Source organism: Abramis brama (assembly GCF_963993115.1).
Source record: "Abramis brama genome assembly, chromosome: 9".
Lineage (NCBI taxonomy): Eukaryota > Metazoa > Chordata > Actinopteri > Cypriniformes > Leuciscidae > Abramis > Abramis brama.
The window spans coordinates 9,514,752-9,619,180 of NC_139971.1; the positions used below are offsets into that span (position 1 = coordinate 9,514,752).

At 37.7% G+C, this 104,429-nt stretch overlaps 5 protein-coding genes, 1 long non-coding RNA gene and 1 pseudogene across 14 annotated transcripts; 3 read left to right on the forward strand and 4 right to left on the reverse strand.

Annotated features, from left to right (window-relative positions):
- Positions 1–3,119: 3,119 nt before the first annotated feature.
- LOC311089643 lies at positions 3,120–14,934 on the reverse strand. Its single transcript, XR_014607723.1, has 3 exons — positions 14,851–14,934; positions 13,699–13,928; positions 3,120–3,636 (listed from the first exon to the last, which is right to left on the reverse strand). It is a non-coding gene; the product is annotated as an uncharacterized lncRNA (long non-coding RNA).
- A 2,186-nt stretch (positions 14,935–17,120) lies between these two features.
- On the forward strand, positions 17,121–21,259 carry LOC311089052 (uncharacterized protein). Of its 4 annotated transcripts, none has more exons than XR_014607619.1 (10): positions 17,121–17,244; positions 17,344–17,376; positions 17,469–17,774; positions 18,019–18,333; positions 19,821–19,949; positions 20,048–20,072; positions 20,160–20,189; positions 20,328–20,358; positions 20,574–20,608; positions 20,814–20,851. XR_014607619.1 is itself a non-coding variant. In XM_084123487.1 (10 exons), exons 1-10 carry the CDS (start codon positions 17,220–17,222, stop codon positions 20,849–20,851), a joined length of 984 nt encoding a protein of 327 aa, XP_083979613.1. In that variant the 5' UTR covers positions 17,121–17,219; the 3' UTR covers positions 20,852–21,259. The 4 variants fall into 4 exon arrangements, 2 of the variants coding, with proteins under 2 accessions (XP_083979613.1, XP_083979614.1); XM_084123487.1 differs by having other exon boundaries at positions 20,143–20,189; positions 20,814–21,259; XM_084123488.1 differs by having other exon boundaries at positions 19,899–19,949; positions 20,143–20,189; positions 20,814–21,259.
- A 5,348-nt stretch (positions 21,260–26,607) lies between these two features.
- chrna5 (cholinergic receptor, nicotinic, alpha 5) lies at positions 26,608–36,845 on the forward strand. 2 transcript variants are annotated; one of them, XM_084123703.1, is made up of 9 exons: positions 26,608–26,754; positions 27,106–27,213; positions 30,247–30,398; positions 30,729–30,773; positions 30,984–31,093; positions 34,278–34,455; positions 34,728–35,072; positions 36,049–36,417; positions 36,506–36,845. In XM_084123703.1, exons 2-9 carry the CDS (start codon positions 27,141–27,143, stop codon positions 36,662–36,664), a joined length of 1,431 nt encoding a protein of 476 aa, XP_083979829.1. In that variant the 5' UTR covers positions 26,608–26,754; positions 27,106–27,140; the 3' UTR covers positions 36,665–36,845. The 2 variants fall into 2 exon arrangements, with proteins under 2 accessions (XP_083979829.1, XP_083979830.1); XM_084123704.1 differs by having other exon boundaries at positions 34,728–35,060.
- Positions 36,846–38,552: 1,707 nt separating this feature from the next.
- Positions 38,553–43,204, forward strand: LOC311089413 (arylamine N-acetyltransferase, pineal gland isozyme NAT-10). Its single transcript, XM_084124084.1, has 2 exons — positions 38,553–38,685; positions 40,430–43,204. The coding sequence occupies exon 2, from the start codon at positions 40,437–40,439 to the stop codon at positions 41,307–41,309; it is 873 nt and encodes a 290-aa protein (XP_083980210.1). The 5' UTR covers positions 38,553–38,685; positions 40,430–40,436; the 3' UTR covers positions 41,310–43,204.
- Positions 43,205–43,830: 626 nt separating this feature from the next.
- Positions 43,831–103,312, reverse strand: LOC311089414 (UDP-glucuronosyltransferase 2A1-like). Of its 4 annotated transcripts, XM_084124088.1 has the most exons (4): positions 83,001–83,059; positions 74,925–74,992; positions 58,568–58,774; positions 43,831–45,760 (listed from the first exon to the last, which is right to left on the reverse strand). In XM_084124088.1, exon 4 carries the CDS (start codon positions 45,753–45,755, stop codon positions 44,160–44,162), a length of 1,596 nt encoding a protein of 531 aa, XP_083980214.1. In that variant the 5' UTR covers positions 45,756–45,760; positions 58,568–58,774; positions 74,925–74,992; positions 83,001–83,059; the 3' UTR covers positions 43,831–44,159. The 4 variants fall into 4 exon arrangements, with proteins under 4 accessions (XP_083980214.1, XP_083980213.1, XP_083980212.1 ...); XM_084124087.1 differs by lacking the exons at positions 58,568–58,774; positions 74,925–74,992; positions 83,001–83,059 and adding exons at positions 102,804–102,916; positions 103,262–103,312 and having other exon boundaries at positions 43,837–45,760; XM_084124086.1 differs by lacking the exon at positions 58,568–58,774 and having other exon boundaries at positions 43,837–45,760; positions 83,001–83,034.
- On the reverse strand, positions 60,180–62,956 carry LOC311089069 (UDP-glucuronosyltransferase 2A2-like). The gene has a single exon (XM_084123508.1). The coding sequence runs from the start codon at positions 62,887–62,889 to the stop codon at positions 61,828–61,830; it is 1,062 nt and encodes a 353-aa protein (XP_083979634.1). The 5' UTR covers positions 62,890–62,956; the 3' UTR covers positions 60,180–61,827.
- On the reverse strand, positions 75,738–76,875 carry LOC311090069 (UDP-glucuronosyltransferase 2A2-like; annotated as a pseudogene). Its single transcript has one exon. The product of its transcript is annotated as a UDP-glucuronosyltransferase 2A2-like (transcript).
- Positions 103,313–104,429: the final 1,117 nt, after the last annotated feature.

Genomic DNA, 104,429 nt, shown 5'->3' on the forward strand with positions numbered 1-104,429 from the left:
ACGTCCAAAAAAAATGAATTCCAGAAGGCTACCAAATATTATATACAGTTTAGATTTAAAACAGCCCGGTGAGTGTAGTATACTTATACTATATACTATATATATATAGTAATGTGAAAAAAGACAGCAGATTAAACGTAGATATGAATATGGTGTTATTAGTTTATCAACATGCTTATGGCAAACTAGTTTGGCATCTGTGGAAGAAATTTAATATGTTCCATATGTTTGCATTTTCTTATATTCATAGAATCTTAGAAATATGATGATAATCAGATGAATATAGTGTTGATACATATTCTTATTAATATATGTATGTCTATGTCCTTGTATATGACCAGACAAAAGTTAATGTGACTGAATGTATGACCGAGACAGAGTCTCTCCATTTAAAGCTGTAATATGATTAAATAAGATCTAAACAATATGTTAGTTATGGCTAAGATGTATCTTGATGTAGCCTAGGGAAAACAACCTTGGGGGAGGAACAACTATAAAGAATGAAGGATACCCCCCACTCGTTGTCACACTGCAGGCACTTTGTAATGACTGTATGACTGCTGACCTTTCCTTGCAAGGGAATAAATAATTGTTAAAGACAATTGATACCTGTTTGTCTCTTATTCAGTGATGTAAAATTGTTTGCCACTACACATCAAATGTACTTCAATTATGTACATGAAGGGCATTTGTCTGATGCATAGAATTACTGCAAATTTAAAACATTTTAAATCAGTTCCGTTTGAACTTCCATTTTAGTTAGGATGCTTCCTTTGGATACAACTTCCTATGTAAAGCAGTAGACAGCTCACTAGGTTTTGGAAAATAAAGTAGCTTGATATTCCACTTTGAAGAATATCCCTCGCACCAGTGATGGTAACACAACCCAGATCATCTAAACCAGTTTCACATTCAGAGATTCATAAATCTCCATTCATAACTCACAGACATCTGCCCTCACAGACAAAAACACATGTTTAGCAAATCATGTTTCCCTTAGTGACTAAGACTTTGGAGGCCTTGAGAGGCAAATCTGATCAGGATATAGGCATGATAGCAGCAGCTACTGGAGATCCAATAACAATGCCAAATGAGCTTAATTCGAGTTCATCAAGTATACACTTTAAGTCATTTTTAAGGCAGCTTTGAAAGGCTCAAGCTCTGATATTCACTGATATCCCACAGTAAGAATTAATTCTATTGGACTAAATTTGTATATGGTACTAAAAGGTGCAGGTGCAAGCTTGTTACAAAGCATATGTGAGATGTTCATTGTGAGATCAATATGTTCATTGACAAAGTGTCAACCAAATTGTCACACCGTCTATAAGCCTGTGTGGTCTTTGAATCTGAGACTGCTGTTGCTATCTAATTACTGTTGTTTAGTGTCCCAGTACCTCCTGATTGAATGGAAGAGAGATTAACATGAAGTTGTTGTTTTCTTTTAGGGCCTCCTGTGCTGTCTTCCTATGCCAAGACAGAAGACAAGTTGTTTAAACATCTCTTCAGCAACTACCAGAAATGGGTGAGACCAGTGGAGGATCTAAATGGAACGGTGCAGGTGAAATTTGGCCTGACAATCTCCCAGCTGGTGGATGTGGTGAGAATTAGTCCTTCTGAAATAGCATTCTCCTCCTTTAGGCAAAATGTTACCTTACAATAAAGATTACATTTTAAAATATATGCATTGATTAGGTAATTCTCTATTATTAAAATAGTTCAGGAATTTATTTATTGTTAACCTTTATGTTCTGTTTGGAGTCAGAAGCAAAAAGAGTTTGCTGGGGTTAGTAAATAATCCATAATATCTGTCATGTACAACATTGGGGTATCTGGGACATAAAGAACATAAAAATCTATCTCAGCAGAACATGAAGGAACATAGAATAACACAGATATAATATCAGATTTTTTGTTGGTTAGGATGAGAAGAACCAGCTGATGACGACCAATGTGATAAAACAGGTAAAGCAGGACTTAATAACCCAATGAGGTTTATCTGATTAATATGAAATATACTTTTTCTTTATTTTGCCTTCATATTGTCTGCAATTTTAACTATGGCCAATGTGTCCAATTGCTTTCTTTATGGTTTTATTTGGTGATCAGCTTTGCGGATAAATCAGTGTCTCTCTGCATTCAGGAGTGGACAGACATGAAGCTCCGATGGAATCCAGATCATTACCTGGGCATCACTTTCATTAGAGTTCCCTCAGACTCCATCTGGAGACCCGACATCGTGCTCGACAAGTACGTGTATGAGTCCGAAAGGAAACCAGAAAGGGAAACCAGAGAGCCATAAATAACATAAAAAGTCTAATAATATTTTTTTTGTGATATTTTATATTTTAATACACACATATTTTGAATGTTTATACTGTGACTTTAGTGAATTTCATACAGTTATAATCCTCCCAGTTTTATCTTGGGGTAGGAGAGGATGTAACAATTATTGGAAATAATAAAAATAAATAAATATAATGAAAAAGATGGACAGTCACTTCAATCCCCTGATCCAGAAAAGAAGCAGAACAACAAAATTGGTAGCACTTTCTTTTACAGTCCTATTTCACATGAACATACTATGTACTTACTGTGGTAATTAGACTAACTGGGTAATAACCCAAAATTAAACAAATAACACTTGATTTTATTTAAATCTAACTCAAAGGTAACAAAAAGAAAGCAAATAAATAAAAAACACAGTCTGCACAGAGTCCAAATTAAAACAATTCCCCATCGTCCAAATTAAACAATTCCCCATCGTAAGTACACATTGATGGCCTAAGACACGAAACGAGCGGTTTGTGTGAGAAAAAGAACAGTATTTATATCGTTTTTACCTTTTGTACAGAGCCACGTGCAAGTGATCTGAAGGCACGGGCGCTTCCTATTGTGTGACGTGTGCGCAGACTGGTGCATAGATATATACACTAGATTTCGCCTCGTTCCAATAAACTGCCGTAGCCAAGGCGGAATCTATTGTATATTTCTATGCACCAGTCTGCGCACACGTCACACAATAGGAAGCGCGCGCGCCCTCAGATCACTTGGACGTGGCTCTGTACAAAAGGTAAAAACGATATAAATACTGTTCGTTTTCTCACACAAACCGCTCGTTTCGTGTCTTAGGCCATCAATGTGTACTTACGATGGGGAATTGTTTAATTTGGACGATGGGGAATTGTTTTAATTTGGACTCTGTGCTTGCTCTTTGAGACAGTGACCACAGACCTGCATTATCTGACTGAGAGACAAGAACGGTTTGACCTAAAAATATCAAAATTGAAACTACTGCGGAAAAAAGACACCTACATCTTGGATGCCCTTGAGGTAAGCTAAAACATACCAAAATTTTATTTCAAAGTGAACTATCCATTTAAGGACATCTTTCGAATGGGGATAAACGAACCAGTTCAGTCTCGATTGCCAGAGGGGGAAATTCATTTTTCCCTGGCCCAATTCATTGACTATTCCCTTCTGTTGAGCGGTTCTTCATTTACTGTGGGTTTTGTGGATGAGGAGCCCCGCAAACCCGCAATATCCTGTAAACCTGAGCCACTTCACGTCATGCCTGCCGAGCCTTAGCTTCTTCATGTCAGTCCTGCCGAGCCAGAGCTTCACGTCATGCGCAGCCTGCGAGTAGATGAGAGAACTTTGATTCTCTCATCTACACAGAAACAGCAGTTTTCATCTTTGCAAATCATAGGCTACATTATTACAAGGAAAAATATTAACACACAAGGGAAATCATTGTTGTGTCCATGAAGATGTGAAAAAATAGGCATAAATCTAGCTTACACATTTACCCAAATTATTATACGCCTGTTTAACCGAAGCTAATTTGGGTGGGTTTCTCCATCACCATACAATGTCACCTCTCTGTGTTTTATGGCCCTGACGAGAACGTCTGTCTCCTCGGCTGTGAACTGCTCCTGGCGCGCGCCTGGCAAATCCGCCGTTATAATAGCAATTCGCCATGGAACAAGCGCGCCTGCTCTTAAAGGGAATGTGAGATGACGCTCTGATTGGTTTATTTCACGTTACGCCCAAACCACACCTATGAATAATGAAGCTACTTCAGACCAACCCATTTAAGATTTGTGTCGGGCGCAAGAGTCATTAGAGGTATGTTCGACATCGGCTGCGGCTGGATGTAACCGATTGGCGAGAGTAGCCGCGTGCAGGCGGGGAGGAGCTGCAAACGGAGACGTGAAGTCGGACGCTTTCTGTTTCCCGTAGCTGTAGTGACCACTCACGTGGTGTTTGCATACTTTACCACAGCTGAAGTGAAATAAATGCAATATTTGCCAAATAATACACCAATGTTTCAGAGACATTTTTATTCAATACTTTATGTACTGCTTCATACAGCATCTGTTTGAACAAGAATAAAGTTCAACATAAGCTACTATCAATGAAGTGGAGTCTACGTTTAATCAGTTTGATAAACATGACACAATATAACATCGCAACTACATGAAAATAGTGTTTACTGTTATAAAAAAACTGATTTGTGACCTTTAGAGCAGTGGTTCTCAACCTTTTTTGGGCCAGCGCCCCCTATCCAATATCCAGGTCCCTGAACGCCCCCACCCCCAGACTAATGAGTGAGCAGGAACGAGTGAGAGTTAACAGATGAAATAAGTGCAAAATTGTCTTTTATTAATACAACTGAACTATACTCCACAGTGATTCATTCAAAAAACAAGCTCTAAACTGCATTGGTGTAGCAATACCAGTGTTTCTCACAGGATTTTTGGTAAATCTGTGGTGGGTGGACCTCTGGCCTTCTAGGGGGGTTCGGGGGCATGCCCCCCCGTATGAAACTTTTGTGCATTTTAATGTTAAATTCATCAATCTTGTGTACTTTGAGAGTTCAAAATTAAAAGCTCCAACCCATATTCAGTGTAAAAATTAAACAAAGAAAAATTGAAACCTCTTTTAGTTGTGTCTGTCTACACTACTACATAATAATAGTTATAATATTAATCCCATGACAGTAATAGCCATATATTGTAAAACAAATGCACTGAAAAATAAAGGACGGTCATTAAAGCGGTAATGTTTGCACTTAGGTTTTATTACGCATTTAGGAGAGTATTGCAAGAAGCTGCTTACATTAACCTTACTTTCGAAAAATAAATAAATACAATCATGAAAAATTATGTTAGAATTGTTGGCCTAAAATACCTTGGTATCAGCTTGTTTTCATCAATGGTATAATTAATACAATTACAATTAATTTGGTTTGTCGTGATTAATTTGTGTTCATAATCAGTAAAAAAATCTTCTAACAAGAATAAACACATATGAACAATTAAATTATTATTGCATTATTAATTATTTGTATATCATGAAACTACCCAAGCAGTGTTTCGTGCTCAGATGTGATGGCGGAATTAATAAATTACCAAAATATGATTGCAGAATATATTTAAATTATCCATCAAATTGTCATTTTCTCCTTACTGTCTTGTGAGTTAACAATAATGTCTGACCAGTAAATTACTTGGTGAAAAAAAAAACAAACATTTAGTTAATGCCTAAAAATGTAAAAGTTTTACCTTATAAATAGAATTTAGTTTAATTAATTTTTAAAATTTGTCGCCAGAGTGAATGGGAACATGATTTATTGAAAATATTTGAAAAAAATGTAAGTGTTTCTTAAGGCAATACTTTTTAATGGCTTGTCAACTTTCCATTCCTCCGCTGCGTGATTCTAGTCAGCGCTGGATGCTAGCCACCACCGGATTGTTGTCAGCGCCAAACACATTTCTGAGCGCGTGAATGCTGATTCTTGTCAGCGCTAGATTCTAGTCAGTGCTTGAGCGCTGGTCTATGACTGGAAAAATAGTAGAGTCATTGCAAAAGTAACGATAGGCTACATGTCGCATTAATCTGGAAGATTTTAGAATGTTAGGCGTTCTAAACTTTTGAATAAGAAATAATATCAAGTCGTCAAAATACAACTCGTCAAAACTCCGCGAATCACAACAAGCGTATCGGTGAGAACACTCATTTAAACAGCATATACACACAGCCGAACTTGACTGCACATCATATTTTTGACATTATTGATACTGCTTTCAATCGTAATGCAATAGAGATGAACAAAAAAAAACTGCCTATAGTGTCTACCTACAACACTGACGATGGACGAGTCTATGCTACGGACGAATGCTTTTTTTTTTTTTTTTTTGCGCTGCTGACGTATTCTTTCACGCGCACCATAGACGCGCGTGCACACACAATATGACATCACACTCTGCGCATGTTTTACAACATAATTTAACAAAAACATAGTCTTAACACTTTTTAAATAGCCCACTTAAAGTGTTTATTACAACTAAATTACTAAATGCTTAAAATTAATAAAAGTAAATGAACAAAAATTTGCGTTGTATATTTAAACTCGTGAACGCCCCCCATCAAAAATCTTGCTTCCTACGCCCCCCGTTGTTCTCTGAACGCCCCCGTTGAGAACCACTACTTTAGAGGAACTAAAGGTGTTTGAATAAACACAAAAACACACGTGATCGTTGTCATGCGGTCATGCGGCTTGTCATGCGGTTGTCATGCGGTGAATCCGGCTAACATTAATCGTGGAACAGCTGTGTCGTCATCAGAGCTCATGCAGCCCAGTGCAGCCGCTCTTGAGATATGGAAGGCCAAAAGGGCCAAAACGCGTGAAACTGTCGTGTTAACACGTAGTTACGCGTTAACACGCAATTTACGCGTTAACACGTCATTACGCGTTAACACGTAAATGACGTGTTAACACGTAAATTGCGTGTTAACACGTAACTACGTAACTACTGGCACATTGGAAACCATTGAACTTTACAGGCTGGTGTGACTATCTTGCAAAATAACAAAGAACAAACAAATCCTGTAAATTGCAGAACAAACAAATCCTGTAAATTGTAAAATAAAAATTAAACAATGTCTTTAAAAATGGACAATGAGCATAAATAAACAGTATAGGCCTACATAATATATTTTATTACTTTTTGAAAATTTTGAGAATCACTCTGATTAGAAATTTGGGCTCAATAGCCACTGCATCACATAAATCATAACAACACACAACATTATAAACCAATAGCCTACATATTCTAACACAATAAATAGCAAGCAACTGTAAACACAATTACATGAATCAGAAAGAGGGAGGGTGTTAATAGACCACTTACTGATATTTAGTTTTTCCTCAATCAAACTTCTTCAAATGAATAGTTGCTCTCAAAACAATTAACACAACACACTAAAAACACCCTTCTGTTGATGAAACAGTTCAGTATTCACTGCACAATGAAGCACTGCAGTCTATTAACTAACTAACATTTATTAAAAGTAAATTTAGTATCATCATATTCAGCTATAGACAAATACACTAATGAAAATGCATGTTTTTATATTTTAATAATAGTGCCTTGGATTGTTTTTGTTTTTTGGAGGTTACTGTGCAGCACTTTTTGCCTTGTATTAATAGGCCTACATGTTTTTCATGAAGTTATTTCTGAACCTGATTGATCACAACACTAATTTAGGCCTACATCTGCCTAGAATTTTGTCTACATCACAAAATATATACTTATCATGCATTATGAAGGGGAAAATCATTATAAATGTTGAATCCATAGTTCTTCTCAACATCTCCACAGGCCTCTTTATTGGTGGTGTTGTTTAACAATGGCATGCTCTTATTCCATTGAAAACCAACTTGGTCATCCACCACAACGTTCTTGAACTTCAACTCTGAAAGAAGTTTGGAAATGTATAGAACTTTAACACTACTACCGGAATTCTACTTAATCCTCCTGGGACCCAAGAATAGACTTTTGTCCACTGTAGTGGACATTACATTTTAGTGAATTTCTGAATTTTAGTGGACCTGGGTGTCCTGTATAGAGCACATTCAGGACTTTTCAGAGATACCAAATGTTTGGAGGTTTCACCATGAAAACAACTTCTCTTTGGTCTTTAAAAATGTCTGACATTAATTTAGTGATCAAATGTAGCATTCTTATGGAAATATGATAATATATTGTAATTATAATTTAAATTGGACTACTTTTCAAATTGTATCTCATAAAACAACATCTCAGGAAAATGTTAATCAATCTGTTTGAGCAGCGCGCGCGCCGCCGCGCCCCCTCCTCAAACAGGCGAACACTCCCCAAGGGAAAATCAATCAAATAATCGATCGAATTGAGCAGGGAACATCAATCGTCAAAGAAATAAAATCTTTAAGAAAGAATAAACTTAAAGAAATACATTCTCTTTTCTTGTCACATCTTACATCACATATTATCACATATTTATTTACTATTATTTATCTTTTGTAACCACCACATATGCATACAATAGTTCAGCACACTCGTCAGTCTTCTATCTATCTATCTATCTATCTATCTATCTATCTATCTATCTATCTATCTATCTATCTATCTATGGTTATTAATTGTTATTCAGTTTATAATTAAGTTTATAATAACTACCATCCAATTACTATATTTTTTGTCATTTTCTCATCATTTTATTTGATTATCGTTGGGCCATCAGCAGCATTTTATCATTTTTGAAACTGAGCCAGGCAATGTTTTAATGTTGCTGGAGGTGTGTCAGTTTTGTAAATGCATTAACATAATGTAAACGCATCTACTACCAATAAAACCCATTTTTTCTTTTAAGGTTTTTTATTAATACTTTTTTTATTTTTTTGGTGAATTTAAACACTCGGGGACTAACCCAAACTGAACTGTGGAACCTTTCACAAATCAGAATGGCTCATTTAAACACTCAGGGAAGGTTTAATTCACAAATCAAGCTCAATATAAAACAAGTGTTTTTGTAATCCAGGGGTCTGTGTGTTTATTATAAATGATGTTAAACGTGAAGAACGGCTATTTACCGAGAGAGAGAGAGAGCCCGCCCGGTCGCGCGCGCGCACTCTCACCGCACTGTCGGCCACCACAGAAGATCAATTTATTATTTTACTAAAATTTGTCTGTCATCTATCTATCTTTACTTATTAATTGTGTTATTCAGTTTATAATGAAGTTTATAATAACTGCATCCAATTTCAATTTTTTTTGTCATTTTGTCATCATTTTATTTGATTAGTTGTGCCATCCTCTTAAGTAGGCTACTTCAATTATTTTTTACATAATTGATATCGATTATTTAATTATCTTGTAAATACCAAATGGCATCTCTGGGGAAAATGAGACATAGGCTACGACATTCACTTAACCAAATGTAACATAGCTATAACTCTTTGTTAATAGACATGGGGGGATAATTCGAAGTCGAAGATAATTCATAACTCTGACTGTAACAACATCAAATCTTATTGATTCCAACTGCAACGGAATTTTGATTTACAATGGCAGGCTGTCGCGCTAATCGCGAAGCAACAAACTCATGGCAAACTTAAATAAAGTTAAAAAAAAAATAAATAAAAAACTATTTTCAACGTATACAAACGACCGTAATAAGTTTAACAGTATAAACCGAAAGTAGATGTTTTGTGCTGTTTGTTTTCTTGTCTCTTACGCACGCATCACGGGCGCGCACCCAACTGAAGATGCCAGGTGACGTAGGCTCATCGTATCCATTAGGTAAGTGCTCGTTCACAATCTCATGAATAAATACAATACAACGAAGGTGTGCATCACCACATTAATATTCACGAGAATGATTACAAACAGTTACGACAAGCAGTGTCAACGTGACACAACACCTTTATTATATTTGGATTATTCATGATAGAGTGATGCAAGCACTACGCTGAGCATACCTCATCAGCCATCATAAGCCAACGACATTGACGGAAGGGTACTTGCAGGAAACTGAAACTGAATAGATAGATCACGAGTGTAAAATCTATCCAACATATTGGCGAGAATATAGCATAATCTCTTGTTCTGTGTAGTATTATTACAATATATTTTAATAATTGTTGGTCCTATATTCACTGCATGATTTCACATTTGAATATCCATTGTAAAATATCATTTTACGGCAGGAGCTCTGTCTCATTTAAATTATTAATAATTCAAGCCACTCTTGTTTTAGATTATTATTATGACATACACATATGTGTGTGTGTGTGTGTGTGTGGTGTGTGTAATGTGTGTAATGTAGTATAATGTGTAAAGTGTGATAATTAATTAATTAATTAATTAATAGTGTAGTGTGTGTGTGTTGTAATATAAATAACAATATATATATATATATTAACTTCGAAAAACACTGCAAAACAATGCACTGTCTCAGATTCATAAGGCTTAATGGTGTTATCAGAAGGGGCTCTCTAACAAATGCATAGAGGTTAAATTATAAAAAGATGCTTTAGAAATATGCTATAAGTGTACATGAAAATACTGTTTGGAGAAATGTGTAATTAGCCTTACACAATTTCTATCGTGATTGTGAAAATGGTCATGCCTTTCAGGGCTTGATTATTATAGTTAACTTAACTGTCTAAATAGGCCCATTTAAAAATAATTATTATATAGTTGTATCCTATATTCTGAAAAGACATTTAACATGTATTTCAACATGTATTTTCACATTAAAAACGTCTTTTTACAAGCTTAATCTAATTAGGTTCTGTGTGTTTGAGCAAGAGCACCAAACCAGTAGGTGGTGCTAATGTCTAATAATTTACGCATTAACACGCAATTTACGTGTTAACACGTCATTTACGTAATGACGTGTTAACGCGTAAATTGCGTGTTAACACGTACATTGCGTGTTAACACGTAATTACGTGTTAACACGACAGTTTCACACGTTTTGGCCCTTTTGGCCTTCCATATGCGCAGAGCTGCATGAAGTCGAACAAGCCTATTTATCCCGCCGGTATAATAGCAACAGTGCCCGAGATCCGCCCACAAAGTTACTTGCGTTTTAGTCCAGGCAAAGTAACTCATTTTGGAGTCAAAAATAGAACTAATTGTAAAATAATTTTTTTCAGCATAGATCATTTCTATGAAGTGTCCAGAACAACATACTAAAAGTCCTAAGAAATCCTAGTTGAGGAAATATGTTAAATTCTCATCAATCCGAGATGTGTGCCAATAAGGCCAGGCAACACCCAATGGGGCTATTTTTTTCCTTCACTCCTATCAAAATGAAACTTTACACAATGAAAGTACCCATAAAAAGTAAAAAAAAATGTATTACAAGTTTCTTTGAAAATGAATTTGAATATGCAAATTAGCTATACACTAATCGAATATACTGGTAAGGCTACCCAAAATACACCCGCATAGGCTTAATTTTCTCCTTTACTCCTACCACAATAAAACTTTACACAATGAAAGTCTACAAGAAAAGTAAAACATTTTGTATTAGAAGTTTCTTTGAAAATGAATTTGAATATGCAAATGAGCAATATACTAATCGAATATGCCCAAAATACACCCTAATGGACTTATTTTTTCCTTTACTCCTATCACAATCAAACCTCACACAGTGAAAGTATACATGAAAAGTAACATTTTTGTTTTACAAGTTTCTTTGAAAAATCTATTTTAAATATGCAAATGAGCTCAACACTAGGCCTAATAGAAACCATAAAGTCACAAGTAGAAAAAACAGGGGCCAAATAACTAACACATTCATGTCCATTCAGTAAGTTAACCTATGCATAAACACGATAAATTTGAAGTCACTTGCCACACTTACCTGGGTCACTTGCCACAAAAAGACTTATATTGACCTTAAGAATTGATTGCACAATCTTGCCTCCAGTTGCTTTCTTTTTTTCTCATCATCTTATTTTTTTTTTTTTTTGTGAACAAGCCTTACCTAATGACATTCCCCCACAGATAACATCAGAAGAAAGTCAGAATAGCCATCTTAGTCATTAGTAACGTGGTGAGATTAAATTTTGGGCTGGTAGATTTACAAATGATTGGTATTGTTGGTAAGAGATTACAGGCAGAAGTCATTCTTACCAACTAAACGATTCACTCTCACACAGAAGACAGATGAAAAACCAGATAGACACACTTTCCAGACATTCCAGCTCTTTAAAATAATTTTGCCAGACACCAAAACTGCTTCTCTTTTTGTAGTTAGCAAGTATTTCAGACCAGGCGGGCCACACATCAGACTTCCACTGTTTGTAAAGTAGCTTTTCAGTGATATGAGAAGCTAGCAACAGCAATATCTAGGTTAGTTAAAAAAAAAAACTAAAAAAAAACGAAACCTCCCCTGTTGTTGCTACCTTGTCGTGGTGGTAGCAACAACAGGGGAGGTTTCGTTTTTTTTTAGTTTTTTTTTTTTTTTGTGTGCCTCCATGACCCTGAAGACTATACCGGCGGGGGTTATACCCCTGGCAGGTACTACCAAGCCAGGCAGTTTTCAGGTTAGAGGCCAGTCTAAAAGCAGCATTGCCATCACCCATTGGCAGTAGGATGATTGGATGAAGATTGGGCCGATGTATTTGTCATACATATGAATGGTGTTTCTGCCTATGCAGATTAGGACATATTCAATAAGTGTGGCGCTCATGTGCATGTTCAAATTCATTTCAAAAGAAACTTGTAATACAAAAAAAAGTTACTTTTCATGTATACTTTTACTATGTAAAGTTTTATTGTGGTAGGAGTAAAGGAAAAAATTAAGCCTATTTGGGTGTATTTTGGGCATATTCGATTAGTGTATAGCTCATTTGCATATTAAAATTCATTTTCAAAGAAACTCGTAATACAAAAAAAATTACTTTTCATGGGTGCTTTCATTGTGTAAAGTTTCATTTTGATAGGAGTAAAGGTAAAAAATAGCCCCATTGGGGTGTATTGTTGCCTGGCCTTATTGGCACACATCTCGGATTGATGAGAATTTAACATATTTCCTCAACTAGGATTTCTTAGGACTTTTAGTATGTTGTTCTGGACACCTCATAGAAATGATCTATGCTGAAAAAAAATATTTTACAATTAGTCTGTCGTAAAACGCTATTTTGCCTGGACTATTTCGCGTTTGATACTTGCGTTTCAGATCGTTTAAATATCTCATTACTGAATGATTCTCACCTGCATCTCCACCCAGTTACTATGACTGTAGAAGTCCTACACACAAACATAGGCACAGAGTTTGCTTAATATATTTTGTATTGCTAACAATATTCTGATTAAACAAGGATCTTGTTTTACATTTTGAGGATGTTAATCTGTTTATGTGTTTTAAAGATGATTTTTTTTTTTAAAGTTACAATTTTGATCTTTATTATGATAGGACAGTTGACACAAAGACAGTAAGTGATATGAGAGGGGAATGGGATAGGGATTGGACCATGAGCAGGGACTTGAACTTGGGTTGACTCGCCTGATGCACAATTGCATATTTGTTGGATCATTGCCCACAAGGATATAGTTTCGACATAATCGTTTATGTTAAAATACTGTCTGCTATCCAAGCAAAATATAAAACTGTTAGGAAACCATTATAGGTAGATTTCTCCTGAAAGGTGTGAATACTGTGACTTTGGCTCTAAAACAAAACTCCTGACACAACAATGGCTCCACCAATGGCATGAGATTGGGGTGGGAATATCCTAAACCTGTTTGTAAACAGTACATATTTTTACAATTCCCACTGGTGACATTGGTGGTGCAGAAGTACACACTTCACCTTTATCAAAAACAGTGTTGCTATTACATGAATGTGTTAGCCAACCTGTAGTGAGTGAAAAAGCTGGCCCAGACTACGTCTAGCCCCCTGGTACTCTTTAGTCCGGGTCAACAGCACTGTCTGGCCCCAGAACTCTCGCAGCATCTGCGTGGCTCCTTCTACCCTCTCAGAGTCAAAGTGGTACACTGGATCAGACCGCGTGGCGCTCAGGAAATCCATGGCAGCGTTAGCGCTTGCAACCTCACCCACAGCATGCCAAAACCCCCGACCAAGCCCTGAAACAAAAAGATCAGTGAGACTATGCAATACTCCACGCAAACAAAGGCAATAAAATCATCATTGGCTAGTAAGACTTTCGTCGCACACGCACAAACATGTAATATGGCAAATCTGCTCCTCTTTACAAAATGACACATTTACAAAGATAAATTCTTATGTGATATGATTTGAAAGCATGACAACTAAACTTTTAAGAAACATCAGGCAATCAAGCATTTTTTATGATATAACTTTAGTGATTAGAACCAAAATGTGGCAATCTTGTGGGAGCTTGAGACGTTAATTGTTTTGAAAATTAAAAAATTAAAAACAATAACACTTATTCTACTAATAATGACTTACAGACTTCTGGGCTCATGGATTTTAATCACATTGCATTCGCTCGAAATTATTTAAATTATTAATAATTTATAATTCCCCCCCCAAAATTTTTTTTTGAAAGAATATAATTTACATTCACAACACGCAGTGAAAATATCTGTGCTAAACTTATTCTCATCCAATAACTCAGTCACTGGAGTGTGAAATGTAACAATTTGTCAGACATTGGCAAACGACATGCATTATTTAGTCACCTAGTGCAAAATGAATTGCATATGCGCATAAAATCTACCAGCTCCTCATTATTTAAATCTTGTTGATGTTCCACCATTCTGCTCAGAGTTTCCATCGTGATGTTGAGTATAGCTTGTTCTGTCATGTACTGATGGGTGTATGAATCCCAGGACAACGTAAGTACGCGTGACCAGAAGTTGGGCAGAAAGGCTTGACAAATTGGCATATAGATGAACAGGACCAGGGCACACAGGTGGGTCAAAGCCGAGGAGTCCATCCCTTCACATATCATTCCACACCGGTCAAAACAACTGTTTTAGAAAGATACATCACACCTGCAAAGGATGATGAGAAAGAGCTTACCATAAGGCTCAAACAAGCAGTTGATATCTACAGGATGTGGTGAGCTGTTTTACCACACACAACTCCATCCAGCTCTCCATAGCTGCAAACATAAAACATATAAAACATATAAAACATATATTTTGGCATATTTAAATAAATAAAGCAGTTGTGACACATAATATTAAGAATAATATATCATATTAATTTCAGTTTGATTTAAACGGCAAAAAAATAATAATCTTATTTTGATTAATAGATTGAAACAAAATGTTTGGCTTCAATGTTTCAGGCTTGCCTAAACATGATGTTTTTTTTTATTTTTATGTTTTGATCTAGGTAAAAAGAGAATGTATTTTATTTGTATGTTCTTGTAAAGCGCTTTGAGATGCAACTTTTAATGTAAAATCAAGTTTATTATTATTATTAGAGTATTTATGCCATGCAGAACATTCACTATAAAACCATACAATTAATGATTTTTTTTTTTTTCTTGACAGATTTGGGTGTGGCTTCATCCACCTGCTCTGTTTTCAACTGCTGATTAAATTGTTAATTTATTTTTGTCATAATGCAACCATACATTTCTACAATTTTTACAGAGTGCTGATACCAATACGCATATAATCACAAAAGATATAAAACACAGGTTTTTCTTACCTCTATACTGGCTTCTTTCCTTTTGTGGTCTCAGTCTGACTTTTTTCAGCTTGTATGTTCATGCATTTTACCATTTGACAGATTCAAACTCCAATCAGCAATCAGAAATGTCTTGTGCACATGTTGTGGTTTTACCCACAGACTGTCAGCAATTTGTGTCCATATTTTGTAGTTTGTGAGTTTTGCCTTTGGAGTGCCTAGGCTAAATGTTTATATAGATTATTGCTTACTAAATGCAATTCAGTACATAAAATATTGCATGTACTGCAACAGCACTGGTGAAGCTACTGTACCATCCAAGTTGAAAATAAGAGTAGGGCTCGCAACTTAAAATGGACAATCAAACAATCAAGTGGACCGTTTAGCAAGCATGAGGAACTTTTTCCCCTACCTCTTTCTTTCACATCCAGACAGATAATCATCTACAGCACTCCCAATGGTTCAATGACATCAATGCTCAGAGTTACATCACTTTGAAATGTATTTGTCAAGCTACAAAATTATTATTGTTATTATTTGGGAGACAACCTCAAATTTGAACAGACAGATTTATTCTAGATGTAACTCAAAAGAGTTGACTGGTACAAAAAGACCTGGAATGCCACCTTGAATCAGTAAACCTTTTGGAATCTGATCATTAACAAGAACTGTCCAAGCGAACATACATATGTTACCCATCCTCCACAATGAGGGAACATTTGCTGCTTTTGACCTCTAAGTGGCATTATAACCATAGACTTCCACAAGTTAGCAAGCAAACACATCAAAGCACATTTTTACAAGTAGTATGAGAAGGACATTTAGTGATGAGAGAGAGAGAGAGAGAGCTGTGTGTGTGTGTGTGTGTGTGTGTGTGTATGAATGTGTGGTCTAGTTTATGGGGAAAAAATATCCCTACAAAAATGGCAATATCTGAAATTCTTGTCCTTGTGGAAACATTTGTATAGTCCCCATTAGGATAACAGCTTATAAATCATACAAATAATGTTTCAAAATGTAAAGTTTTCTGTGAGGGTTGTGTTTAGGGGTAGGGTTAGAGTATAAACAGTTTGTATAGTATAAAAATCATTATGTCTATGGAAAGTCCCCATAAAACATGTAAACCCAACATGTTGGGTGTTCAGGTGTACCCCATATGGTGACAAAATGTCCCCACAAAGATAGCAATATCCGTAATCCTTGTCGGGACATATTTGGTCAACATGAGGAAAACAGCTTATAAATCATACTAAGTGAAGTTTTTTTTTTTTATGTACAGGAACAGGAATATCATGAACCTGAAATCAATGGAAATATGCAATGTCCTTTTTACTAATATAGTGAAATGTGTGTGTGTGTGTGTGTGTGTGTGTGTGTTTACCTCAGCGTGCTAAGGCAGTGAAGTTGAATTTGCTATACAAATATGACAATAAAACAACGTTTGATTGCACTACACTGATCATCGCTGGAAAATGTTGCTTATTACTGGAAAGTTACATTGTTTTGAAAGCAGCTGAAGTACTATAATGCTATAATTAATGTATTTGATGATGTATTAATTAATTTAGCACCTGACAATGTTTCCGGCTTTAGAACGCCTTCACAGCATGACTGCTATAGATACTTTAGTGCAAGCACTGCCTATTCTGTTCAAAGAGCAGTGACACCGCAACAGCGTATTGACTGCAAGCTAAGAATAACTCAGTTATTTTGTAAAAGAAGAAAAGTCAAAGAAATCTTGATCAGCAGCCATGGTTGGTGTGTTTCTACTTGCATGTAAGTAATGAAATTACAAAATCTTAAATATTCAATAAATTAAATCTAAAAAAATGCTGGTGCTTTTTTTAATGATAATATATTATTATTATTTCCTAGATATCTCAGTGAATCTATTCCTTCAAAGTCAAGGTATGTTTGAATAGTGCACTGAATAAACACCTTTGCAGTAAATGTAATATTGTACTTTATTAGGATGAACAAACGTCTTATTTCCTTCACAGGCCAAAAGCTTCAAAAAGCTAAGATTTTCAGTGAAAATAGAGAAGTACCAGAAGGTGGTAGACTGGAGGTTACTTGCAGTACATTTGGTTTAACAAAGTCAGAGGTAAATGTTTATGTATATCTGTGTAAAGATGGTAAAGCTATAGATGTGAAAAAACAACCCACTCGACAAGACATCACCTTTAAAAAAGAGAGAATAGAAAGGAACTGTTCGGGCAACTACAGCTGTGTGTTTTCTGAAGAGCAGTTGGATTTAACCGAAGTGATGGGATATGGTGATACTATCATCTTCATAAATGTGATCGGTAAGATGTACGACATTTCTGCTTACATTTGAGAGTGTGTTTGGTTCCTGTGCACAGATGAGACATGTTGAATAACACACTTGTGCAGATTAACCACAATAGGCTCACTGTTGTACAAAATTGTCTTTAATGAGAGAGAAATGTTTGAAATTGTGTTTTTCTTTTTGTTTTAGACCCTTTGTCCTGGAATGCATTAAAGGCCATGCTAAAAATGTAACCATATGTGTTTCCTTTCTCTCTACAGAATCTTTATTTAATTCACAGATACATTTGCTAAAGTCTGAGGTGGCAGTGGGAAGTGATGCTGAGTTTAACTGTACAACATCCAATCCTATAAACAAAAACCTGTCCAATAATATGATTTTGGCTTTTCTCATGAAAAATGAAAAGCCTATTAAAGTCAATATTTGGGACAAAAAAGAGACGATGACAATATTCACCCTCAGAGAGGTCCGGATGGAAGATGCTGGAACATACAGTTGTGCTATTTTGTTAAACATTCTCCCTTACCCTGGAATGAGACTCGATCGAAATAATAAAGTCAACCTTCAGATAGTTGGTAAGAATTATGGGGGGGGGGGGTTAACACATGGTTAATGTGTTTATAAGGCTGTACAGGGTGCCATGCATTCTTACTATTATGATTTACTCAGTTTAGTGAGAGAATATACCTTTGTGAAAAAGAAGTACACTTTAGCATACCTTTGAAAAGAGTTGTTATTACATAAATAATGTACAGTACTTATAAAGAATAGTTACATGCAAACAGGTGTTTTCAGTGACTACATTGCATGCTAATTAAAAATTACATGAAAATGTATTATAGTTCAAATTTATTAAAATAAATGTATTATAGTTCAAATAGTTCAAATTTATATGAAATGCAATTAGCTGAAATTCAGAGTTTTTTTTTTTTTTTTTTACCCACTTAAGTAGTAGTACGTACTACCGAATGTAGTGACAAACATTTATAGTACCCATAATGTTGGTTAGTTTATTTTTGGGTGAACTAACCAACATTATGTTTCAGAACACAAATGAAGATCTTTTTGATAAAATCTGAGCGATTTCTGTCCCTCCGTTGACAGCTACACAACTACCACTCTGACGCTTCAAGAAGTTCAAAAAGAGATCGTAAAACTAATCATGAATTGAGCGGTTTAGTCAAAATTTTCTGAAGACACTCAATCGCTTTATATGATGAACAGCTTGAATTTCGGCTTTTATTCACATATAAACATTGATCAGTGAACATAAACAGAAGCTCAACCGAACCTGCTTGATGCGAGAACAAACCTCTTGTGAAGCTCAAACGTGCTGTGTAAAACACGAGAATTAACCTCATTTGTTCTCGCACGTCAATCTCACATGTTTGAGCTTCTGTTTTCCACAACTGATGTGTGAGTTGATGGTTGTTTATATGTGAATAAAAGCCTAAATTAAATCTGTTCAGCGTATAAAGCGACAGAGTCTCTTCAGAAAATTTGGACTAAACTGCTCAATCATCTGGATTAGTTTTACGATCTCTTTATGAACTTTTTGAAGCGTCAAAGTGGTAGTTGTGTAGCTGTCAATGGAGGGAAAGAAATCACTCAGATTGCATTAAACTGATTCGGAACGACATGAAGGTGAGTAAATGATGACAGAATTTTCATTTTGGGTAAACAAATCCTTTAAGAAGCATAGACAAGAGTGTGTACTCTCTAAGTACAGTCAATTGGCCTTTTATTTCATTAATATCATATTACCTGCAAGAATAGTTTAAAAAATACACTTTATTTTAAGGTGTCTTTGTTACACTGTAATTATACATTTAACTACTGAATAAAATTAAGTAACTACATGTATTTACTATAGGGTTAGGATTAGGTTTTGGTTTAGGGTTAGTTACATGTAATTATGCATAAAGAGTACACCACAAATACACATTCAATAAGCACACTTTTTCTTTTACAAGGGTAGTTAAATACAGTATTATATTGTAACATTTAATCAAACCTACAATTTTTTTTTTGTGTGTGTGTGTTCCTGGGATTTCTCTGACAGTGGCAAAAACTATGACAAATGACTATGACAAAGTCATGACAAAAATCATAATTGTCATAATAATGTGCTCTACCATAGTGTTGTTCCTCAGTCTGTTTCTGGGAATTTGGCCAGTAATCCGAAAGAGAGGTACTGTGGCACTTTCTCCTCAACTGCAAACATTGACACGTTTCACTTTCTTGAAAAATTCTGTTTAAATCCCAACACTAATGTTTTGTTTCTAATAGGATGCATCGGATTCCACAAGGAAAGGTCTGTTTGAGATTCTCAATTAAAATATATTCAATATTCAATTACATTTTGATGAATTTCTAATCAACAGATCCTTGAATGAGACAGAGCTCAAAGGAAATGACATGTACTACGAAGGTATTCATTGTATGGTTTTTCTAACTTTGTAAAACTCCAATTTCTAAATTTCATAGGATGTTTTTGTTCTCTTTGCTCCTGTTCTGAGCAAATTTTGTCTCTTACAAATTTATATTTATATTCCCAAACCTGATACAGCTGGTACTGGTGAAATACGAAGTGTTGTCTGGTAAGCCAGTAAGAATGAATGAATGAATGAATGAATGAACGAATGAATGAATGAACAAACGAATAAGCTTTGCACTGTTCTATCTTTAATATTCCAGTCTGATTAATTACATATGTATAATGTCAGCTTTCAGATTATTATCTTATTATCTATTTGTTCCTTATTTCTTTGACTTTCCATGCAAATGCTGTAAATCAATGTCCATGATGGCTTAGTTATGTCGCAGAGAGGGACGAGTTCTCTGATATCGGTACGTCTGCACTCTAAAAGATTTCTTGTAAATTAACTGTTGTGTTTTTTTAATGCAATATTACAGTACTGGAAAACACAGTAATTAGGCTATATGACAAACAAAATCATCTTGTATTTCTAGTGTGAAATTTGACCATTTTGTGCTGCACAATTACAATAACTAGCTATGTCTGCATTACACAAATTACTTGTATTTTTCACAGATGAAGAGTATGATGATCTGGTCTTCCAGCAGTCTTAATGGCCTTCCTGTGGCTCTATCAGTAGAGCATGAGATAGCAATGCATGGTCATAGGTTCGAATCCCAGGGAAAGCAAGAACTGATCAAATGTGTTCCGTGAATGCAATGTAAATAGCTTTGGATAAAAGTGTCAGCTAAATGCATAACTGTAAATGTTATAAATTGGGTGTCTTTTTTTTATTTATTTGTTTGGCACTATTACTGTTAATTTTTTTTCATGACTTTACTAAAGTCTATAAATCTCTCAGAATTAATAACAAAATACAATATACATATTGTTTATGTAACATAAACTGTACATATGCAAATTCAGAATACATGTTTTTCAATAATTAATTAAAACAATTGTTACAGTGTGTTCACAAATGTACTGATGAATACCTAATAATAAAATGTTTTGAATGAAAATATATTTCACCTGGTAGGCTACAGACTGTATTTCATCATTTTTAAACATTGTAAAAATAAATAAATACTGAAATTATTTTTTTCAGAAAAACAGTATTTAATAAATAAATAAATAAATAAATATATATATATATATATATATATATATATATATATATATGCTTAAAATATTAAATAGCTAGTACGTACAATGTCACATTTGATGATGAGGGTCTAACAAACTGACCATGCTCACTTTGATCACTGGTGAGGCACTTGAATAATTTTTGTTTCAAAGCACAGGGACTTACTGTATGATGACAAATTTGTTATTCAGAATTAAAATATTTTTCTTTAGCTCTATGTAATGTTTTTGATTATATGTTGTTGTAAAAGTTGTGTTATGATTTAAGTCAAGAGTGATTAGTGTTCTCTTGGGTGAAGTTTCTTCCATTTCAATGAGTATATACAACTTTTTTTGTAGAATTAATTCTAAATTAGACAAACTAAGAAAGTTCCACAACACTATTATGTTAATGCTCAGCCTAACTCAAAACGTAGGATATTTGAACTTGTATCCACAAGTAAAAAACTTGACTATTTTTGAGTTTATAGAATTTATATTTGATGAAAGCACAGACTAACTTTAGTTATGTCGATACAACATTTTTCCCCTAAAGCCGATTATACTCATAAATTTAAGTTTTTTTTCCAAAAAATAGTTTTACAGCCTAAATGTTCCTTTTCAACTATTTATCTTTATCTTGAAAAATAGCTATAAAAAGAACACCTGCATGTATATCAACAAATATGTATAGTCTGTGAAAGGAAATCTGCTCATACAAACCATCTGCAAATGTATAATTCAAATGACATTTTCTTTATATCATTCTAATTCTAAAATGGCAATACATGACTATTTTTACAACATAAACAAATCAATATCTTTGCAAAGCTTGTAAGCATAGGCTACTAAATGTTTATAGAGATATCAGGTGAGCAGAATGTTACATATTTAACTGTGTTTAGCAGTTAGTAGTATCCTAACCTTGTTTGATAGGTCGAAATATATAAAACTGGTCTTCTTTCTGTTTCTGAAGAGCCAAATTCAGTTATAGGCTATGTCAGATTTTAAATTATTTCACAAAGATACATATGAGTGACAAATGAGATACATTGAGTTTCTTATCAGATTAGTTGGACTTCAATGCAAATTTTTAAAATAGATTAAACTGGCCTAAACACGTCACCCCTAATCTGAAATTATTAATATTAGAAATCAGAAATAATTTTATTTGTGTGTTCACACACACACAAAAGGATTTGTTTACTTAGTACTTACATACATAGATTATATATAACAGGGAGATGAATTTGTCTTTTCTATTTCTTATACGAGTACAAAGTAGAATGCCATACCAAAGAAATGTCAAAGAAAAAAGTTTGGTAAGACTATATTTTAAGGTGACGTAGTTAGACGCTACTAAATGTACTTACTAAATTATGCATAATTAGAACTAACCCTAAACCAAACCCTAACATGTAACTCAGTTTAAAGTTAAAAAAAATAATGTTTAAATAAATAGAGTACATTAATATTACATTAATATAAAAGTAATTAATATTACTCAGTACTTATCTGAGTATGTACAATGTAAGTATGTCACCCTAAAATAAAGTGTAACCAAAAGTTGTTCTCTGCCACTTCAGCAGTGTGTTTAAAATTATACCTGATGGAAAATTTGCAAAAGGTTAGAACATGTCTCTGAGCAAGACCGTTATGACACACTCAAAACTGGCCATTTAAACTGAGATAAATTCAATCAACAGACATTGACCCTTTGAGTCAAAGCAAATTTTGTGTGTATTACAGGTTTTTAACTAAGTGTCAAGAGCATATATGTGCAGCACATGTATAACCACACTCAAACACACACACACACACACCTCAGCTGACATAACCACCTTCACATCATACGCCTCAGCAAATTCCGCTTCACAAGAGGCGAAACTAGAAATAGAGCAGAGCTCTTTATCACACGCTTAGCATTGTTTATCTGTATAATAATTCTAACCACAGCTCTCTATAACAAGCAATGGAAATTTACAAAAGGACCTTCTGTAACTTCGATCCACTGAACTTTAAACAACAAAAAGAAAACAGCACAAATGTGCTTGCCCAGTGACAACAGTTATTATCCATGAACTCTGTTCAACCATGTAATTACTTTATACCAAGTCTAATTTAAAATCTTGTACAAACTGCCGCACGAAGATAAAATGCAAGTTTGTTATGGCCACATAATTTAGCTATGGCCTAATTTCGAATTATAATGTGAACAAATGGCGTGATTGTAATGCTTTAATAAATCTTTCATTAGATTTGATATGTCTAAAAAGTAGTGAAAAGGTCTTAGTTAAAAGGACACTTCACCCATTTGCATTAAGCTTTGTATCGTTTGAAACTCAGTCATATTTTTGAATGGTCGTGTATTATTACATCATTTTCCCCTGAGACGGGAGAAATACGGATTTTAGTGTTGCAGTTCCTGCTTATAATGATGTAAAAATCGTCATTTAGCGTCATTCTAAGCAGGAAGTCCCATATCTTTGTAGAGGGGTTAAGACTACAAACACTCGTTCCTCATTTTTCCAGGGGGTGGGACCACTCACGCTACAGACCTATTACAGATCAGTGGATGGGACTTCACTTGCAGAAACTAAAAGCAATATCCGCCATCTTGTTTGGAAGCTAAGCTAACAGGCGCTGTTGGAGTCAGATGTGAAGTTACGACAATGGCGTAAGGTACTCAATATAATATGGAAGAAGAGGATTTCGGAATCTCGAATCAGATGGTCGTGGCTATCTTTATGAGCCGCAATATAGCGAAGAGCAGCTGAGGCTGATGGAGGAACAGGAGGCGGCTGCAGCGGCTTCTGCAGCCAAGGCAGAAGATCTGCCTGTAGCAGACGAGGAGCCCAGACTGGCTGGAGCTGGGGCGGACTGGTGGTGCCTGTGCTCTCACACTGTACCTACGGACACAGAGATAGAGTCCGTCTGCTGCAAAGAATTTCAACGATGCCAATTTCTCCTGGACGAAATCTCTGAATCAGACGAGGACACGGACGTTTGTGTTGTGAAAATTAGTGGGAGTGGCTTGCGAAGCTGTGCATTGTGGGAGTTGTTGTCTTCCATACAAATGCGCCCTAAAGTTACTTTCTGTCTGTCCTCGGTCAAGAAGGCACCAAATTCAAAATTTATGTTACATTTCGATTACATATATGACCCACTTTCAATAAAGATTAATGTTCCCACGGGTGAAATGCTAGCCTGGTAATACCAAACTCTGCTACTTCGTTTTGCTTCGTAGAAAGAGTCTGGCATGGCATAATTGAAAAGCGTTTTCTTACTCGCGGGGGGGTGGGCGCTTGTCTGAAGTTTAAAATCATTGGTTACCCGTAAGCCAATCACATAACGTTTGGTTATGGCGTGTGTTATGCGCATGCTCAGCCGCATCTAACTTCCACTGTAAACACATGTATGATGCGAAAACAAAACCATCGTGCGAAATACCGGAGTGAACATGGCTGTGAACGACTTTTGCAGATTATGTGAAGTAAATCTACGCATCCACGGTACAATCAGTGTCTACGTCGTCAAGGCTCTCAGCCCGCCCTCTGTTCGTTGATTGGCCGGCTGTTTTCAGGCCGGAGGAAAACGGAAAGCTATTACGCTGTCTCACACCGAGTACAGAAGCGAAATGAAATTGAGCGGAAGTACGAAGTCTGACGTAGTCAGGCTAGTGAAATGCTCCTTTAAAAAAAAAAAAAAAAAAAAAAAAAGTAAAAAACTTTATTAACATTCCATTTCATCTTGTGCTACTATATTTATTTTGGAAATCATTTGTGAAAATGTAAAAAAACCTTGAAACTAATTCAGATGCAACTTTGATGCCTTGGAAGTACTGAAACCATGTCTTAGTGTTTCAAATAACATGGGAAAAAAAAGAACCTTTACAACTACCATTGTTCCTTTCTTGGAATTCCAAATCAACTATTGTAGCACAAGTGAAAATCAACAAGACTTTTCTTTTTCAGTGTACACCACATTTTCCACACGTAACTAGATTTTGACCTGTTTAGTTATAATTTTTGGAGCATCCCAGCTTGTCAGTGTAGTGAGGCCAATATGCAGTAGCATATTTCCTAACCTCTGGTTGTATTATGGATCACATCTTCTAAACTGGCATAGGATACTCTACCCAAATGCCTGACTTATAACAATCTATGACTTATTTTATTCATCTCTACCCTCACCCTCACTGCTTATATCCTCATTGATCCTCAACCTCTTCTTTTCTTACTATGAACTTATTTTCTGATGCTCTGTCATCACCATCATCAATACTTTCTGGAAAAAGTCTTCTATAAAACTTACTAACATCAACCTAAAACACAGGCAAAAAGGCTATTATACTGCCTGGCATTACTGAACAATTGTGCCAGCTACACAAACTATATACATCTCCTAAAAGGAATTTAGGATTTTTTGGTCTTTGAGTTATTGATTTTACAAAATGTGCAATAAAAATGCCAAAAACTTTAAAAAACACATTTTGATGTACAATTATATTTTTTACTCTGAATGGAGCCTTGACAGCATGTGACCTAATATGGGCTAGTGTCTCCTTCACTTCCTTGTTGCAAAAAATGTCAAGCACATGGCACAGATTTTAATTTTATTGACTGAAGGGAATGTCATATGATAATACTTTTTTTGTTTTATTTCTTTTGGTTGTTTATTATTGTGTTTGAAATGCAGTTTTCTCTGCGTCATTTATAAATATCGATACACCACAGAGTATCACATGTGAATATATTAAATCAACTTAAATTAGTAGTTCACAACCCAATTTAAGGTCTAGGTGAGATTAGCAGAAAATTATGAGCAAGTTATTATATTTTTTGAACAAGCTAAAACAAGCATTTTTGGAATAACATGAATCGTTCACATTATGACCGGGAATGTCCAGTATGAAAGTAAATAGGGTTCATTTTCATTACTTTAATATGGTACTATACATGTGTGTTATTTATAGTGCAACAAAAAGCCTGTCAATTTTACACATTATGTAAATAGAAGTTCTTTGCTGTCTCTCTATCCACAAAAAGCTCATTAGCCTAAAAAGAATGGAAGGACCTCTGTTGTACTCTCATAAACATGTGTGCATATTTTTGAACAGGAGGGGGCAGACTTTACAAGATAATGAGGGATCCATGGCTGTGATTGGCTGTTTTTTTCCTGTGCGGGAAATTGCAAGGGAGTGAGGGGGTGGGGCTGCCTTTCTGGAGGAGAAGGAGGAGGAGGAAGAGGAGGAGGAGAAGGAGTTGGAGGAGACCATGACTGCTTGTATGTGAGTAAGCAGCCACACACATGCTGGTTGGCATGGACACACGACATCCAAATGGAAAATACATTTTTTAAAGGAATCCGCTCTCTTCCAATCCATAATCAGGTAAGGAAAAGAAATTTACAATGAAAGAGAAAGGGAGAGAAATAGAGAGAAAGAGACACTGGGTGTTTGCAGACTGATGAATGCGAGTGTAATCTCAACAGACAGGTGGATAGGTACATGCTTTGTGTGCTTGTGTAAAGGTCTGTTCACATGTGCATGATGCAGAACATTTTATTTGATCAATTGCACACACATGAAGGATGCAAAATATGCAGCATTCAGGTGCATGTGCAATGTCTCCACTGCATATCACATATATGTTTAATTGCTAACAGGCTTGTGAGTCTTCAATAACAGATCGGACTGTATTTGTGTGTAATAAAGTGCATGCATGCCTATATCTGCTTGCAGGTCTTCTCTGTGGCTTTGCTGCTCCTGATGGTATCATGGTAACAGCTCACAGCATTATTAGAACTCTCCTCCTGCTAGTCTGCTGTGCTGTCCTCTGCTCCTCTTTAGGTAAGTGTCTCTGACCTTGGCTCAATGCCCCACCTTCATGCCATCTGTGCCTGGATGAAATCTTACAAAGCCTATCATGCCCATAATTCAACCCAAAATTTAAAGAAAGAAACTATAATTTATATATAAAATATAGACAATTGCTAAAATAAATTTCATATATTATCTTAGGACCATTAAGAGAAGAAAAACATAGGCCTTACTTTTTATTTATAATAAAAAAGTGTTACAAGTGTGCTGATCCCACCCTCCCTTCAGAGCATCTCTAAAGCCACGCCTCCTTTAAAACACATGAACTCACACAGCAGAGTCTGCAAAGCGTCACGAGAGATGACGTTAAATTACCTCGTATCTCAAAGCACATAACATTACAATAATAATGAACAGAATTAGAAATAATTTCGACGTTAATAGTGTTGCGAGCAGGGTGCTCGGAGGTTTGCAAATACATACGTTACAGCAGTTAGGTCATCCTATTATTGCATATAAATTTTTTGGTCCTTAGACTTCCACAGAAGATATATGTACATTTTAAAATATTTAGACCACTTCTATTTTTGAGTGCTATCAGAATGTGAAGAGACTTTCAACCAGTATAACAATTTTTTTTTAATGAAAAACATTGCCTACCTTAGCTTTAATTAAAGGGATAGTTCACTAAAAAATAAAATAGTCATCATTTACTCACCCTCGTAGTTTCCTGAAACTGTATGATGTAAAAATATAAAAATAAATAAATAAATAAATTTAAAAAAAAAAACAGAAATTTTGTGTATTTTGAGAAATCTGTTTTTTTGTTCATAAAATGGAAGGCAATTGTTCCCAAACGGTTTGGTTTCAACACTTCAAAATATACACGCATTCTTCAAATAACCCACTTTAAAGTACGCTTTACAGAATTAAACATGAAAAACAGTGTCAGTGTCTCTTTCTTTTATAATTACAACTTTAAATTCTACTATAAAGTAGCTATCAGTTGGTCATGTTTTTAATCGTGGACGTCTGACCTCGATGGACTGAAAGTTGATCTAATTTCATTTGCCGATATAAAGTGATGCCATGGATGACAGTGATCTCTGGCTGGCGTGATTGGCCAGAATTGATTATTCCAGAGGAACTTATATAATATAATATAATATAATATAATATAATATAATATAATATAATATAATATAATATAATATAATTTTGGGATAAAATGTGACCTGTGATTCAGTCGCTTGTCCATCACATCACATCTCTTCATCCAATTATTATTTACGACAGCTCTCTCGCTCTGTGACCCTCTCTGTGATAGAGGTTCTCAGTGTCACTGATAAGATTACACTCCAAAATGGATTGTCTCCTGCTGTGTGTTAGTCAGTGAGGGGCTTGACAATCAGGACTAGACAGAGATGAAGACTTTTATGTTTGTAGTATAAAATATCAGGTGCCATAAAACTGTAAAGAATGTGGCATGTTAAATAAGAAGTCACAAAGGCCACAGATAATCCAACTTTTGGATTTAGTTGATTTCAAAATGTTATGTTATGCAAATTAACTGACAGCAGCTAAAAATAAGTTATTTGTGAATTGAAGGCCAAACTGATGATTTTAATGCACACACAGTGGACGTCAGAGATGTTATATTAGGCTGCAGGGCTCATATAGCTTTAGTAAAAACACTGTAGAAAGTGAAAATATAGGAAGGTATCTGACCCTTAAATTAATTTTGTTTGTGTAACCTTATGTAGTCATGTTGATTTAGTCATATTTAATAATATAATTCAGTTACAACTTGTTGTTTTAATAAGTCATGGTTCACCCACACTGATTATCATTTTATGAGTTTGTTCAGGTCAGCTGTAACAGTGTGACCTGAGGATTAATGCATTTTTTTATTAGTCTTGATCAAGGGAGACCAGAACCACAGATATTGATCAATGGCAAAACAAGCTGAAACTGGAATACCATCTGTGGTTATCTGTGAAATGACAGATTTATAAGGACAGAAACTGAGCTTTGGGGCAGAGATAAAATTGTAAAATCCAATCAATATCTAAATATGGAGCTGAATAATCAGCACAGATATGCATCAATCAATATAAGGTATTATTACCACTTTTTTTTTTTTTTTTTCTCATGATAAATGCAGCACTATGGTCAACAACCTCATTTTAGACAGAAATGAGAAAAATGACACTTGCAGTGTTTTATGGCTTCTGGGTCAAAACATTAATATGATGTTATTAGTTTATCAACATGCTTATGGCAAACTAGTTTGGCATCAAATGTACTTCAATTATGCACATGAAGGGCATTTGTCTGATGCATAGAATTACTGTAAATTTAAAACATTTTAAATCAGTCCCGTTTCAACTTCCATTTTAGTTAGGATGCTTGGATACAACTTCCTATGTAAAGCAGTAGACAGCTCACTAGGTTTTGGAACATAAAGTAGCTTGATATTCCACTTTGAAGAATATCCTTCGCACCAGTGATGGTAACACAACCCAGATCATCTAAACCAGTTTCACATTCAGAGATTCATAAATCTCCAAAAATCTCAGACAAAAACACATGTTTAGCAAATCATACAGTTTCCCTTAGTGACTAAGAATTGGAGGCCTTGAGAGGCAAATCTGATCAGGATATAGGCATGATAGCAGCAGCTGCTGGAGATCCAATAACAATGCCAAATGAGCTTAATTCAAGTTCATCAAGTATACACTGCAAGTCATTTTTAAGGCAGCTTTGAAAGGCTCAAGCTCTGATATTCACTGATATCCCACAGTAAGAATTAATTCTATTGGACTGAATTTGTATATGGTACTAAAAAGTGCAGGCGCAAGCTTGTTACAAAGCATATGTGAGATGTTCATTGTGAGATCAATATGTTCATTGACAAAGTGTCAACCAAATTGTCACACCGTCTATAAGCCTGTGTGGTCTTTGAATCTGAGACTGTTGCTATCTAATTACTGTTATTTAGTGTCCCAGTACCTCCTGATTGAATGGAAGAGAGATGAACATTAAGTTGTTGTTTTCTTTTAGGGCCTCCTGTGCTGTCTTCCTATGCCAAGACAGAAGACAAGTTGTTTAAACATCTCTTCAGCAACTACCAGAAATGGGTGAGACCAGTGGAGGATCTAAATGGAACGGTGCAGGTGAAATTTGGCCTGGCAATCTCCCAGCTGGTGGATGTGGTGAGAATTAGTCCTTCTGAAATAGCATTCTCCTTCTTTTAGGCAAAATGTTACCTTACAATAAAGATTACATTTTAAAATATATGCATTGATTAGGCAATTCTCTATTATTAAAATAGTTCAGGAATTTATTTATTGTTAACCTTTATGTTCTGTTTGGAATCAGAAGCAAAAAGAGTTAGATTAACTGGGGTTAGTAAATAATCCATAATATCTGTCATGTACAACATTGGGGTATCTGGGACATAAAGAACATAAAAAATTAATCTCAGCAGAACATGAAGGCACATAGAATAACACAGATATAATATCAGATTTTTTGTTGGTTAGGATGAGAAGAACCAGCTGATGACGACCAATGTGTGGATAAAACAGGTAAAGCAGGACTTAACAACCCACTGATGTTTATCTGATTAATATGAAATATACTTTTTCATTATTTTGCCTTCATATTGTCTGCATTTTGATAGTAGTTAACATTTTGATAGATTCAATTTTAACTATGGCCAATGTGTCCAATTGCTTTCTTTATGGTTTTATTTGGTGATCAGCTTTGCGGATAAATCAGTGTCTCTCTGCATTCAGGAGTGGACAGACATGAAGCTCCGATGGAATCCGGATCATTACCTGGGCATCACTTCCATTAGAGTTCCCTCAGACTCCATCTGGAGACCCGACATCGTGCTCTATGACAAGTACGTGTATGAGACTGAAAGGAAACCAGAGAGGGACTGAACAGTATGTTTAACATTTATGTTAGAGCCATAAATAACATAAAAAGTCCAATATTTTTTTTTTGTGATATTTTATATTTTAATACACACATATTTTGAATGTTTATACTGTGACTTTAGTGAATTTCATACAGTTATAATCCTCCCAGTTTTATCTTGGGGTAGGAGAGGATGTAACAATCATTGGAAATAATACAAATAAATAAATATAATGAAAAAGATGGACAGTCACTTCAATCCCCTGATCCAGAAAAGAAGCAGAACAACACAATTGGTAGCACTTTCTTTTACAGTCCTGTTTCACATGAACATACTATGTACTTACTGTGGTAATGAGGCTAACTGGGTAATAACCCAAAATTAAACAAATAACACTTGATTTTATTTAAATCTAACTCAAAGGTAACAAAAAGAAAGCAAATAAATAAAAACACAGTCTTATCTCGCTCCCTGTCTAACATAAACATTGGCAAATTTCAGATTCAAAGAAAATGGCACCCTCTTCCTACAGCTTCCAAATTCATAATTAAAAAAAGTATTCACATAAAACTAAGAGTAGAAGAAAATAACAATATTCACATAAGGGAAGAGCACACTCAGCGTTCCCCATGCTCATTGTAGCAGTTACAAATCAATAACAAAAGTGAAAAAGGGAGGACTGCACTCTGGTCGTAAACGTTTACACAAAAGAGAAATCACTAATTCATATACCTGTTGTCACGTTTTGGTTTTGTTTCATATTCTTGTTTCATGTCTGTCATGGTATCCCTGTTCTAGTCATGTGATCCTGCCATGTGTTCTGTGTTGTCATTAGTTCATTGTTTCATTGTTCACAGGTGTCCCTTGTCTAGTCATTAGTCTTGTGTATTTAAGCCCTTATGTTTGCCATGTGTCTTTGTTAAATATTGTTTCCTGTTTGGTAATTGTCCATATGTCCATATGCCCATATGTTAGGGATGGGGAAATGAAGCCTCATGAATCACTGAGACTTTCCCCTGACTGTTCCAGGAAAAGATTCAAAGCTTCGAGAGTGTCGAGAACAGCGCCATCTGGTGCTTATTTAAATTAAAGCAGCCAGAAGCCTATGTTAGAAGCTCTGGCAGATGAGGCAATCACAACACACTTCATAGTTTCAATGTTATGTGTACAAATAAAAGCCTTACATGTTTGTGTTTGGTTTGTTCATTAAATAAATTAATTTTCTCTCCTCACAAACCCATCAACCAGACTGAGCCAACAATGAATCGTTAAATAAGATCTGGGGTTCGAGCCTTCTGACACCCAAAGCGAAACGCGCACGTGATTGGACAGAAAGTGAGGCTTCATTTGTTGTCGATCACGTGACGCTAGTAAACCAATACACACCCCGATACGGGGCTTCACTAGAAATTGTGTCGCATGTGTGATACGCACATCGAAGCTTCAGTGTCATACATAACATCACTACCATATGCCCATATGTACTTTTCTGTTTGATCACGTTTTTGTAAATAAATTGCACTTGGGTTCTCAACAAGCTCGCCTTCAGTGGACTTACTTTACAGAATACTTGACCTAAAATGAACCCAGCAGTTGCCCTCCTATGCCTACGTCAAGGTAACAGGACTATTTAGGACTATATTTTTGAATTTCTGGAAATATCCTACCAAGTGGATTTTAATGACGTTGCCCTTAAGGACATCTTTCGAATGGGGCTAAACGAACCAGTTCAGTCTCGATTGCCAGAGGGGAAAATTATTTTTTCCCTGGCCCAATTCATTGACTATGCCCTTCTGTTGAGCGGTTCTTCATTTACTGTGGGTTTTGCGGATGAGGAGCCCCGCAAACCTGCAATATCCTGTAAACCTGAGCCACTTCACGTCATGCCTGCCGAGCCTTAGCTTCTTCACGTCAGTCCTGCCGAGCCTGAGCTTCTTCACGTCATTCTTGCCGAGCCTGAGCTTCTTCACGTCAGGCCTGCCGAGCCTGAGCTTCTTCACGTCAGGCCTGCCGAGCCTGAGCTTCTTCACGTCAGTCCTGCCGAGCCTGAGCCACTTCACGTCATGCCTGCCGAGCCTTAGCTTCTTCACGTCAGTCCTGCCGAGCCAGAGCTTCTTCACATCATTCTTGCCGAGCCTGAGCTTCTTCACGTCAGGCCTGCCGAGCCTGAGCTTCCTCACGTCATGCCTGCCGAGCCTGAGCTTCTTCACGTCAGTCCTTCCGAGCCTGAGCTTCTTCACGTCAGTCCTGCCGAGCCTGAGCTTCTTCACGTCATGCCTGCCGAGCCTGAGCTTCTTCATGTCATGCCTGCCGAGCCTGAGCTTCTTCATGTCATGCCTGCCGAGCCTGAGCTTCTTCACGTCATGCTTGCCGATCCTGAGCTTCTTCACGGTCATGCTTGCCGAGCCAGAGCTTCTTCACGTCATGCCTGCCGAGCCAGGTGTCCCTTGTCTAGTCATTAGTTTTGTGTTTTTAAGCCCTCATGTTTGCCATGTGTCTTTGTTAAGTATTGTTTCCTGTAATCACTGTTTGGTAAGCGTCATGTCCATGTTCATGTTTTTGAGTTCATGCCACGCCATGCTTTTGTCTTCTGTTTGATCACGTTTTTTGTGAATAAACTTCACTTGGGTTCTCAACAAGCTCGCCTTCAGTGGACTTACTTTACACTTGTACAGTACACTCTCAGCTAGAACTCCATTAGCAGCCTGCGAGAGAGAGAGAGAGAGAAAAGAGCAAGCACACAACAAACAACACGTCCAATAAGGAAGTATTACACTCCCCAGATCACGCACATATAACATAATACGTCCAAAGGACGTAACAATACATAACGTATGTGAGTAGGGTCTAATCTTCCTTTTTTTTTAATCTGAAGAAAACGGAAGGGGTTTGTTACAAGACCGTGGAATTTGTTAAAATCATATTTCATTTAAAGCTTGATCTTATGTGTAAAAAGTTCTTAGGTTTGATTTCTGAAAATCAAATGGAACTGTTGCATTGTGAGCTCAATGGAAATGGAGAATGGAAAATGAGACCCCATTATAAAGTCTATAGGTCAATATTAATGTTTCCAACTGAAATGTGAAACTTTTTTTTACTCTCAAATGATTTAATTCTACCTAAATTTGGACTCTGTATCTCATTACTGAATGATTCTCACCTGCAGTGCAGATGGTAATTTTGAGGCCACAGTGACAAAAGCAGTGGTGAGATATGATGGCACTATCTCCTGGACCCCTCCTGCCAACTATAAATCTGCCTGCACCATCGATGTGACATTTTTCCCCTTTGACCTTCAAAACTGCTCCATGAAGTTTGGCTCCTGGACCTACGATGGTTCCCAGGTATGTTTTTATCTATTATTAGAGGCATTAAAACTAGTGTTTGCTTGTTGAAACGAATAGTTAACCCAAAAATGAATTCTGAAAATCATTTACTTTTTAAAAACCTTTATTTATTATTTACCAATCCATTGTCTGTTCATAGTGACTATTAAAAGTAGCTAATATGACTCGTGTTCTATATTCCATGTCTTCTGACGCCATATGATAGTTTCTGTGTTTAACATTTGGATATTTACTGTATATAACAACTGCATAATATTCATTTTTTTAAGGTGGACATTCTCCTTGAGGATGTACAAGTGGACAAACGTGACTATTTTGACAACGGTGAATGGGAGATTGTGACGGCCACAGGTAGCCGAGGTTTGAGAAGCGATGGGACATTTTTCTATCCATCCATCACCTACTCCTTTATTATCCGACGTCTTCCTCTTTTCTACACACTCTTCCTCATCATTCCCTGCATTGGATTGTCTTTCCTGACCGTGCTGGTGTTTTATCTCCCATCTAATGGAGGAGAGAAAATCTCCCTCTGCACGTCTGTCCTCGTCTCCCTTACTGTTTTCCTTCTGGTGATAGAAGAGATCATCCCTTCCTCCTCAAAGGTGGTAGTCTTTGTAAGAATTCAAAGCTATTTTTTTCCTTTTAACAGAAAGCTTTTATCATTTCATTTTTGTCTTTCTATTTTTTAATGCAATTTTTGTTGGAGATTTTTTTTTAATTATTTTTTGTTTTATGTACCTTTAAATTACTAGATTTTATCAATGAATAATATATTTAAGCACATTCCTCACATTATTTCAACCTAAATTTAAAATAATTATTTAATACATGCATAAACCAGCTCAAATTAGCTTAAAAATCTCACATAGGGTCAATTTGAGTGTCTCTGACGACCTCTATATAACATGATATTTCATGACTCTTGCCATTAGATGACCTAATAGCAATATATGGAGCAAATTAGTTGTTCTGCTAGGTCCTAAAGTTCTTGAGTTTATCTCTTCAGTATGCATTCAGATTCACATGTAGACATTATAAAATAATTTTTGGTAAAGTCTTTGCATTTATAGTTTTAATTTTGAGCATTCTTTTTAGGGTTTTCTATGTATGCTATTACTGAAGCATTCTCCGCATTCCATTTATTCCTAAGGGGGTTGAATTGACCCTTGAGGGAAGGATTTGTTACTTTTTTATTTATTACAACAACATAAACTCCTAATCCGAATCCAGTCATTTTTTGTGTGGATTCGTGGTTCAAGTGCGACAAAAGTCCTTAAGTCTTGGACCCCTCCAATGAGCACTCAACCACATTTTTTCAGGTCAAAGTGACACGAGGGAAGGATTAAAACATCTAAAACGTTAGGTGGGTCCCTAGGACTGGAGTAACAACAACAACAACAACAACAGCAAAAACTGCTTTACGGAATTAAATTACCATACATAAAAAAAATTATTTTATTTTTTTAAACACATATTGAGATCATTTCCAATAATTTTTATGTTTACATTAAATTCTTTCATTCTCAATTTTAAATAGCTATGCAATTGTCAAATGACTTATGTTTTCTGCTATGTTGTTTTCTGTCCCAGGTGATTCCTCTCATTGGAGAATATTTGGTTTTCACTATGATCTTTGTGACCCTTTCCATTGTCATCACCGTCTTTGCCATTAACATCCATCATCGCTCCTCATCTACTCATCACAGCATGGCGCCCTGGGTCCGCCGTATCTTTCTGCACCACCTGCCTAAACTGCTGTGCATGCGCAGCCATGTGGATCGCTACGCCACCACCGCAGCGAGGCAGAGAGCAGACAGGACTGGAAGAGGAGGGCTGGGGTATGAGAAGAGTTTAGGCCATGATACCACTCTGCTCGGTGCAGAACACAGTCTGCGGGCAGCCTTAGAATCTATACACTACATCACGCTTCATGTGGTGAAGGAGAATGAAGTCAGAGAGGTAAGAGTCTCACTTTAGACTCCCAGGCATGATGTGATTTTTGTGAGTTTTAAGTTCTAATGAATTCTAATGTAATGCCTCTTTTTAGGTTGTTCAGGACTGGAAGTTTGTGGCTCGGGTCCTGGACCGGGTTTTCCTGTGGGCATTTCTTTTAGTATCACTGCTTGGCTCTGCTCTCCTTTTTATCCCTGTCATCTATAAATGGGCCAATATCATTGTTCCCAGCTATGCTGGAAGTACCAGCTAAAACACATGAATGTATAAAATGACTAAATCTTTTGCTTGGATAAAGTTTTCGCATTATTGTTACATTTATTATTGTAGTCTTCAAAACATCTATGCAACTTCGAGCGCTGTCATTTATGCTGTAACATGCTGCATCACATTTATTGTTATATGCTGATTTCATTACAATAAAATTTACAATAAAAAATAGTTATTGTGACAATTTATAATTGTTTCCTTCGGAGAAAATTAACAAAAAATATAGATTACTCATCTTGAACTCAAGGGCGTGTACCATTTTTTTGTCCAATTAAATGCTCTCTGGTATGAGAATGCCCCTCCCCCTAATATCATCTGCTACATAGCAATATTAAGCAGCTAAGCGTTTTTTTTTTCTGGGATGTGATGTTAGCTAAAAGCTTAACCAAAATAGCCTAGCCCTTACCCTTAAAGGATTTTTTTGTCTTTTTCAGTTTTTTTTTTTTTTTTTTTGGAATATTGGAATTTATTGGAATTTTTTTTTGGACGCAAAATAGTTACACTTACGACCTTAAAAGGCAAAATGAATGGCTTACCTTTCACATTTTCCCATCAAATGATCGTGAGCGTCATCTTCTCAGTTCTCGCGCATGCGCCGTGGTGTTCTCGTGAACTCACGTCAGAGGCCCACACAGAAGACGTGTTAAGCAGAGATGAAGAGAGGTGAGAATCCAGTTGCATACTGGTTCCACTGTATGCAACAAAAAATGGCTTACTGAGAAAATTCCTGGTCCTCCCTATTGCCAGATCATCCCTGCCAACAGTAAAAAACTATCTTCTTTATTAACACACACTCACATAATTGTATATTTTGAAACAGTATGCTGAATGGACTTATTTAAATTAATTTTGCTCAGCTTCTGCCTTTAATAATTCATTTTGTAGCAAGGTTAGTGATTCAGGGAAGAAGGAGGTGGGAACCAGCAAACGATCAACATACTTTAATATCAAAATGAACAAACACAAAACAAAAGTAAAGCGGCAGCCCCTCACAGACAACTGCCATACAAACATAAAAAAACACAATGTAAACGGCTAATGCTAACGCTGCGGCTGTGTCGGTATGCAGGTGAACAGAGGCCTTTTTTTTTTTAAATGGATCTCAATGGAGGAAGAGGCACTACACTAAATAAACCGCTTTTGTACGGAAATAGCTTATTATTTAATTAATCGACTGCCTGTCTTCTAATCTTCAACATGTTTTACACTAAACAATCCTTTTGTTGTGAACGATATGTAGATTTTACTATGATAAGAAGGGAATGTCGCGACAGGTAGGACTAATTAACGCCATTACCTTAGTATTTAATAGCAATACTGAGTGAAATTGTATATTGTCAAAAGAAAGTAAAAAATACAGATGTTTTCTTTCTTTTGCTTTCAGGTTTTACCAGTTATGATGAGACTTGAGTTGTAATGACTTATAACTGCATGTATGCATATGACGCTGATATTTTGCATTTTAATGAATAAAGAGAAAATAAATCATTTAATTACAGTGTATAACTGCTGTGTGCCTAATGATGATGATATAATGCTGAATAATAATGAATGATGATAAAAAAGTTTGCAGTGACTAGTACTTTGCAGCTAATAGAGATATTCATGCTCTTTTTTCCCGCAGTAAAGCACATTCCACAAACATTGCAGTCCTGCTATACATTTACTAGCGATATAATACCAAATAGAACATTTATTCACAAGACCAACGCGCTAATCCACAAGAAACTGATTAACGTAAAACTGTAACTGACTGGCATAAAACTTTGAACTGCGGGCACTGATGTCACTGCCATTACACGATAGGATGAGGTGCCTCACGTGATCCAAGTTAGCCGTTACGCTTTCTCCAATGGTAAGAGATACAGATCTCCTCTCATCTCCTTATAATAAGACAATCTCTGGCCTCGCTCCATTCCCACGCCTCTTGGACCCACTCACACATTTATTTAAACCTCTGACTATTAAACCTGTGAGACATTCACTCACTGGCTTCATCTAAGGGTAAGATTTTTATTTTAATTATTACTAAAATATTAAGAATTTAGACAGATCTTTTATTGTTTGTTCATGTTTCTGTTGATGTGTTACCACTCTTCTTACTTTTTTTCAGTAACATTTTACAATAAGGTTTAATTTGTTAACAGCAAGTATATATAGCAAGTTATAGCAAGTAAGCTATATTAGTTAACATTAACTAAGAATGAACGAGACTTCTACTGCATTTATTAATCTTAGTTAATATTAATTTCAACATTTCCTAATACATTTTTAAAATCAAAAGTTGTATTTGTTAACATTAGTTAATTATCTGTGAACAAACATTAAATATTACTAAATGTAAAAATATATTGTTCACTGTTAGTTCATGTTAGTTAATACATTAACTAATGTTAACAAATGAGACTTTGTTTTCTTACTGTTTTATCTCATTGTAGCTTCTTTTTGTAGCTTCCATGCTCCCACATCTTCTTAAATCTTTCTGTTTTTCACAACTCCATTCTCACTTCCTATTTTTGGTTGCAATTTATGTTGTATTTAAGAAACTTTTTATGAAATATCACCTGTAATTCACATATCAGAACATATTTAATTTTAGTGACTACAGAATGTAGGAAATGTTGTTGTTTAGGTACAAAACATAATATTGTCATAAAAATTGAAACATACTAAAAACAAGATAACCATAGAAGCAAATTGTTGAAGAAAAAAAAAAAAAAAGAAAAAAAAAAAGATGTTTAATTGTTTTCTGCTGTGTACCCTATAACATATAACATTAAAATTCAAGTCCCTACATTTTTCTTAAACTGTGCAACACTGCAGAATGGGCAAATTCTATTAAAGCAGAGCAACCCACTTCACCAAACAGAGCTGCAAACACAATAAGCTCATTTGACATGACAAACACCTCGCCTTGAATGTAAATGAGAATAAACAGAGAAAAGGAGCCTGAGAAAGAACCAAATAAGTTCTGTCAAGAGTTGAGAATTTTCACTTCTCTTAGTGGACAAGCAATATATGTGAGCAAAAAGCAAATTATTATTAAAATGTCATGCACATTTTTTTTTTTTTTTTATAAGTGGATGCATTTGAAATGTATTAGAGTTCATATTTAACAGAACAACATTAGATACGAACAAAACATCTCAGTTGTGAGACACGCTGCTCAGCATGAATGTCACAACAAGTCGGATCCCACGATCAATTGGGTCTTCTTTAAACTAGAACATTACGAAACATGATGGTGATTTTCAAATGTTTTACCTGATTTGCTTTAACCCACTGGAGACTAGGTTTATGGGTGGGCCAGTAAGTCATCATGAGTACATTTTGCCTGCTATTTTATGAGTACTGTGAATTCTGACATAATACTATTTTCATATACTGTTTTTCACCAATACTATATAGTAGGGAAGTATGCGATTTTGGATGCAGTCTTTTGTGCAATACTTGGTCATCTCAATTGAGCCTAAGGACCCAAACACTCCCCCATCTGCAATTGTTTGGACAATATGATAGTCCCGCCCCAAGCTCACCGAATTGTTTGCTGTGTTGGATTGTTTGGGATGACCAAATAAACAGAGTAATGTTTTGATAGCACCAGACACAGTTTTTATACTTTTCAGGAAAATTAACCCATAAATGGTGTACTTATAGTTGTCACTACACATTAGTGATATTAGTATTTAATAAGATGAGGGAAAAACATATTTCAGCTTTAAAACTGTTTTTGCATTGTTTCTTAAAGGACTCTAATGGATCTGAGAGGGTACTTCAACAGGATCGGGTTTACTGGCCAATATGACAAACCTGACCTGGACACTTTACGCACCATCCACAAGCTGCATGTTATGAAAATTCCATTTGAGAACCTCAGCATCCACTGCGGAGAGAAGAACACGACAGACCTGCACATCATCTATGATAAATTAGTTAAGAGCAATCGGGGAGGCTGGTGTTGTGAAAACAACCTCTTGTTCTCATGGGTCCTAAAGGAGATGGGTTACAAATACACCACACTAGGCTCCAAGGTGTTCAACAAGTTCCAAAATGATTTCCACTCCGTGGACTCTCATCTCATCAATCTGGTGGAGATTGATGGGAAGCCTTACATTACTGATGTGAGCTATGGAGTGTCATGCCAACTGTGGTATCCCTTAGAGATGGTCTCGGGTAAAGATCAGCCACAACCTCCCGGTGTGTTCCGCCTCCTAAACGATGGGATGAGGTGGGTTCTTGAGAAGACATCAAGAAAGCCAGTGGTCAAAGATAAGGTCTATGCTAATTCAAGCCTCCTTGACCATCGCCTGACGAAAACAATGTATTGCTTCCCATTAACACCCCGTAATAAAGAGCATTTCGTGGAGACGCTGGATTGCCTGCAGACCAGTCCAGATTCTCGGTTTGTGCTGAAGTCCATTTGCTCCCTTCAGACGCCCACAGGCTTCAGAGCTCTGATTGGCTGGACTTACAGTGAGATCACCTACAACCCGGAGGAGGACTCTGACTTTGTGGACATGAAGGAAATTCCTGACTGTGAAATAGAGGCTGTGTTGAGGGAAAAGTTTAATGTGGTGTTAGTTAATAAGTTCACACCTAAAAATAACAAAGCTAATTATTGCATGTAATGCTCAGAAGCATTACATAGGAATAGGAAGAAGAAAGCAGCAGTCAATAGCAGTAGGATTAGAGCAGCAAAAGCCAAGGCTCAAACAGATTATACAAAAGAAAACAAAGCAGTGAAGAGGAGTATCAAGAAGGATAAGAAAGACTATTTGAGTAGACTGGCAGCTGAAGCAGAGCAGGCAGCATACAACGGCAATATGAAACACATGTGTGACATCTATAATATAGCCTAATGGGTAGCACTTTTCCCCATATACATACTATCTACTTATTTTAGTAATTACAATAACTAACCCAGAACCTACCCCTAAACCTAACCTCTGTGGTGTCTTGATGTTTCTTATGATTTCTGAATGTTTTATTTAATTTAACATAGACATGGAATCAATGTACTAAAGATTAAAAATGATTGACTCGTGTTTGTCTCAGTGACTGACAGATTAGCATGTATGCTAATACAGCTCTATAGTTTGTGTCAGCAATAATGCATTTTGAATTAGGGGAGAGTGGGGTGAGTTGTGCCAGTTTTTACTCAAAGTGACTTTAAAGTGAGGCCATGGCAGTAATGCCTTCAACTTAAGGATGTACATATATTTCAGGATGTGGTGCATCCCTGAGAACAATAACTTTGGATCTGAAATAAACTGTTTCAGAAATATAGCTCTTGGAAAAAAAGTGGTCTCATGGCACAACTTGCCCCTGGTGCGGGGGAAGTTGTGCCTTTGGGGGAATACAATGGGGGTAAATTGTGCCAGTGATTTCTGAAGTAAAACAGAACATTTTAATGTTATGAACCATAATGCTATATGAAAGCAAGATAAATTCAATACAAAATTACTCATTTAAGGTTTATTTAGATATTGTCACCCTGGAATACCATAGCATGCGTTTTTCCTACTATGGTCAATTGCATAGGGATTTTGTATTGAACATAACTCTGGATCACAGTGTCATAGAGACAAGGGGGCGGGCTCATTTTACTCAGACGACCAATAAGTCTCTCAGGATCATTGTGAAGCTATCAAGCTACGCCCTAGCAACCATTTAGAGCACCATAGCAACACAATATATGATATTTGTGAATCATTTCAGGCAAAAAGGCTTTGGCAATAGATGCCTGTTGACAGCGCTGTCTGTCAATTATGTAACATATAAGAATAAAGTGACTAGGCTCATTTCTAAACATCCTATTGTGACATAGGCCACTTAAAAACGGAATAAAACTTCTCTTTAATAACATAGTGCAAACTCAAAACTGAAATCAGTGTTAGCTAAATTAAACAAATAACAGGCAGGCCCAAGTAAAACAATGATGAGGCATGCCCATCTCCTCACTTCTCAAGATTATCCCCTGTGAGAATGTAGGTCTAGGTGGTCTGGATCTGGCACAACTTAACCCAGGCCCTTTGGCACAAATCACCCCGGACCCACAAGTTTGAAAAACTAGCATGATCCAGCAGTTAAGAGCTAACATCATGCTAACTGTATAGACTCATTGTGTAGCCTACTAAAGCACTAAAACATGTGTGAAATGTTTTCAAACTTGTCTATAATTGTTCAGACACTACAATCAAAAAACCTTAATCATAGAAATTTTACTTTGAAAGGGAAAAAACAGTTTTTTGCACTAAAATATACTTAACTCTCATGCCATGTGTCTCTCTTCTTTGGAGGACGAGTAAAAGTGATTGCTTTTCAAAATGATGTGGTCACATGACCAATTTCTTCTATGGTTTTCCAGAAACAAGGGTGGAACTACTTCCCCCCCTTGCACAAATCACCCCACTCTCCCCTACTGTCTGTTGAAAGAATCAATAGGGGATATTTAGAAACAATAATAACTTAATTGTAAATTTGATTTTTGTTTTGTTTTTATTTACTTCAATAAACAATTTTGGTCATCACTTGATGTTTAATGTACAATTCAAGTCCAGCTGAGAATTATTCTTTTAAACCTCATCAATTTCTAACAAAGTTTGTAAATGATTGTCAAGACCCTTGCTGAAATAGCACACAGCACATCATTGTTAATTAAAATAAGTTACTAAACTACTGGTCAGCTTAAAATTTTATAAAAATCAGCAGGTCTAAGTTTTGTACAGGTAAATAGTTTACAAACAACATGGACATGCACTTTTTTCCCAATATCGACATTTTAGATTAAAAAGTGCTAATTACAGTGCCTCAAGTATATAAATTATACTTTATACTAATTATAACAGAAAGAAACTACATGTATAATAATTTTACAGATGTGGAATAAATTGGGTTTATTCACTGCACAATATATTTAAAATATGTTTGAGCTAACCCTGTAACATTCAAAATGTTTGAATTTTATAGGGCAAAAGTAATGGCATTAATTAGGAAATATCACTGCCCCATACTTTTTTTTTTTTTTTACAGTATAGTAAATGTTATCTGATATTGAGAAATATTTTTCTGAAAAAATAAATAAATAAATTACGGCAAATTCAGATACATGAACGTATCAAATATTTTTGAAAAATAAAACTACACATAGACAGGGAAAGTAACATTTTATTATTCCGTACAACCCATTGAAATGAGTGAGTCATACAAATTGTCATCTGAGATTCAGATTTGGAAAAACCTTTACATTTTTATTTTATTTTGCATTAGTGTTACCAGACCTGCTTACTAGAGACTTTTGGCTTGCCTTTTGAAATATCCTGATGTTTTCCAGCCAGACATAAAGTCATCATTAATTGCTGTAGTTTGTTTCTCTTTTTCTCTAAAGTTCAGTGTGCAGTTCATTACATAAGTAATAATCAAAGTCATGGGACAGACATATAAGAATAATCCATGTCTATACTAAATATGCAAATGTGTTACTCAGTTTTCCTTTTTCTGCTGCAGCACTTGACACACAGATATCGAACTGTTAAAAATATAGATAGAGTGAATATCAGAACAACTGCAAACAATGTAACTGCAACATCTACTGAGTAATAGGAGTACCAAGGCAGTTTGTAGGACTCTGTACGGAGGTGAGCAGCACCTTTGTGTCTCATTACAAACTCAATCCAGAAGAGGGCGCTGTCCAAAGGTTTAACTGGCTTGTCTCTGTGCAGATGAGAGAGTCTCTGCATACTCAGTCTGTAAGATGGTTCATTGATTACTTCCTGTATGGCTGCATGCAGTGTGTTTTTATCTAAAGTTGCGATGGAAACGATCTTGGCTCCTCCCCTTTCTTGCAAACGAAGAAGATTGTCGTACTGGTCAAAAAAGAAGGGAATTCCAACCACTGGAATACCATGGTACAAAGCTTCTTGAACCCCATTGGTTCCGCCATGTGCAACAAAAACTTTAGTCTTTGGATGCCCTAGAAGATCGTTCTGTGGCATCCAGTCAACCAGTAATGTGTTGTTCCCCAAAGTAGATGGTCTCTTTCCAGTGTATCTCCAAATTACCTTTTGTGGGAGCCGAGCAAAAGCAGTAGCTATTTCTGCTGTTAAATCATCTGGTAGGACACTGATAAATGACCCTAAAGACATGATGATGACTCCATGCTCTCCAGAACTTTGCATGAAGTCTTCCAGATCATGTGGAAGGGCCTTTGCTGGTTTACACTGAAAGCCTCCAATGTAGATAATATTTGGCATTGTTGGACGTGGAAATTCAAAAACAAAATCAACCCTCATAAGCCATATATCAGCCCCCTGGAGAAGTTCATAAAAACTTACAGGTGGATGGAAATATTTGTCACAAAGTGATTGGTACTGTGGCAAATTAAAATAGCTGTACTGAAAGGCCATTAGGAAATAGTGGAAAACATTTTTTACTCGTTGAAAGAAGTTCATCTTGTCAGTGTTTCCAGATCCTGTGATAGGGATGTAAGACATCGGTGAGGGAGCGACGTCAAAGTGTCCCTCACCAGTAGTGGTCCATCTCACATTATATACCATGGGTAACTTGAGTTTATGAGCCAAGAAAATGCCTGCACCCCATACTGGATCAGTAAGCATCAGATTGTACTGTTTTTCATGCAGTGCCTTCATAATTTTCTCACTTTCAAACATGTTTGTTATAAGCTGACATATCATTTTATGCATTTCATACATGTCACTAACCACATCCAAAAACAGCTGTACAGTGCTCAGCCAGTGGCTCTTTCCTCTTTCATGGTCTATTGTTTTGGAGATCATGTCTTCTACAAATTCTTCATCCATTCCTTTGGTGTTAGGTATGGTTATAGAGTTGTAATAAGTTGAATTCTCCTTTACGAACCAGCTATTATAGGTGCGTATTACATCAACGCTGTGCCCTTGACCATGTAAAGCCTTGATGAGGATGTCCATGTTCACCCAGTGACTTCCTTCCAAAGGCACCACCAAGATTTTGCCCCCATCACAGAGAGAACCAAAAAGGACTACGACTGTTATCCAGAGAGAGACAGAAACCATGTTCTTAGAAAATGGTGTCATCTTGCCTGTAAATAATAAAATAATGGGATTACAAAAAATCAGATAACATTATTTGTTTAGTTACTTCAGTTAATAATGTTGCCGACACTGTGCAGTACTGACATAACAAAATAAATAAATGAAATAGATTTAGAGTAGTAGCCAAGTTTATTTGTGTCACCTCGTTATCCGAATGCCTTGTCAGGCAAACCAGGCAAAATAGTTCATACTGAAGGCTCCAAGGTGGAATGACTTGTTGTTCCGGAAAAGCTGGTGCCTAGATAACGCAGTTCTGTGACACAGGGGGTCACCTCATACCTAACTCAGGGTCTGGGTGTCAGCCTTATCATTGATGAAGAGATGCTTCTGCCTATCAGTCCATGTGTGGAAATGTGTATCAATTTCTTAGCCAATCAGAATCATTCAACCTGACGTGATGACGTATAGTAAGTGATGTGTTAGAGTATAATTGATGTTGTTCTGAGAGTGTAACTCCTTGTGAATCTTGAAACTGACTTCTGCCTGATGAAACTGCAAACTATCTTCAGTAAAATTTTCTTCAATTGACTGCACATCTGACTCAGGGTCTTCATTCATCATTCTGGGTCTTTAACTGTCCCCAACAATATAGTTTATTATCTTACACAAACAGAATACCTTTGAAAATGTGAACAGCAGTTAAGCTTAACGTCAAAACTTTATTAACTTTTTGAAGAGCGTAAACTAAGTGTGAAGAGCGTGATTCATTTGCTTGCCATCTCAAGAATAAAGGGGCTGCTGATGAATATTCATGAAGCCTTGTCTAGTGGAAACAAATACCTCAGGATAACTGGCTCTTGGTTCGTCAGTTTAACGCTCACAGTTAATTTTTCAGACCACGCAAATGCTAAAAACAATAAAAAAATAAAAAATAAAATCAGAGTTCTTTTTTACTTCATCCATGGATAATTATATGTACATGTGCTCTCTTTTTTATTTGTGACAGAGTTATCTGTCACCTCCATTAACGGATGCACTGGCTTTGATAAATTCTAAGCATTTCAAAATAATCTATCTGTTATTTTAATATTTTGAATAGAATATCATCACACATATGAATTCCCTCACATCTGCTGCGGTTTATTTGTGTTCACATGCACTAAAGAACTCTTAGGACTCTTAGAACAAAGGAGCTCATATTTGGAGAAATATTGATTTTTTTATCACATGTTTGCAAAATATTTCATCATACAGAATACCATTTCTATTCATTTCACACTGAATTACACTGAGTTAAAACAACGTTTGTCAGTTATGACCTTAGCTGCACTTGAATCAACATGACCATAATCCTGCCAACTGCATGACACTGTCCTGTACACTTCCTCATTCTGAGCTCTGTGAAAATCAAAGCCAAAGAAACATTTCTACACGTGAAACAAGAAGTTAATAAGCACACGATTACGATAGTTTATGGTTTGTGTGTGATTTTCATGCGATTTGGGGTATATGCATATGAATAAAGAATGTTTACAGTATACATGCTATGCAGGTGTAACAATTAGCTCCATATAAAATGCTAAATATAACATATTTTAACAACATTATATGACTACAGTCTACATTAGATTGTGACCGGAAGTTCATACAAACACTCAATGGTTGAAAGTGTTGAAAGTGGTGTAGATGGGCAATAAAGGCTAACTAGAAAAATGCATTTCCGGAGGAACTGCAAAGTGTGCTTTCTCGGGTGCAGTGCACTAACGTTAGCAGGTAGTGGATAGATGCGAGATGCGAGAAAAAATGCGAGAATGCGAGATGCGAGAAAAAAGATGTCAAACTGTCTTTTATTTTCGAATTTAATTCCTCAATCAGTGCTGGACCGGCATTTTCTGTCTTCCGCTGAGCCCTGGCTGTAGACAGATCATATGTTTCACGCTGTCAATGCAGTGGTCTGCGTTGCGCTGATCTTATTCACACTATCGAGTGTAGGTGCAGCGTTCTAACATTGAGTCATAATGAGCTGTTTGTGAAGAAATTATCCACTTCCAAATTATGTCATTTTAATCACGAAATTGAAACATTAAAAAACAATTTGCTCTTTATGGTGTGCGAGTGATAGAGCGTAGAGCCCCTACTCCCTGAGCACGGTATATCAGTTGAAGTGGACTTCACTGACAATAACCGCTCATTTGAAACGCCCTGCAAACGTCATCAAAGTAAGTCAACGACGGGGTCGCGCAGATTATGATATAACATAAATATATATAGGACTACATTCATATTTTAATTTTTATTATTATATTATATATTTACAATTATATTGCACTATTTTACAACTACCTAAAATGCTGGCTGCATTCACTGAGGTAAATTATAATCATCAAAAGTAATATATGTAATATTCACAACAAAAACCGTTAAAATACTGTCATTTGTATAACAATGGCGAAATGTATGAATACTTACACACATACGTAAACTCCTCCATCGTTAGTTATGACCGTTCTGACTGGTGATGACGTGGTGCGCGAAATGACAGTTGGGTGATCATCGCTCTCCACTTCCTGTGAAGTGATGTATCGATGTTCCCTTATTCCCTATGCTGTGCGCAGTGCCCTTCGAACTGAACATGTTCGCTCCCTTCGGATTGGAATCTCACTTAAGATGGCGGAAAACCCTGTGAAGTCCACTTCGCAGTCCACTTACGGTCAAATGGAACGCACATCTATAGAGCGACGTTGTTGATTGTTTGAGCATGTGAGTGCGCATTTCTCCTTGTTTTCTATTGTTATGCGCAGCATATTTCCCGTGCGCACAAACACAGCCACAGACAATGAATTGTTTGTTCGGTTAGCGAAGAAGAGCATGATGTATTTTGTATAAAGTTTTTTTTTTTGTTATTAACTGTTTTGAGAACTGGAAATGCACAATTCATGCATACAAATCTGTATATATTAATAAATGAAGATGATTAAATTAGACCGATGCAAAAAAACGAAATTCAGGCCCTGCATTTATTAAGACAAACCTAATAAAAACGAATGCAGTCTATACACTGACTTGGCAGCTCTGTGAAATGTAATACAACAGTGCCACCTACTGTCTAAATGCATTAACATTAAAAGTGTGAGGTGAAACTTTTGCATAGACATAGGTAAATGGGTTTGTCAATTAGCCTGAAAAAAAAAAAAAAACAGATCTTGTGCATCCTCACATTGGAGTCTCGAGTTAATGTACAAAGTTTGGTTTTGATACGTGACAGCGTTCCTGAAATATGAACTACTTCCTGTTTTGGCGACTACGCCGCTGGTTTCGTTTGGCTGTGACGGGCAAACGCTTCCGAAAATCAAAAATCCTTCTAGTAACTTTTGTGAGGCTTGGTCCAAGGATCATGTACGTCCAGTTTCGAGAAGTTCGGACCAAATTTGTGACCTGTGAAAGTTTAGTTTCGCTTTCTGTTCAATCCACTATGGCGGACAAACGACATGGACTCGTGATGTCATCTTCGCGAGCAACTTACACCGGTACTGACCGGACGTTTTAAAGTTGGAACGGTGTCTCTGTCTCAAAGGGCCTAGGCGCAGGAGCTGGCCAAAATTTTTCTCCCGGGAATAATAATAATAACTAGAAAAATGCATTTCCGGAGGAACTGCAAAGTGTGCTTGCTCGGGTGCAGTGCACTAACGTTAGCAGGTAGTGGATAGATGCGAGATGCGAGATGCGAGAAAAAATGCGAGAATGCGAGAAAAAAGATGTCAAACTGTCTTTTATTTTCGAATTTAATTCCTCAATCAGTGCTGGACCGGCATTTTCTGTCTTCCGCTGAGCCCTGGCCATAGACAGATCATATGTTTTACCCTGTCAATGCAGTGGTCTGCGTTGCGCTGATCTTATTCACACTATCGAGTGTAGGTGCAGCATTCTAACATTGAGTCATAATGAGCTGTTTGTGAAGAAATTATCCGCTTCCAAATTATGTTATTTTAATCACGATATTGAAACATTAAAAAACAATTTGCTCTTTATGGTGTGCGAGTGATAGAGCGAACCATCAGCTTGCAGCGTAACAACATTGAATGCTCGGGCGAACAGCTGATCATAGCTGCCTTATTATTTTTCATCTCCATAAATATATCTAGTAGTAAAGCTAATGCAAGGGCTAGAAATCTATTAATCTTTTGCTGATACTTCCTTAGCTGTGTCTGAAACCGCTCACTCGTTCACTCATTCACTAATCCCTACATAGTGAATGGCAGTTGAGTGCACTACATCAGCAAAGAATTCGGACGCTGACATAATTATCACGCGCCAGAGAGCTCGGACAATTTGTCATAAACATTACCTACCCATCTTTAATATTTCCTTTTTTTGGCTGTATGAATTGTATGTAACAATTGTATGCATGTATTTTTCACGTTTATTGCATTATTTGATTAAAAAAAAAGATAATAAAAACACTTGCTTGTCATATTTATTTACTTTTTACATTTATATGTGAAAATAAAAGAGAACAAAACACTACACAACACATTTGTTTATTCAAATATAGATATAACGGTATATATAAATAAATAACCAGGCGTCTGGTCTTATAAATGATTGTTTTCTAACTCGCGTGCACCGTTGCCATGGTGACATTTTTGTTTATTTTTCATTCGCGCTCTATCGCCTTATCGTGTTGGATTGTGGGAAATAGTGTCTCAGCAAGTGTACATCGTATGTACACTCGAATTCAGAGAGGATTGTGGGTAAAAGTAGTGAAGAATGTAGGGAATGATGTCGTTCACTCAGAATTCGGACACCACTACAAAATGGCCGACACCCTAAATACTATATAGTGGATAGGGAGCGATTTCAGACACAGTTCTTGTCATCATGGAGAGCGCAGTTCATGGTTGCATAGCAACAACAGACGCCACAGGAGAACAAGCGCTTGTGGAAAGGAGACAGCGGCGCGCTCGCGCTTTCCACTTGTTTTTACACATCTAATGTGCGTTCCATTCGACAGGGTCCATATGCAGTGTTCACTGCTCCCCTACTCCCTGAGCACGGTATATCAGTTGAAGTGGACTTCACTGACAATAACCGCTCATTTGAAACGCCCTGCAAATGTCATCAAAGAAAGTCAACGACGGAGTCGCGCAGATTATGATATAACATAAATATATAATGTAAGAGACGGCGCGACCACAACAGTGCCCAACATCAAATGGCAAACGTTAAATGCAAGCGGAACGAAACTGCTCGTTATTGTGTGGTTGAAGGACCGTTAATCAGTTTGGACCAGTGCAGCGCGAGCCGATCGTGATCATGCGACACTGTTACTACACAGCGCTAATAAGAGATGCAGTAAAGAAAGCATTTGAATTCGCCACAGAAGTAATAACGTCGCTGCGAGATCTAGTGAGAAGCATTCATATTTCTCCGTTATTAACAGATCAAACAGCGCTGACGTGGAAACCTGGAAGAAACATTGTGCCATGAATGAACTATCAGTGTCCACAGATCAGCAACATTCACCATGGATTTACTGTAGTAACACTAACTGCAACCATGGACGTTTGGCAGGAATAGTAGGCTATAATGCCTTCAATTAACACGTCGGTTTTATTTTGACATTATGAATACAATTGCTGCCCTCAAATGTTAATCTGAACTAAAATAAACCTTTGTTTATAACTACTACAATATGACATTTCATTTTTTCCAAGGAGCTGTTTTGTTTTATATGCTCCTAAGAAGAGTCAATTATAGCTCTAGAATTGCTCAAAGTAAAAAAAATATCATACTTTATGATGTTAGTTTTAATATAAAAAAGAATAAAAAATTAAAATCAAGGAAATTTCTCTGGCATTTATTTCTTTATGCTGTATCAAAAACGTACCGAACCATGACACAAGTGTATCGTATCGAACTGAACCGTGAATTTTGTGAACCGTTACACCCCTAATATATACGCATGTAATATAATGTGTATTTCCATCACAGGTTTGGTCTTAAATTTCATTCAAAGTGGCATTAAAAAGGTCTTAAAAAGTCTTAAATTTAACCTGTTCATATCTGTAGACACCCTGCCTTTGAACTGAACATGTTTGCTCCCTTCGGATTAGAATCTAACTTAAGATGGCAGAAAACCCTGTGAAGTCCACTTCGCAGTCCACTTACGGTCAAATGGAACGCACATCTATAGAGCGACGTTGTTGATTGTTTGAGCATGTGACTGCGCGTTTCTCCTTGTTTTCTATTGTTATGTGCAGCATATTTCCCGTGCGCACAAACACAGCCACAGACAATGAATTGTTTGTTCGGTTAGCGAAGAAGAGCATGATGTATTTTGTATAAAGTTGCTTTCAGCAAGCACACTTAATTAATAATGGCTGAATACAAACAAAAGAATAACAAAAATAAATGAAGATTAAATCTCATACCAGCAGAGGTGTGAAAGTTTTGTGAAGTGAGAACAACAGAACATGAATTGAGCAGTTATCCTTGCCAGACATTAGATAATAGACTGCAAATGGTTGTTTAAAGGGCAATACAATATTTTATTAGCATCTTATCAGCCTTCTCTAAAATCTCACGACGTAAAATTCATAGTTTTAGAGATATCATCCTCAGATCTGAAATGAAGCATGACCACACTCGTGGCTTCAGTTTAATGGTGGTTATAAGTTGTTATACTACATTCACATATTTTTATACATTTAAAAATTATATTCATAATTGTAATTTTTTTTATGTTTGAGCTATGTTTGAGCTATGTTTATGTTTGTGCATATATCTCCATATTAATAACAGTCTGAGTAATTGAGTCTTAAACTGTAAACTCTAAAGTGTTGACATTCTAAATATATGTTGGTTATGTGTCTATTCAGAATGACTTATGAGCAGACACCTTTTTATTTTGGGTATGTCATTTATGCCCCACTTGCCAAAATGGGGATGTTGGGTAAAGGTGTTAATGGCAATCCACTTTTTAGGAGCACTGCCATCTGCTGTACTGGACAACAAATGTATTTCTCACATGGGTGATGTTAAAGTCACCATGAAATAATAATATTAATAATAATAAATATAGCTGCGAGCAGCGATGACGGGCCCAAGCCGGTGGCATACAGTATATATGTACTGTATATATACACTCACCTAAAGGATTATTAGGAACACCATACTAATACTGTGTTTGACCCCCTTTCACCTTCAGAACTGCCTTAATTCTACGTGGCATTGATTCAACAAGGTGCTGAAAGCATTCTTTAGAAATGCTGGCCCATATTGATAGGATAGCATCTTGCAGTTGATGGAGATTTGTGGGATGCACATCCAGGGCACGAAGCTCCCATTCCACCACATCCCAAAGATGCTCTATTGGGTTGAGATCTGGTGACTGTGGGGGCCATTTTAGTACAGTGAACTCATTGTCATGTTCAGGAAACCAATTTGAAATGATTTGAGCTTTGTGACATGGTGCATTATCCTGCTGGAAGTAGCCATCAGAGGATGGGTACATGGTGGTCATAAAGGGATGGACATGGTCAGAAACAATGCTCAGGTAGGCCGTGGCATTTAAACGATGCCCAATTGGCACTAAGGGGCCTAAAGTGTGCCAAGAAAACATCCCCCACACCATTACACCACCACCACCAGCCTGCACAGTGGTAACAAGACATGATGGATCCATGTTCTCATTCTGTTTATGCCAAATTCTGACTCTACCATCTGAATGTCTCAACAGAAATCGAGACTCATCAGACCAGGCAACATTTTTCCAGTCTTCAACTGTCCAATTTTGGTGAGCTTGTGCAAATTGTAGCCTCTTTTTCCTATTTGTAGTGGATGAGTGGTACCCGGTGGGGTCTTCTGCTGTTGTAGCCCATCCGCCTCAAGGTTGTGCGTGTTGTGGCTTCACAAAAGCTTTGCTGCATACCTCGGTTGTAACGAGTGGTTATTTCAGTCAAAGTTGCTCTTCTATCAGCTTGAATCAGTCGGCCCATTCTCCTCTGACCTCTAGCATCAACAATGCATTTTCGCCCACAGGACTGCCGCATACTGGATGTTTTTCCATTTTCACACCATTCTTTGTAAACCCTAGAAATGGTTGTGCATGAAAATCCCAGTAACTGAGCAGATTGTGAAATACTCAGACCGGCCCTTCTGACACCAACAACCATGCCACGCTCAAAATTGCTTAAATCACCTTTCTTTCCCATTCTGACATTCAGTTTGGAGTTCAGGAGATTGTCTTGACCAGGACCACACCCCTAAATGCATTGAAGCAACTGCCATGTGATTGGTTGATTAGATAATTGCATTAATGAGAAATTGAACAGGTGTTCCTAATAATCCTTTAGGTGAGTGTATATATAAATACTGTATATATAAATTGAAAGGGACAAGACACAGATAATTTTACTTGCCTGACCTGATTAGAACAATGAAAATAATAAAATAAAAAAATGGCTAGGGAATCACTAAACCGAGAGAATTATTAAGATTTTATGATACACTAAAAATATTCCACAACAAATCCTTTAAATTGAATGATATTCAGAACAGAACAAGAATAAAAAATAACTAAAAAACGAAAGTAAGCAGGGTTGGGCTCACTTAAATCTCTCATTAGTTTCAACATTTGCGATGTATTTGGATGCTAAACTATTCTTTATCATAGGCTTTATACTTCACTCACGTTCCAATATCAACAGAAAAAATCATCCTCTTCACACGCGCAAAAATGTGCTTGGAAACATCACAGTGGGGCGGTGCTTACTGTGAATGTACGAATTGTACTACTGACTATTTAAACATCAAATTTGACTTTTTTCTGTTGAACATATAATTTATTCTAAGAAATGTTTTTTTTTTTTTTTTATCCATACAATTGAAGTCAATAGGCACTAAAATAGTTTGTTTATCAACATTCTTCAAAATATCTTATTTTATGTTCAACAGAAGAAAGAAATTCACACAGGTTTGGAACAGTTCAATGTCAAATTCAACTGATCCCATAATCAGCCAGTCGTCGAGATAGTTGAGAATGCGAATGCCGTGCTCTCTGAGTGGAACGATGGCTGCCTCCGCGACCTTCGTAAAGATGCGGGGTGACAGGGACAGCCCGAAGGACAGGACTTTAGAATCGGGCATTTATATCAGGTCAATCGCTGCAAACCAATCTCGGGGACGGATGCATTTGAAAATGTGTTTCTGCGTTAACATCTTGAACGGGAGCTTGTGCAGGGCCCGACTCAAGGTTTGCAGTTCCAAGATTGACCATAACCCACCACCTTTCTTGGGTACAGTGAAGTAGGGGTTGTCGAACCCTGTCTTCATATCGGCTGGAGGGACCAGCTCGATCATGTCCTTCACCAGTAGGACAGATCTCTGCCCGCAAGACAGGGGCATCGCTGCTCCACACAGAGGTGAACTGGATGCCCCTGAACTTGGGAGGGCACCGGGCGAACTGAATCGCATAGCCGAGTCTGATGGTACGGATGAGCCAGCGAGACGGGCTGGGGGGCGCTAGCCAGGCTCCCAGACACCATGCAAGTGGGACCAACGGGACCACGGACATAACCGGGGTGGAGCAGCGAGGTGGAACACAGGGACTCGACTCAGGAGGCACTGAGGCGGCCCGAAGTGGGGTCTGAGTGTGCTGTGCAACATTACCTGGTTCCAGGGTGGGGCAGAGGGTGCGTGGGAAGGCCTGGTGGCATCCCCGAAATGCACATTGCTGCCTGCTGGCGATAGAGGGGGACGGGAGTGGCAAGGCATGGAAGCGTCGCTCACTGCCATCCGCGCCCTCTTGAGACCCAGAGATAGAGAAGCTGCTCTTACTGAGAATTTGGGTACCGCTGACTCAATGTTATATGTATATGTTATGTATAATTCAATGTTAGGTTACATAGTTTAGGTCAGCCGGAACTGGGAACACTGACCCCATAAATCCTGATCCGTCTACACTAATATTAGTCTCTCTGTTTATCCGAGGTTTACCGCAGTCTGCTGGATCCAGGCCGTATCCAGATCTGTGGCCGGTTGCACCAGCTGTGCGTAAGTTATAACTTAGCCTAGTTTTGACGTAAATGGACACTAAGTTACGACTTGCGCACTTCTAAATATTTTTGCGTTGCACCATTAAACTTAGTTGAAGCGTAACTCTACGTATAAACTAAATATTTACGGCAGCCTACGATCAGGAGTAACGGATGGAATAAAATATCAGACAGACTGAACTGCATCAATAAGCTCTTCTTTTACCTGACAGACTTCAATTCTTTAGACATATATGATTATTTATGCTGACATTTACACTCGCTTACATTTTAAGAGAGAGAACATTATGTAAAAAGATTACTTTAACAGCACGCCGCTGCGTGCATCGGTCCATGTTGTGCATGTCAAATGTCAGTCATAATCAATAAACGTAATTTCTTGTGTTTTTTGTATCAATATTTATTTATTGATCCTTATTCATTTCATTTCAAATACAGTTTCTGAATGTTATTTACATATAAAAACACTTATGCTATTCATGATCAAGTATCGTATTTAATGGAAACTGAAATTCACAGCATTTCAACACAACATCTGCTCACGTATTTGAAGGCTGCTATTGGATCATCGAGGCTAAACGTCATATTATGCGACTACGCATTACTTTACGGAGAGCTTACGACCTACTAGCTACGTTCTGCCTTACGAACAAATGGTGCAACGGAATAAAGTTCAGAGTTAGTTACAAACTAGCTAGTAGTTACTAAGCCTCTAGTGTGGACTTTACGTTCCAATTTAAGAAAGAACTTACGAACGGCTGGTGCAACCCTACCCAGATGAAGGACCTGCGCCTGGACACGATGACAACGCAGTCCTGAAGTGTCAACCAGTCCCTTCCCTGTTTACTGAAGTCAGCCGGATCCCGGCCATAACCAGATCAGATGGTGGACCTGCACCTGGACCCATCCATGACGCATCCTGAAGCGCCAGCCTCATCAGCCTTGTGAAGGCCTCATCGACACGACAGCCATCAGCACTGATCCTCAACAAACTCGTCTCCATACCGGCGTGATGACTCTGACTTCCAACCAGATGGATATTTAATATTCAACAATATTATTGATCTGCCTTACTTAAGGTGGACGATGATGCAATTTTCTTCTAGAAACAAACTTTATTTTCATGTTATCACTGTGAAGCTGCTTTGATACAATCTGTATTGTAAAAAGCGCTATGTAAATAAAGATTACTTGACTTGACTGAGACGTTGTTTGCGGCGGAACAGAATTTGATTAAACAAAAGATTCTCCACCTGGCCCTCCACAAGGAAAGAGCAGCTGACTCTGGGTCGACAGTCTCAGGGCTGCTGAGACAGGAGACAGGTCATCTGACCGAGGGCCAGCGCTGTGACTTAAACTTTTTCTGCAGATTTTGGCATGTTTGGCTTGCCATAATGGCACCAATATGCTTCCATACTGCCAAAGTTTTTCACACACATCCGGGCAGGCACAGGGGCGGGGCAAGGCGATTACACGCTGTACAGCGCACCCCAGAGTAGCCCAGGAAAGTGTGGCTGAATCTGATTCAGCATGAGCACACACACCATTATAGTGGGAACTCAGCATCATCTTCATTTCCAGAGCATAACAGCCCTCTCTCCAATGCAGCGATCGGCATCTGATCCTCCCCTGGAGCCCCGAATGAAAAGCTTGGTCCCTCATGAGAAGGACCAGTAATCCCATCCGGAAGCTGCCAGGCATGCGAGACAGTGAACGTGGCCGTCAAACTCGATGGCACGCTGAGCGCTCAAGCCCTCATGAGAAAGGCAAGACGAACAACGTGTCGATAGCATGAGAGCATAAACCACCCACGAACGCAGTCTCAACATGTTTGCGATGCGCTAGAGGAGAGAGGGGCCCGAGGAGGTGGTCTCGTCGGGGAACGCTCACTGTAATCCTCAGATCATCAGTGCTATTAGCCAAAGTAGCCCTTTTCTGGTGGTCACCAGAAGAGGAACTAGATCAGGGAATAGGCAAAGGGACTCCACCTCGTTTGAGGCACTTGAGTCTCGATGGCGCATCTAGAGTGCCAAACGACGCGCGCTGGGTTGCCGTGACAACCCATGCTGTCAGCCAGCAGCTCAATGGCACGCTGAGCGTCTCAAGCCTTTACGAGAAAGGGGAGACGAACAACATGCCCACGTGGTCATGCTCTCATGAGAGAACATGAACCACCCACGAACGCAGTCTCAACACGCTTAAGCCCAGGCATGTGAAACAGTGATCATGGCCGTCAAATGAAGACAGGAAACGACCGCATCCACATTCACACGGTTTGAATGACATCTTGAAAAAGACGCAGTGTCAAACCATGTATGCTCTTTCAGGAAACTGCTCTCTAACTACTACGTACGTTATGACTGACGAAGGGGAACAGAATTTTCATTTTTGTGTGAACTATCCCTTTAACCTTTTTTCAGGATTATTGGAAGTATTTTTTCACTTTGCAATCGCTACAAGTGAAATAAAATGAGTTCATTTATTTATTTGACAAGTATTGTGAAAATGAGCAGTGATGACATAACACTTTTAATATCTGGATCTTTTCTGCATCTGTAAACTTGACATACTATATAACAAAAAAAAAAAAAAAAAAAAAAAAAAAATTCTGCCGTATAATATTACAGATGGGCCTATCACAAATCAACTTAGGAAAATTAAGTTATCTGTAATATCATGCACATTCAATTTATAAAAGCAAAACTAAACCATTTTAGAATATCTATTTATATAGGAATTTTTATTTATATACCATGTTTTATAACTTTTTATTTAGATCAACTAGAAATAATGACTTACAAACTATTTTGAACTATTTTGAAATGTAAGTCAATTGGCTGAGGCCAGAGCCAATGGCAAACGTCTTTGCACGTGGAGAGCCCGCCCCCTTTTGGAGGTTCTGCCCAGTTTTGGAGATTTGGAGAGCTCCGGTCTGCAGCTCTTCCTACTTGGTTTCAGCAGCAATCAGTTTTCACCATAGTTTTGACAGAAGTGGAAATGGTTGAGCTGTAAAGAGGAGGAGAGACAGACAACACAGCAACGGCTTCTGATTCAGACAGTTTTATTTCGATCTCATTAAAAGCATCAAATCTTCCCACAAGTGCACAATGCAAATTGCCATTACATGCAACACAAAACACACAAGGTTTTGTAACCTCACTGTAAATTACACAAATACATACATATCCTGTGACAGCTGTAATTTAACCCTCTGGGGTCTGAGTGGTTTTCTGGGCCCTGGAGGTGTTCTGACATGCTCTGACATTTGTGCTTTTTTCAGTTATTTATAAACATGATAATGGCAAAGGTGTAAATTCACTCTATATAGCACAAACAGGGCTACCATAATATGTGATCAACATGCATGTATATGTTTGAATTTTTAAGAGAATAATGTTTATGCGTGGTTATTGAAAAAAATAAAAATGAAAGTTGCTGAAATAAGACCACAAAACACATACTAAATATGTGTCCACAAGACTTTTGACTAATGTTGTCGCTTCGAGTTCTGGCTTCAAAATGATGTGAAAATCATCCTGCCTAATTGTTCACACACAATTTAAATCAATGTATTGTTTTATAAGACAGGTTTTGCTTGGAAAGCCAATATGCGAGGGGGGCGTGAACGAGGAGTGGTTTACACCTGAGAATACAATGTCCCACCCACTCTGCATAATGAGCCATTCATTCAGGTGTGACACTGACTGAGCCCCACAAGAATGAATGCAAGGACAAAAGATATATTTAGAAGAAGACTTATATTGACCATTTAAGATTTTGCTTACATCTATCTTGTAAAAAGGTTACAATTACAACAATAATTACAATTTCAACAATATTTCAAGTGTACTCTTTCTTTGTAAAAAAAAAAAGATTATAGGCCTACATTTTATCATATGTATTTATTAGTTTGAATATAGCCAACATTGCAACAGCTAACATCTTAGTTGATGACTTGATTTTTGACAAAAATAGTATTTTATATATATATATATATATATATATATATATATATATATATATATATATATATGTATATATATATATATAACATATGAGCAGAAATTGCTAAACAAAAGCTTATTTGATGTGGCAGTATATTCTACAGTAAAAACTGTACCCAAATCTAGTCAACAAAATGTTGTCTTTCATATTTAGCCTGACTGTAACGTTGTTTTTATGAAATATTAGGGCATATAAATATTAATTTGCAGTTTAATACATTGCTTATACAAATAGCCTACATTTATTTCAACATATTTCAGTCGATTTTTACTCATCTCAGTATAGCAATACAGTTTGCTAAAACATCATCATTCACACACGCGATTTAAATTGAAACTGTCTTTTTGCGAGCTGTGGTAAACAGCGCGCATCTCTGCCGTTCATTCATTCACAAACAGAAACCCGATTCACTTGAGAAGGAAAAAAAATGTACTACAGTATTCCTCAGCTCAGTCGGATCCTTGCTCCTCGAAATACCCGCACTTCTGAGGGACATTTTCCATTATTATTATTCCTCACAGCGCTGCGAGACGGTGTAAACAAGTAATGATCTGAATAAACTTGTGTTTTCTCGAGCTGATATGGGGGCGTTCACAGGTTTGCGTGGATTGCCTCAGACATTTGCGTTTGAATAGCGCGCGCTCTCCGGGGCGTGGTCACATTATTTTTGAATGAGCTCTAATGAGCTCGACTGGAATCGGTCTCTTTTAATACAGATTTCACAAGATGAGAATATTTGTTTTTTATATAAATTACTTTATTTAAAAGAAGAGAATTCAAGCTTCATGCCTGTGCGTCTGTATGCCTGTTTGACTGAGTATTCGCTGAGTTACAGTTCATTTTCGGACGCGTTTCAGAATGGACTTCACTGACAGAGAGAAGGCAGAACTCGCATTACGTTTATTTTTCTTTATTTGGCAAAAAGCACAACACTTTGTTTTTATTGTGAGTATACACAAAAATAATACACATTTAACAGAATCGATTGATGTATGAAACTTGTTTGTAATATCAAAGTCAACAGAGCAAAATTAATTTCTTTTTAACTGATAAGAAAAAAAGCGAGCTGGTATCGCCGGCGATACCGCCGACCCCAGGGGGTTAATGCACAAATAATGCACAGCCATTCACATTTGTTCTCTGCATAGAAGATATATGAACACGCTGTTGCATCTTTGATAACTTTTGATGCTTATTTTGCAGGGTTTTTATAACCTTTTTGATCGGTTAAAGGGCCGTAAATACACTTACACTTACAGCGTGGATGAATCGTGTTTGTGTCAAAGACTCAGGATCTTATAGAGAACTTATGCAATGCAGAAACTCTCAGAGTCTGGAAATGCAAAACAGATTGATCGCGTAAAACCATCCTTTGTGTAAAAAAATAAACTCTTGCAAATGTTTGAATGACTTCTTGTGTACATGGGGCAAAAAAGTTTCCGAAATAACCCTATTTGTACAGTTGCATCTTTCTTTTAGCTGCGCTTACAGTTTTGGCACGATTCTCTCGCTGAGTTTTGCAAGCGTGAAGAGGAGGGCGGGTCCACCTTCTTCATGTAGCCAATCAAATGAGCTTCTCGCTGACTCTCGATTTACTCTTATCTGATTGGTTCAATAAACACGCCAGTCACCAGAACACATCTTTATCTTCTTTTGGCTCAGTATAGGATAAGGACATCCAGTTTCAGGAAAAATTATGATACACCAATGAGTCATCAATCTACTATAGTACAAGAAAATGTCACATCCCGTGATACTCACACAAAGACAAATTTATACACGGAAGTTGAAAATAGCGCAAAAATGTTTAAAATTAACTACTTTTCTCCTACATTCAAAACTAACAGATAGTAATTAACTTCTATGATGTTCAACACTCATAACTCACTTAAAATTACAGGAAATTTGGTTTATGTCTTCATGACCCTTTAATATGCAAATATGTCACTCAGTTTTCCTTTTTCTGCTGCAACACTTGCCACACACAAATCTAATGGTTAAAAACAGGAAGAGAGTGAATATCAAAACAACTACAAACAATGTAACTACAATATCTACTGAGTAATAGGAGTACCAAGGCAGTTTGTAGGACTCACTGTACGTAGGTGAGCAGCACCTTTGTGTCTCATTACAAACTCAATCCAAAAGAGGGCGCTATCCAAAGGTTTAACGGGCTTGTCTCTGTGCAGATGAGAGAGTCTCTGCATACTCAGTCTGTAAGATGGTTCATTGATTACTTCCTGTATGGCTGCATGCAGTGTGTTTTTATCTAAAGTTGCGATGGAAACGATCTTGGCTCCTCCCCTTTCTTGCAACCGAAGAAGATTGTCATACTGGTCAAAAAAGAATGGAATTCCAACCACTGGAATACCATGGTACAAAGCTTCTTGAACCCCATTGGTTCCGCCATGTGCAACAAAAACTTTAGTCTTTGGATGCCCTAGAAGATCGTTCTGTGGCATCCAGTCAACCAGTAATGTGTTGTTCCCCAAAGTAGATGGTCTCTTTCCAGTGTATCTCCAAATTACCCTTTGCGGGAGCCGAGCAAAAGCAGTAGCTATTTCCGCTGTTAAATCATCAGGTAGGGCACTGATAAACGACCCTAAAGACATGATGATAACTCCATGCTCTCCAGAACTTTGCATAAAGTCTTCCAGATCATGTGGAAGGGCCTTCGCTGGTTTGCATTGGAAGCCGCCAATGTAGATGATATTTGGCATGGTTGGACGTGGAAATTCAAAAACAAAATCAACCCTCATAAGCCATATATCAGCCCCCTGGAGAAGTTCATAAAAACGTACAGGCGGATGGAAATATTTGTCACAAAGTGCTTGGTACTGTGGCAAATTAAAATAGCTGTACTGAAAGGCCATTAGGAAATAGTAGAAAACATTTTTTACCCGTTGAAAGAAGTTCATTTTGCCAGTGTTTCCAGATCCTGTGGAAGGGATGTAAGACATTGGTGAGGGAGCGATGTCAAAGTGTCCCTCACCAGTAGTGGTCCATCTCACATTATATACCATGGGTAACTTGAGTTCATGAGCCAGGAGAATGCCTGCACCCCATGCCGGATCCGTAAGCATCAGATCATACTGTTTTTCATGCAGTACCTTCATAATTTCCTAACTTTCAAACATGTTTGTTATAAGCTGACATATCATTTTATGCATTTCATACATGTCACTAACCATATCCAAACTCAGCCGTACAGTGCTGAGCCAGTACCTTTTTCCTTTTTCATGGTCGATTATTTTGGAGAGCATGTCTTCAAGAAATTCTTCATCCATTCCTTTGGTGTTTGGTATGGTTATAGAGTTGTAATAAGTTGAATTCTCCTTTACAAACCAGCTATTATAGGTGCATATTACATCAATGCTGTGCCCTTGACCATGTAAAGCCTTGATGAGGATGTCCATGTTCACCCAGTGACTTCCCTCCACAGGCACTACCAAGATTTTGCCACCATCACAGAGAGAACCAAAAAGAATTACGACTGTTATCCAGAGAGAGACAGAATCCATGTTCTTAGAAAATAGTGTCATCTTACCTGTAAATGATAAAATAATTGGATCACGTAATTTTGGATAATATTATTTGTGTAGTACATTACTCATAGGTGTGGTTTGGGCGTAACATGCAATAAACCAATCAGAGCGTCATCTCACATACCCTTTAAAAGCAGGCGCACTTGTTCCATGGCGGATTGCTATTATAACAGCAGATTTGCCAGGCGCGCGCCAGGAGCGGTTCACAGCCGAGGAGACCAACGTTCTCATCAGGGCCATAAAAGACAGAGAAGTGACATTGTGGGGATGGGAGAAACCCACCCAAATTAGCTTCGGTTAAACAGGCGTATAATAATTTGGGTAAATGTGTATGCTAGATTTATGCCAATTTTTTCACATCTTCATGGACACCACAATGATTTCCCTCGTGTGGAATATTTTTCCTTGTAATTATATATGGTTTGCAAAAATTGGAACTGCTGCGTCTGTGTGTAGATGAGAGAAGCAAAGTGTATGCGGGTTAAGCACACGCTACATTATGGCCAAGCATGCGCCCTTAAAATGGTATCTGAATAACACGCCAGAATTGTTTTCTGGAACTGCAAAATTGCACCAGGGAACTGGGAACTGCACCAGGGAATGTTTGCGCTGGAACATGCCTCCTCTTTTTGCTGAACCGCCCCCGGGAGCGCAAGTTCATTCCCTAATTTACCGACATGCGTCTGTGGAGGGAAAAGTCCGCTATGCGTCGGGAGCAGAATAGGAATGATACATGCGTCGGTGAACAAAGTCAATTGCGCTGGGTGCAAGATAGGGCCCTACATGTTTCTTCCAGTGTTACAGAGCGGCTCAGTTCACAGCAAATGCTGCTCCACACAAACTCAGTTTTTGCATGTGCTGTTTGTTTGGGTTTCCAATAATGTACACTTGGGAACGCATAAAGTCTAATGCGCTTTGTGTTTCAAAGTGTTGCACTGTTATCATTTAAATGAGTAGAGCATGTCTCAGCAGCTCATTTAACAAACTCCATCTCTGCATATCCTGTGAGAGTGGTTTGCTTATAACTTTCACAAGGATAACACAATGTGCGCTATTTCACCAGATTCATAATGTAAATGATTTATAAACCAACACCACAGGAGAATACATCAATGTTTTTAAATATGCAAATTGTTGTTCTTCATGATTTCAAAATAAAAGTTTACTGTAAATAAAAGTTTTAAAATAAGAGTTTGCATGTTTTGATGTCCACATGTTCTTGTTCAAGAAATTACACTGGCTGTAGCATTTCTATTGTAAATAATATTAAAGATTAAGTGGACATTTGAATTAAATGTTTGGTCAAAGTTAAACAGGGATTTAATCATGCTGTTAAGTGTAAGAACAACAATCATCAGGCTGTTGGCCCTCTACAGGCTCTTGTTATAATACACAATTTACATAAGATGATTATGTTTATATTATGTATATTATGTAGTGTAACCCTCTGAGGTCGGCAAACGCGCGGGCGCGTTTTGCTGGATTTTCTCCACATTGTAGCACTATAAACTTAAATTACTCCGTCATTTATGGTCATACAGAAAAAAGAAATATAAAAAAAGAATCTGTGATATTTCTACTTTTGTATGTGTCCACTTACAATCAAATCAAAACATTGTGCTTTTGTAAAATAAAGAAAATAAACAGGGTGTGCGTTCTGCCTCTCCGTCACGGTGAACTTTTTTTTCTTGAGCACGTCTATAAACTGAAACAAAACTCAGCGAATACTTGTCACACATTTATGAGCCATATACCTTTATAAACATTTAAGTGTGTACTTTTAAATGAACGGATTCAAAACTAAAACAAATATTCTCTGTTTAAGTAATTTGTATAAAACCAACAAGATGTCCAGCTTCTCAAACGCTTGCTCATTATATTTAATTTGGCCACGCCCACTCGCGCAAAAGAGACTCACATGCAAATCTCCACATGGAACGCGAACTCGCTCATTACCTCAACAACAAAACACCAAAACACTTCACTTCACTTTTCGTCGAGTTTGAAAGACGCGCCTGAGCTTACATTGGATTTACCTCAGAAGAAGAACGCGATTTGAAGACAAGAAAGATGTAAGGTAAGAAATTCTTACATATTAGTTTGTTATTGTTGCATAAATGTCACATTGCAGTTGAACTGTTGCTAGATATATGGTGAATATTATAATATTTAGACCCGTGTTTACTGTTACTGTGTTTGTGGATATCTGCTCAAACGTAGATATGTATATGGTAACCATAATGTTTTATATTTGAATGTATCATATTTTGCAGCGCGATCGCGTTTGAATGTATCATATTTTGCAGCGCGATCGCGTTTGAATGTATCATATTTTGGATGGCGATCGTGTTTGAAAAGGGCTCCAAACGGCTTCATGTTTTTACTATTATCTCATTTCATATCATCATAACGAATGGAAACATTTGAAGTAACATGATAATCAATATATTTTTCTCTAGCTTAGTTGTTACTGAAATCTTTTGGAAGATTTATACTGCTATAGGTTATTGTTATTATTATTTTATCCAGCACTGCGCATAGCTTATGCCTACAAGGCACAACAAACCTGGTGTTCATTATATTATATATTGTTGGAAACATTTGTGTGTGTGTGTGTGTGTGTGTGTGTGTGAATTTTAAAAAGCAATTTTAACCAGAAAAATCTAATATTTATTTCCAAAATCGTGCAGGCCTTTCTCTTGATATCAGTATGTTCACTTTTTTTTTCCAGGGCCCAGATGCCACTGAGGACTTTACCATGTTCATGTACAGAGACTCATGTGAATGTTGAAGTGAAAATCAAACACCTTGGAAATGAAAGGTAAGTACAATGTTTTTAGGAATGGCACAAAGGTCTCTGTCTTTGGATCATTGTTTTCAATAAGTGCTTTTTTGGCATTTGTTGTGTATCTTTGGATTATGTTGTGTTGTAAATAAATCCAAACAATTTAAAAGCCATTCTTTTTTAAATCTCCTCATTTACAGTATTGTGCAAGGTTGCTCAGAATGACAGGGCCTGATAGCTCCTAATAGGGACGTTAGGGGAGGGTCTTTGTCTTTCTCAGGTGTGAAAAGCTTACATATTAATGACCTTCCGCATAGAGCTTTCTCACACAAAACCCGTCGTAAATTTTTTAAATCAATATATTGTCTTATCTGAATGAGCAGTCAGGGTGATTTTCACATAGTTTTAGAGCAAATATTCTAGGCTACGTCATACAATTTTCAAAAGTCTTGTGAAGAAATAATCAGTATGGGTTTCATGGCCTTATTTCAGTGAGAATTTTTTTTTGTATTATCACAAACCACGCAGAAATGTCATCATCTCAAAACTACAAACTTTTACATACATGCTGCTGATATATTATTGTAGCAGAGTTTGTGCTGAATACAGTGTAATTAGACTTTAGCCATGAAAATGTCACAAGTAACAGAAATAGCCAGAAATGTCAGAGCATGTCAGAACACCTCCAGGGCCCAGAAAACAGCTCAGACCTCAGAGGGTTAACAGTGTTGCTCAATAAAACCAAATGATTACTTGCTTTGGATACTTTATTTGAACCAATTATTAGTGTAGCCGATGGTAGTAATTCCCTTTACAGATTGATAGGGGCGTGCCTTATTTCACTTGTTTTATTTGGCCTATAAAGGCAGCTGTAGGTGTCTTAGGATTGTGTGTCTCACAGTCATGGGTGACGTCATCTATTTACGGCGTGGTGCGGGAGTGTTTGTATGGTAAGGAGCTGCGGGTCACGGCTGTACTACTAAATGTTTGTATCGACTGGGGTTTTATCTACTCATTTGGCTCATCTTTCTCTAGTGTGGACTGAGGAATCCTGTGGCGTATTGTTGCAACGTGTGTAGTATTGGATTGTTTTAATGTCCTGGAGTTTAAATTCCCTGTGTACCGTGAGCTGCTCAAACCGGTAAGTTGTTTTAACAACAGCTTGTTGTATTACTTGGGGGCTAGACTGGTCATTCTGAGTCTCTTGTCCTTATCTTTTTTTCAGTTAAAAATGTAGAGGGAGAGACTGATATATTACAGTTGGTTTCTCATTTGGGATTTGGCGGCTGTATTCTTATTATCAAAATAATCTTTAGCGACAGCCCTAGATTAGTTAAAAATTTCAAATAGCACCTGCATTGTTTTGCATTGCACTAGATGACTGTCTCCGTGTCTCACGCTCGAGACCCTGCCTTCTTTTCCATTCATCAGTGCTTCGATTCTGCAGTTCTCTCTCATTTATGGTCATACAGAAAAAAGAAATATAAAAAAAGAATCTGTGATATTTCTACTTTTGTATGTGTCCACTTACAATCAAATCAAAACATTGTGCTTTTGTAAAATAAAGAAAATAAACAGGGTGTGCGTTCTGCCTCTCCGTCGCGGTGAACTTTTTTTTCTTGAGCACGTCTATAAACTGAAACAAAACTCAGCGAATACTTGTCACACATTTATGAGCCATATACCTTTATAAACATTTAAGTGTGTACTTTTAAATGATCGGATTCTAAACTAAAACAAATATTCTCTGTTTAAGTAATTTGTATAAAACCAACAAGATGTCCAGCTTCTCAAACGCTTGCTTATTATATTTAATTTGGCCACGCCCACTCGCGCAAAAGAGATTCACATGCAAATCTCCACATGGAACGCGAACTCGCTCATTACCTCAACAACAAAACACCAAAACACTTCACTTCACTTTTCGTCGAGTTTGAAAGACGCGCCTGAGCTTACATTGGATTCACCTCAGAAGAAGAACGCGATTTGAAGACAAGAAAGATGTACCGTGAGCTGCTCAAACCGGTAAGTTGTTTTAACAACAGCTTGTTGTATTACTTGGGGGCTAGACTGGTCATTCTGAGTCTCTTTTCCTGATCTTTTTTTTCAGTTAAAAATGTAGAGGGAGAGACTGATATATTACAGTTGGTTTCTCATTTGGGATTTGGCGGCTGTATTCTTATTATCAAAATAATCTTTAGCGACAGCCCTAGATTAGTTAAAAATTTCAAAATGCACCTGCATTGTTTTGCATTGCACTAGATGACTGTCTCCGTGTCTCACGCTCGAGACCCTGCCTTCTTTTCCATTCATCAGTGCTTCGATTCTGCAGTTACTTTTTCATTATAGCCTAGTAACCGCTGTACTATAGTACCTACAATATTAAGCATCTATTTTTTTAAAGAGCAAAAACACATTCTGTGTTGTAGTGTCATTCTTGTCTAATAAAGAAAAAAGAGTTCTGAAAGAGTTCCCTTCCGATACGGTTTACTCGCAGTGTGACAACTACTGACGCTTATTGGGAAAACTCTGCTTTTCTCCAAATACTGAAGAATGATGGGTTCACATGCACAGACAAATGGCTTTTCAGCCTGCCGAAACAGTTGGGGCCGACTGCTTAAGTCATACTGAAAGCAATTTTTGTCCGAATTTTTCTCCTTCAGCGCAAAGATCATCTCACTGACTCAGAAGAAGAAAATAAAAAAGAAGCCTTCCTGCTCGCCGTGGGAAAAAAAACCCAGCAGCAGATTAATGGCGCTGACAGCTCGACAGCTGAGAATGGTGCTTCTCCCCAGCTGCTATCCTGTGAGACTAATTGAGAAGATTTCACTCTAAAAGAGCATATTTTTGCCAGCGTTTGTTTCAAAACTCTGCGCCACGAGTATGTCACATACAGGGCTTCCCTGTTCTCCACCATTCTCTCCCTGAGAGGAAGAAACAACGGAGTCACAGGGCTGAGTGGATGGGACTGAGTGAGCTCACGCTGGCCCATATCCTACGTGCCACATTCTCCCTACAGCGAGGGAATTCCCTGGTTGCCTGGAAGTGCCTGCCCACAGTCGTCTCGATGAATGGTTCCTGCAGCCGGGACACCATCAATGAACTCCCTGCCAGAGACCTACCCCTTTCGTTTATGATGAACTTACTAGTTGTGCTGCACATCACCCACACCATTGGTGGCGGCGGCAAAAGCTCCCCCCTGGAGGGGGCCGTCACCACAACTCTGCCCGCCCACAGCCCTGGGATGAAAATCCAAGGCTGTTCATCCCTCTAAGCCAAGCAGGGCCACATCTGCCTTCTGGCCAGAGCCTACTCTGCGGCCTGTCAAGATGGATCCACTCTCCACACAATGGCGGTCCTTCAAGTGTTTCAAGCCAAACTCCTCTGCACTATGAATGAGTCCATTCCAGACCTTGCTGCTTTCAAGGAGCTGCGCAGCGCAAAAGACCTTGCTCTGCGCCCTACTAAGACTTCAGCCCAGGCAATCAGCCGAATGATGGTCAGTTTGGTGGTGCTCAAGCTCCACCCAAAGTGCCGATCCTAGACTTCTGGGGGCCCTAAGCAACACTTTGTAAGGGTGCCCCTTTCAATGCATTCATAAAAAACCCAAAAGGACACCCAACCCCTTAATCTGGTCTTTCAGAGCAGTTTTACTGTTAAAGAAGCAACAGTCTAAAATGACAAAGAATAGGACAAATACATTAGAAAAAAGATACAAATTAAATAAACAGATTAGCCTACTAAGCGAGAGTACCGCCAAGGTCGGACCACCTCCCATGAACATTGGTCCCTCCCCCCAGTGTGGCAGCCAGCCCCTTGCTACCCGAAGCCAGGCTTGGTAAGCCACCCCCTCAAATGTGAATCTCAAGAACGGTCTGTGATCTGGAAATGAAAGTATGCGTCCTTGAGATCCACTGATAAAAACAATCCCTGGGTCAAACCTGCAAGACGATTTATTTCAAAGTTAACATTCTTAACAGGGCATGGTTCAGACATCTCAAATCGAGGATGGGCTTGAGGCTGCTATCCTTCTTTGGAACAAGGAAGTTGCGGCTGTAAAAGCCTGACTCACCGTGGAATGTGGGAACTTACAGAACCCTTCGTAAGCAGAGCTTGCACTTCGGCTCGGAGGACGTGAGCGTTGTGTAAGTGAACTGGAGAGTAGCCTCATCTGATTGTCTCCAAAACCTAATTTGACACACACGGAGGCTGCCCATGCCACGGCTTGGGTGACGAGAGGCTGGAGAGTCGTGAGAGACAGGTAGTGTTGCTTTCGTCAACAAACCTTTATCACGTGATGCAACGTAAATGCTGGTCATGTGACGATGACTATAATTAAATGTATAATGCAATATTGTTGACGAATAAAAACGAGACTAAATGTGGTTTACCAACAAAAATTATGCTAAAATGTCTCTTCATTTTCATTGACCAAAACGAGATGAGACAAAATGTTATAACGTTAAATTATAATATTTATAATATTTAGTCACGTTATTATTATTATTTCTGTTTCCTGTGTCTCACTTCAGGGGCTGCATCAGGTCGCACTGCGCAGACGCAGGCGACGTCACTTCCTCAATCCCCATTTGCGGCATTATTTAGATATTTAGACTGCGGTGAGTTAGCGTAAACGACAACAAACAAAGTTAAGTCTGACACAGAGAAAGGGACCGATGGCCAGCCAGCCGGGGTTAGTCTTTGGGAGAAAAAGAAGAAACGACATTTGGAAAAAATTTCATTACATAGAAGTGGAAAAGAAAACGGAATGTGTTGTGAAAAAAGATGGGGAGAAATGCGGCCACAGAATCACAGGAAAAAACACCACAAACCTTAAGAGACAAGTGTGTGTACTTCTAACATGTTTGGTTGGTAAAATAAATTCAAATCAGAGCGTCTTCCGTGACTGGAATGGATGTATTCTTGAGTCTATAAGGTAACAATAATATAATAACATAACCTTGTTTGAAATGGGTTTGGCTAAAATAAAATTTTGGTTTCGTCTATACTACTAGGTACTTACACTATATTGACTGGGTTAAATATAATTGCATTACTAAAAAGAGACTAAAATACAATTTTTAGAATAAATGTCATCATCTTTCATCGACTAAAACTAGACTAAAATGTCATCAGTTTTCGTCGACTAAAACTAGACGAAAATAGTCATGGATAATTCTGACTAAAATAAGACTAAAATGCTCAGACTTTTAGTCGACTGAAACTTGACTAGACTAAAAAGAGTATGAATGTGACTAAAACTAATAAAAACTAAAATGACAGCTTGACACAAAGACTAGACTAAAACTAAAATCAAAACAGGCCGCCAAAAACAACACTAGACAGGTCACCACGCTGTGGTGGGGAGCTGATGCTCATGAAATTCAATTGTTTCTAAGACCCATGCTGACAACCCCCGGAACAGCTTCCCAATATAAAGTCCTACCGTTTGGACTGTCGATAGCTCCATGCACTTTTACAAAATGTGTGGATGCAGCCCTCTCCCCCCTGAGACAGCATATCCTGAATTACCTCAACAATTCTCTGCTCTTAGCCCAATCAAAGGAGGTGCTATGCGCGCATAGATCCTTGCTCCTCAGCCATTTGGTAAGTCTGGGGTTCAGGATCAATCTAAGCAAGAGTTCACTGTCCCCCAGCCAACTCATCTCATTCCATGGGGCAGTCTTCAACTCAGCCCACATGCAGGCCTGGATTTCGCCAGAGTGCTCTCTGAAAATTCAAAGGCTAGCGGCGTCTTTCAGATTCGGGGACAACTTCCCCTAAAAATGTTTCAAAAGCTACTGGGCCTCATGGCAGCAGCCTCCTTGAAGAGTGACAGGCGAGAGCGGAGCGTGCAAAGCGGCAGCCTCTCACAATGCTCACCATCAGCCCCCTAAAAGGCTGACAGAGCATGCTCCGCTCCCAAACATTATACAAAGTTTGTGTGTATCCCCACCTGTAAGGAAACTAGGGCAGGGAGAAGCACACAACTTGAATGATTGTTTGTTCGTCATTATTTTCTTATAGTGAGCTGTACTATATCAGGACAGACAACAATAAATAAGACAGACTGTTAAGGAGGATTCATCCAATCGCTGTTTACCGAATGACGCCAGTCAGTGCCTCAAGTCAGCAAGAGACAAACTATGAATGCTCCTGTGCAGAATTTATATCTCCTTTTTCTTTTAGTAGTAGACTTATGTGAGCGAGTTAATGACCAGAATGTAAGTTGTTTATTTCTTATTATCTTGTGACCTTTTCGATGTTTGAAAGCATATGTGTGTACTTTATTGATATATCACAAGCTCATTGGTTTTCCATTGCGGCAATCCGCGTTAGCACCTAACCACCAAAGTTCACCATTTACGATATGTATAACTAATGCTTAAGTACCATTATAGTGTGAGTAATATCTCTGGATGGTGATTTATATTGTTATTCGCTTATATTTGTGTATATTACATTATGTGTAGTTTCTTTATCTGCCATTACTGCCTATAAGGACACGTTAAAATGGCATTTCATATCTAATGCCATGTCTGAGCTCTCAATGCCATCTTGTGGACAAACTAAGTACTGCAACAACTTTAATAATGTAACCTGGATTATTGCATATGTGAATGTTATTGATTTATTTGTATATCTAATATTTATTGTTATTATTTGATATTTCAGACCACTCACTGTTACCATTCAAACTGAATAATCAGAAACTTCAAACTCTGGTTCAACTGAGTCATATGTGTTCTTGCCGAAACACCAGCACGGATACAAATCCACCTGTTCCAGCCCAAATACAGTCCTTACATAAATCTCCAAAACACAGACAGTATGAACACAGAGCACTTGCTGAGGGACAGAAGCTAACGCCGGTCATTCCGTATGTGCTTTTATCCTTTCCTGGTCGTGACGTCACCCGCCTGTGATGTTCACTCTCGCCATTGGACTAGTTGACACGTGCTTCAGACGCAATCACGCGGGGGCGTTCCCAAAGTGTCATTGACACAGCGCAAGTTCCCTCGAAAGGGAACATATATTCCTAGACCTAATTCTGAGTATCTGAATTGTTGTGTAGGCTAGTCCACTGCAAGTGTACATATAGAAATTTATTTCAAATCTACTTCACTCTTTCTCTGCCACTGACTGAATTTTCCAGATATCCATGTTTTCAATAGGGGGAAATTTATTATGCATATTCTGAAAGAGTACACAATCTCTGGATCAAAACACAGGGGGATGAGAAGCAGAATCAAGTGTAATTTTATAATTTTCCAGATATCCATGTTTTCAATAGGGGGAAATCTATTATGCATCTTCTGAAAGAGTACAGAATCTCCGGATCAAAACACAGGGGAATGAGAAGCAGAATCAAGTGATGGAAGATTGCTTATGCAAATGTAAAACAACAACAATTAAATCAAAACTCCCAAATGTTACCGAATAAAATTTCAACCCAGGAAGGGTTAATGACTGTGAAGCTGTGGCGGTGTTGATGGACTCAATCTACTTAATTTATGTTTTGATTGTTGTTCCGAATCCCATCCGGATGTAGTCTTTTACCAAATTTTTTTTTAAAATTATTATTTTTTTTAAACTTACCCACATTCAAGTGTTGATAAAAAAAAATATGTATGAAACTAGAATAAAATGTTTTTAAAATAGAAAGAGTTAAAGTACAGTTAAAGGTATATTTCAAGTATAAAAAAAGTATATCTAATAGGAACATAGTAGTATACTTAAAGGGGCTATATGCTTTTTTCTGAAATTTAAACTCGCGACTGACACATGTGGCCAAAAAACGGAACTGCTCGTCCTTTCTGCTCGCTCTCGTACGTGCACACTTCACAAGTCATCCGCTGCAAAGAAGTCAACATTATGTTTACAGAGGTAAGAACAGTCAAATACATATATTGTTTGAGAAACTAAGTTTGTTTGCTGACTAGCGGTGGTGGCAGAGTGATCTGAAACGTTTAACATGAACGCGCTTGACGTCACATCCGCAGACAGCGCGCGAAAAATCCGACCCGACAGAAAATAGGAAAAATAGGATACAGGCTTATAGGTGCACCCACTGTGAGCGGACAAGGTGTCAGTATGCTCTTCAGGAGATGTTTGAGTCATACATGGTCAAATAAAAAGGCTATTGTTACGTTTATTTTGGGGAAACAGTTGCATACAGCCCCTTTAAAGTGCAACAGTATAATTACTAAATTAAGTATAAATTTATGTTCACTTAAAGAAAACAAACAATTCTACTTGCAGTATAAAACTACTAAACTAGATTACTGAGAGTAGGCTATACTTAAAAGTGTCCTTTCATAAACAAAAAAAAAGTACAAGTATTAAAATAGCAAACTACTAGTATTCTTATAAGTTCACTTGCAGAACAGATGCAGTACAAATGAGAAACATAGATGTGAACTAGTTGTGCACTTAAAGTTTGCTACTGTAACACAGTACACTTAAATGTACATTTTATATACTAAAACGTCAGCCAATTTAGTCCCAAACTGTATTGAAATAGTACACTTACAAGTTTACTACTAGTACATCGATGTTGTATACTTACTACATAAAGTATACTTAAAAATATACTTGAACATTACTTAAGTATACTTCATAAAATGTATACTTCATAAAAAAAAAAAACCTGAAGTATACTTTTCATAAGGGAAATGATTTGAAAAATGTCGAATGAATTCTTGAAACTGTAGAAAACTACAGATGATCCCTAAAATAATGCAAATTTCACATTTATTTTGAATGAATACACTTGTTAAAAAAGCCTGTTGTTTTAATCCATAAACTGTAGATTACTTACGGTTAAATTGACTGGCATATGCTTCTTCATTGTTCCGATATCTTTATCTTGGCATATTAGGCCTACTCCTGAAAATGAGCAAACAACTTTAGCATTACGCCTTATTGAACGTTATCATTTGAAATGTAGTAAGCAACCCACAGAAAGTCCAAAGTGCAAAGTCTGTTTGTAACATGATCTATATGGCACATATATATTTTTACTCGCATGTGAATTTGCTATATAAAATCTACAGAAAATTATTTCTACAACTTCTCAACACCATAACTATATCTTTGAACACGTGCTTAATATATATATATATAAAAAAATAATGATTGATTAAAGAGTACTTTGGCTCAGTGCTCATTTGACTGCCTACTATCAGAATCTGGATGGTAAACTTGAAAGTGAGGGCAATGAGGGAATAAAAGATCACATGAGGGAATGAGAGTTCATGAGGGAAAAGTTAGTTAAGTTAGATTTTAGACTCATAGATCCATTTGAGAAAGGTTAAAGAAACTTATCTCTGTTTGAAGCATGTGGTCAAAAATACATATTTCACTGTAATGACTGAATAATCAAACCATTATTCAAGGCAGTGGGATGGGGGTTTCACAACATCATTTTTATTTTAAAGCATGCAGACAGTAGAATAATTCAGTATTTATTATTCCATTAAAGATGTTATGAATGCAGTTTGAATGCTGTTTAAATGAAAAACAAGCACTTCAATATATTTTTTATACATTTTATATATTTTTTTATATTTTCTTAATATTACAATAATTTTTTTATATATTAGTTGTAAGTGATCAACATCAAATGCAAATGTCACTTAGTTTTTCTGCTGCAGCTCTTGACCATTAAAAATATTGATAGAGTGAATATCAGAACAACTGCAAACAATGTAACTGCAACATCTACTGAGTAATAAGAGTACCAAGGTAGTTTGTAGGACTCTGTAGAGGTGAGCAGCACCTTTGTGTCTCATTACAAACTCAATCCAGAAGAGGGCGCTGTCCAAAGGTTTAACGGGCTTGTCTCTGTGCAGATGAGAGAGTCTCTGCATACTCAGTCTGTAAGATGGTTCATTGATTACTTCCTATATGGCTGCATGCAGTGTGTTCTTGTTTAAAGTTGAGATGGAGAGTATCTTGGCTCCTCCCTTGTCTTGTAAACGAAGAAGATTGTCATGCTGGTCAAAAAAGAATGGAATTCCAACCACTGGAATACCATGGTACAAAGCTTCTTGAACCCCATTGGTTCCGCCTTGTGCAACAAAAACTTGGATTGGATGCCCTAGAAGTCTTTGGATGCCCTAGAAGATCGTTCTGTGGCATCCAGTCAACCAGTAATGTGTTGTTCCCCAAAGTAGATGGTCTCTTTCCAGTGCATTTCCAAATTACCTTTTGCGGGCCGAGCAACAGCAGTAGCTATTTCTGCTGTTAAATCATCTGGTAGGGCACTGATAAATGACCCTAAAGACATGCTAATGACTCCATGCTCTCCAGAACTTTGCATGAAGTCTTCCAGATCATGTGGAAGGGCCTTCACTGGTTTACACTGAAAGCCTCCAATTGGCTTTATTGGATGTGGAAATTCAAAAACAAAATCAACCCTCATAAGCCATATATCAGCCCTCCGGATAATGCACATGTGGATGGAAATATTTGTCACAAAGTGCTTGGTACTGTGGGAAATTAAAATGGCTGTTCTGAATGCCCATTAGCAAAAAGAAGAAAACATTTTTTATTTGTTGGAAGAAGTTCATTTTGTCAGTGTTTCCAGATCCTGTGAAAGGGATGTAAGACATTGGTGAGGGAGCAACGTCAAAGTGTCCCTCACCAGTAGTGGTCCATCTCACATTATATACCATGGGTAACTTGAGTTCATGAGCCAGGAGAATGCCTGCACCCCATACTGGATCAGTAAGCATCAGATCATACTGTTTTTCATGCAGTGCCTTCATAAATTCCTCACTTTCAAATATGTTTGTTATAAGGTGACATACATCCTAAAACAGCCGTACAGCGCTAAGCCAATAACCCAGTTTCTCTTTCATAGTCTATCATTTTGTAGAGCAAATCTTCTGCTAATTCTTCATCCATTCCTTTGGTGTTAGGTATGGTTATAGAGTTGTAATAAGTTGAATTCTCCTTTACGAACCAGCTATTGAAGATGCGTATTACATCAATGCTGTGCCCTTGACCATGTAAAGTATTAATGTCCATGAGAATGTCAATGTTCACCCAGTTACTTCCCTACTTTATTACTCCCCCCCTTTTGCCGAAGTTGCCTTGCCTCACCTGTACAACAGTGCTCGTGAAAAGACCGCTAGAGAGCTGCAGGTGGTGTCGTTTTACTCCGCCACAACGGACCGGTGGTCCAGTCGAACGATGCAGCCCTATATGAGTTTGACTGTGCATTTTATTGACAACTGCACTCTGCAAAGCGTCTGCCTTCAAACAGCTTACTTTCCCGATGACCATAAAGGTGAAATAATTGTGCAGGGGCTAAAAAATGCTCTGACCTCCTGGAACCTTGATGAAAACCGACTCATCTGTATGACAACAGACAGCGGCACAACATAATAAAAGCTCTGAGAGACAATGAGTGGCCCAATCTCCAGTGCTTTGGACATAAACAGCACAAAACTTTAGGTAAGAGTCTAATGGCTATGCATTCATGTGATGTTGATTTTTTTACGCATGAACAGCCCAATTAATGCAAGTTGTAATTAATGCAATTTAATGAAATCAATACATATTTCCACAAAATGTACATGCATGATTAATCATAATTGTACATATGGTGGTGTGTGTGTGTGTGTGTGTGTGTGTGTGTGCATGCGTGCATATGTGTACGCCCTTGGTGTGCATTAATAACGTGGAAATGTGAAAAAGACTTGTTTTGACACTGACCAATAGTGGCACTAAAAATTGTTTTCTTTGTGTTTTCTTTCTTTCTTTCTTGTACAGAGAATGGTGTGAAGGACCCACGAATCGATCGTGCCATTGGAGTTTGTAAATAGGCGGTTGCTGCCTTTTCCTATAGTTGGAAGAAAAGATGAGAGATCGGTGAAGCACAGGCTGAGCTTGGTCTACCCACTCATCAGCCCCGACCAGATGGGGTTCATGTCAAAAAATGATAGAGATTTCTCGAACAGGAGAAGGCCATAGTCCGTGTCCTGGGGTCCGACAAGAAAAGCCGTCATCTTGTGCCCACTTGGCAAGATAGAGTCCGTAAATAAAGCTGTCAAACCACTCCAAGAATTTACAGACACCCTGTTCGGGGAGGCTTATGTCAGTGTCTCCTACATTAAACCGGTGCTGCATTTGTTCAAAACCAATCTCCTACTGCCAGAGGAGGAAGACACCGAACTCACTAAAACAATAACAAGAAACAATGCGATACCTTGATGACAAATACAGCGACCCTGTGAAGAATGAACTCTTGGACATGTCCTCACTGATGGACCCCAGGTTCCGTACAACCTACATTGACCCAGACAAGGTGGAACAAGTCAAGAAAAGAGCTGTCACTGAGCTGAGCAGCCTGGTCCAGCTGTGCAGGTGTGCCAAGGAGAAGCACAGCTTCCGCCCAATAAGAAAATGACTTAAGCTGCTTTCTTCAAGAAGAATGTGCCAGAGCCATCTTCTCACCAATCGGAGGCAGCGAAAGTAGAGACAGAGCTGACAACCTACCTACTGGCCCCTGAGGTAGACCCAGACACTGATCCACTTCAGTGGTGGAAACGTCACGAACCAAACTTCCCAAGGCTCAGTAATCTGGCCAAAAATACCTGTCTGTCCCTGCTATAAGAGCCCCATCAGAGAGGCTTTTCAGTATGCCTCAAGCCATAGGTAGTAGACAGGCTTGTCTTCCAGGCTAAAAATGCATAAAAAGAAGAATGTTGAAATTAAAGTAATGGATGCAGATGTTTCATTTTGTTTACAATTTCTGCCTCTGGGGTCCTTCATTGAACACTCACACTCAGGACCTTCGGGTCAAAAATGACCCGGAGGGCAAAATTAATATATATAAAAAAAAATCATTTTTTTTTTTTTTAAATTATTTTTAATAATATTTTTTCTTTTCTTTTTTGGTGTTTTGAGAGAATTTTATGATTTATAATTAATATTTATGCAATAATTATGACCCATTTTTTCCCATTGAATATAATGGAAAATTTATATATATATATTTTTTTAATTTTTTTTTATTAAAGCTGAATTTCATTTTAGAGTCAAGCCTAGGCCTCATGAAAAAAAAATTTGAAATGAGATGGGTGCCATCTGGTGGACACATTGAGTATTTTTATCATGCAATAGCACATTTTTACCACTAGTGGATTTACAGCTCTCTGTAGAAAGGCTTGCGAATTCTAGTGATTTTTGCCTGAACAGATTTAGTCTGTTTTGCACTCTTGATGTTTTAGAGATTCACCCCTTCACTGTTGAGTCCTTTTTTTCTGCATTCTGGCTTATTTGTAGATTGTATGCACAAAAAAAACTTTGTTTTCATATTTTTGACAATTTCCCATTCATTTCCTATGGGGGTCATTTTTGACCAAAGAGCAGAAGTGTGACGACCACTTAGCATGCTTGGATCATGACCTCAATATTTTTTGTGTTTTTACATACCTAATACCATAAAAGTCACCTAGTTTCGTAACATTCCAATGAAGCTGTGATTTTTAAATATTCAAAACAGATTTTTGTTATATGAATTTATTAGTGTATGTGTATAAAAGTGTGTTTGTGTGTGTGTGTGTGTGTGTGTGTGTGGATGTGTCTGTTTTGCACTCTTGATGTTTTATAGATTCACCCCTTCACTGTTGTGTACTTTTTTTCTGGATCGTGGCTGATTTGTAGATTGTACGCACAAAAAAACTCTGTATTGTCATATTTTTGCCAATTTCCCATTCATTTCCTATGGGGGTCATTTTTGACCCGAATGGCCTGAGTGTGACTATTTTTTTTACAGCCACTTAGACTACTCAAATCCTGTCCCCAATTCTTTTGGGTGTTCATATACCAAGTACCAACAAAGTCACCAAGTTTCGGACCATTCTGATGAAGCTACGATTTTTAATAATTTTTTATTTAAACGCATCGGGTCATTTTTGACCCGAAGGACCCCAGAGGGTTAAAGTTTTGTTTGCACTTTGTGAATACCAAGTGGTAAAATCTTGGTGGTGCCTTTGGAAAACGCACCAGAGCATGTTTGGTAGTGCTGCATTCACCACAGGTAGGGAGATGAAAAGGGGTCATCAGGGATATAGCTGACCATGCTATTTCCTGATTTAAAGAGCTTTATGAAAAAAATATGACGGAGTTGACAGAAACGGAGTTGAGCAGATTTTTATGGAAAATATTGTTTGATGTTCACTTCATGCATTGTTTTTTATATTTATACCCCTTATTTTTTATTTGATATATATGTTTTCACAATTGTAGAGCTTTTTTAAAGTTTTTTGGGATGGTTAATATTGTGACCTCTTGCTGAGGACAAGTGCAATAACATGGACATTTAAACAAATTTTCCCCAAAAAGATAAAAAGGTTTATTCTAAAAATCAGATAGGTATATACAATTCCTTTAGATTTAACTTTGTAAGTATGTCAATCATGATGAATTTCTTAATGTTTGCTATAAATTAGACTTTTCTATGTGGGACATGTTTTGTCCCGACTCTCAAGAATCAGTGCACTGTTAAAAGTATGTATTTTTGAAATATATCTAATTTTGTCATTTTTGTTACATTTATTTGACCAAAAGTGTTTTATCAAAGAGGGACACACAATTTAATTTTTTATTTATATTTTAAGTTATTTTGAAGGTGCATTGTGTAACAGGGCCTGCCATCTCGTTTACAAGCATGTTTTGAGGCTTGTTTCCTGTTACACTTATGCCCCAAGGGGCAATTTAGATTAAACTGCATAAGGGAAAATCATAACAAAATAAAGAGTACATTTGTTTTGAGCAATTTCTTTGTCAGTTGTAGTTTGTTTTTAAAAAGAAAAAGAAAAAATCAATTAAAATCGAAAATCGGGTTTGGTGTGAAAAAATCTGAGATTTTTTTTTTAAGCCATATCGCCCAGCCCTGCTATCAATGTATTATTTTGCTCATCAGTGAGAGTACGTAACTCCAGGGTATCTAAAAAACAGCCAATCTCCTGGCTTCTGTCTTCTGGCATTTTAGAATATAATTTTCTATAAAACCTTTCAAAAACATCTTGAATATTATCTTGTTTGGTTTGTGTTGTGTTGGTTGCAGGATCCCTGATTTTATGTATTGTTTGATCTGCTTGTGTTTTTCTTCTTAAAGGTGCTCTAAGCGATGTTGGATGACGTCACTTCTTGTTGACGTTCAAAGTATTGTCAAACAAAACGGAGGCTAGCTCGACCCTCCCTCCTCCTCATCCCGTCCCCTCCCCCTACCTTCCGTGCTTCCTGAAACAGTCATGAACCATTTAGAAAAAAACAACCTGGATTTACCCACCTGTCCAGCAAAAACAGAGCCACCTGAATGTCGGATAGGAAGCCCTTCTGCCGGGGGAGTTCACGCCACCTTTTGAATGCTTTTCCGATGTAAATTCGGGACTTAGCGTTCCTTCTCCTTTTCCCTATTCTTTGTTATTTGTTCATCGGAATGTCGTCTCTTTGGTCGTGTGTCGGCCATATCAAAATTCTCAAGAATATACCATTTTAAAGTTAGTCGTTGTTAGGACATCTCTCCTCTAGCTAACTTCTCTTCATGCTTCTCTCTCTCCTCCACTCCCCTCACCCCCCTTCATGTGCACGCGCACTGACCCCCCAACCCCCACCCCCAAATCATTCTTGTCGGTTATTGGCTGGAACACTGTTTGTTATGTTTCGTGGCCAAGGCTAGGCCAGTTTGTTTTTCTTTCCATTTGTGAAGCCTGGGCTGTCTACAGAGACCGTGTTTTTTTTCAGTGTGTTCAGGGGACAGGCAGCTAGCGGATAGTGAGTAGATGTTTGCAGAATGTGTCAAAAGATATTTTGGCCTAAAAAGCGTGTGACATCGCTTAGAGCACCTTTAATTTCTTGAGTATAATGCATATTAATTTCAATTCTAATTTTTTTAATTAGTTTTAATGTTTTTTGGGTCCTTTCTGCCCTTATGTTCTCTTTCTAACAATTACCTAGTTCTGGCATGAAATTGTAGATGGTGCAGTCTGATAGGTCTTAAACTTGGTAGCAATCATGTCGTTATCTACATAGCACAGCTGATTGGTTGCTGTTGCATCAGCGGCTAATGAGCTTGCTGCTCAAACATTCAAATACTTGCCATTGTTAACAGTCTGCACCGCGCTTTCATATATGGCCGTGTAAATGTGTTCACTATAAAAAACTCAAACACAGCCAGCCATCTAAAAAAGGGATTCTTCATGTCCGACCGCTTATAAGAAAGACGTGGCGTTAACACCTGAGGTATCCGTTTGTGGGTAGGTGTGTGAACAAAATGTAGACAGCAAAAAAAAAACACAAAAAGGAAACATGTTCCAATAAATGTACAGAAACGTTCCCAAAAATAAACCAAAGTATACAAACAATCTGTAAGAATACTTAAATCTGTAATAAACAACGGCAGTGGCATTTTATGCTTTCTGGATAAAGAACAAAACACAGAAACATTATTAAAGATACATTCTCATAAGCCAAACACACTTATAAGATCAGAAGTAAAGACATTTTACACTCTTCACATTACCAGTGACATTCATTTCCATAAGACAGAGTATTAATAAACTTGAATGAACACAGACATCAAAAACAGTACATAGCTCTTAATCTATTTTCTTTAAGTTAATATAAACATTTGCAATGTTTATATTCAAAATGTCAAAATAAATGACACTCACTCTGTGAAACCTTGCACGAAAACTCACGCAGCTGTCAACTCACGTGTGCACTCACGTGTCCTCATTCTCCCCATTCTCCCCTCTGATATTATTTTATCAAAAAAGAAAGAACTAGGCTATTGTTTACTTTCCCCTCAACAAGACCACATGAACTACGATACAAAGATTCAAACAACACTCAATGATCACACGGCACAATTACTCACGCTCAATCTCTGTCACTGCAGCCTGCTGTCGTCACGTCGAAATCTTTTGCATTCGAGAGAAATACAGAATTCGTGTGATCGAACTGCTCTACAAACGAGAGAGGGAGGCTAGTGGGAAGTTCGGATCATTTTATTGACTCGGATCTTTGAATCTCGTTCATCAAAATGAACGAATCTTTTTTCGAGTCATTTCGTTCATTTCAGCAGAATGTATTTAAAATGTTACATGTTAATTGCCAAATTCCCCAAAAACATAAAATGTTGATCGCATTTAGAATAAGGAAAAGGCCAAATTATGAGCAACAGAAACGATTAATTAATTTATCTGGGTCTTCAGGCTATGCTGTCTGTTAGTTTACCTCACCTCCCGATCTGAGTAGTTAGACTTATCATTTTTTTTATTTTTTTTTAATAAGGAATTGTCAAAGCTCAGGCTTGTCATGTATTTGGCTTTTTATTCTTTTATTTTTTATTCATTTTCACATTAAATGAAATAAAGTTTTCTTATTGTGGAAAAAACATTTTCTGTCTTAAACCCGATATTAGCTTTTCTTGTGCTTAGAAATTGACTGCCATTGATAAAATGAAACAAATCGGCAAATAGGCTACAAATCACACCAGCAGGCTGCTTTCTGTATTTTTATAGCAAATGATAGATATTTACAGATAGATACTCCAAATATACAATAACAAAGATAACTGATGGATCCTTTATGGTAATACATATGATATGGTACAACTACAGTGCAATGCAAATAGTAAATATAAGATAAAGTGAGAAGTAATAGTAAATAGTTTAGTGTATAGTCAATAAAATATACAAACAGTATACAGCAAATAAAATAGTAATAAATAGTATAATTATATAATATCAAAAGCACAATGATATAATAGTTATATATTGATAATAGCATATAGTTTATGTATAATACTATAATAATAGCAAATACAATGTAATATCAATTGCAGAATAATATAGACAATAATAAAAATAGTAAATTAAATAGTGACTAGTACCTACCCGAAACGAGTACTTGTCATAAAAGTCGGTTTTAAGAAAATATAGATGAATAGTTAGATTTCAGGAAATTTACTTTATAATACAAAATATAATATAAGCTAAAACTATAATATAAATCATGTCAACTCATGTCTCAACTTTCACAGACATCGCTAGCTATTTTAGTCTGACTGACTCCGGTGGCCAATTAACGTTACTATTACTAATTATATAATAACCAAATACAACCAGAAACAAATGTTCAGGCTTGGTTGTGAAAGGCAATTCCCCGAGACCTGTTTTCAATTGTGCGGCGATATGTACAGCCCCAAGCAGCACACAAAGCAGGCATTTTTCTCAATTCCTGTTATGAGAGTTATGGGAAAGTTGTCCTCCGCAATATGGCAGCGCCGTTGACGTACGATCCAGCGGCCAATAGGGCGTCTACAGTGCTTGAAGTGGGGAAAAAAAGGTGCTGGTACTCTCTTGCATTGGCAAATCATGACATTTGACATTTCTGCAGTGAAAAACAAAACTTGGAGATATTGCAGGTACAACAACAATTTATTGTTATTTATTAACAACATAAATGTATTTAAACAAGTCGTGCGTGCGTGCAAACGGAACTCCTCCAAGTCTGCAAGTCCAAAAATACAATTATGGTGAGATTACTACATTTTATTTAATTAAATGCATTTATGGTGATATTATTATATTTTCATGTCATTCTGTGTTAATTTTGACCACGAACCATGCGCTGCCACTTTAATTCAGCGCGTGCAGCACAGCAGAAATAGACTCGGTGCGGAAACAAACGCTGCACTACTGTATACGCACCGCACCTGGAACGGATCGCCGGACCGGATCCGTGTGCAGTGTGAAAGCTCTAACCTGTTAACATGGGTGCGGAAAAAAAATATGCACTGCATACGCACTGCAAACGGAGTATATGTAAAACGGGCGTGACACTGACGCTTTTTCTGTCAGTGGTAGAGTACCGGCTACATGCGAGAAGTAGCGGTACGCAAGAAAAAGTGCAGGTGCAAAAATGCCTGCTTTGTGTGCTTTTTAAGTAGCCTGGCAAGCCAGACCTACATCAAGATGTTAGGTCTGGCAACTCACCATAGACACGCTCACTCCGAGGGGCGGATAAACGGATGTCTTCCAAATTCCCTCTGCACGCAATAGGACAGCGCTTCAACCAACCAGAGCGTTTTCCCAACAGTGGAGCTAGTTGATAGATTCAACTTTTGCCATATCTGGCCGGCAAAACGACGAACACATCTTCCTATTTTTAAGAATAACTTAAGTGCTGTTCATTGCTCTTTTCTCAAAGAAAAACTTAACTCCAAGTCCTCCAGAGTCGCGGACAAAGCCGATTCGAAAGACTGTTCTCCAGCAGCAGCCGTCATTCTTTGTTTTCAAGTCGCAGCCAGGTAACGGTCGCAACTCTGTCGTCATATGTTAAGCCCGCCCCGCCTACTCTATAAACGACGTGATTGGCCTGACCCAATTTAGGTTTTTGCAGCTCGAAAGTCTATGGAGAGTTGCTAGACTGCCCTGGCTGCAAAATACATTTTGCTGCCGCTAGGGTGCGTCTAGATTCCTAGGCTACTTTTTAAGAGTAAAATGTAGAAGTGCCGGTACTGCGTACCGGTGAGTACCGCCCCACTTCGAGCACCGGGCGTCTATATATTTATTATGTCTATGGTCTTTAGTACCGGATACAGAATGACTACTTGCTCTGAGCTTCGTGACGCACCTCCATTTGGAAATAGTACGTCTCACTTATTTCCGGTTATGTTTACTTTCAATGTTCTGTGGTCAATGAGTTGAACAAACGCCACCTAAAATGAGTGTCCGCAATAAGATTTAAAAATTTGGCAATTTTTATTGACAGGAGAAGGTATATTCTTAAGTTTACTGCGTGCAGAATTTTCCAAATTTATCGGAACATGAAGTTTTAATCCAACCCAAGCCGATCTGAGAAAGCAGCGGGTGTTAAAAATATGCCATTATTTCACCACAGGGTGTCAGTGTTCGTCTAAACTAGTGATCGCGACGCTGAAGTGTATGAGAACAGATGAATAACGTCAGTACGAACCACGACCATTTATTTATTTGGATTAAATATTTTAATCATTCTGTGTCATTTTTCAATGTCTTCACTATTTACATGTTTATGGCCAAAATGCTATAATATTCAAAGTAGTTTACTGTCATTCTCCTCTATGCTGTGTGCGTTACTGATTAAATAGCCTAGCCTATTTAACATCGTTACAGACACCTCGCGAGCTTTCATTCATTTAACTATTTTAAAAGACTGGAATAAACACCAGCGCACACAACCAATCCTTTTAATAGTCAATTTAATTTAAAAATGTAAACCCAACAGGTATGAAATGTCAGAAAGAGAAAAAAAAACTGTTAAGACGAGCATATAGGACTGCTGCAGCTTTGTGGATAAATATATTTAGCCTATTTATTAATCAGAATGCACAGTTGGAAAGCAAATATATTTATAGGAACATTTCAGCTGGCTCAAGATAATTAATACAGAGATCATTAGTCATTGTTTTAATCAATTGGCAGCCATAAAACATAGTGATAATCTGCATTCTCATGTATGTAGGTGCGCTGAACGCTCTAACCGGAAACACCCGATATGTAGCCTACTAACTAGAACGCGGAAGTAGCTGTGCAAGTAGTTCATTGATTATAGTTCACGTTTCGAGTCTATCGACTTCGGGTTCGAGTCGTTCGTTCATCACGTGACAGCCACATAAGCTGAGCTATGCAGTCGGTCCCGGATACAAAATTGATTAGTTCATCTTTTGAGTCTTCGGGTTTGAGTCGTTCGGTTTTATGTCACGTAACTGCATGTTTTTATTAGGCTATATATACTGTAGGTATCTTTATCAAAGTGATTTTCCCCATCATAGATAAAGTTTAAAGAATTACCAACTCTTTAGTACCACATTCATGGAAAAGAACCATCATGACAGAAATTCTAAAAATTATAAATTGAAAGAAATAAAAAAGCTATAATTTGAGACCAAAAACGCAGCATGTAACTGTTAAAAAACTGATTACACACTTGTTTATAAAGTTTGGGAATTATTAACTCATTTATGTGTCCAGCACTGTCACATCACGTCACGTGACAAAAGAACGAAAGACTCAGACCCGAAGACTCGAGAGATGAACTAATCATTTCTCTTTCCGGTACTGACATAGCCTCTATAGGAGTCGGACTGACAGGAAGAACGAAAGACTCGGACCCGAACCTGAAGACTCGAGATATGAACTAATCATTTCTCTTTCCGGTACAGAACCTATAGGATGTTGCGCATGCACGGTTAGCACAAAATTAACGAATCACTCTCTGAAAAACTCGGTAGTCCCGATTCATATCAAAGATTCGTCCCATCACTACAGTGCAGACCTGGAGTTGGTAGCTATACGCTCCAGGCAGTTTTATGGCCCTGTTGTTCCTGATGCATCCAGTAGGGGGAGGCTGTACAGCGACACAAATTGAGGTATTTTAAATAATCTGCAAAAGTTATTTTTGTTTAGCAATGATGCAACATTTATTATTTATAAACGTTTAGCTAGATAGAGCTAGGGTAGGTAGATATCAATTAATTTCTATCAATGGATGGGTCTTTAATTTATTTAGAGAGACAAAAAGATCTTGACAGTCAGGTTGATGTTCTGTCTGGCTCAAACTTAGCTAACCACGTATAGGTTTAGCTGCCCCTAGTCTTCTCTTCTCACTTTCAAAATAATTTTCTTTTTAATTTTCTTTTGTTGCCTGTATTTTAGCTTGTCTTTAGTGAGATGGCCTCTTCTGGTAAGACCCTGTTTACTCCTTGCATTAAAACATACTCCACATGGTTTCTTGGGCAACATTACAGTAGATATAGGAAATATGTGAACTTGTTTTTTTACAGTCTATGGTGTGAACACACAAAAGACACATTTATAATAGGCATATATGTATATATGTATGTAAATCTCTCTCTCTAAGTTAAGAGTCTAAGAGTAATGAGAACTGCACACTCACTCAAATATTTTGATTATTTCCAACATCATACATGATAATACCCACATTAAAAACTTTTCCCATATGGTTTGAATGTAGATTCTGGTTTGAGCTGTTTCTTATAAATGAGATGATCTTATCTAATTTATATCTTTAATATGCATTTTTCTTAAAATAGCTTACTGATCTGGACTAAAATGTAAGCTATGTGCACTTAATGTGGATTTTATCATACTATTTTTTTTTACCAAGTTCAAGTTTTTTTTACCAAGTTCCAAGTTACTTTAACTTGCATCACGTAAATGTGTGTTTGCTTTAGCTACTAAAGGAAATGAAAATATATCTCTCTCTATAAACTATAAACTATAAACAAACATCTATTGTTTTAACTGCATTCCAGACCAATAGCTTGTCTAGTAAATAAATGACTTACAGAGACATACATGGACATGTTTTTAATGTCATTTTCAATTTTCTCTGCACAGTCTATTATGGAAGTAAAATAATGTCAAATGTTTTTGAAATAAAAAGCCTGTTGAATTGCACTACTTGAAAAAAATAGGCATTGCATTAACCATGCTTGCATTTTAATGCATTGTATTTTTAGGGCTTGCATTTTTATGGGCTGAAATTCAACATGGTTGAATATTTAAGCTGTGAATATTTCAATTAAAAACATTTCAAACACCGTTTCATTATTAAAAATTCAATAATCCATATTCACCTTTCATATTTCACTTCCAAAATATTCAAACTGTTTAAAAATAACTCTGCTTTAATTAAGTTGTTATATTGTTATACTATTAACTATAGGGGGCTAGACCAAAATACTATTGGGGTTCTAGTAAGCATGGGGCGACATTACCTCATAGTATTGGCCATAACCTCTGATTATTGTTTGAGCTTTAACTAAGATGTTATATAGGCGATTGTAGGGGGCTAAATGGGTACCTTTTAACAACAGCAAGCATGGATGGCATTGTTAAACTGCTTTAGCCATAACCTCTGGTTATTGATCAGACTGGCGAGTTTGTGATCGTGGGGAAAAAGATTTATTTCATAATGTGAGTTTCCCCTACTTTCAATTGTTTTACTTCAATGAAAGGTTAGAATTTTGTGATACATTTTATTTTTTTTTTTTAATTAATGAAAGATCAAAAGGATATACAATGTAGATTTATTTTCACAGCAGCCTTTGCTCACATTTACCAAGGGTGCCAATATTAGCGAGTCATTCCTCGGGCCACGCCCCCCTCCACATCGCAAACCGTGGAGCTTCCGTGTGTGCCTGGTTCCTCTCGGGGACCCAGTGTTTTCATTTGGGGCTCCGGCGGATGATGTCATGTCACTCACAGCATCACAAGGCGGGCTTGATTCCTCTGGAAATGAGGATTCAACTGCGTTGCCTCCCTCGGGAGTACCAGCGTTAGACGAGTCATATCCAGAGCTGACGGCCATGCTTTCCCAGGCAGCTGTGCTGCACTACCAGTACTCGCCCCCAGTGCCTTTCTTCCCGGATGTGCATCAGGACGCACTCGTTGTCACAGCGATCATGGTCTGTATGTTCTCTGTCACTGTCCTGGCACGGGCATGCAGTGCTGTGTGTCGCCTTCGTCTTCGAGGCAGTGCTGACCAGGGAGTTCTGTCAGAACAGGCCGCCATGGAACGCCGGTCCTTCCCTGTCCAACACTGACAGAAGGCGGAAACTCGACCACGCCCCCACGCAGGGACGCTATGCCTCCCATGTCCGGGCTGGTCGATCCGCCACGCACTCTACTGACCTCGCTCTATGGGCGACATCGGTACCTGCGTGATCCCTGGACCAGGTGATGTCCACAAGTGTGGTCCAGGAATGGGCTCAGCCAGGTTGATGTGAGGAGGTCTGAAAACTCATTTTCTCAGCTCCCCCATGTCCCAGTCTGGGCTCTTCGGCGGTGTAGTTGAGGACTGCACCCAACAGTCTTCGACCCCCCCAGAAGCAGACTGAGTCCCTTCTGCACCGACGGTCATCCGTACGTGTGGTTTCCTTAGTCTGCTTCCCACCGAGGTCGCCTCCCTGCGGCTCCTCCCCTCCTGCTCCGCAGCCTTCACCGGCCCCGAGCAGGAGGAGGTCGCAGGTGGCTGTGCATGATTGGTACATCGATTGGAGCGTTTGGGCCGTTAACGACAGAGCAGAACGCGCAGCGTAAACACGGAACATTGAGCAGAGAGCGCAGCGCACCGACACACACACACACACGGAGCGGAAAAGACCCGCTCATGAAAGCTGCGCGAGAATGAAACCTGATCGCCGAACACGGAGGGGCAGGACGGCATATTTTCGGCCTTTTCAATAGCAGCCGCAACAGGAAGTCATTAAAACGAGGCAAAAAAAAAGTGCTGCGTTAATTGGGTTAAACATCTCAAATTAATCGCAAAGATTAACGCGTTAATTCCCCCAGCCCTACTTTAAATACAAATGAACTTCTGCTCCTGCCCCCACTATCCAGAAGAGGATGAAGCCTACAGTTCGTGTTTCGGATATGCTGCCAAAAACGAAAACATTTGTTTGGTTTTTATTACCATCTCTATTGCGGTCACGCTCACTTGACATTGCAGTTCTTCATCATCATGAAAGTTTATTATCTGCATGCATTTTAAAGCCATTTCAGTCTAAACTTCTGATATATGCTTTTCTGAGGGCACACATCTGAAGCACGTGCACAGAGAGCTGGATGTCAGACGGCGCGTCCCATGAGTATTAAACTAAGTTCTCTTTCACGTGTTATTTCGCTTAACCCTCTGGGGTCTGAGGTGTTCTGACATGCTCTGACATTTGTGCTTATTTCTGTTTCTTGTGACATTTTCATGGCTAAAGTCTGATTACACTCTATTCAGCACAAACTCTGCTACAATAATATGTCAGCAGCATGTATGTAAAAGTTTGTAGTTTTGAGATGACATTTATGCGTGGTTTGTGAAAAAAAATAAAAAATAATTGTCACTGAAATAAGGTCATGAAACCCATACTGATTATTTCTTCACACAACTTTTGAAAATTGTATCACATAGCCTAGAATATTTGCTTCAAAACTATGTGAAAATCATCCTGACTGCTCATTCAGATAAGACAATATATTGATTTAAAATTTGTAAGACGTGTCTTGTGTAAGAAAGCTTTATGCGAGTAGGCGTAAACACATCCTGAATATTAATGGATTTCACACCTTAGAAAGAAAAATACCCTCCCCTAATGGCCCTATTAGGTGCTATCAGGCCCTATCATTCTGAGCAACCTTGCACAAAGAATGAGGAGATTTAAAAAGGAATGGCTTTTGATTGTTTGGATTTATTTACAACACAACATAATCCAAAGATACACAACAAAGGACAAAAAAGCACATTATTGAAAACAATGATCCAAAGACAGAGACCTTTGTGCCATTCCTAAAAACATTGTACATACCTTTCATTTCCAAGGTGTCTGATTTTTCACTTTACCATGTTCATGTACAGAGACTCATGTGAATGTTGAAGTCAGCAGGACTCATCAGTGGGGCATCTGGTCCCTGTAAAAAACAAACAAAAAAACTGTGAACATGCTGATATCAAGAGAAACTATAGGGCTGCACGATTTTGGGAATACATTTTAGATTTTTCTGGTTAAAATTGCTTTTTAAAATTCACAGAATACACACACACACACGTTTCCAACAATATATAATGAACACCAGGTTTGTTGTGCCTTGTAGGCATATGCGCAGTGCTGCATAAAATAATAATAACAATAGCCTATAGCAGGCAACCTATAGCCCTAAATCTTTAAAAAGGAACACTTCAGTAACAACTACGCTAGAGAAAAATATATTGATTATCATATGTTACTTCAAATGTTTCCATTCGTTATGATGTTATGAAATGAGATTGGAGTAAAAACATGAAGCCTAATGTTTGGTGCGTTTTGCTTTTCAAACGCACAGCGCGTTTTGAATATGAAACATTCAAACGCACAGTGCGCTCCAAAATATGAAACATTATGGTTACCATATTATACATATCTACGTTTGAGCAGATATTCACAAACACAGTATTTAACAGTAAACACGGGTCTAAATATTATAATATTCACCATATATCTAGCAACAGTTCAACTGCAATGTGAAGTTTATGCAACAATAACATTAAGTAATATAATTCAGAATACATTTCTTACCTTACATCTTTCTTGTCTTCAAATCGCGTTCTTCTTCTGAGGTAAATCCAATGTAAGCTCACGGCGTATCTACCAAACTTGACGAAAAGCAGAGACTGATGAAGTTTGGTGCTTTGTGTTTGAGGTAATGAGCGTGTTTGCGTTCCATGTGGACGATTTGCATGTCAATCTCTTTTGCGCACGTGGGCGTGGTCAAATTAAAACTAATGAGCAAGGGTTTGAGAAACTGGACATCTTGTTGGTTTTATACAAATTACTTAAACAGAGAATATTTGTTTTCAGTTGGAATCCGATCATTTAAAAGTACACACTTAAATGTTTATAAAGATATATGGCTCATAAATGTGTGACAAGTATTCGCTGAGTTTTGTTTCAGTTTATAGACGTGCTCAAGAAAAAAAAGTTCACCGAGACGGAGAGGCAGAAAGCACACCCTGTTTATTTTCTTTATTTTACAAAAGCACGTTTTGATTTGATTGTAAGTAGACACATACAGAAGCAGACATATCACAGATTATTTTTTCATATTTCTTTTTTTCTGTATGACCATAAATGACGGAATAATTTAAGTCTATTGTGATACTATGTGAAGAAAATCCAGCAAAACGCGCCGGCGCGTTTGCCGACCCCAGAGGGTTAAACTGTCAAATTTACACATGGTTATGTTCACTAGTTAGCCTGCCCATTCAGCCTTAAAGGTTAATGGTAAACTAACTTAGCTTGCTGTCCTTGGAGGAGGCCCCTCCTCTGGTGAGGAGATAAACATGGCGAACTGAGAACACCTCACTCAGGGCGGGGTCTATGCTAATAGGGCAGAGTCCGTCAGCAGTCGTGGGTGGGGCCTGTACAATTTGACATCACATTGCATACAAACTGCAAACGGCTTGTTCTGAGACACTGCTTATGATTTATGGGGGATTAAAAAAGAGGAATGAGTGGATTTTTACCATTATAGGGTGGTTTTGTAAACACACTGCCGACACAATTTATGTTCGAACACCATGTAAAAGGTGCCCTTTAAAATACTCCATCATTTATGGTCATACAGATTAGCGTTAGATTACATTCAAAACTGTAAAGGGTCTATTTTTATTTGTATATACTCACAATAAAAACAAAACATTTTTGTAAAATGAAGAAAACATGATGCTGCTTTCTGGTGTCCTTTCCATTAAGTTAGTGACGCGCGTCCCAAAAATGAATTGATGTATATGCTACTAGCAAGCTCTTGTATGCCATCTGCACTCTTGTTTTGAGTTGGTGCGTAGATCTTCTATTCTTCTTCTGTTCTTTTACCTGTTGTGGCGGTGAGGAAACAGCATTGCATTTCCGGGGGCGCGCCTCTTTCTGGACTGTAGTATAGATCGCCTGTTACTAACTGTATTCGTCGTCTGACTGTATGCAACAAACCGTGACCTCTGTATCGTGACGGTTCAGGACAAATACATGTATCGTTACACCCATTCACGTGCACAGAGAGCTGGATGTCAGACGGCGCGTCCCATGAGTATTAAACTAAGTTCTCTTTCACGTGTTATTTCGCTTAACCCTCTGGGGTCTGAGGTGTTCTGACATGCTCTGACATTTGTGCTTATTTCTGTTTCTTGTGACATTTTCATGGCTAAAGTCTGATTACACTCTATTCAGCACAAACTCTGCTACAATAATATGTCAGCAGCATGTATGTAAAAGTTTGTAGTTTTGAGATGACATTTATGCGTGGTTTGTGAAAAAAAATAAAAAATAATTGTCACTGAAATAAGGTCATGAAACCCATACTGATTATTTCTTCACACAACTTTTGAAAATTGTATCACATAGCCTAGAATATTTGCTTCAAAACTATGTGAAAATCATCCTGACTGCTCATTCAGATAAGACAATATATTGATTTAAAATTTGTAAGACGTGTCTTGTGTAAGAAAGCTTTATGCGAGTAGGCGTAAACACATCCTGAATATTAATGGATTTCACACCTTAGAAAGAAAAATACCCTCCCCTAATGGCCCTATTAGGTGCTATCAGGCCCTATCATTCTGAGCAACCTTGCACAAAGAATGAGGAGATTTAAAAAAGAATGGCTTTTGATTGTTTGGATTTATTTACAACACAACATAATCCAAAGATACACAACAAAGGACAAAAAAGCACATTATTGAAAACAATGATCCAAAGACAGAGACCTTTGTGCCATTCCTAAAAACATTGTACATACCTTTCATTTCCAAGGTGTCTGATTTTTGAAAAAATAAATAAAACGTAAACACACTGCCGACACAATTTATGTTCGAACACCATGTAAAAGGTGCCCTTTAAAATACTCCATCATTTATGGTCATACAGATTAGCGTTAGATTACATTCAAAACTGTAAAGGGTCTATTTTTATTTGTATATACTCACAATAAAAACAAAACATTTTTGTAAAATGAAGAAAACATGATGCTGCTTTCTGGTGTCCTTTCCATTAAGTTAGTGACGCGCGTCCCAAAAATGAATTGATGTATATGCTACTAGCAAGCTCTTGTATGCCATCTGCACTCTTGTTTTGAGTTGGTGCGTAGATCTTCTATTCTTCTTCTGTTCTTTTACCTGTTGTGGCGGTGAGGAAACAGCATTGCATTTCCGGGGGCGCGCCTCTTTCTGGACTGTAGTATAGATCGCCTGTTACTAACTGTATTCGTCGTCTGACTGTATGCAACAAACCGTGACCTCTGTATCGTGACGGTTCAGGACAAATACATGTATCGTTACACCCCTTGTAAAAACTGTTGAAAATCTGGATTTCGTTAGTCCATTACCACTAGTATAAAGCTTGCATGTTAGCTTTGACGCACCTCTATAAATGGCACCGTGAATGGGCTGGTCACACAAGAATGATAATGTATTGCCCCATAGAAACTTCAAGGGTTCGTAAAAATATTTTGGTACAGTAAAAACTGTTAAAAATATTTTTTTTAGTCCATTGCCACTAGTATAAAGCTTGAATGTTTAGCTTTAATGCACCTTAATAGAAACGGCACTGTGAAATGGGCTGATTGTGCAATAGAATGATAATGTATTGCCCCATAGTTACTTCAAAGGTTCATACAAATATATTGGATATCAAAATTTGGATTTCATTAGATCATTAGACCCTTCATTACATCCCTCGGCTCATTCAACTCTAACAGCACCGCAAAGGAGCTCCATGTGTCAATATAACAGTATATAATGTTAATGAGTGTAAATATATATATTTTGTGTATGCACATAGGACCATTTCCATTGTGTTTTGGCTTGTTTCCAATGTGTTTCCGATTTCGTGTGTTATGGCAATTCATTGTGTTGTGGTGCTCTCATTGTATTGTGGCTTGTTTACGTTGTGTTGTTTAAATTTCATGTGTTGTGCACTACTGGGCCACCTGTACCCCCTCCGTCACCTCACGTACCCCGGGTAACACATACTCCAGTTTGGGAGTCACTGAATTAGATCAAACACATCTTCTCATACACATGTTCTACAATGGCCTATTGTTTTGTTTTTTTGTTTTTTGTTTGCATTATTGCATTATTGCAAAAAGACAATGGTTGTGTAATGGTTAAAATGTTCAGTGAATGAGGTTTGTAAACCCTTCTTTCTGCATTGTATTGTGAATTGTACCTACATTGATATCAGACCTTCATCCAAGTCCTATAAAATAAGATGAAGAGAACCCATTTAGACAAATTACAACAACCACAACAAAAAAGTTTTTAGTATGGAATGTAGTGTTTGGTTTTTGCCACACCATTACAGTTAGATTTTAGACTCATATAGGTCAGTTTGTGAAAGTTTAAAGCATGTGGTCAAAAAAGACAATTTCACTATAATGGCAGAAGGATCAAATCATTATTCCAGGCTGTGAAATAGGGGGTACATTAAACAGTAAAAACAGTCAAATAATTTTATATTAGTTGTAAGTGATCAACATCAAATGCAAATGTCACTCAGTTTTCCTTTTTCTGCTGCAGCACCTGACACACAGATATCGAACTGTTAAAAACATAGATAGAGTGAATATCAGAACAACTGCAAACAATGTAACTGCAACATCTACTGAGTAATAGGAGTACCAAGGCAGTTTGTAGGACTCCATGTACGAAGGTGAGCAGCACCTTTGTGTCTCATTACAAACTCAATCCAAAAGAGGGCGCTGTCCAAAGGTTTAACTGGCTTGTCTCTGTGCAGATGAGAGAGTCTCTGCATACTCAGTCTGTAAGATGGTTCAATGATTACTTCCTGTATGGCTGCATGCAGTGTGTTCTTGTTTAAAATTGAGATAGAGAGTATCTTGGCTCCTCCTTTGTCTTGCAAACGAAGAAGATTGTCATACTGGTCAAAAAAGAATGGAATTCCAACCACTGGAATACCATGGTACAAAGCTTCTTGAACCCCATTGGTTCCGCCATGTGCAACAAAAACTTTAGTCTTTGGATGCCCTAGAAGATCGTTCTGTGGCATCCAGTCAACCAGTAATGTGTTGTTTTAAGTATACACTTAGTAAACTACTAGTTTAGTAGTTTTATAGTGCAAGTATACTTGTACATTACAGTTTACTATTTATATATTATTTTTGCACTTTAAGTATACCACTATGTTCCTATTTAGGTATTAATTTACTTTGAAGTATACACTTAGTAAACTACTAGTTTAGTAGTTTTATAGTGCAAGTATACTTGTACATTACAGTTTACTATTTATATATTATTTTTGCACTTTAAGTATACCACTATGTTCCTATTTAGGTATTAATTTGTTATTCTTGAAATCATCTCTGGTTTCAACTATAACCATAGTTTCCTGAGAAGGAAACGAGACGCTGCGTCAATAGCCACGTTTCCATTACCCTTCAAATTGCGCAAATTGAAATTGCGAATTGAAAATACGCCCAATGGAAACACGTCAATTTCGCAAAAACTCCCATTTATCGCAAAAAAGTTTTTACGCTCGCATGGGGTGGTTTTTCAGGCAATTCGAAAAAGGAATATTTCGCAAAACTGCAATGGAAACCGTTTTTGCGCAATTACAGTCACCTGACTTAGAAGGCGCGATGTGTTTTGGACAGAATACGAAACAGAGTTCTTTATTAAATTCATAAAAGACAAAAGAATGACAGAAATACTGGATTCTAAACCTCAAAGAAATGCCACAATCAAGACCTCGAAACCCCAGAAACACCTCATATGTGCCGCTCACAGTATAAGGGTCTTTCCTTGCCATTAATGCTTGGAAAACACGCCTACGTTTCTGTGATATACAGTATATAAACCTACCAACGTCCATTGCCATGATTTTTTAAATGACTTATCGCGAGAGGAAAAAGTGACGTTTTAGACGCATAACATCGGTTAATGGAAACGGCGTCATTTCGCAATAGTTTTTTATCAATATTTAGAAAAAAAATCGTGTGACTGCGTCTGAAGCACATGTGTCAACTAGTCCAATGGCGAGAAGGAAACTCACAGGTGGGTGATGTCACGACCAGGAAAGCATAAAAGCACATACGGAATGACCGGTGTTAGCTTCAATTAGCCGAAGCAAGTTGATCACAGGGGTGAAGGAAGTATGGCAAGGTGATGCAGTGTCTTGTTCCCTTCTCAGGGAACTATGGTTACAGTCGTACACTCGCACTGCGTCAATGACTCTTTGGGAACGATAATGCCCAAACCCCATACTTACAAGTGCCTGTCGTGTAAATACTGAGAGCACACTTACGATATAAGCACCTGTAAACCTGGAGCAGCACCCAGGGGGCAATACTCCTAGTAAAATGAGCTCTGACAGCCAAAGGTGACTCCTGGCCAGAAGCTTCATAAGCAAGAGATAGCCTCACCTATCCACTTGCTGACAGTTTGTTTAGAAGCAGGGAGCCCTTTTTTCAGGTGATCCAAAACAGACAAACAGCTGATCAGATTTCGTCCACAGGGCAGCTCTGTGGACATTCAGTAAGTATCCAGCGCTCTAACTGGACAAAGAAGGTTCAGCATTTCCTGGTCCTGATTTCTGAAAGGAGGAGGACAGAATGCCTGCAGAACGATAGGCCACGGTACGTTGGTAACGTAGCCCGGCTTAGGGTAAAGGAAAGCCTTGACCATCCCCGATGCTAATTCAAGGCACGAGGGGGATACCGACAGAGCCTGAAGATCTCCTACTCTCTTTAGTGAAGATATGGCTAGAAGGAACACTGTTTTTAAGGTAAGAAACTATTCTGTAACCATGTCAAGAGGCTCGAAGGTAGTCGCAGATAAACCTTCTGAAACCAAAGCCATGTCCCAAGCTGGAATTCTGGTTCGGGCTGCAAGCCTCAACCTCAAAGTGCCATGAAGGAAACATGTTATCAGAGGGTTTCTACCCACAGATAATCCACCCAAAGGGACGTGGTAGGCCGCTATGGTCGCCATGCACACCTTCACACCGTGTCCTAACCAGACGCGATGCGATAAGATTCCAGCGACAAATAATTTGTCTGTACACACTAGACGCGACGCGACTGCGAGATGCGTCAAAATCAATCAAAACCCACAGCCTATCAGAACAGCGTGTGGGCGGAGTCTCGCGGCAAGTGCACAGCACCAGAGAGTAGTTTTGACGGCACTCACAAGAAAATGAGTAGGCTACATAATCAAATTCACAAATATTACACCATTTAAACTAGGGATGGCCCGATACCGATACTGGCATCGGGGATCGGGCCGATACTGTCCTCATATACTCGTACTCATAAAAATTCGCAGATACCACGCACCGATACCACGTACATTTTGCGAGCACATCCCTTTAAACAGACATCAGTGGAAAGTTTGTTCAGTCGGATGTCAATGGCAAAGAAAATAAAACGAGGCATGTAGCTTATTAACGTTAACTGAAAAGAGAGAGAGAGAGCGAGCGAGCGCACTTCTGTTGAATGCTCTTGATTGCTGTTCACTCAGCACATGTTATGTGGATGAAAACTAAATCGTATATGTAAGTAAAGTAAAATATGAACTGTTACCTGATTTAAGTATAACGAGTGGTTCCCTACATTATTACAGGACGTGTGCAGCAGGTCAAGAAGTTCCATGAATGCAAACATCCAAAGCGCAAACCAGCGTCTCAGCGCGCGAATACTGAATTAACCCTCCTGTTACCCTCAAATCTACCAACATCTTTTACCCACTGGGGTCAATTTGACCCCACCAATTTAAACCCCCACAATTTGATTTTTTCCCCAAAGGTTTAAGTCAGGTACTTTATGTTTCTTTGTTGACTACTTAAATAGCCCTTTAAATAAAACACCACCAACCCCCCACCCCCACCCCCACCCCTTATACATCCAGAATACCTATTGCACGACTATGGACAAATTAGCAAATCACTATAAAATGTCACTGATTTATCTAAAATTCAAAAATGATATATATTTTTGGTGTTTTAATAGCTATTTATTTATTATATTATACAATATATTTTATCAAGGATAGGTTTGGGGTCAATATGATAGTCTCAGGATGCCTCACTGTTGGCACGACACAGGACTCATGGTAGCGTTCACCTTTTCTTCTCTGGACAATCGATTTTCCAGATGTTCTAATCAGATACATTAACTTTGCACCAGTCTTCTGCTGTCCAATTCTTGTACTTCCTGCAGAATTTCAGCCAATATTTGATGTTTTTATTGGAGAGAAGTGGTTTCTTTGCTGCCCTTCTTGACACCAGGTCGTTGTCCAAAAGTCTTGGCCTCGCTGTGTGTGCAGATGCTCTCACACCCACCTGCTGCCAATATTGAGCAGTTCTGCACTGGTGGTGACACGATTCCCTAGCTGATTCCTCAGGAGGAGAAGTTCCTGGTACTTGCTGGACACTCTGGGACATCCTAAAGCCTTCTTCACTGCAGCCGAACCTCTATTCTTGAAGCTCTTGATGATCTGGTAAATGGAGGCCATTTTGATGCAAAGATGATCCTCCATCTTTCTTTGGAGGAAACCATTGCTAACAGAAGAACACAATGATTGGAAGCACTTCTTCCTTCCTTATAGCAATCATGTGCTGATGATATGATTAGTAAAATGATGTTAGCTGGTAATTTGGTGCCAAGGACAAAAACAGTGAAATTTGGGGTTTTGTGATAAAGCTTTTTGAAATGATGTAAAATGCCTCTGATCATTCTACACAATAATCTAGAAAAATGTGAATCAACATCATAACAACTGAAGCAGCAAAAATTTCAAATTTGGCCACAGCTGTACCCTGTCATTCAAGTGGGAAGTGTCCGGTCGAACAGGGTGATGTTGGTGGCGCATCCGCTGTTCAGCTCCCGCAAAAGGTCCACCTACTCCTGGGGGAGATGCCCTGTTGTTGTAGGGCGAGCAGTACGGCATTGATCTCTATGCTGTCGAAGGCTTTCTCGTAGTCTACGAAGGCCAGTACCAAGGGCATCTTGTACTTCCGGCAGCGTTCGAGCAGTTGGTTCAGCACGTGGATGTGGTCCATTGTGCTGTAGCCAGACCGGAAGCCGGCCTGTTCGGGTGGCTGTTGTTCGTCCAACTGCCTGGCTAGTCGGTTGTACAGCACCTTGGTGAAAACCTTGTACACGGTCGGCAGGAGCCAGATTGGCCGATAATTCCTCAGCTGTTCATGGTCACCCTTCTTGTACAACAGCACTGTCTTGGCCGTCTTCCATTGATCTGGTGTTCTTCTCTGCGCCATGTAGCGGCTGAAACGGCTGGCCAATGCTGCCCAAAGCATCGGTCCACCCTCTTTGAGCAGCTCAGCCTCGATTCCGTCTAGCCCTGGCGCCCGGTCTTTCTGGATGTTCTGGATCGCATGCCTGACCTCACTGGTCAACACTGACGGGATGGCTGGTATGGCATCGTCCTGCATTGCGGGCGGGTCGACTGGTGTCTTGCTGGCGAACAGGTCCGTATAGAACCCAAAAAAACCCCAAAAAAACTTTGCTAAGAGGTAATTTTCAATTGAGAAAGAGCATAAAGAGAGAGCTCACAAAGCACAAAGAGAAATGTTTTATAAGGCTTCTGTGGAAGCTTTCATACATTTGCTCCTCCCCTATATTATGTTTTCCCCTCCCCCACGGAACAAAATATCAAAGTTCTTGCAAGAATTATGTTTTCCCTTCCCTGGAAATATATAATTGGCACTGGAAATATCTAATTTCTTGTGAGAATTATGATTCCCCCCTCCACTATATCGTGTGAACTATCAGTGGTTCTCGCAATACTTCAAGTAGGCCTATATGGTAATGTCAGGTTAGGGCCCTAAAGCAGAGGGAAGGTTTTTGAAGATCATAAAATCTCAACTTATAATGACCTCAATATCATCCAGAATAAATGTGGGATTTGTGCCTAATCACCAATGTGTGAACAACAAAAAAAAATGATATTTCTTATATGTTTTATACAGCAAAATGAGCCTGGGGTCAAATTGACCCCAAAGAACACCGATGCTACAAAAGTACGTACAGAACATTGAAAACCTATCATCATGTTAATTTTATGTTTACCCAGTTGTCCCCATTAAATTAGGAAAAGTCTTTAAATATGAAGCAAAAAATTTTTTTTAAAGTATGTATTTTGAGACGTTAAACACTGAATGGGGTCAAATTGACCCCAAAGGTAATAGGAGGGTTAAATTGTCTTTCACGTCTTGCGCTATACGGACGAATTCACACAAAATGATGTAATAAATGCGGTCTGTGCGTTCGGTCTTAAAGGGGCAGCAGTTTGATAAACCTGCTTCTGTGTTTTAATTTTAATCAAACAAAGGACAAAGAAATACTCACTGCTCCTGACTAAATAGGCTACCCTTTTTTCAACTTTACAAAAATATGTATCTATATATAATTTATACAGTAATGAATATGCTTTTTTCACATTTGATTACTTTATTCAAATTTCTGTACCTGTTAGATCTACCTGAAAAACTCTAAAAACACTGTTTATTTCATTTGTAGCCTTTCTTTGTTCTATTGTATTTATTTGTCCTATTTGTAATTCAATTGTTTGTTCTTATTTTGTTACTGACTGCTTGCTTCTTTTAAATTCACATTAATTAGGCTGGTAGTTTTTGTTGTAGTATCAAAATTGGATTAAATAATTGATATTTCACTGGTTTTGACAAACATTTGAACCACTGACCCGATCCTCAGCACTGACCCCTGCTGAAGAAGCTCTAAATATGTGCTGTGGCTATTAAATGAAAGCAATAGAATGAACAGTGACAGTAACAGAAGCTCATACAATGCATTTTAGCAGGCTTAATTAAGCATGAAAATAACTGAAAGAAATATATATTTTATGAACAAATTAAGCCAAGTAATATGATTTATATTCTTTTGGTTTATCTACTAATACATTTAAAAATTACAAATGCAGAGAAAATTCAGGGATCGGTTACGGTATCGGTATCGGCGAGTACCAAAAATGAAAGTATCGGTATCGGACTCGTTCTGCAAAAAGTGGTATCGGGACATCCCTAATTTAAACATTATTAAAAATAAGCAGCCGTCGTGGCTGGTTAGGACAAAAACTCTGATTAACATGGAAAAGATACCTTTTATGTTGCTTCGCGTGTAGTTAGGACACTGTGTCAATGTGGATGGAGATAACCCTGCAGAAAAACGATCTTGCAGGAACTCTTGTACTGAACCAACAACAAAAAAAAACCTAGCAAAAATATGTTTAGTAGTATATGAGCTTGTCTAAAAATGCATCATAATACAAGAGACATTTTACAAACAAATAGTATAATAGTATGTATATATATATATATATATATATATATATATATATACATACATATATACATATATATATATACTTTTTTATATATGTTTATATATAAACATTTTTCACACAATATAAAATCAAATATAAATAACAATCCTGACCTGCAAGCATCACACAAAATTAATTTTTAAAACTGTTGTAGAAAACTACAGACGATCTCTGAAATAATGCAAATGTCACATTTATTTTGTTGTTTTAATTCATAAACTGTAGATAACTTACGGTTATATATTTGCTTTATTCAGTGCTGATATCTTTGTCTGGGCATGTTACTCTGTCTCTGGCAAATTTCTCCTTAAGCATTGCACCTTATCAAATACAATGAGCAGCCCACAAGAATAAAGTTCAAAGTGCAAAGTTTATTTGTGACATCATCTACAGTATATGGCAGAGATTTGTTTTTAAAGTGCACACTTTTACTTGATTTGCTAGTGATATCAGTTCTACAGAGAAGAATTTCTACTACTTTTCAAAACTATGACTACATCTGTGCACACTTGCTTATTATTAAAGCAACATAACTATTGATTTAAGAGTACTTTGTCTCAGTGGTGCCCATTTAACTGCCTGCTATCAGTATCTAGACTGTGAACTTGAGATAGAGCAATGAGGGAAAGAGAGTTTACATGAGGTAATGAGAGATCACGTGGGGGAGTGCATAAACTCAAAAGAAATTAAATCCGTTGAATTTTGTGAACAAAGACAGAATGCCACATGCACAGGCAAATGTCTCAATAAAAAGTTGGTATGATTAGATCATACACATCTTCTCATACAGTTTTCAGTTTCATACACAGCTCTTTTTTTTACATCATTACAGACAGACATGGTAGTGTAATGGTTGGAGATTACATTTTCTCAGAAAATGCACAGACTGTGGGAAAATTCAATATTTATTATTCCATTAAATGTATTGCAACATAAAATTTGAATAGAGTTTCAAAGAAAAACAAATATTTTTTGCAAACTTTCTGCTACAGCATGTGACGCACATAAAGTTAAATATATGGAGAGAGTGAATATCAGAACAACTGCAAAAAATTTTATTTCAATGTTTGTCAAGTAATATGAGTACAAAGGTAGTTTGTAGGACTCTACAGAGGTGAACAACAACTTTGTCTCATTACACACTCAATCAGGATCTGATTTAACAGGAGTACAGGGTTATGAAATGCATTATCTGAATGCTTGGCTAAAGAGTCTTTAACTGTAGATGATAAAGTAACAATACATCCTTCTAAATACAGGTGCATGTTTTTGGTCCAATAAGTAATACCCCAGTCTTATCTGAATTTAATAAAACAAAATTAAAAATTAAATTATCTTTAACACACTTTGTCAACTTGGATAATTTAGAGATTGCATATGGTCGTGATGAAATACACTCACC

Excerpts from the sequence above, each read along its gene's own strand:
- LOC311089413 (XM_084124084.1), top strand. The coding sequence starts at position 40,437 with ATGGATCTGAGAGGGTACTTCAACAGGATCGGGTTTACTGGCCAATAT.
- LOC311089052 (XM_084123487.1), top strand. The coding sequence starts at position 17,220 with ATGGTTGGTGTGTTTCTACTTGCAT. Across the intron at positions 17,245-17,343 it reads TGGTGTGTTTCTACTTGCAT|ATATCTCAGTGAATCTATTC; the intron begins GTAAGTAATGAA and ends ATTATTTCCTAG. Across the intron at positions 17,377-17,468 it reads TCTATTCCTTCAAAGTCAAG|GCCAAAAGCTTCAAAAAGCT; the intron begins GTATGTTTGAAT and ends TTTCCTTCACAG.
- LOC311089069 (XM_084123508.1), bottom strand. The coding sequence starts at position 62,889 with ATGAAGGTACTGCATGAAAAACAGTATGATCTGATGCTTACGGATCCG.
- LOC311089414 (XM_084124088.1), bottom strand. The coding sequence starts at position 45,755 with ATGACACCATTTTCTAAGAACATGGTTTCTGTCTCTCTCTGGATAACA.
- chrna5 (XM_084123703.1), top strand. The coding sequence starts at position 27,141 with ATGGTAACAGCTCACAGCATTATTAGAACTCTCCTCCTGCTAGTCTGC. Across the intron at positions 30,774-30,983 it reads CCAATGTGTGGATAAAACAG|GAGTGGACAGACATGAAGCT; the intron begins GTAAAGCAGGAC and ends CTCTGCATTCAG. Across the intron at positions 34,456-34,727 it reads GGACCTACGATGGTTCCCAG|GTGGACATTCTCCTTGAGGA; the intron begins GTATGTTTTTAT and ends CATTTTTTTAAG.